At 37.5% G+C, this 121896-nt stretch overlaps 1 protein-coding gene across 7 annotated transcripts; it reads left to right on the top strand.

Annotated features, from left to right (window-relative positions):
* The first annotated feature begins 13935 nt into the window (after positions 1-13935).
* POSTN (periostin) lies at positions 13936-48735 on the top strand. 7 transcript variants are annotated; one of them, XM_006065975.4, is made up of 23 exons: positions 13936-14124; positions 15407-15505; positions 18646-18710; positions 20700-20857; positions 22975-23139; positions 24001-24147; positions 24700-24841; positions 25986-26198; positions 27285-27419; positions 28530-28678; positions 30847-30983; positions 31556-31686; positions 32200-32330; positions 32437-32539; positions 32647-32714; positions 33709-33754; positions 36637-36717; positions 39944-40033; positions 40729-40818; positions 41648-41725; positions 42110-42193; positions 46694-46735; positions 47932-48735. In XM_006065975.4, the coding sequence occupies exons 1-23, from the start codon at positions 14006-14008 to the stop codon at positions 47967-47969; spliced, it is 2511 nt and encodes an 836-aa protein (XP_006066037.1). In that variant the 5' UTR covers positions 13936-14005; the 3' UTR covers positions 47970-48735. The 7 variants fall into 7 exon arrangements, with proteins under 7 accessions (XP_006066037.1, XP_006066040.1, XP_006066039.1 ...); XM_006065978.4 differs by lacking the exon at positions 39944-40033; XM_006065977.4 differs by lacking the exon at positions 42110-42193.
* Positions 48736-121896: the final 73161 nt, after the last annotated feature.

Below are 121896 nucleotides of genomic sequence, written 5' to 3'. Positions count from 1 at the left end.
TAGCCCATCAGAATCCTCTGTCCATGGGGATTTCCCAGGCAAGAATACTGGAAAGTGTTAGTCGCTTAGTCATGTCTGACTCTTTGTGACTCCATGGCTCCTGTGTCCATGGGATTTCCCAGGCAAGAATACTGGAGTCAGTTACCTTTTCCTTCTCCAGGGGATCTTCCTGGCTCAGAGATCGAACCCATGTTTCCTGCATTGACAGGCAGATTCTTTACCACTGAGCTACCAGGGAAGCCCTCTTAAATGTGTATAAATATATATATATATTTTTTTTTTTCTTTTCTTCTTCTTTTTAATGTGGATACTTTGCATTTTGAAAACGCGTCAGTTGAGCATCTCGCTGTCATCATGCTGGGACCACACAACCCTAATAGGGAACTTATTCATCTAGTACTTTGTCTTTTGTGCATTTGACCTGTGCTTTCTCCTCCATAACTGGGCTCTTCCTGTGTGTCCCCTGAGTTGATTATCTGAGTAGGTTGAGTAGGTGCTTCTATGTATTTTCCTCCCCCCAGAAGTGTCTTATTCCTCTGACTCTAAATCCTCCCCACCTGCTGTACAATATAAAAATCGTACCAATACACACAATCCCACTTCAAACAAAAATAACTCTGGGAATTTTCATTGATATTTTTGTTGCTACAGCAGAATAGTTCCTTGAGCTCATTCACCATGCCTGTCAAGGCTGAAACACACACACACACACACACACACACACACACACACACACACATTGTCTCTTACTGTCTCTTGAAGGTTTCACTAAACATAAAAACAGAATTGGCATTTTTGAGTATTATTCACTTCCATCAACCTCGAAAAGGCACAGAATTTACTCTATTTGGACATTTACTTTAAAACTCTCTCTTACTTTAAAAATAACTTCTAAAACATCTCTGAAGGGGGAAAGGACAGATATTATTAGCTAATTAGTCAGCTAAGGACACTGAAGCACAGAGATGCTAAGCAATTTTCCAATGATCTCATTGCTGAAAATGAGATAACAAAGGGTTCCACCCTGGCCATCTGACTCCCAAGTAGCAGCCTCTTTAAAGTATATATACAGCAGTGTCTCTCTCTTTGTCTCATCTTTAAGTTTTTAATTTCTTTACTCTGTCTTTTTACTTTCATTAATATTTAAATCTCCTTTTAAATTTTAACAGTAATGTATAAGTTTCCATGAAAGAAGAAAGATCCAATGCAAAAGTTATGGAAAGGAATAAAAGATGAAAAATAAAAAATCTTTACTAAAGGGTCAACATGGTGACAGTCATAAGTTTCTTTACAGTTTTCCTTAATTTTGAGGATCTGAAATCAGCAGAAATAAACTAGTTTTTACCTTTAAAAGATGATCAATCAAAGTTTTACTCCTGTTTCTCAGAGCTGTATCTTAACAGATGAATTTGTTTGTTTGTTTGTTTGTTTTAAAAAAGACTTTCATATACGTAAAGTTTCAGGCTGTATCAGACAGTGGATGACTTTAGCAGGATGAAGAATTTGGAAGAGAAGGAAAGAGTGTCTCTGCTCATCTCTGAGAACATATCCAGCAAGAATTTTCCTACTCAGCCTTTCAGATTCTCTTCTCTGCCTTAGATTTGATGGTTTGGATCACTTCCAGTCCATAGTCAAACCCCAGACATGTTCCATCTCACCTTCCCCCATTTTAACCGTTTGTGTGGTAATATAACCTTATCTGAATCAAAAGTAATCCTAAAAATCATCTAATTGCTTTATTTTGAACTCATCTAAAAAAAATGACCAGTGCGTTCTCTTGGCAAAACTCTATTAGCCTTTGCCCTGCTTCATTCCGTATTCCAAGGACAAATTTGCCTGTTACTCCAGGTGTTTCTTGACTTCATACTTTTGCATTCCAGTCCCCTATAATGAAAAGGATATCTTTTTTGGGTGTTAGTTGTAAAAGGTCTTGTAGGTCTTTATAGGACCGTTTAGCTTCTTTAGCATTACTGGTCAGGGCATAGACTTGGATTACTGTGATATTAAATGGTTTCCTTTGGAAATGAACAGAGATCATTGTGTCGTTTTTGAGCCTGCATCCAAGTACTGCATTTTGGACTCTTTTGGTGACCATCGTGGCTACTCCATTTCTTCTAAGGGATTCCTGCCCACAGTAGTAGATATAATGGTCATCTGAGTTAAATTCACCCATTCCAGTCCATTTTAGTTCGCTGATTCCTAGAATGTCAATGTTCACTCTTGCCATCTCCTGTTTGACCACTTCCAATTTGCCTTGATTCATGGACCTGACATTCCAGGTTCCTATGCAATATTGCTCTTTACAGCATCGGACCTTGCTTCTATCACCAGTCACATCCACAACTGGGTATTGTTTTTGCTTTGGCTCCATCCCTTCATTCTTTCTGGAATTATTTCTCCACTGATCTCCAGTAGCATCTTGGGCACCTACCGACCTGGGGAGATCCTCTTTCAGTATCCTATCATTTTGCCTTTTCATACTGTTCATGGGGTTCTCAAGGCAAGAATACTGAAGTGGTTTGCCATTCCCTTCTCCAGTGGACCAAATTCTATCAGACCTCTCACCCCCATGACCAGCCCATCTTGGGTGGCCCCACATGGCATGGCTTAGTTTCATTGAGTTAGACAAGGCTGTGGCCCGTGTGATTAGATTAACTAGCTTTCTGTGATTATGGTTTGTGTGTCTGCCCTCTGATGCCTCTCACAACACCTACCATCTTACTTGGATTTCTCTTACCTTGGACGTGGGGTATCACTTCACGGATGCTCCAGCAAAGTGCAGTCGATGCTCCTTACCTTGGACGAGGGGTATCTCCTCACAGCCGCCCCTCCTGACCTCTTTCAACAGCCAACAGCCGCCTCTCCTGACCTCTTCCAACAACACAAGAGGAAACTCTACACATGGACATCACCAGATGGTCAACACCGAAATCAGATTGATTATATTCTTTGCAGCCAAAGATGGAGACGCTCTATACAGTCAGCAAAAACAAGACTGGGAGCTGACTGTGGCTCAGAGCATGAACTCCTTATTGCCAAATTCAGACTTACATTGAAGAAAGTAAGGAAAACCACTTAAATTGAAGAAAGTAAGGGAACTCAGATATTCAGATGACACCACCCTTACGGCAGAAAGTGAAGAGGAACTAAAAAGCCTCTTGATGAAAGTGAAAGAGGAGAGTGAAAAAGTTGGCTTAAAGCTCAACATTCAGAAAACGAAGATCATGGCATCTGGTCCCATCACTTCTTGGGAAATAGATGGGGAAACAGTGGAAACAGTGTCAGACTTTATTTTTTTGGGCTCCAAAATCACTGCAGATGGTGATTGCAGCCATGAAATTAAAAGACGCTTACTCCTTGGAAGGAAAGTTATGACCAACATAGACAGCATATTGAAAAGCAGAGACATTACTTTGCCAACAAAGGTCCGTCCAGTCAAGGCTATGGTTTTTCCTGTGGTCATGTATGGATGTGAGAGTTGGACTGTGAAGAAAGATGAGCACTGAAGAATTGATGCTTTTGAACTGTGGTGTTGGAAAAGACTCTTGAGAGTCCCTTGGACTGCAAGGAGATCCAACCAGTCCATTCTGAAGGAGATCAGCCCTGGGATTTCTTTGGAAGGAATGATGCTAAAGCTGAAACTCCAATACTTTGGCCACCTCACGTGAAGACTTGACTCATTGGAAAAGACTCTGATCCTGGGAGGGATTGGGGGCAGGAGGAGAAGGGGACGACAGAGGATGAGATGGCTGGATGGCATCACCGACTCGATGAATATGAATCTGAGTGAACTCCGGGAGTTGGTGATGGACAGGGAGGCCTGGCGTGCTGCGATTCATGGGGTCGCAAAGAGTCGGACACGCCTGAGTGACTGAAATGAAAAAAAATATTGAGTTCTAAATGTTTCATCTCTTCAAGTGATTTGTATATGCTAGGTTAATTAGAAACGGAAAGCATTTCTTTGATTAACTTGAACAACAACAAAATCCAAGTAGGATACTTGTGTCAGAACATCTGAACCAGGGGCTGCCAGTCCTGGCTGTTTATTATTATTTCTTGGGAAAGTATTTATTTATTTATTTATTTTCTAGGGTGGTGGTCTGGCTATCTGCACTTTTTAAAAGCTCTTCAGGTCATTCTAATGTACTGTTAGGGTCAACTAATCTAGACATTTCATATAACAGTACTTTAGAGCCCAAGTTAGCTGGGGAATGGTCACAATATTTTTTTCCTATATAATTATAAAACCCTCACATTTTTAAAGGGTCAGCACTGATATATACTTAAGCTAAAAGTCAGTTTTTAGGACTTCAGTTATTATAGCCAAAATATTTTCATCTGCTACCTCTTGGATTTGTTATTTTGTCAATAAAAGCTCAAAGGAATTAGTCAAGGCTGAACAAACTCTGAAGGAAATTTATCTCCTTTACAGTTGGAAAAAGTGGTTCCAACCACTAGAGGTCAGACAGTTAAATCTGCAATATGATACAGAAACACTAAAGTTACCCAGTTTAGAATTCCACATCCTGATTTCAAAAATACTTTCTAAATTTTCTTCCATCATTAAAACCCATGTCCTTTCAAAAGTTCAAAGCCATTTCCTGCCTGGGTGAATAGGTGTTTTACACGCTATTTAGTCCAAGCTTCAAAATTCTAAAGAGAACTGTAATCCAGGAGTATGGAAAGTTAAAGCATGATCAGCATGATGATTTTCAAAAAATAAAATAGGAAATGAAGCTATTAGGTATATAGTTCTTCTACATATATTATCTGATTTCACCACTGTTTTGAGGACTCTGCAGGCATTTCTAGGTCTACCAGAAGTCCCAGAACCTAATGCTATTCTCCCATTGCCACAAGTATTTTTATCTTCTTGTCACTGAGGGGTGTTGTCTGTGAGCCCTCTTCTGATGTTTGGGCTGACTTGTGACACTTTCAGTCATTATTACTGTGACTGAACATCATCACGTGTGCTCAGAGTCAGCTCATTAAAAAACATGCATGTTAGTTGGATCATGGAGCTATCATGTACAAAGTCTAACTACTCTGAGGCTGCCACAAACTGGAGAGGCCATGGGGAGATGCTCCAGCTGACAGTGCCAGCTGAGCTCAGCCTTCCAGCCCACCTTGCCAACGTGCTTGACCTCCAAGTGAAGACACCATCTTGGCAACAGGGCCTCCTTCAGTACAAGGTGTTTCGGGTGGCGGCTGGCGGCCACTGACCAGCCTTTCTGGCCTCCCCAGCTGAAGCTGCCGACAGCACAGCAGGATGGATCTTCATTGTGCACTGTGAGAATTCCCAGCCCCAGAGAAATCCACTGCTATTTTATGCCTCTAAGCTCAGGATGGTGTGTTAGGCAGAGCTAGATAACTGGAACTCCCAGAGAAATTAACTGAGCTCCCTCCCTTCAATTGGGTTTTGCCAAAACAGAAATGTCCAGAATGTGGGTCAATTTGGGCAAATGATTTGTTCTTTCATTATACCCATTAATCTTAGGGTATAAACTTTGTAAGATTAAGGGGAGAAAAGGTGTTAAAAAAAAAAGCTGGCGAAAAAGTCACTGCTGCATGGTAAAAATATGTGCTGATAGGTGCTTAAATACAATTGAAAACATAATCTGTCTTAAAATTGAAATTCCCCAAATACTGTACGGATGTGAGAGTTGGACTATAAAGAAAGCTGAGAGCCAAAGAATTGATGCTTTTGAACTGTGGTGTTGGAGAAGACTCTTGCAAGTCCCTTGGACTGCAAGGAGATCCAACCAGTCCATCCTAAAGGAAATTAGTCCTGAATATTCATTGGAAGGACTGATGTTGAAGCTGAAACTCCAATACTTTGGCCACCTGATGCAAAGAACTGACTCATCTGAAAAGACCCTGATGCTGGGAAAGATCGAAGGCGGGAGGAGAAGAGGACAACAGAGGATGAGATGATTGGATGGCATCACCAACTCAATGGACATGAGTTTAAGTAAACTCCATGTGTTGGTGATGGACAGGGAGGCTTGGCATACTGCAGTCCACAGGGTCGCAAGGAGTCAAACACGACTGAGCAACAGAACTGAACTGACTGAAATACTCTCAGATTGAAGAAATATTAATTTACAGCCTCTATTTTTTTTTTTTTTACTGCTTGACTATTAAAGTTTCTTACTGTACCAGCACTATCAACTCCCACCCAAAGTAAGGTTTCTCTTCCACATTTTACTTTGTGTGTGAATTTCAAACACTGCTGATATACATCAATATATTCATTATAATAAATAGCTACTATTGTTATTTTTAAGATCCTCTGGAGAAGGAATGGCAACCTACTCCTGTATTCTTGCCTGGAGAATCCCATGGACAGAGGAGCCTGGAGGGCTACAGTCCATGGGGCCACAAAAAGTAGGACACAACTGTGCAACTGAGAGTGCGCACGTGCACACACACACACACACACACACGCGCGCGTATTTAAGACTTTGCCTGAAAAAGTCCATAGACTAGGAGCCTGGTGGGCTATAGTCCATGGGGTCTGGACATTACTGAGCACTCACACGTAAACTGAAAATGACTTGCTACAGGTAAAAAATGTGCAACTATGACTGTGTCTATGAAAATGAAAAGCAGACTTAATCAAAAATTCTTTTCTCGTTTAAGGTAAAAGCTGCCATCAACTACTATAAGCCTTATTTTTTTTTATCTGAATAAGAGCCCTAGAATTAGTCTCTATATCCACTTGAATGACTTTTCTCTCCAGAACTCTTTCTAATAAGATCATTTTTTTGCTGTTCGTTATATCCTGGGAGACTATTATGTCCAAACCCTTGTGTAGGTTGTACACGTAGATATAATCTTAGGTCCTATGACTTGTCTACTTCCATTTTTCCCACAAGTACAGGTATCTCTGGGAACAAGAATAAAAAAGGCATTTGTTTAAACAAGGAGAATAAGAGGTCTTTTCCATTTCTGTTCCCCCACAGTGCTAACACAGTACCCCAAGATTAGTTTGCACATAAGAAAATTGTAGCAAGTAAAAACCTTCTGCAATGCATGCATTTAGAGAAGTGACATTTTTGAGGAAATTTGAACAAAGAAATTGGGAAATCTCATGATATAGGGGGAGAGAAAGAAGAATCTCCAATAGTAAAAATGCTCAATCTCTGCAACTGGAAAGTTATCATATAAGATTGATATCTGGAGAAGTGGAGAAAATCCGTTTATTTTAAAGCAGCCTCAATCTTTGAGGCTAGCAGACAGATTATAGTTGAAAAATGAGAAGTAGGGACTTCCCTCATGGTCCAATGGTTAAGAATTCTGCTTGCCACGCAGGGGGCTCCGGTCCAATCCCTGTTGCATAACTAAGATTTTATATACCTCAGAGCAACTGAGCCCATGCACCATGACTGGAAAGTCGGGGTGCTACCACTAGAGAGTCCAAGTGCCACAGTGAAAGATCCTGCATGGCCCAGCGAAGATCCCACTTGCTGCAACTAAGACATGACACAGCCAAACAAATAAATAACTACTTTTAAAAAGAAAGAAAGAGAGAAAGGGATGTGAGAAGTAACTCAACTTTGGTTGTTTTCCTGGAAGAAGTACAAGAAACTTCTCAGGTATGGAGAAAGGGAGAGAATATAGGCAGTGTATTACAAACACTGGACACAGAAGTTGAGGATTTGAGGATAATGTCAACATGGACAGATAAATGGAGGAGATATGAGCAGACAGAGGGCTAATATGAGGTCTGAGTATATTTCTGTTTCAGAGGGACAAAAGGAGGTGATAAACAGATTATCATGAATGATGGTGTTAGTGTAGCTCAGACTATTCTTTTAGGAGAACACATATGCCAGACAGGACATTGAAATTCTAGCACTTTAAGTGATGGATGTCTACAGAGTTCTTTCAAAAGCAGCAGTTATCCACCCCTTCATCTTACAATCTGGTCTGAAAGGATATTAGAAGTTATCTGTAAGTGGGAGACAAATGGTGACTAGAGTCTTAACTGTCTCTGAAATGAGGACTTAGTTCAAATCTCAGTGAGAGAAAAGATCAAAGGCACCTGTCAACAGCATCAAGCAGGCAAGAAACATGAGAAGGAACCAATAGTTGAAAATAAAGTGCGGAATTGATCATTTCCAATCAGTTACCTGACATAGAAAAGTCCATCACAATTTCTTATCCTTGTCACTAGTCTATGTCGATGTAACACAACAACAAAAACTCAGATTAAAAAACAGTGAAGTGATTCATTCTTCAGACATATACATACAAACACAAGACCAGATTTTTCACTTTTTATCTGGATTTGACATCATTTATTGCAGTCAATCTAAATCAGCTTGAAAATATTTTATGTAAGAGATCATTGCTAATCTTTAGTTGCCTGGCATTCTGAAATGCACATAAAATGTTTAAGATTTTTTATGTCACGTTCATATTAATTATTATTTTAATCAAAATGTATATCTGTGCTTCTGGAAACATATACCTCACTTTCTCCACTAGATGTCTCCAGAGAAATACAAGTAAATACTGGTAATAAGAAGTGTTGCTAATACACTCCCATTTTAAAATTTTCAAAAGTTTGGAGCTTAAATAAGGACAAATAGTGAAACACTGGTTACTTAGTATAGGAGTGAAATCTGTCACTGACAGATTTTTAAAGAAAAGAAGGTCTAAGTGCATTTTTTAAAAAAGATAGCACACTGTCCATATTTACCACAGAAAGCCAACTGATTTCTAAATGAATTAACATTAAAAGAGATGTCATTTAATGCTTTCGTTGGGATCCGGTTAAGTCATATCTTTCTTGGAATATGATTTCATTATCTTAAATATGTTTGGCCAGAGCATGCCTAAAGATCTATGGGCAAAGATCTATAGAGGAAGAAATCCACTGGAAGAAATCCACTGGGTGGATGGCTGGGGAGGTGACACTTTTTATAGGATTTACAAGGTGTTAGCCACAAATATCTGAGCCTATAATACTGCCCTTCCAAAGTTATGACCAACCTAGACAGCATATTCAAAAGCAGAGACATTACTTTGCCAATAAAGGTCCATCTAATCAAGGCTATGGTTTTTCCAGTAGTCATGTATGGATGTGAGAGTTGGACTGTGAAGAAAACTGAGTGCCTAAGAATTGATGCTTTTGAACTGTGGTGTTGGAGAAGACTCTTGAGAGTCCCTTGGACTGCAAGGAGATCCAACCAGTCCATTCTGAAGGAGATCAGCCCTGGGATTTCTTTGGAAGGAATGATGCTAAAGCTGAAACTCCAGTACTTTGGCCACCTCGTGCGAAGAGTTGACTCATTGGAAAAGACTCTGATCCTGGGAGGGATTGGGGGCAGGAGGAGAAGGGGACGACAGAGGATGAGATGGCTGGATGGCATCACTGACTGGATGGACGTGAGTCTGAGTGAACTCCGGGAGTTGGTGATGGACAGGGAGGCCTGGCGTGCTGCGATTCATGGGGTCGAAAAGAGTCGGACACGACTGAGCAACTGAACTGAACTGAACTGACCTCTTTTAAGTTGGCCATTAATGTTTAATTTTATTTTGGCCCTGTGAATGTTTAATGAGGAAAAAACTGCAAAATTTAATTTTAGGCTTAATTTGAATTCCTTCTACTGTTGGCTGAGTTCAGCATAATCTAATCACTTTAAGAAAATGTTTTCTCTCATTTGAGGGAAGTAACATCTCTGGGGTCTTTGCCAGAACTTCATTTTACAAGGCTTCCAGGCACAGAACTTCCAGGTACCAAGGAAGGCCGCACCCTTCACTGGTGAAGGTGCTTGGACACTGAGAATTGGGTCCCCAAGAAAGTGTAGCTTCCTTTTAAGCTAAGGTGATTCAAAGCATTAAGGTATTTTACAAGTAAGTTCTATTACTGGTGTTTTACAAATGAGCCAAAGGAAAGAAAAGTAGTACTCAAGAAACATCAAGATTACACACACACACACACACACACACACACACACACACACAAAAACAGGATTTTAAATTATTGGATAATTCAATTCAATTTTTGGATCACTCCAGATCATGCAATACCAAGGACATTCTGTTTTTTAAAAACCTGGTCTTGGCTTGAGTATCTAGGTTAGTTGAATCCATAGGCCATGTCCAATCCTAGAGCATGCAGAACAAGTTTAATGTTGGTTACATATTGGTCGGAGAAGGCAATGGCACCCCACTCCAGTACTCTTGCCTGGAAAATCCCATGGATGGAGGAGCCTGATGGGCTGCAGTCCATGGGGTCGCTAAGAGTTGGACATGACTGAGCGACTTCACTTTCACTTTTCACTTTCATGCATTGCAGAAGGAGATGGCAACCCACTCTGGTGTTCTTGCCTGGAGAATTCCAGGGACGGAGGAGCCTGGTAGGCTGCCATCTATGGAGTTGCACAGAGTCGGACACGACTGGAGCGACTTAGCAGCAGCAGCAGCAGCACATGCTGGTGATAGGGCTTCCCTAGTGTCTCACATAGTAAAGAATCGGCCTGCAGAGACCCGGGTTCCATCCCTGGGTTGGGAAAATTCCCTGGAGAAGGGAATAGCAATCTACTCCAGTACTCTTGCCAGGAGAATTTCATAGACAGAGAAGTCTGGCGGGCCACAGTCCATGGGGTGGCCAAGAGTAGAACACAACTGAGCGACGAACACAACTGAGTGACTAACACTTTTCACATGCGGGTGATAATAAGCACAATACTTTAATCACATCACAGTCTCCAGAGGTTACAAGGCCTCTACAATGACCCACCTGATAATTTGCAAACTGCCAGTAAATTAGCATCCTGATAGTTAGAAACAAACGTATCTTTCAGACACATTATTTTTCTTTGGTTGTAAATCATTTCTTTTTCAGTAATGACTTACATTTCCAGGTCAAACTCTGCAACCCTGAAAGTCAGACAATTGCCAAGGTTTTAATCTTCCTCCAGACTGCTAATAAAATTATGTAGCCAACACAGGGGCAGGATCTTTTCATGAAACCAAAGAATAAGGGTCCTGTGTGGAGAGAAAGCAAGAGATTAACCCTTAGTGACTTCTCTGAAAGGAGAGAATTGTGTTGCTCTCAAGATTTTAAAATCTTTTCCCTACAGCTTGGACAGTGTTTTCTTCCCATTCTCTGAAACTATTTCCTTCCCTCACCCTACACCAAGTTGTTGATGGACCACAGTTCCATTATTAGCTTCCTTAAAGCCAGGATGCTGGCTAAAGTAGTTGCTTGGACTTCCTCCCACTATATAATGTCTTATAATATCACACTTCTGGGCTAAGCTCAACATTTTAAATTGCAGTGCTTTTTTTCTTTTTACCCTAAATGCTCCTTCTCTTGGAATGTTCTCCAACCTCTAAATTTACATGTAATTTAGATGTACAATCTGGTCCTCATTTTCAAGATCCTCTTTGATGGCATTACTCATCCTGAATGTAAATATTTGTTGAGGGCTAGCATGTGTTGACGTCCATGGGACTTTTACAAGTTCCAAATATAATGCTCAGGATGGCTACATTTAAGACTCAATTATTCAAAACTCTGAAAAGAAAGATTTAAGAACCGTCTTTTTAAAATATGAACATATATCATGCTTCTTACAAAAAGTAAATCTCTAACTCCTTTCAGAAGAGGACAGTTGCCTTTTGAAATACTAATGCCTTTCCATTTTCTCGACTTTTTTCATGCAATTTTGTCCATTTGTGCCACTGAAGGAATCAGGATGAATGGAAGCCATTGATTGTCACGGATAAAATTGTGGTCACAGGAACAAATACTTCAAAATTGTTCTTGAAAATAATCAATATATTTTCCATTTATAGGCACTGTTAAGAAAGTAGGTAACAACAGAATATTATTAATTTTGCTTTCACGCCTATCTTCATAAGTCTATGTGTTATCATTCTGGACCAGATTTAAAGAACTCTTTTACTCTTGATACATATTAACCAAGTTTATATCTTCCACTCAATACCTCAGTCCTTCTTCTCCAGTCCAACCCCACTGGATATGAGTAGATTTCAGCTTCATCACAAAAGTGTTTATTAACAGTTACAGCTATCTAAAACAAAAAGGGTTGCATTAATCACAGAAAGCATCTCAGTAAAGAGTGATGACTATTAATATTTACAGTGATGATGTTGGAGAGGTTTCTGTATCTTGAGTTTGATCTGTTTCTCTATAATTCCAAAATTCCACCATTATATCTTAAGATGCTCAATCTACATCATAATGCCTCACCAGTCTAGAATTGAAGACTTTTATATAACTATGTTATTAATAATCTAATAACTATTATATTGATATTAGAACTTGTTTTCATAAAAGCTTTTCTATCCTATTTAATAAACAATTACTGATCACCTACTATTTGTACAACATAAGGATAATAGAAACCTACTGTATAAAGCAAACCAGTGACATTAAAATTAAAATAATTCCATTCAGAGGAACATAAGTGATAGATTAATTCTTCCCACGAGGGACCAGGGAAAGCATATAATTTTACTTCTTACCATCTTCTCTCCAGTTCTCCTTCTGAATTGCTCTTACATTTTCTATACCTTAATATCAAGGTTTTCAAATTGAAAAGAAGCCTCTAAACATATTTTAGAATTTATTATTTTATTGTATGCTTTCTCAATAAGCTAGCAGCACAGTGCAGAATTATTTCAGCGCCCCAAGACAAAACCCTGTAGCAAGCTTAACATAACTCTCCTGGTCCTTGGAATCCTCTCTGGCCCATTCCAGTCCCCCTTAAAAGTCCATCCAATTGGGTAACACAGATTCAGTTTCAGATTTCTTTACATTGCCAGTGGGGAATCAACTCTGATGGACCAATATAGCGGGAATACTTTGCAACAAGAACGTATTTGAATCACACTTTTACTTTAGGATAATGTGTGACTTATTTATCCAGGGAGACTGCAGTTACTGCAGGTAATTGTTGACTTCTGATGCTCAAATTTCTTTCATCCAAAGGGTTCTGAACATTTGCCATATCATATATGGGGTGGTGAGAGTGGATATTCTCTTGGCTAGGAAACGCACTGTGTCACATTGAGACTTTAGTTACTCTTTATAAAACAGGAGAAGCAGAATTCCGGCAATGCCCCTGTTTCTTAACACATATTGCATTATTCCCTTTCAGTTATATTGGTAATAGTGGTTTCCAAAAGGGCATGCTTTTGCCCTGTGGTTACCAAGAGATGTGCTGTCCAGAGATGGTCAACATCATGCCCTGCATGTAAGGAAAGAAACACCAAAGCACGCATGCTTTTCCTTTGCTGCTTCATTTCAAAAGTTAGGGAAACTTGCCAGAACTGGATGTGTGTTAACTCCATCTATGCCTTGACATCTGAAAGGAGAAGTGAAATGGGAGATATCCCCCCAGTTTAGTGAAAATATGATCCCTCCTACATGTTTCATCATCCAGTTAAAATTCTAATCTCATACTCTGTGAAAGTTTGTATCTAGACAACATTTGTTTTTAATCAGCAGTCATTACTGCCTTGTGATTATCAAACTTACATCGACCTTTGCTTACTGGTAAAAAATAATAACCTTCCAGTTCGGCTCTGAACTGAATATGACAAGATGTGATAAGATCCAATCCTGCTCTCATTGAGCATGGGGACAGGGACTCTGAAAGGTGTGGATTACAGAATGATCCTTAACGTCTAAACGAAATCATTTCCCATGAAAACCCTCTAAATTACAAATGAATAAGACGGAAATATGAAACGAGTCAGGAAGTAAAATAAAGAAAAGATAAATCATACAAAAATAAACATCTTTTGGAGAGCGAGAATAAAAAAGAGGCTCAGTAAATACAACTGACAAAAGCGGATTTTAGCTGGCAACTTGAAGCTGCTGATGCCTTTTGGAGAGAGTTCAGATTCCCAGGTTGATGCAGAGCTCCCTCCCAGAACTCTGACATGTATATAAGCTCTGAGCTCTCCAAAGCCCACTGCCAGTTCTCTTCGTGAACCAACTGCGACGGAGAGACTAAAGATGATTCCCTTCTTACCAGTATGTTCTCTATTCCTGCTGCTGGTTGTTAACCCTGCAAATGCCAATGGTCACTATGACAAGATCTTGGCTCACAGCCGTATCAGGGGCCGGGATCAGGGGTAAGTCAGTGGTTTGATTTTATAAACCTTTCCCCACCCCCACCCCCTTAGCTTGTTGTATGTATATTTCTACATAAAGTTTCTTATTTATACCTCAGGGGTTTTTTCCTACTTATTTGTAATAAGAAAAAGAACAAATGAGTAATCTGTGGTTTATGTACATGTCTTAAACTTTAAGAATTACTGTCCAAATAATTTGTGTATAATTGCTTTTTATGAAACATTGCAAGATTTTAGTCTAATTAACAACATTTAACAGGGCATTTCTTTACAATTCAGTTTATTTGTGTTTTATTTCCTTCTAAATTTTCGGAATGAGGTTTTCAAAATTAAAGAATCTGTAGCTAGAGGCTCTCATTACATAAACAGCTTTGAAATATCTCACATTATGTTAGGGAAAATTTCATTTATGTATGAAAATTACACAATAGATAATGTAACAAGTTTTCTGAAGTTTTTTGAAGCATTTAAGAATGCTTTTAAATTTTGCATTCTGTAAAATTTGCAATAACTTGATTTCATAGAAAAAACTACAACTGAGTATCTTAAAGTTATCAGACAATTTAGTAACTTAACCAAGCATTTAGTATTAATTTTTGAAATGGATGTTGGCACTGCTGCCTATGTCTCAGAGGAATTTTTCATCATGCTTCCAAGTTCCCTTGCCTTACAGAGCAAATAAGACTCGCATCCCTTTAAGGGAGAAAAACACTTAAAATTCTGGCAGAGAGTGTTTTAATCTAATTACTTCCAGGCAAAGAAATAAATTTTCCTTTGGGCAGCCATATTATTTAAGTTAATCTTAGCATTCATTTACTTCTGTGATTGCTTACCTAGAAAATTACAGAGTACAGTATCTTGGGACTTAGTAAAACTTGTCTATTTTGCTGTCTGATCTGTCATTGTTCCAGGGCCCTGAAGCCACTCCCATGCCCTACGTGAGTACATGTTTGGTTTAAAAGGGTCAGGGCATTACCTACTATTAAAAGTAATAAGAAACATATTGTTAAAATCTATTAGATTAACTTCTGAAATACTGGCATTGTATTCCCAGAAGTGTACAATTTCCTCTCTGTCTCTCACAGTTAGTTTTTCTAATGACTCAGTAGGATTGGATCAAGAATGATATCTGCCCATGACTAGAGTCACATCTTTGAAAATCTAAGCCACATAGTAACTTTTTCATTTCCTTTCTTTGTTTTTAACCACCTGACCTACAGATACGAAAAACTATTTGTTAATGTTATGACATTAATGCTCTTGCCTTACTTCTATCTTCCAGTCCAAACGTCTGTGCCCTTCAACAGATTTTGGGCACCAAAAAGAAATACTTAAGTACCTGCAGGAACTGGTATCAAGGTGCCATCTGTGGAAAAAAAACGTAAGTCTCATCTTTTCTTTAATGTGCCGGTTCCAAAGACAATACTGCAATGCCCATGGCTTTCTTTGGACAGAAACACACACTGTTCTTTTGAAAATACTCTCCAAAATTGGGAGCTTAAAAAAAATGGATCACTGTGAATAAAGAAATTTCCCCTGCATTTCTCCCTGTACTCATAAAACTAACTTTTCCCCTGACTCTATGGCACTGGCCATGTGACCTGCTATAGAATCACTGTAATAGTTTGGCTATGTCATTTCTACTGCTGATTAGGCCTCTTTTATCTTGGGGCTTCCTGGTCGTTCAGTTGGCAAATAATCTGCTTGTGATACAGGAGACCTGGGTTCAATCCCTGGGTCAGGAAGATCCCCTGGAAAAGGAAATGGCCACTGGCCATGTGACTTGGTGTAGAATCACAGAAAGTTTGAATGGAATCACTGAGAGTTTGACTATGTCATTTCTCCTCCTGGTTTGGCTTTTTTTTTTTTTTATCTTGGGCAAGTCAATTAACCTCATTGTCTCAGTTTTCTCATTTTATTAAAAAGTGGGCCAGAGGAACAGATTGATCTGAAAAATCAGGATTTTAAGGTAAGATTGTTTGCCTCCAGTCATTTAGAAATTATCTAAAATACTCCACTTTACCCCAGAGTTTTCATCAAAGATTAAAGTTGGAAAAATTCAAGTTTCATCTTTTCATTTAATCCAGTCACTCCATCCCAAACTGTCAGATTCTCAGAGTCTCCAAAGGTGATAATTGAAGCCCACCACTATACTATTTCAATAACCAAAAAAGATGATTACTCCCCAATTTAGTTATCGGTTTCACTTATTAACTTAAAATTGGAAAACATTTTTTATTACTTGATATCTTATTGGTTTAATCAATTAATACATATTGGCAAATTCTTCATTTTAAGATGGAGGAGCTGAGTTCTAGATAGAACAAGTTACTAGATCAAAAAGGTCAGAGATGTCATCCTTGGTCAAGAAAACAGTGGAAATGGCTCCTGCCTGCTTCCTATTAATTTGGACCCCACTTTCAGTGAAGGATACCCTGAGAACCACAATATGGGAGACACATCATCATTAAACTTTAGATACCCTAAATAGGTGAAAGGATTAGGGTATTGTTAAAAATATATTCCTAACTTAATAATATTGGTTAAAATACTAAATCACATGACCTTTTGGAGTTTTCATTGCTTTACCTATGAAATGTGAATTTAATTCATATTCTGAAGGTAAAGAAAGTGAAAGAAAGTGAAGTCACTCAGTCGTGGTCCGACTCTTTGCGACCCTATGGACTGTAGCCTACCAGGGTCCTCCATCCATGGGATTTTCCAGGCAAGAATACTGGAGTGGGTTGCCATTTCCTTCTCCAGGAGATCTTCCTGACCCAGGGATTGAACCCAAGTCTCCCGCATTGTAGGCAGACGCTTTACCGTCTGAGCCACCAGGGGAAGCTCTGAAGGTAAAATGAATGAACAAATGTGAAATTACTAAATAACTTTAATTCATAATATTAGTCATCCTTAAGTTTAAATTATTTTAAGCAAATTGGATATACACTGGTTGGAAAAGGAGGTATGAACAGATACTATTTTAAATGCATAAGGCTATCTTTATTTCTACTAAGAATCATGTATTCAAAACATACAGCCTTAGCTGGACTCTCCATAGTAACCAAGTTTAGGACCCCACGGGACACTGCTGCCTGTTCCCACACATTGGCTTAATATAATTGTAACTAATGTTACTTCTTGACCGGGACATTATTCCTATTAGTTTGCAGACATCTGCTAGACTTAGGAGTCATTGACACAATTACAATGCAAGTCAGTGGTTACAAGGATCCTGGCCATGATTTAGGTCAGGGCCCAGTTGGGAATGCCAAAGCTCTGGATTCTTCTCCCTTTGTTCTTTATATTCCTGATTACCATGAGGCTTATTTGGAATGTGCATTAACTACATAAGAAGGGATCTGCTTTCTGAAACATTTAAGGGAAATCTTTATTACACCCTTCCTGGAAGTTAAGGAAGTCTGGTATAATCTTACTTTAATCATCTAAATATATTAGAGATGCCAAGGCTTGTACAAAGCATATGCCAAGAATCCTTCTTGCTTTCCATTCAAAAAAATTTCCTGCTTTGAAGTCTGGCTTTTTACCAGAAATATAACGTGTCTTCTTTGATTAATTACATTAGCTTATTTCTGTTAACTTCATTTTCACAAACACATTGACATCTGTGCTCTGGAATAAATGTAAATGCTAGTAGCTAGTTTTAAATAACCAAAGAAATCAATAATATTGACAGGAAGAATGCCTGATTTGCCATGTGCTTGCAGCTGCTAAAAATTCCAAAGTCATCTTTAGGAACTTATGTATCAGTTGACAGAAATGTATTAAATGATTTGCTCAAGGTCACACATCTACTAGGTAGTGGAACTGGGAACCAAACTTCATTCTTCTGGCTCCACGATCCTGGAAGTTTTCCACCATGCCATGAGGCTAATGAGAAATGAAACTCATATAACTACCTTAATGTCATAAAAGGTCAAAGATACGGTTTTTCCAGTAATCATGTGCAGATGTGAGAGTTGGACCATCCAGAAGGCTGAGTGCAGAAGAACTGATGCTTTTGAATTGTGGTGCTGGAGAAAACTCTTTAAAGTTCCTTGGACAGCAAGGAGACCAAACCAGTCCATCCTAAAGGAAATCAACCCTGAATATTCATTGGAAGGATTGATGCTGAAGCTCCAATACTTTGGCCACCTGATGTGAAGAGCCAAATCATTAGAAAAAACCCTGATACTGGGAAAGATTGAAGGCAGGAAGAGAAGGGGGCAACAGAGGATGAGATGGTTGGATGGCATCACCTACTCAATGGACTTGAGTTTGAGCAAACTTAGGGAGATAGTGAAGGACAGGGAAGCCTGGCCTGCTGCTTCATGGGGTTGCACAGAGTCAGACACAACTTAGCAACTAAACAACAATGTCATAAACATAACAAACAAACAACAAACTTGATATCTAAATTATCAGTAAGTCATGGCAAAAAATGATATGTTTTGCTAACTTTGTCAAAATGTATCCTATGCAGTGCCTCCATTTTAATATTAATTTTCTTCCAATGTATAGGACTGTGTTATATGAATGCTGCCCTGGTTATATGAGGATGGAAGGAATGAAAGGCTGCCCAGCAGGTAATGTTTCAATTATAGGATTAAATGAAAAATTTGTCTTGTGTGAGGAAAAAGAGTTGAATTAGCTTTTAGAGAAGCCACTATGTGTGTGTGTTTAGCACCATGATAAATCCAAGATATAGTCTCCATATCTTAATCACTAGTTCATCATGGCAATAAAGCATGAAAACATACATCTTGTACACTGAGTGCTGGACAAAAGACGCTTATTCCAAATTTAAATTAGTTCAACATTCCCTCAAGACAAAGATCCTCACTACAAAATCCCTTTCTTTGAACTTGTCTAGAAACATGGGTTGACTACTTGGCAAGGCATCATCTTTTCTGATTCAACAGCTCTGATTTTATAAGATTCTTCATACTGAAAGTTGGTTTCCTGTAACTCGCCAACTTGAGAAAAAATAGTTCATCTATTTCCTCTTTGAGATGACAGCCATTCAAATATTTAACACAAGTCATCACACCCTTCCTCCAGCTACTCTCCCTTCCCCAATAGAATCTTCCTTTCTGTGGGCTCATCACCCACAGTTTGAATGGGATCTAGACTTTGGAGCCCTTACTGTCATGGATAGCAACCCATGGAAAACCTCTAATCCAGTCTTTTTTTTTTTTTTTTTTTTTGTGATCCAAAACTGGTATCTACAACCCATGTGTGTCCAGGCAGTGGAGAGAATATTAAGACAAATACGTCAGTGTAGGGAGCTCCTGAACTTTTGTTGATGTCATTATGCTATTAGCTCATGTTGAATTTTTAATTAATTAATACAGATTAGTGGTCTGTTTTATATGAATACTATCAAATCAAGTCTTCCACAGGAATTTGTTTTTTCAACTTAGGCACAGGATTTACATGGAACCTTGTGGCATTTAACCTGTTAATTGGACTCATTTCCCCCATTCTGCTGGGGTGTCTTTAAATCCTAATTTGTAATTTAATTTACTAATTGCATACCTGTTCTTTCTATTGTCACAAAGATAAGAATCATCTCTCCTGTGATATGATCCAAATCATATTAAACTTCAAATAAGGTCATGAAGAATAAGTTGGCTATACCCAACCTAAAGGCTAACATTCACATATTAATTTTCATTCTGAAGTTCAGGAGATATATTCTGGAAGTGTTAGATATTTTAATCTATTTTCTTCCTGAAATTATGATGAAAAGAAATAGGTCTACATATTTCTTTCAGGGACCCAAATCTATGTAATTATGGTCCTTATACCTACCAGTATTATACTACTTAGGAGCTTTAAGCCAGCATGAAAAAAATTATTACCTTGGCCACTCTCAGAGAGAAGTGAGGAAATTTTTTTCAATGAAATGATCAAAGATAGTGATAATTGTGATTGAACCCTTATAGACATAGCAGATTTGACAACTAAATAGATAAAACATTAAACTAGGATAATAATTTAAAATTCTTTGACCTTCAACATAAAGGATAAGTACTTTGGGGCTTCCCAGATGGTACCAGTGGTAAAGAATCTGCCTACAATGTGGGAGACCCGGGTTCAATCCCTGGGTTGGGAAGATCCCCTGGAGTATGAAATGGCAACCCACGCCAATATTCTTGCTTAAAAAATTCCATGGACAGAGGAGCCTGGAAGACCATAAAGCTGGGAAAGATTGAAGGCAAAACAAGATGGGGATGACAGAGGATGCGATAGTTAGGTAGCATCACTAAACCAATGGACATGAGTTTGAGAAAACTCTGGGAGATAGTGAAGGACAAGGAAGCCTGGCATGCTGCAATCCATTGAGTCACAAAGAGTCAGACAGGACTGAGTGACCAAACAACAACAACAATAGTACTTTATCATTTGACATTTAAAAGGCAACTTTCATATAAAACTGATGATTCATAGACTTGTGTTGCTAAAATCATCAGTTAAATACCTTGAGGGACTTCTTGTAAAGGTTAAATCATTGTAAAATAACATTTTTGACATTTTCTCCTAAGTACTTATTCATCTTTTGATTATTTCAGTGATGCCTATTGACCATGTTTATGGAACCCTGGGCATTGTGGGAGCTACCACCACACAGAGCTATTCTGATGTCTCAAAACTGAGGGAGGAGATTGAAGGAAAGGGATCATTCACTTACTTCGCACCAAGTAACGAAGCTTGGGACAACCTGGATTCTGTAATTCATTATTTTTAATGAATATAACTTTTGCTGTTATTGTTATATTATTTCAATATATTAACTTAGAAATTAATAGAAATGGTATATTAATTTCTATATTAATAGAAATTGTATATTATTTCTATATTAATAGAAATGGTATATTAATTTCTATATTAATAGAAATTGTATACAATTTATTAACTTAGAAATTAATAGAAATTGTATATCTTTCTGTTGTGCATATATGATGATACATAAAAAGATGAGGGTATTAAGGATGCTCCTTAATTGAGGGTAAGGAAAACGTGGCTCAGTGGTAAAGAATACACTTGCCAGTGAAGATGATGCGGGTTCAATCCCTGCATTGGGAAGATCCCCTGGAGAAGGAAGTGGCAACCCATTCCAGTATTCTTGCCTGGAAAATTCCCACAGACAGATGACCCCGGTGGTCTACAGTCCATAGGGTCACAAAGAGTTGGACATGAATGAACATGCAAAAAACAAACAAACAAAAAGGAACAAATCATTTTAGTACCTCCATGAATGGAATAACAGCCCAGCAGGCTCATTTCCCTAACTGGCAACCCCAATCTCAGAGTTCAAACTTTAAAATTTTGAGTCATCCTTACTTCTCCCCTCTTCAGTTCTTAGAAACTGCTATTAGTCATCCACAGCTCATTTTTCATCCTCGTAATACACTCCTGTTACACATTGCCCCCAGATTAACCTTCTTAAAGCCCAGGCTAATCATTGTATTCTAATGCCGCGAAAGTGGCTTAGTGGCTCCCTATTGCCAGTTTAATTTACTCTTTGCTTGAGAATTAAGGTCTTCTATGTCATTGTCCCATACGCTTTTCTAAAATTTCTCCCTATTATCTGAGAAACATAAAGCCACACTGGACAACTTCTGCTTTCTGTGCCAGCAGTTGGACTTAGAAAGATCACTACAACATTCCTACCCTATCTACCTACCCTGCAAGACCTGTCTCCAAACTTTGAATTGCTGGCCATTTTCGTTTTACTTAGAAAGCATTTTTTCCTCCGTCTGTCCTTTATCTAATCATGCTTATATTTACCAGCTGCTATAGGACCTGTGGGCTTCCCAGGTGGAGCTAGTGGTAAAGAACCTGCTTGCCAGTCCAGAAGATGCAAGAGACACAGGTTTAATCTCTTGGTCAGGAAGATCCCCTGGAAGAGGGCATGGCAACCTACTCCAGTATTCTTGCCTGGAGAATCCCATGGACAGAGCAGCCTAGTGGGCTACATTTCATAGGGTCTCAAAGAGTCAGACACAACTGAAGTGACTTAACATGCACGCACACAGGATAAGTACCTCAAAGATCAAGATTTCACATTGTATTTCTCATAACACCAAGTACAGTATGATATGATATTGAATAAATCAAAGGTACAGAATTGTTGAATTCTTGAATGTTATAGAATAAACATAAAACACATTAAAATTACAATACTGTATGTATACAAATATAATGCCATTTTTAATTTTTTTCCACCCTAAAATTTTAAATATCTGATAATTTCATATCCCCTAAGCCTTGACAGCAAGAGCATCTCTTCATCAATATATTCATTAAAATTTTTGTTTTGACTCTGCTGCTGTTACTGCTGCTAAGTCGCTTCAGTCGTGTCTGACTCTGTGCGACCCCAGAGACGGCAGCCTACCAGGCTCTCCCGTCCCTGGGATTCTCTAGGCAAGAACACTGGAGTGGGTTGCCATTTCCTTCTCCAATGCATGAAAGTGAAAAGGGAAAGTGAAGTCGTTCAGTCGTGTCTGACTCTTCACGACCCCATGGACTGCAGCCTACCAGGCTCCTCCATCCATGGGATTCTCCAGGCAAGAGTACTGGAGTGGGGTGCCATTGCCTTCTCCAGTTTTGACTCTAAAAATGTCCAAATACTCTATAAGATCTGGAAGGCTTTACTGAGTACCTGTACTTATAAAATTTCTTAATCAACTGAAATAATATAATTTTAAGTTATTTATTTCAATTTGTTTTGACCATCTGGGTAATTCAATGAGAAAATAAGAATAGAGTAGAAACAGTGTGATTATAGGCATTTTAATAATTAACTATAATAAAATAAACTTCTGCCGTTTCAATTTTTCCTAGGATATCCGGAGAGGTCTGGAGAGCAATGTGAATGTTGAATTACTGAATGCTTTACATAGCCACATGGTTAATAAGAGAATGTTGACCAAGGACTTGAAAAATGGCATGATTATCCCTTCGATGTATAACAACTTGGGGCTCTTCATTAACCATTATCCTAATGGGGTAAGTTTATTTAATAAGAAGTACATTTATCAATAACACTGCCCCTAATTTTTTCTATGACCTTTATATAAGGTTTACAGAAATAATAAAATGTCAGTGAATAAACTTTTCCTTATATGTCAAGCATGTGAATTTCCAATTCAGTGACTGATTTCTGCCAAAGAGTGTTAGCAAGGAAGAAATTAAATTGACAGTTTGTTGACAGTAGACTTAGATGTTCTACAAAGGGAAATTTTATTAGTTGATGTGTTTAATTAATAATAAGAGAAAAATAAAGAATAAGAATTTATCAAAGAATAATCAGAGAATGAGAATTCTTTTATTCATCCCCTTGCTACTATACTGATTTAGACTTTTGTGGGTTTTGATAAGCATGTTTTAATAAAGTCATTGTGGGAAACTTCCAACAAGGTCATGGGGCTCTTCCAACAGATTTCCAGGAACAGAAAGGGTCAGTGATGAAGCAATATTCAGGAAATCACTGAAATAGAACTGATTACATTTATGTAATAATTGTTTCTGTCTCAGAACTTGGCCTACATTAGAAATAGTGTATGACTATCTCTAGAAAAGAAAGTGAGCAATAAAAACAATAATTCAAAAAATGTTTTGCCTTATGTTTCTAGACATGTTAAGTACAACTGGGTTCTCAACTGGTTCCATTTTCTCTTGGTTTTGGGGTTTTTTGTTTTTTTAGACACAGTAATTTGTAAGTCTCCATCCTCAGCATTTGTATGCAGAATGTCAGTTCTTTCCTGTTACATTTACCAATAAACTTGAGACATGGGAAATGGGCTTGCAGTCTCAATGGTCAACGGACAGCTGTGATTTCTGCAATTTGATTTTCCCAAACAATTGCAGGTTGTCACTGTGAACTGTGCTCGAATCATCCATGGGAACCAGATTGCAACAAATGGCGTTGTGCATGTTATTGACCGTGTCCTTACACAAATTGGTACCTCAATTCAGGACTTCATTGAAGCAGAAGATGAGCTCTCATCTTTTAGGGTATGTCCAAGAAGTAACAGCAGATTGTTTTGGACCACTGAAATTCTCCTCTTCCCCATCAGATTCTAAAAAAATAATAAAAAGCTATTAATTAATAAAAGACTGTCAAATCTGGCAGACACATAAGCAGTATATTTCTTGAAATGAAAAGGTTTTCATTTTACACAGAAGAACTCATCTTCTCATATGAAAGAATAATATTTATGTGGACATAATAAAGAATGATTAGTTATGTGACTGAAGTGTATTGAGCACATTTAGCATGTGCCCATCAGTTATTATACTAACTTCTGGATATTGCTTCAGTCACATAGGCATTAGCAGAATTTCCCCTCTAACATACAGTTTGTAGAAAGTTCAAAATAACCTGGCTGTTTGTGCAAAAAAAAAAAAAAAAAAAAAATTTTTTTTAAAGATCTAACAAGAGAAAGATATAACTTCTACAGCTTTCTATAGGGTCAACTCTCTGGTGTCAGCCTAGACTGAGTGTCTTGTAGCTTTTTTCCTGAATTTGCAACATGCAAGCCTCTGAAAAGCACATTTGCGTTTCAGGCAGCTGCCATCACATCTGATATACTGGAGACGCTTGGGAGAGATGGTCACTTCACACTCTTTGCTCCCACCAATGAAGCTTTTGAGAAACTTCCACGAGGAGTTCTAGAAAGGATCATGGGAGACAAAGTGGCTTCAGAAGGTACTTAAGTGTCTTTGTCTATGAGAAGCCTCCCAGGATTCCAAGAAAAGGAAATGAAAAAGAGATTAAGTCCTGCCAACGTTATTATTTTTGATAAGCAAAGGCAAAGAAAAACTTTTATTTTGAGGCAGACGATAAAAATCTTCGAAAGAGTAGACAAAGTAATTAAATAATTAATTTAATAATCCAAGTAATTAAATACTCAAGTTACCCTAACGATCACATGTTTCTGCACTGCTTTCAAGTAAATAAGTAGCAGGCATTAAAAAGAATTAGAAAGTGTTGAAATATTAGATCATCCAAGTTTAATATTGTATATATATTATTCAATGGTTTTAATTCTAAATTTACACTGAAGTTAGGGGAGAAAATTCCATGGTTATCTTTGGTCACTGCTTATTCATACACAGAATTTGGCTTCTTTCCAGACTCCCTTTTTATTGATAGTTTCAACTTGATTTTAAATTGTGACTAGCAGATTTCTCTTACGCAGCCTACCATAAACACACTTAACCAATTTATGATGAGATATTTTGGTGAAAATATAGACATAATACAGTTTAGGCACAGAGCATTTCTGAAGTCTTTCAAGAAACCATCTTTGCTTTGGTTACTTTCTAGATGTTGTCTTTAGGGCTGCCACAAACCTCCAATTTGAAAACAGCACACCGTCTGCAAAGTGCACAAAAGTGAAGCTCAGTAAAATAAAGTGTGCCTGTTCAGCTGTTCTGTCACAAGTAGTTAAAGCAAGATACTACTCAGGTGTTTGCAACAGGTATCACGAACAAATAACTTTGAAGGCTTTCTGAAAGGAGAAATTATTCTTGAGTTTCCATCAGAAATTATTCTCTTATGATAAATGGAACTTGATCTAACACATTGTCTAGAACTATACAAATAATTTCATGCAGTTGATCTTCTTTTCTGCTTATTTCTTACCAAACTGAGTTAATTTTACTGTAGAGTTGATGGAAAAAACCACTCTGAGAACAAACAAAAGTTTAAAACCTTAGGTCAATACTTGGGTCTTATATATGCATTCTATTTCTGAGGAATACTTGGTTCCACAGTGAAAGACATCTGTTAAGGGCCAAATGCTATTTTTCTTGATCTGAAAGCATGTTCCTTCTCCTTCATCCTCTAGCTCTCATGAAGTACCACATTCTAAACACCCTCCAGTGTTCCGAGGCTATCATGGGAGGAGCGGTCTTTGAGACCCTGGAAGGAAACACCATTGAGATAGGCTGTGATGGTGACAGCATAACAGTAAATGGAATCCAAATGGTGAACAAAAAAGATATTGTGACAAATAACGGTGTCATCCATTTGATTGATCAGGTCCTGGTTCCTGATTCTGGTGAGCAACAGTTTCCCATTCTTCTACCTACTGTTGTTTATCAATTATGATGTCTAAAGTATAGGCTTATGGGAAATAAATGTGCAGTGTGAGGAATGCCATGTGAAGCACAAACAAAGCTAACAGTGATGTGGTCCAAAAAAACTTTATTTATAAAAACAAGTAGTGGGCTGGACTTGGCTCTAAGGTGATAACTTGCTGACCCCTGGTCAAATGGGCATCCCTGTAGCTGGGTCATAGCTACGTAAGAGTTTACCATTCTATTTTGTCTACTTTTGTATATGTTTGATGTTTTCCTCAATAAAATATATATAAAAAAAAAAAACTAACAGTGAGCTGAGTCCTAAATAGGTAGCTTGTGTAGTCATGGTCATTCCAGTGCAATAGACTCTGGCTTTCCAGAGTTTCTAATATCTAATATCGTCAAAGATTCTTACAGTGCCAGAGTTTTTCTTGAAAATGGAAGGGAAGATATAACCAAATGGTTACTTTTGGATAAATGAAAGAGCTATGGCCCTCACAAGAGCAGAGAGACAAGGGATGAGCAATAGAGAATTGAAGAAAACTGCAAAGCATGAAATCAGAAAGATATTTTCCTTCTGAAATTCATTGGTTATTAACCCCTCCACCCTGCTGCCCCAAAAAAGGGAAGCTGGAACTTTCTTACTAGGGAAAGGCAGGACTTCTTATCACATTGCTGCTGCTGCTGCTGCTAAGTCGCTTCAGTCGTGTCCAACTCTGTGCGACCCCAGAGACGGCAGCCCACCAGGCTCCCCAGTCCCTGGGATTCTCCAGGCAAGAATACTGGAGTGGGTTGCCATTTCCTTCTCCAATGCATGAAAGTGACAAGTGAAAGTGAATCGTGTCTGACTCTTAGTGACTCCATGGACTGCAGCCTACCAGGCTCCTCCATCCATGGGATTTTCCAGGCAAGAGTGCTGGAGTTGGGTGCCATTGCCTTCTCCAGTATCACATTGCTAGTACAGCAAACAGCTTATGGAAACAGCCAAGAACTGATTTACTAATTTCATGATGATGGTAATAACAACGATGACATTGTTTGAATGGTCATGGTTTATCTTATAGCCAAACAAGTTATTGAGCTGGCTGGAAATCAGCAAACCACTTTCACAGACCTTGTGGCCCAGTTAGGCTTGGCATCTGCTCTGAGGCCAGATGGAGAATACACTTTGCTGGCACCTGTGAATAACGCATTTTCTGGTATGTATCGGCCACTCCCATTCCAGCTCTTCCCATCCCTACACACCTTTTTTTTTTCCTTCATCGTGACTGCTAAGAAATAATAGATTTTTATGAGGTGTTGATTTTCACTGGCTACATATACAATGAATTAATACTGTTTTTATTAAAATGTCCTTTATTTCAAAGCATTTCATTATAATAGATAATGCCCTACAGGAAATGAAATTTTGTGATAGGGTTCTTCAGTTTTTCTGTGAACCTGATCATACTTCCAGCACACGTAATGGATATATTAACAGATCTTAAAAAAAATAAATTTGATTTGTTTAACACCAACATTATACATAGGTGCATTTTGCAACTCAGAATTTGAAAGTAAGGTATCAAATTATGAGAAAATAAAAACAGGAGAATATGATATACTTCTATATTATGAAGTGAACTATTATTACAAGTATTTGACCTTGTAGCTGCTATTAAAAGACTGTAGTTAGATTAATACAACCTTACTTTTTTTTTCCAGAAAAAATGACTTCACAAAGACATATGTGAATTGTTAGGCAAAATTTAACAGTGAAAAAATAATCATTATTTTTGATGTTTTTCCAAATACTAGATTGTAACATAGAAAGTTATTAATAAGAAAATTCAAATTCTAAAAAATGCTGTTTTTCCTTTTTGTAATAATAAGGTCTGTAACTTGTTGACATCAAGCCAACTTTAAGAGGTTACATGATTTGCCGAATCTCTCCCCAGAAATTAAAGTAAATTTACAAATGATTCATCAGTTGTTTTCATGTGACTAATGGACATCAAATTCTCAGAAAATCTTGGCCAGCTTTCGAGTTTAAAGTTTAACCTTTATCAATAACCACATGAAACCATGTAGCCCCTCGCTGAGATGTAACCTATTGTCTGGACTGCTTGGAATCATGTAATCATTTGATGAAATAAGCAAATGGTGCATATAGTTTCTAGCCTTCAGTATTTAGTCAACTCATATATAAGTGTAGGATCCTTAAGATCTATAATATTAGGGATTTCCCATTTTCATGATTTTCTCTTACAGGGGAAACTGTAATGCTTTCTAAATAAAATAACATTCTTTTGTAATGAATTTACTTATAGATGATACACTGAGCATGGATCAGCGCCTTCTTAAATTAATTCTCCAGAATCATATATTGAAAGTAAAAGTTGGCCTTAATGAGCTTTACAATGGACAAAAACTTGAGACCATTGGAGGCAAACAGCTCAGAGTCTTCGTGTACCGCACAGTAAGTGCATCAGAACGAGATAAAATACCCACACTGGCCTACATGTCAAAAGATACGCCCTTGTCAAAGACTGTTCTTATAACAATGTTTCTCAGAAGTTTACTAATATGATTTTAATAGTTCATAGGAAGATCAGAGAAGTGAGTAGCATGTTTGAAAAGACTATGAGGAAAGTATACAAAAGTGCTATGTATTAATAATTCTGATAATTTGCACTTGTTTCATCATAAATAACTTTTTCTAAAGCATTGTTTCAATCCCATAAATAACTAAAACCCCTTTAAAACAAGCTTTTTGTTTCATAGAGTACTGTACTGTACTGTTTACATGGTAATTTTCATACTGAGTCAAATATTTAGGAGGATCTTTGTACTGTCACCATTCAGCAACTAAATCTCTTTTGAATGAGTTTCATGGTAAACTTTTATAGGCACATAAAGATTTCTATAAAATGGTTCTAATGTGCCTTATCTGAGGAAAAGTTTCTAGAAAATATTGCTTGTCAAAATTACAGTTTGACAAGTGGTGCTATGCAGTTTCTTTCCAGGCAACCTTGCAGTTACAGCTAGAAAGAATTCATAAGAAGTCAAAGATGACCTAGAACCAAACATGACTCACAGCGTTTTCATACCATAGTTCCACAAGGTCAAGACACACTTTTTAAATGATATGGAAGGGACTTCCCTGGTGGTTCAGTAGTTAAGACTCTGTGCTTCCAACACAGGGGGCGTGGGTTCAATCTCTGATGAAGAAATTGAGATTCCACATGTTGTGTGGAACAGGCCAAAAAAAAAACAAAAACAAAACAAAATATGCCGCATTCTAAATGATACATATATAAATATTAGTTTTGTTCAAAGTTCTATAACTTAACCAGTAATTTAGCTTATAATTGATAGGGTCTTACCATCAATATAGTAAATATTTGCATAGAAAATACAGCAATATATGGTAATATAGGGGCTCCCCAGGTGGTGCCACTGGTAAAGAATTTGCCTGCCAATGCAGGAGACACAAGAACTGAGTTTTTGATCCCTGGGTTGGGACGATCCTCTGGAGTAGGAAATGGCAACCCACTCCAGTATTCTTGCCTGGAAAATTCCATGGACAGACAAGCTTGGTGGACTACAGTTCATGGGGTATCAAAGAGCTGGTCACGACTAAGCATGCACACACATGCCACACCATAGTAATACATAGTAAAGATCACAGGAGGCAGTGAAGCCACTAAACTTCGTGGTTAAAGAAATTTACTAGAAAGGGTCTGAAAGAATGAGTAGAACTTGGAGAGGAATGACAGAAAACACGGAAGTAGAATTATATGGAATTGCTTTGGCATCACGACTCAATAGACATGAGTTTGAGCGCTATCCTGGAGATAGTGAAGGACAGGGAAGCCTGGCGTGCTGCAGTCCATGGGCTCGCAAAGAGTCAGACACGACTTAGCACCTGAACAACAACAATTGATAACACCACCTGCCCTACACAAATAGTAACTTGCCTAGTAGTAGAAAGCCTGGTTGAATAAGATGGGTGAGGTCAGACGGTGTGCTGTTCTTGGTCACTTAGCTGTGTCCGACTTTTTGCGACCCCATGGTCTGCAGACCACCAGGCTCCTCTGTCCATGGGGATTCTCCATGCAAGAATACTGGAGTGGGTTGCCATGCCATCCTCCAGAGAATCTACTGAACTCAGGGACCGAACCCAGGTCTCCCACACTGCAGGCGAATTCTTTACCATCTGAGCCACCAAGGAAGCCCATGAATACTAGAGTGGGTAGCCAATCCCTTCTTCACCCAGGAATAGAACCAGGGTCTCCTGCATAGCAGGCGGATTCTTAACCAGCTGAGCTACCAGGGAAGCCCAGGTCAGATGATCATTTTTTTTTAGTCGCTCAGTCATGTCCAACTCTTTGTGACCCCATGGATATCAGGCTCCTCCGTCCATGGGGTTTTCTAGGCAAGAGTACTGGAGTGGGTTGCCATTTCCTTCTCCAAGGTCAGATGGTATAAGACGTTAAAAACAGAGGAGAGAAACTGTTTCCTCTGGCATCTTAAGTCTATAGACCTTTTAGAAGAAACCATCCAGAAATTTCATTAGGGAGCTTCTTCCACATAGGGAATTTCAAATAAGGAAATGCACAGGTGTATCTTTCTTTTCTTTGCTAGGCTGTCTGCATTGAAAATTCATGCATGGTGAGAGGAAGCAAGCAAGGAAGAAATGGTGCCATTCACATATTCCAAGAGATCATCAAACCAGCAGAGAAATCCCTCCATGAAAAACTGAAACAAGATAAGCGCTTCAGGTAAGCTTCATCTCCACAAGAGAATAAGACCTTTTGGCATAATTTTATTTCACAGTAAGTATTCCAAAATCTATTCAGTATTCAGTATTGCTGAGAATGGAATTTAGAATAAGAAGCTTATACAAATGTTTCAAAATTAAAATATGTTCTTAACACTAGTTTTCTTCCATAATATGATTTGGTGAGTAAAAAACAAACAAAAACCAATCTAATAGACTGAACTACTCCTTGCAAATTTTTTATAATTATGTTTTAAAAAAAATGATAGTATGTATTAGCAAAGACTATTTTGCAGAATATTAAATGAACAAATGCTTCTATTTTGTTACCAAATGTGACTTCACCAAGTGTTACAGGGGAAAAAAGTGTTACAGGTTTGGAAATTTAAAAATCATACATGTATTTAAATAATTTCCCTATGATAAACCTTTAACAGTAAACTGCATTTGAAACATATGAAAGTGTATAAGCCATTTTCTCATTCTTCCACATAAAGGGATTCTACTGTATTTCAGGCATGTCGGAAGGCTTACCTAGACTAAATCTAATAAACATATGTCCTTCCTGCCTAGCATTTTCCTCAGTCTACTAGAAGCTGCAGACTTGAAAGAGCTCCTAACACAGCCTGGAGATTGGACCTTATTTGTACCAACCAATGATGCCTTTAAGGGAATGACTAATGAAGAAAAGGAAATTCTGATTCGTGAGTAGAAGTGAACACCAGATATATTTGCCCCTTGATTTCATGATCTCATTTCTTCCTCAAGCGTTGCTACCTAGATGTCAGCCCCCCAAAGTTCCCTCTTTCATATTCATGGCTAGCCTTCCTCTCCTTATTCCACTTAGAATATGTAGCAGTTCCCTCATCAGTGTTCTCAAATAACTGCCTACTCTCATGTTGTGGGGCTAGATAATCACTTATGTCATCTCTGTTAAAGGCCACACAGTGAGGTGACAGAGAAGGAAATAGTCACAGTTTCAAAAAAATAATTTGATTTTTTTCCTCCAGTAAGTTGGATAATACTTTGATTGAACTGATTGAAGAGACTATGTTTTGATATAACATTGATGCTGCCTTGAGAGAACAATGACATTATAAGAAATTACAGTATGGAAAAAATAAACACAAAGAAATATTTTCCCCTTAGTCGTCATAATATCAAAATGTCAAAATATATGACATATTATTAAATAAATATATATATTTTTCTCCTAGGGGACAAAAATGCTCTTCAAAACATCATCCTTTATCACCTGACACCAGGAGTTTTCATTGGAAAAGGTTTTGAACCTGGCGTTACTAACATTTTAAAGACCACACAAGGAAGTAAAATCTATCTGAAAGGAGTAAGTTCTCTAGAATATATCTATGAGAGTGTTAATCCAGTATTCAGTTATCCTAATGTTCATATTTCATTAAATTTCCCACTGACATTATCCCCTGTTTTAACAGGTAAATGATACACTTTTGGTAAATGAACTGAAATCAAAAGAATCTGACATCATGACAACAAATGGTGTCATTCATGTCGTAGATAAACTTCTGTATCCAGCAGGTTGGTAATTATTGAACTGATTAATGAAAAATAAATCTTTTTCAATAGAAACCTATATTTTTATTTCATTGATTCTTACAATATTCATTTTATATTCCTCTTCACAGACACACCTGTTGGAAATGATCAGCTGCTAGAAATACTTAATAAACTGATCAAATACATCCAAATTAAGGTACAGATGTTATTGCATAGTGCTCTCCTTGTAGCTCAGTTGGTAAAGAATCTGCCTGCAATGCAGGAAACCTGGGTTCAATTCCTGGGTTGGGAAGATCCCCTGGAGAAGGAAATAGCAATCCACTCCAGTATTCTTGCCTAGAGAATTCCATGGACAGAGGAGCCTGGCTATTGCATATGTTTCTAATGTGTTTAACAGACATTGCAGGTTTAACATAAAAAACTAGAAATATATACATTAATAAGTAAATATACCCTGAGTACATTGCTCTTTGTTGATTATATACCATTTGCATCATTTCTTCAATAGTTTACAATCCAGCAGGGAAGATAGGACATACAGATAAAAGCAATAATTTTTCTATCATCAAATATTTTTGCTACAGAATATAAAGGGAAAGATATTTACTTATAAGAAATATTCACTAATCACAATTGTTAGGGTCTCCCTAGCTGCTCAGATGGTAAAGAATCTGCCTGCAATGCAGGAGACCTGGGTTGGGAAGATCCCCTGGAGGAGGGCATGGCAACTCACTCCAGTGTTCTTGCCTAGAGAATCCCCATATACTGAAGAGCCTGGTGGGCTAGAGTCCATGAGGTCACAAAGAGCTGGACATGACTGAGCAGCTAAGCACACAGCACAATAATTAAAGGCAAAGGAATATTTGGGAATAAACACTGGGTTGAATATTAGTAGGGTTAAAGTACCTGACAACATATGCAATATTATTTAATAAACATTTAATTTGGGATTTGCTATTTTATAATTTTTAAAACTCTGAATAACAAATCCAACCATTTTTGCCATCTTGCCCAATAGCAGGAAACTTGAAGGTGACATATGAAGACTTCATTTTTACTAAATGTAATGGTAGTTTCACTTCTTTAGTGAGAATTAAAAATCACAGTGCCAAGATTTTGTTAATACAATGACAACATTTCATGTTAGTGCAATGACTACATTTCATGATGCTAAATATATTTATTTTCAGTTTGTTCGTGGCAGTACCTTCAAAGAAATCCCCATAACTGTCTACAGTAAGTACATGATGAATATTTGTCACATATACGTGGCAAGATTTAAAAAAAAGAAAACAATAATTTTCTTTTTGTTTACTGAGATGATTGATAATCTGGTATTTAGAATTCCAAACAATGGCAAATCTCATCCCACTTGAAACAGGGCTTGCAGTCTGTAGGAGACCTTTCAGCTTTGACTATCCTCTTCAACTCCAATGAACCACTTCTTCACTCACAGCTTGATACAATTGCTAGCATGGCAAAGATGCAAGGGAGAAAGTCATGCATTCCAGAGCTCTGAAAATTCAAATGTGTGGAAATAGAAATAATATTGTTGAAACATTTCTAGCTCATTCCACTCTAAAGACCTCAGCTATCTAAGGGCGGACTGTCAGAGAATTCTAACGTTTATGGACTGGTGGTTCAAAAAACTCTCCCCATTCAAAATTGGATTAAGGAACAAAAACATTGTCAGGTGATAAACCTAGAATTTCTAGATTCCAAGGTTTCTTTTATTCCTGACTCTACCAGATTATCAAAATTAAACCTCTATTTCTTAACTATGGTAAAGATATTTCATTTGCATAAATGTTAACTCATAGTATTTCTTATTCAGTGTAGTTTTTTCTTTCTTTGTCTTTTCCTCTTTTCTACTGCAGCTTTCAAAGCAGAAATTCTTTTTCATTTTGTTTTGACTCTACAGTTCAACACTCAAAACATATCAATAGCTAAAGCGTTGCTCCCATTTGTACATTTATCTTGGCTAGAATTGTTCTATTTTATACTGTGAGCATCCTGTTATTTAATTAAGAAAATTTTCCTTTAAGATTTACACCAGATATGGAAAAGGCATAAAGATGATGTAAGGAGCAAAACAAAATGTCTGCTGTTCTTACTGATTTCAAGTATGTGATAATGACATGGACAATCTTAGCATCAGGCCAGATCAGCACTGTTTCAAACATTTAGTTGGAAATAGTTATACTTCCACATGGTTTAAATTCCAGTCTGGAAGTATACAGTCTTGTTAAAGATATATTTTATAAAAAATCAAAAAACGTTATGAGCTCTATTCATCAGAAATGCTATGTCATCTTCCTCCATAAAAATTATGTCTGCACTACATTTCCCTACTTTATCCATGAGAGGTTCACCATTTTCTCTATATATCAATGCACTATTTTGCTTACAATGACCTAATATATTATAATTCCTTTATTTTCCTCTGCTTACATTGGATACCTACTCACAGAGAATAATCTACATTTTATGAAATTATGCAAGTCTAATGAATCTTGTCTACCTACTCACAGCTCTTGAAAGAGCTCTGAGATTTACATTCTGATGTGGAATGTTTCTTTAACTCCTCTCTGATGTGTAAGCTGTTACTTGGAAGCATAGTTCAGATAGAGGTTGAGACGAATTAAACCAAAGATTCCATTTTCATGTTCCTTTATTGACCTGTCTCTAAAATTTCTTTGTCTTATTATGCACTATTCTTGTCCCCCAAATACCTTACATATTAAATTGTATGGGGGAAAAATGCTCTCTAGTATATGTTGCCAAATATATGACATTTGAGGTGGAGAGGAATAAAATCAGTATTTAATCTTCATTCTTTGACCTGTCAAAACTATTTAAGTATTCAGAAAAGCAAAACTGAAACAGATCTAGGAACCAAATAAATATTCTAAACTTCAAGTTCCTTAACATGAAGTGAAAATTTAAGCTAAAGCTAAGTAACCCATTCTGCTAGTAGCAGCAGAGAGCTCTATGGATTTGACCTTCATGGAAAGGTTTCTCTGTGGCTAGACCACCTGTGGAATGGATAACTAGACACACCAATTTGATATATTGCAGAGTTTCCTAATTTGAGATCTCAACATGTTAAATCTGAAATAACTGAAACAGTCACAATTAAGCCCTGGTATCCATATTAATTCAAAGAGTTGACACAGATACACATTTCAAACACCTGAAGTGAAAATGTGACAGAAATCCAAATGTACTAACATCTTGCCTCTAGTGTGTCAACACAATCTATTACATCTGCACAGACAGCTTTAGTTCCTTATCTAATGACTCCATCTTTTAAGGCTCTAATTAGAAAGGATAAAAAGTCAGTAGCTCTGGTATCTGACTCCAGAGGCACACTTCCAGTTATCTATGCAACCAAAAGCTGACCAAATGGTTGGCTGCTATTTTAAATATATTTTGCACATAATTATTTCAGTTGGGTGGATGACATAGATTCAAAATACATAGCTTTCAGTTTAAAAATGATGATGATGATGATGAAAATTATAGTCATTTTAGCCTGTAACAAATATTTAAATACATGATCATTCATATTTGTTGCATAGAGCTCATGGCTGCCTGACTGAAAAATCCATTCTTAAGTATTCTGAACTAATTTTTTTTTGTATTTTCCTTTCTATGTCACTGTCTTCAAATGCATGAAAAATATTTCAAGTCTTTTTCTTTCAATGTCTTCTTCTGAGAAAGAACCCAACAATGCAATTTAAGATATTATGAATTGTATGAAATTAATCATGTTTATTTGTCTTTGTTGCTACGCAGCCAGTATTTTCAAGAAGTACAAAAGAAGGTAAAGAGCTTTAGTGCTGCAGCTCAAACTTGTAGATTTCTAGGTAGGATTCCTCACACAGAAAGTATATATTTCACTGCAACAAATCAAAGTCACTGGACTTCAGAGTTCATCTGGACATGAGAAGATACTAGATAATTACTATGAATTATTTCCTGTATGTGACTGCCTGAACATATTACCACATCTGATACCTCAGTACCCAACAAAGACCAAAGGGGGAAAAAAAGACAATTTCATTCAGGTTGTTTTTATGTAAGCATCATTTATGTTCCACTTTCTATACTTTCAGCAACTAAAATTATAACCAAAGTTGTGGAACCAAAAATTAAGGTGATTGAAGGCAGTCTTCAGCCTATTATCAAAACAGAAGGTAAAATTCAATGTATACATGGTTCCTTAAAAATCCATGTAATAGACTGATTTCTATGAATGTATCTACATTCTTTTTGAAACTAACATGCTAAATATTTCCATATCAATGGCATGCTTATTTAACAGCAGAATGCGGAATGCAAGTTTATTTAGAAGAGTAGATGTGCATTCCTAATAACTTCAGTACATTTGCTTGTATTTGATTTCATTTGAACTTAATTTGCCATTGCATTAGCACTAGTACCCAGATACTCACTAAACAAACCAATTCTGAGCTTTCTTCCCTGCACCTGGACTCTTTCAGAGAGTGTACTCTTTATACCTGTGTTTCCAGTCTCCCCCATATCAATCTCTTTTATACTGTTACAAGGTGTTCCAAAAAAGTGCACACATTTTTTAATTCAACAAACTCAGAGAGCACAGAAGCTGTATATTGAAGAAAACTTTTAAAATGTACATCCACACATGATATACTTTTTAATTAAACCACTAGGAACAGAGGAAATAAGTAGTTGGTACAATGAATCAAACCTTAGAATCCGTAATTCCAGCCTTGAATGTGTGTGTATATTTTACATATTCTTATATATATAGTATTATATATTCTTATATGTATACATATATAATACATTAAATAGGCATATATACTTATTTCCTGATGTTTCATACTAGAATATTAAATCAGGTCACTTTTCTCTCTACCCCTACTCTCTGTTAGCCAACTCAAATATTTCCAACGCCCCCTTCATTTCATGTGTTTTAATAACTTCCAAAGGATAAGATCTTTAGAATTTTTATGTCCAAGTCTAGCCATCTTAATGTGGTGACTAGTCACAGAAAAAAGACCAGGTTATCTTTTCATTATCCTGAAAGAAGAATAGAACCAGTCTTCAAAAAAACAACAGATTATGTCATCAGTCAAATATTAAGAAAACTATTCCTGTAATTATCTTTGATTTGGGAATTTCTTCTCATTTTATAAATTGAGATGGCAACTTCCTGAATACTTTTGACTCCTCTAAAAGTGAGTCATTACTTAAAACTTAGACATTGGAAGTATGTATGTTAAAGTGTATTTCCTAGTAGTTATCTATATATTTATACATTCTTAAAACTTAAAGTTGAGGTATTTGAAATCTGTGCTTTAGAGAAACAAATACCGTGCCTATTGTCATTGGAGCATTTGATGGCTCTTGTATAGTGATGAAGAGAACTTGGGGACCTCCCTGGATGTTCCGTGATTAGAACCCAGTGTTTTCATTGTGGTGGCCCAGGCTTCATCCCTGTTTGGAGAATTAAGATCCTGCAAGCCGTGTAGCATGGCCAAAAAAATAAAGTTAAAATAAATAAAATTAGGTTGTTTAAAGAGAGAATTTGGTGCTTTAAGAAGTCAAATCACAGACATTTTTGTTTAGAAAATGTTTCTTGATCATTTTAATGAAAAAATAAAATGGTCCTTAATTTTAAAATTCTTGTACTATTTTTTAAAACTTAGATTCCCTAAAATAGCGTATAATCACTTGCACACATCTTCTTCAGTAGAAATCATTCAGACGCACTATTTTTATTTTCCAAGATTTGTCTCTTTTCTTTCAAGCTTCTTCTTTCAACCCATCTACCTTCCCAATCTTTGTGAACAGGATTCTACTGTATTACTGTTTTTTCAATTAGGAACACAATGGAGCATCAACTCTACTTGGGTTCCTCCTACGAAGGGAACTAAGATGAAAAATGGGATCATGTCACCTGTGCATTAACAACTCTTCAGTTAAAAAATTTGGAAATTTGACTTTGTATAACATAATGAGGGAGACAAATATTAATACTTGCCTTGGCAGCCATCTATAATTGTGTCATCCTAGGATTGCTACTGGCCTTTCCTTCTCACTGTTTAAACTTTTGCTGATTCATTGGTAACTCTTGAATTCTTACTACATATATTAGACTCCAATTTAGGATGATTCTTAGAAAAGGTACTTAACCAAATTTTAGAATTAGGAATAAATCAACTGAAATTCAATTCAATAAATACTTACTGTACCCTTCCTGTGCTGGGTATTTTCCTAGGTGCCTGTCAGAGTAAATATGAAAAAAAAACTTTTGGTAGTAAATTCCTGCCTTCATAGAACTTAAGGGTGGAGGATGTTTCTCAAATGCTAGTTGAGGCTCTTCTAAAGAAATGTCTACTTGGATATTTTATTGACTTACTTCCTGCTCTTAAACTCCTTAGCTGTTCTTTCCCTTTGAAGTTTCCACACCTTAAAAACTTGGCCTTATGTTTTGATACTCAATGTCCCTTGACCCCATAGATCAAATATTATGGTGTGAAATACTTATTGTTTGAACCAGCTGTACTCTTGTTTCATTATTTTAGGTCTTCCTAGACTTTTTAATTCTGGGTAATGGTGTACACTGACAATTTCTGGACAAACAAATAAACCTTCTCAAAGATAAGGATATATAGTTCCATTCAACTGTTAAAGGGTGTTACTGTATGAGTTAAATGTACTGAACTTCTCATCTAATTACTATGTAGTAATGTAGTAATCAGCTTTCTAACATTCAAAATGATTTTCTCTTGGAGCAAAATCATTTTGCAAGTCAAATGTAACACAACTTTTGCATTTGAAGGACTGTTTAACTATTAATTAGTAAATATTTGCAGCATTCACATAGAGAAGGTAAGTACTCCCATTTTCCCATAAAACCTGAAAATCGTACCTTAAAGGTAGGCATAAAGTTGTGCTTTTCTGATGTTTAGTTATGCCCATTAGATAAAAAATATACAGAGTAGTTAAAAATTAAATTTAAAATATAATAAGAAAAGCAAGTAATAGACATCAGTATGGTAAAGTAAGATCTACACTAGCTATCATTAGAGCAACTGAAAGTTGTACAGACTGTGTGATTCACAAAGTATAGTCATATATAACATTTTGTGTAATCAGAATTTATAACTATGAATAAATGGATCAATTAAACATTAATTTAAGTGCTAAAGCTGATGAAATTCATTTTAGTAGCACACTAATTGACCCAGGAGTCATTTGTTCTCCTAAATAGTACTCAATCTGAAGACAATGGGAACTGTTTAAAACCGATTTCATAAAACCTGAAAGCACTTTGACATTTGAGCAACACCAGTGTTGAAATAAATTTCCTGTTCTGGTAAATTTAAAGGACTGCATTAACATGATAATTTGTCTCCTAAAACAATGCCTCAGGACGCACAATACCAAAGGTCAAAATTGAAGGTGAACCTGAATTCAGACTGATTAAGGAAGGTGAAACGGTAACTGAAGTGATCCATGGAGGTGCGTTCTGTTTCCCTAGCCTACTTAGGATCACTGTGAACATTTTGATATTGTACTGGTTTAAATATATTGAATATCTGATGTTTTCTCTTGACTTTTATACACATTGGTGGAAAGCTTTTATTAGTTATGGATTCTTATTAGCCAATCAATTAAAATACAGTTTACCTTTTAATGGATCTAGTTGGAATCGATTTTACCATTAAATCACCAGGTCCCACAAAACCATCCTTACTCTGCATATGCAAGGATGATTATGAATATAATGAAAACAATCACATCAATACCAGATAACATGTTGGTCTTAGAAGAAAGAATGAAAATTCTATAAGATTAATAAGCCACAGCTAGGACTTATTATGAGGTTCCCATTCTAATGATGTTGTAATTCCTTGGATTCTCCCTAAATGCTCATTGCACAGTCAGGAGACAAGTATGACATGGAGTGTTAGCTTGACAGTTGGCTCTCTCCTTTACCCAAGATTCAGGACATGACTACTAGCCTTTAGACCTCTATTATCTGAATTTATTTGAGATATGTTCTCCAAATGATTATGATTGATTTCTAAATGTTATTATTGTGAGAATTACATTTAATCAACTCTACATTTAATACATTTAATTAAATGTCTAGCTTATGGCCATTTAGACACCATACGAGGACAAATCAAAGGCATTTTTCTTCCCCAATTTAGAGCCAATTATTAAAAAATACACCAAGATCATTGATGGAGTGCCTGTGGAGATAACCGAAAAAGAAACAAGGGAAGAACGAATCATTACAGGTAGTCTTTAATTCAATACTATAGAACACTGTGTGTGTGTGTGTGTGTGTGTGTGTGTATGTGTGCATTCAACGCAACTCTATGGACTGTAGCCTGCCAGGCTCCTCTGTCCATGGGATGCTCCAGGCAACTATGCCTGGATTACAAAGAGCAAATCACATTTAATCCTAAAATATCTCTATAAGATTCATTAAAGAGGCTTAAGTCATTTTCGTGGTGGTTACTGAAGTTATTCATTTCTTTTTTGGTAGAAATAATACTAACTCTAAATATATAATCTATGTTTTCTCCTGAATTGGAAATTTGGGAGCAAATCTATAAGCATGTGTTTTTATTATGAATACACATATATGTATTATATAATACATTATCTTCACTTTGCTATTTATTAATGAGTTACTAAATCCTAAAAGAAAAACCATTCCCTCCTTTGAATTTTCCATTAATCTTAAGGTCTACACACCAAAATATATGCAAGTTAGTATAAAACAATTTATAAATAATTTCAGTAAACCTCTGTATCAGTCTGCCACCAATGAATTAGCATTAAATTCTGAGTTCAGCTATTTTATAAGTATTTGTCTAAACAAGCAGTCAGCAACTATGGCCCATGCCATCTTTTAATACTTATGTAAATAAAGTTTTATTGGAACATTATGTGACCATTCATTTATACAATGTCTATGGCTATTTTCACACTACAAGGGCAAAGTTGAATAGTTGCAACACCAACCATATGACCCATAAAGTCTAAATTACTATCTAACCATCACAGAGGAAGTGTGCCTACTCTTGTTTCAGGTCTTTTTGTAAACTGTCTTTCCTTTAGGTCCTGAAATAAAATACACTAGGATTTCAACTACAGGTGGAGAAACAGAAGAAACTCTGAAGAAATTGTTGCAAGAAGGTCAGTATGTCTAGAAAAATAAGAATGTGACTTTCTTAAGCTATCTATTTATATCAAATTCTAAAATAATCTTTGAGGACTTTTACATTTTCTACTCTATCTCACTCCTTTGTTCGAGTTCCATACCAACACAAGAAAAAAAAATCCAAAGATAGGAAATGAAACTCAGATGATAGTCATGTTGATGGTTTTGTTCTATATTTGTTATATTGTTCAACAACTTTGTAAGAAAATTGGCTTATCAAAAAACAGCACTAAAAACCAAGAAAGAACCAAGTGTTGGTCTGGAATTTATTGTTTGGCAGATGCCATTATGTATCGCATCAAATCTCCAGCCTTTTTATTACATAAACCAATTTCTGCTATAAACATGTATCCTCTCAGAGGTCACCAAGGTCACCAAATTCATTGAAGGTGGTGATGGTCATTTATTTGAAGATGAAGAAATTAAAAGACTGCTTCAGGGAGGTTAGTAAAAGGGAAACAACTAACCCACTTAACAGGTTCTGATAACTGAGTTCTTCAGCTTTTTAAAGACTGAGCATTCAGGTTTGTTTGTTTCTTAATTAGGTTAAAAAACAGCATCATGTCTGTCTTAACAGATTGATTGGGTCAATGGTGGTTAAAGTAAGAGGTATAAAGAAAGAATTACTAGTTTAAACAGTCTTTAAAAAGTTCAGTGGGGAGCAATGAATATTTTTTTGCTCTGATACAGACAACTGTAAGGATATTCTTAGTATGTGAAAGGGGGATGCTTTTAAAATTGGTAATTATTAAAAGAAGCCCAAATTGAAATAATTTTTATATTTTAAAAAATGTATTCACTGCCCCCACAACCATAATAAAAGGCATGTTTATAAATTTTTTTAAGTGCATAGAACTAGCAAAAAAAAAAATTGCATTTAGCAATTTTATTTTCCAAAACTACATTCTCAGGAATGGGTTATCTGTTTCTTCTAACAGTTCAAGTGATAATCTATATCTGGAGCTGTAAATTATTTTGCATATGAAATTAATTTTAATCTTTAAAATATGGAATGTTCTCTGTCTATGGCATTAAAAGGATCTACTTTTAAAAGGAAAGAAGAAAAAGAATTCAAAATCTACACAAACTCTCAATGGTAATTACTCAAAGAAGTTTGACTAAACTAATTTCTAATTCATTTTATTAACAAAAAAAGTACTTAAGAAATTGTTTTAGAGAAACAAGAATTTAAATTATCTAGAAAAATCAAATATGTTCTTTGAAATGTACTGTGAATTAAGAAACACAGCTTAAGTTTAGTGTTTATCCAAAGTATGTTTCTCATTAGCTTTTATGCTTAAAATTTTAAAAATTATAGTACTATGTCCAAGAAGTTGTAATTTCTTTTGGGACTGTATATATTTTTAGCAATTCCTGTTTTATTCTTCTTTATTTTTACATAGGCAGAATCTCTTACATAATATTGATGCTGTTCAGCAATAGTAAAAATTAATAATTTTTTTGAGCCAGTGATTGAATTTCCCCTCAATAGAAAAATGTGTGTCTGAAAAATACAAGACTTCCTTTTAGACTGCTGGGAGTATATGACACTCCCAAAGCCACAGTAGAACCAGTTTCCTATAAGCTATAATACAAAATTTACTCATCTACATCAAAATGCTTACACTCTACTAGAAAAAAGGTGGGGATTTGAGTGAATAAATGCAGACTTTGTGAAAATTAAGTTGAATTCTTTTTTTTTCAGTCCTTGCCATAGTAAGCAGCTTTGTAGAATGGCAGTGCTTTTTAGAGAATGAACCAACTAGTAGCTGCACTTGTATATATTGCTTTAATTTATTTAGACTTAAACTTCAGGTAAGTATGTTTTCCTCCCCTTCAATACGCCCCTGTTATCAAGTCCCTTATAAACAACGAACTGAGTTTTGAAGAATAACTTCGGCCAAAAGAAGATAATACCGGTTACAAGAATAAGATAATCTACTTTTAATCAATAGAAATATAATCCTTCTTTAATTCTGGTTCCTGTTCATCCCAGAGGTTGATTCCTTTATCTTCCAGTGTTTGGTTTCTCTACATACTTATAAAGCATTCATTTTGTCAATATCACAACATAAATTTAATAGTTTTTTAAAAAGATGTTATATTTTATATTGGAGCATAGCCAGTTAACAAAGTTGTGATAGTTACAGATGCATACACAGCAGAGCTGTGCCGTAAATATAGATGATTGAGCCACACATATACATGTATCCATTCTCCCCCAAACTCCCCTCCCATCCAGGCTGCCACATAACATCGAGCAGAGTTCCATGTGCTATACACTAGATCCTTGCCACAGCATACATTTTTATCAAAACATTTCCAAGGATTCTTTTCTCGTAAGGAAGGCAATATAAGTGGTATAGTTACTAATACCTGGACATTAACTGGACATTCTAGTTTTCTTTTTCCAGCCCTGTAAAACCACTGGGTCAACACTGAGTAACAAGTATCCTCTTGTCTAGATCCCAAGAAACACCAATGAAGCTGATGTGAATAAAGATTATGTCATGCAAGATAGGCTTTTTTTTTATTTCTTTCAGAATATTGATAATTGATCTATAGCTAAACTATGGTCTTCATCTCAAAGCTTGTAGTTTTCTATCTGAACTGCTCATTTTGTGGTACATACAGTACACTTTGGTGAATTGAATGCATTCCTCAATCATTTAGGTCATGTTTATAAACTTGGCTAAATGGTCAATTGGATACTAATATTATGATTTGTTATTGAAACACTTCAGACCCCTTAACTAAAAATTCTTCTCAAAAATGTGTACAATTGTTCACTCTTCTCTTAAATAGAACTACATTTACTGAAACTACTGAAGTAATTAAGGGAAAATTGCAGAGAAGTGGGCTATGGAGAAAGGAACAACAGCAAAAAAACTGTTTGAGAAGGTTTTGATAAATCTGCCAGTATAACATTTGAAGATTTATGGCCTCTGTACGAAACAGAGGATCAGGTCCTAGGTCTGGCTTCCAATCTGGGCTCCCACTTGAACTTAAGTAAACTGATGTGTTTCTGCCTTGTTTTCTTAATCTGGGAAGTGGGGATGGTAATGTTTCCTACATAAAAATGAACCAATATATGAACAGCACTTGGAATAATGTTCACTGCAGAATAATACTGTTCTCAGTGATGTTAGCTACTATCAGGATTATGGTCAATTCACACTAATATGGTCAACAAAGTAATATTTTATGCTCTACTTTAAATTTACAAAGTCATAGCTATGTAAAAATACAACAATCTTGCAGATAATTGGGTGGAAACACTTTGTGTGTTTAAAGAAACATGGTGGGGAGGGGCATTTTCGTGGGATCATTCCAATGACTGGTTTACCTTAACACTTGCTTCTCTAAACACAACATACAAGTGTCATTCAGTTTGAAATGGCAGAGAGCCACTGAGAGAAAATCTGATTTTCTGCATTTTAATTAAGCTTTTCTTTAAGAGATATTTGTTTGCCACAGTGTATATTTTTTATTTTAATTTTGTCATTGCCAAATAGTAATAAATTAACGTTAGTTAATTAGATGTGCATTAATCAGATGCTGCCAAATTTATAAAAGAAAATTGAGTGTAAGTGCTTGTTTTCAAAAGTAATGTTGAAATCTTGTTTTAAGTTGCATGATAAGTGCTCTTTGGAATTAGTAAATCCATTTTATACAATGATTTCCATCTTTTCTTGACAATATGTTATAAGCCATTTTTTTGTGACCAAACAAACCTGAAGTTAAGGGAAATATATCAGTTGGAGCATACTCATAATTCAGACTTTTCTATCTCAACTAAACTCTCCTCCTCTATCCAATCTGAGGAGGTTTTCCATAGTTCTGCATTTTACTATAGTATTAATGCATATGATAAATGGTTATGTAACTTATATCCAGGCAGAATAAAAAGACATGCTGGAAATGTGCTATGTAGACAGAAACATAATTCTTCAAAAAATGCTTAATATTTTTTTTTTAATTCTTGACATTATATAGTCAAAAATATTGTTGGTAATAGTTTCATGTCTTACTTTTATGAGATTTCAGAGAATTGAAAAAAATATATTTGTATATCATAGAAAAATTTTGACTTCATTGTTGAGTACAGATAATATATAAAAATCAAGAAGTCAAACTTTGGAGAAAAAGTAAAGAAGGTAAGCAGAGAAGTGAAGTTGCTATAGGGACCATATTTATTCTTTGATCTCAAATGTCCAACAACAGAATGAAAATGTGAATTTCAGTTGACCAAGTAGTCTTGTCAATAAGTTAACAGAAAAAATGAAGAACTGGGAAATATTTTGCAAAATATTGCATTGTATGAACACTGAGTTGTTATGAACACTTGAAATTCTAAAATATGAACTCTTATTATTTTTAACTTTTTAATTTTTAAATTGTCTTGTCGGATTGGAATTCAATTCAGGAATTGAATTGGTACAAACTTCTTGAATTGCTTATTGGCATATTTCACATATTAAAAGTTAATCAAAATTAAGTTACATGAGAATTTTATAGAGGCAGAAGTCTGATATATCATAAATAGGAATGACTAGGAAAAAAATGAGTGCATAACTCTGGGAATATACTTCTGCTAAACTTCATGGGATGTTAGATATTCTTTCATCATAAAGTGATGCCTTTTATAAAAAGGATGAAAAGTAAGTCATGTAAGTCACTTACTCCATGCAAAAATGGAACACCATCTGGGGCTCCACATACCATAATAAAACAATATGTTTTGCAAAAATAGTAAACATTCATTATGATATAAGGAAAACAAATGTCTGTTGTCAATGCCAAAGTCTCACTATTCCAGGAGAAAATCTAAATGTTTAAGTGATGTTTACTTAAAACTTTACACTTTTCTGCTAAACTGTGTTTTCCTGTCTCATGTTAGCCATAACTTCAAAGTATTTTTAACTACAACTGTTTAATTTCAGACACACCTGTGAGAAAGATACAAGCCAACAAAAGAGTTCAAGGTAAATATATTGATTATGGTAATTTGCATAAGTGGCACACCTGTTAATTAAGACAAAACAAAGGAGAGTATTTGAATATACTTTATTTTAAGCAAAGTATTTCGATGATATGAATTAGAAAATAAATCTTTCATATCACTCACTATTAATAAAATGTAAGAAAAGCAAACATTAAAGGAAAGAAAATTATACTCATGTAAACTGTTAAATATATTGAATCACTGGGGTAGACTAAAGTAGAGTTAATTTGAAAAGAAATCTTTGAACACCAAAGCTGAGTAAAAATAAGTTGCAGGTACACCTGAACTCTGTGAAACTATTATTTAAGATGAGGCTGCAGTTTGAGACAAAAATAAATTCAAAGCTATATATACTGTACACTTATAGGAAATGATTAATATATCTATGTACAAAATGTTGATATAATGTGTAGGTTATATACATGTATATAACACCTATGCATTATAACTTTATTTATAGCTTCATTTATGTGCATTTTCTCATCTTCACTTAGGATACCTTATATTCTGGTACAATCAAATATCAAAGATTTCCTTTGTGGAACTTAGAATTACATACTACTAGTCAAAAGAAATTGCAAGGCTTATAAATGCATTTATAGGCATATCTGATTTTAATCTAGTCCAATATAGACATTTGAAACTAAAGACTCAATTGTACAAATAATTTTTAAGTGAAAACTTTATCATGGATTTCTTTTAAACATGCAAAATCATCCAAATTTTCTAAGGAAATAAAGCATAACTTTATTATGTTCATATACCTTTGATCAAAAGATGACTTGGTTTCATCATAAACAGAATATTATTAAGAAAACATAATTTAACATTTATTATAATAAGAAATAATAGTCTTTTATAGATATAATTATGCATAAAATGGGGCTTTGCTGATGGCTCAGTGATAAAGAATCTGCCTGCAACAGAGGAGATGCAAGTTCGATCCTTGGGGCAAGAAGATCCCTGGAGGAGGGCATGGCAACCCACTCCAGTGTTCGTCTGGAGAATCCCATGGACAGAGGAGCCTGGTGGGCTACAGTCCATGGGGTTGCAAAGAGGTGGACATGACTGAAGCCACTGAGCATGCACCCATACACATGAGTAAAATATCATATTGTCAAACACTATAATTTCATCCTATTTACAATCTATGTTCTCTGCCTTCTTCCTAATCAGCATCTAGAAGACGATCAAGGGAAGATCGTCCTCAGTGAAAATCCAGACACCAGACCGCAAAGTTTATACAACCCTAAACCAACAACCTGGTCTTAAAGGAAAAATATGAAAGCCACTTTGATGTGAAGAATGAGCCAAGACAAAAGAGCAATTGTTGAACAATTCTGAATGCAGTCATTTTTTTTTTTTTTTTTTCTGAATGAGAAACATGAGGGAGATTGTGGGTTTAGCCTCCTGTGGGATAGAATCTGAGGGAAACATAACATCTTACAGATTTTTACATCTTGACATGAAGAGTCCTAGCCGGCTTTGGAATCCACGAGAGAAAATCCTTGTCACTGGATTCATTACAATTCAAATCTCTGAGTTGTGACCTGTTATCCCATTGAGAAGATTGAACCTTGAATTTACATATGGAGAGATAAAATGCATGCAAGGAGTTACCTCTCCATGGGAAATGGGTAAATAAAAATGGGTGCTCAGTAGTAAAAAATGACAAAACCAAAACTTTTACATCAAAAAGCTTTGCACATTTCTAATAAAATGTGGGTTTACTGGCAAATTATGTTATTTCTACAACTAATTTTGTACTCTTGAAATGTTTGTCTTATGCTTCTTGCAATACATAGTTTTTATCTCAAACATTTCAATAAATCCATTTTTCAGGTATAAAGACAATTATTTCAAATGGGTAATTCAAAAAAAAACTCAAGGTTTAAGTTAATTAGAGGTTTGGACTTGGGAACAGGACTTTATACCTCTTTTTTATATATAACAAATATTCATTAAAGGAGATTGAATGAATTTAGTGTTTTTTGAATTTTTAAAACTATTATGATACATAAATAATCATTATACAATGAAGCAATAATTAAACATCAACTGAGTATATAATATAACCCCTGAACTGTGCTAAGCTGTGAGGATTCAAAAGAGGAATGAGACAACTACTGTTTTCAAAGGGCAAAAAGACAAACCAGTAGCCCACAATGTACCATGGACTGTTAGAGAAGAATAAACGGCACTATAGGAGCACCAACACTTCAGTTAATTATTCCTAGGCTTAGGCTAACTTAGAAGGAGCCAAAGACATGCCTTTAATGAAGACTTGAAGTAACATAAGTGTCCATTTCATGACAAAAGAGAAGAAGAAAACTATTTGTTTGCTGAGAATGATAAAGAGATTTGTTTGATCTACTCAGATCTCAACAAATGTCATCCTTATCTTGGACCAGAGATAAGAGCTGGTAGGGATCAGAATCCATACTGCTGAGAAACCAACTTGTCATAGCTTGATAAATTATACCATGTGTTGAATTTAGCAATCAAAAGACTGTAAAACTGAGGAAAACCAAAACAAAGATATCTCTTGGGTCAGAGGCTCAGTACTAGAGTACTACTAAAGGAACCTGGAGAGAGCTGAGGTAGCTGAAAAGCTTTAGTTCTTTGAGTAGCAATTGAAGTAAGGAAGTGAGGTGTTAAGTTCCGGAATTGCTAGATAGCATGGGTTTTCCAGAATGCTTTCTAGTTTACATAGTGGTGAGATTTATGCCCAGCACTTAAGAGCCCTTGCCAAGAAATAAAATGTCCTACCAACTCAGTACTCAGATAGATATCTTTGGACTTTGATTTCAGCTGGACAGACCATTGCCATGACTTAACCAAAATGATTCAAAGGAGGTGGTTATGTAAAGTGGCACTGGTGGAATATACTAAACTAATATCAAGATAAATGGCTGTTCTAACCAGACAGCATACTAACCTTCTGAAAGATCACAGGTTGATTGCATAGAACAGAAAGTACATGGATTCATTCACTTCACTCCCTTCAGGGTTTGCTTTTGATAATGAGCTGAGTATTGCAGAGTTTGACCTTGAACATGGTCATCATAGACAATAGAGATGAACTTGAGGTATTTTTAAAGACTGTCACCTTTAAGTTTTAAGGCCCTGCTTTTTAAATTTTTTTTGTACCATAGAAGAAAAAAAATAGTATTTGCTAAACATTCATACAAAAATCTAGCATATCTCTGGTAAAGGATAGCCAACTGACACATGTAAATATATTTAAAGATAAAATTTAAAGATAAATTATTGATAAAATAGAAATAACAACACAAGTAAAATGATATAAGGTTAAACTGTATGAAGATAAATCATCTAAAACCACAAAATAGGAATTTAAAATAGATAAATAATAAATAAATATCCTACCAGGGCACTTTCTACAAATGGAAGCTGCAGCATAGTATATGCTTTTATACACAATATTTATTCCTTTAAAAATTCTGAAGAGTTTTATTATCTCCAGTTCTATATGAAAACCATGAGGCTCAAAGAATTTGCATCACTTTTCTTATTTCTTTTTTTAATATAAATTTATTTTAATTGGAGGTTAATTACTTTACAATATTGTATTGGTTTTGCAATATATCAACATGAATCCTCCACGGGTGTACACGTGTTCCCCATCCTGAACCCTCCTCCCACCTCCCTCCCCGTACCATCCCTCTGGGTCGTCTCAGTGCACCAGCCCCGAGCATCCTGTATCACGCATCGAACCTGGACTGGCGATTCGTTTCATATATGATAATATACATGTTTCAATGCCATTGTCCCAAACCATCCCACCCTCTCCCTCTCCCACAGAGTCCAAAAGACTGTTCTATACATCTGTGTCTCTTTTGCTGTCTCGCATACAGGGTTATCATTACCATCTGGCCATCACTCAGCTTACCACATGTTCATTACCCAACAAGCACAACTTGAATAAAACAAACACACTTGTGTTTTGAAATTGTGCTTACTCTGCACTGCTTGATTTCAGCTCTTTTTCTAACCATCCTCTGCATAAGTAGCATTGAATTTAAGGTTGAATTTTGAAATAACCCTTTCTAGTTAAGTCTGGTGTACAAGGTTTTCCACACTAACTTTGAGAAATAAAGCTCTATAGAGATTTCTGTTGAGATTATGGTATCCAAGCAGCCACTGATCTACTTTCCATCACTACAGATAACAGCATTTTCTAGACCTCTATATAAATAGAATCATATAGTATGCATGGCTTCTTTTTCTGGCTTTCCTTTCTCTTACATTAATATGTAGGAGCGAAATGGTAGGATCCTAGGAAAGGTATATGGTTAAAGTTTTAGGAAACTGGGAAAACATACTCCAAAGGCATTCTATTGTTTTACATTCCCACCAGAAATATCTGAGAGTTTCTATTTCTCTAGCCAACACCTGCCATGGTCCGTCTTTTAATTGTCTCTATGCTAAGAGATCCAACCAGTCCATTCTGAATGAGATCAGCCCTGGGATTTCTTTGGAAGGAATGATGCTAAAGCTGAAACTCCAGTACTTTGGCCACCTCATTCAAAGAGTTGACTCATTGGAAAAGACTCTGATGCTGGGAGGGATTGGGGGCAGGAGAAGAAGGGGACGACAGAGGATGAGATGGCTGGATGGCATCACTGACTCGATGGACGTGAGTCTGAGTGAACTCCGAGAGTTGGTGATAGACAGGGAGGCCTGGCATGCTGCGATTCACGGGGTCGCAAAGAGTCGGACACGACTGAGCGAGTGAACTGAACTGAACTGATGCTAAGAGTGATATAGTGATCTCATCGTGGTTCTAGTGTCCATTTCCCTAATGTATGTTTTTCATCTGCTTATTTAACATTTATATATCTTCTTCGATGAAGTATCTGTTCAAATCTTTTGCCAGTTTTATTATTTTTTCTTTTTAAAAATTTATTTATTTATAGCCGTGCTGGGTCTTGATTGCTGAACAGGCTTTTCTCTAGTTGTGCCAAGCGGGGATTACTCTTCAGTTGTGTTTCGCAGGCTTCTCATTGTGGGGAGCTTCTCTTATTGCAGAGCATGGGCTCTAAAGTGTGCTGGCTTCAGAAGTTGTGGCACAGAGCTCAGTAGTTGTGGTTTCCGGGCTCTAGAGCACTGGTTCAGTAGTTACGGCGCACAGGCTAAATTGCTCTGCAGCATGTGAAATCTTCCTGGATCAGGGATCAAACCCCTGTCTCCTGCATTGGCAGGCGGATTCTTTACCACTGAACCACCAGGGAAGCTCGCCAATTTTAATTGGTTTGCTTTATTTACAAAAATAAAAAAAATTACTCGAGTTCTGAGAGTTTCTATCACAGATACAAGTCCTTTATCAGCTATATAAGATGTAAATATTTTCTCCCCATATGGGACTTGTCTTTTCACTCTCTTAGCATTGTTTCTGAAGATACCAACACCTACTTTATCTTTTATCTCTTTTTTTTGCTTTCACGGATTCTATCTAATATCTTTCACGGTGTTGTATCTAAGAAATCTCTTATTAACCAAAGGTCATAAAAATTTTCTGGTATGTTTTCTTTCAGAAGTTTTATTATATTAAGCTTTTACATTGAGATGTGTTATCCATTTTGAATTACTTTTTGCTTGTGGTACAAGGTTTGAATCAAGGTTATTTTTTCCTATAAAAAGCCAATTATTCCAGCACCATTTTCTGAAAAAAACTATCCATTGTCTACTGATCAGCTTTTATGCCTTTGTCAAAAATCCATATATTTGTGGATATATTTCTGTTTATTTTCTCTATTCTTTTTATTCTGTTCCATTAATCTTTGTCTATTTTAATTGAAATGTCACACTGACTGTATTAAAATAGGTTTAAAATACTATTTCCTATGTTTGTATTGTGTTTTTATTTTCTATTTCACTATTTTCCACTCTTATCTTTATTGTTGTCTTTCTTCCGCTTTATCTGATTTTACTTTGATCTTGATTTTCTAGTTTTCTAAGGTAGAAGCTGACATCATTGACATAAAAACTTTCATTTTTCTAATACCGTAGCTGAGTGGTATAAATTCCCCCACTAAGTATTGCTTAGTGATATCTCACAAAATTTCACTTTTTAATTTTTATTCTACTTAAAGTACTTTCTAATTTTCTTTCTAAGTATGTTTTAAAGGTCAAGTGTTTTTTTTTTAAGAAATTGAAGTAATACGAAAAATATTTATTTTCAAGTGTAGTGATGATTTCTTATGTTCTTTTTTCCTTTGTGTAGATCCATATTTCCATCTGGTATCATTTTCCCCTTGGTAACATTTCTTTTAGTGCAGATCTACTGGTGATAAATTGAATTTTTCTGTCTAAAAAAAAAATCACTATTTTGTCTCTGTTTTTGAAAACTATTTTTGCTACATATGCAATTTGAGATTGACTGTTTTTTATTTATAATGCTTTCAGTTCAGTCGCTCAGTTGTGTCCAACTTAAAGATGCTATTTCACTGTTTTCTTGCTTCTTTTTATTTGCTCTGTATGTAACATGCCCTTTTTACCCTCTTTGCCAGTGTTTCTGAAAATTTTGATTATGATGTGCATTGGGGTGGTTTTTTCTTGTTTTTGTTCCTAGGATGTATTGAGTTACTTAGATACATGATTTTAGAATTTTTATCAAACCTGATTTTTTTTACCCAGTATCAATGTTTTTATTCTGTCCCCTCCTTTCTGGCATTCTAATTACGTATATTAGACTACTTTTAAGTTGTTGTACAGCTCACTGTTCCTCATTTTTTAATTAATTTTTTCTCTGTGTGCTTTTATTTTGGAGAGTTTCTACTCTCATACCTTCATGTTGATTAACCCTTTCTTCCACAATGTGCAATTTGACCCTAAATCTATCCCCTGAATTTTTCATTTCAGAAACTATAGTTTTCACCTCTAGAAGTTCAACTTGGCCTTTTTTTTAATATCTCACATGTCTCTCCATAACTTTTTGAACATATGGAATATAATTATAGTAACTGTTTCAAAGTCTTCTGCTACTGGAACAATGTGCCAGTTCTGAGTCAGTTCAATGGGCTGAATTTTGTCCTCAGTTTTCTCCATAAACACCTGCTTTGTTGCATGCCTAGTAAACTTTGATTGTTTCTCAGACACTGTACTATTTTCTTGTTGGGTGCTAGATATTTTGCCTTCCTACAAATATTCTTGAATATTGTTCTAGGATATAGTTATGTCTTGGAAACAGTTTAATCTATTTGGGTCTTGCTCCTAAGATTTGCTAGGCAGTGCCCGATCTGGGTCAGTTCAGTTCAGTTCAGTCGCTCAGTCGTGTCTGACTCTTTGCGACCCCATGAATCGCAGCACACCAGGCCTCCTTGTCCATCACCAACTCCCGGAGTTCACTCAGACTCACCTCCATCGAGTCAGTGATGCCATCCAGCCATCTCATCCTCTGTCGTCCCCTTCTCCTCCTGCCCCCAATCCTTCCCAGCATCAGAGTCTTTTCCAATGAGTCAGCTCTTCGCATGAGGTGGCCAAAGTACTGGAGTTTCAGCTTTAGCATCATTCCTTCCAAAGAACACCCAGGGCTGATCTCTTTCAGAATGGACTGGTTGGATCTCCTTGCAGTCCAAGGGACTCTCAAGAGTCTTCTCCAACACCACAGTTCAAAAGCATCAATTCTTCGGCGCTCAGCCTTCTTCACAGTCCAACTCTCATAGACTGAGGCTAATTATTCGCTGCCATGTAGCCACGGTCCTGTTGAGTACTGTCTCGGTGCTCAGTGAATTCTGAGGTTTTCAATCTCACTGGTGGGAACGGATGTTTTTCTAGGCTCTTGTGAATGTGAGATACTGTTTCTGCTAATCTTTTCAAATGTTTTTCCCCCCTCTGGTCTCTATTAGTTTTCTAATATAGCATTATTAATAATTATTATTTAAAATTAATAATTAATTATTTCAAAATTTTTCTAATATTTCTAACCACATGCTGATGATTACTCTGCTGAATACTCGTGGAAGCTCTCTGCATTTCTTTCAAATTCTCTCTCTGTGCGGCTGTGTCCTCTGTCCTGTGAACTCTAGCCTTCTTAGTCTCCCTGTACAGTCAGCTCCCTCTCATCACTTCCATGACTCAGCCAGTCTCCCCTGTGGGCTCTCCCTTCCTGCAATGCAACCTGCAGAACAGAACTCTGCAACAAACACAGAGCTCACCTTGCCGGTTTCCTGACTCTGAGGCATCACTGACATTTGTTGCCTGATGCCCAGGCCCCATTCCTGAATACCATTCTTTGGAAATTTTCCTCTGTTTTTTTTTTTTTTTTTCAAATTATTTTAGTCAAGAGAGTAAATCTGATCCCTACTATCCAATTTTTTCCCCTACAAGTATAAGATCTGCTTTAATTTAATTTAGTTATATTAATTCTATTTCATAATCATAAACTATAACTTTAAATAGGAGCAGCCAACTGGAAGATGCTAATCATAAGAAGAGCCAGATGGAAATGTGTTGATAGGATGCACACAGACCTATCCTGAGTAATAGGAAAAGAATTCGAGATGAAATCTCATATAGCTACTATCATTGCTATGCACATGCACTCATATATCAGACACTGATAAGGAACTGTCTATGGAGAAGGAAATGGCAACCCACTCCAGTATTCTTGCCTGGAGAATCTCATGCACAGAACAGCCTGGTGGGCTACAGTCCATGGGGTCATAAAGAGTCGGACATGACTTCATGACTAACACACACACACACACAAACACAAAGAACTAAGAGAAAATGGTAGCTGAATTTTATTTATTGAGATTTCTTTTTTATGTTCACCTTAACATATATTTCTTTTCATTCATCACTGACTCAATGCACATGAGTTTGAGCAAACTGAGGGAGATGGTGAAGGACAGGGAAGCCTGGTGTGCTGCAGTTCATAGGGTGACAAAGAGTCAGACATGACTTAGCGACTGAACAACAATAAACACTGAGAACAGTATTTCTTAAAGTTTTAAGCACTTATTTAGGTTAATTGAAAATATCCTCATTGTCTTCACTTCTGAGAGTCTCCAAAAGGTCTTACAAAACATCTGTTAAATATTCATTGATGAGACTTCTACGCAATATGATGAGAAAAGACTAGTAATTTTCTAGTCAACCTAGGTTCCAAAAACAACACTTGAAAAACTTAGACCATATGTGAATAAGGCTGTTAGATGACTTCCATTTACAGCGATAAAGTCATTAACTAATGGATTTCTTAAACTTAAATGAGGTTTCAGAAAAAGTTTTGGAAACACAGAAAAAAATCTGAAACATACAAGATAATTCTGGAACTTCAGGATAGATCAAAAATTTCCATAATAACAACAATCTTCAAGGGGTTGGTAAGAATAATTAGCTTGAAAATATAAAATATATTCCATGCAAATTTAAAGACCAGACAGAAACAAGGTCAATAAACAATGTGTAAATTAAGGGTCCAGCTTAGTTGAAGGAATTTTAATAAGTCCTTCCTCAATTAACTATTCCTGAAAATTAGTCCCAACATAATTTAGTTAAACTTTAGAAACTGTTTATTAGGTTAAGTCTCTATTATAAAATCAATTTGGATTTTTTTCTATTTAATATGGCAGAAAAATACACCATCTGGTTTTAAAAAACTGAAATCATGATTTATCCTGTTCTAGGAGAGTTCAGTTAAATTTTTTCTTCAGTCCATTATGTATCACCAACATCTGAGTTTCAAATATTTGTGCCACAGTTTCTGTTTGCTTATCTTTTACTATAATATAATGATCGTCTCTCACACCCTTAGATTGCTGGAGTCCAAGTACACATCCATCAAAGTCAGCAGAGAACCTGCTGCAACCAAAAATAACTACTACATTGTTATCTCTGCAGACCCATAGCTGCCTCTGGTATTCATCATCTTCTTAGCCACCGTGTAAGTACATCTTCAGGAAAATGAACATAAAAAGCAAATAAAATCCCTGGGTCTTGTTTCTCTATGACAGTTGTGTCTAAGCAGTTTTATTGCCAAACATAAGAACTGTATTGGAAAAATTAATACAAGGGGTAGGAAAAGAAAAGCACTTAACATCTCTTTTACCCTATGCATTTTTTTTTCTCCCATAGCATTTATCAGACTCAAACATACTACAGAATTTATTGATAATATTTAATGTTTATTATGTATTCCCCTTCCCTCACTACAGCATAAACTCCGTGAAGGTAGGGATCTTATCTGTTTTGTCCACAGTTAAGTCCCTAATGCCTGCTGCTGCTGCTGCTGCTGCTGCTAAGTCACTTCAGTCGTGTCCGACTCTGTGTGACCCCATGGACGGCAGCCTACCAGGGTCCCCCATACCTGGGATTCTCCAGGCAAGAACACTGGAGTGGGTTGCCATTTCCTTCTCCAATGCATGAAAGTGGAAAGTGAAAATGAAAGTGAAGTCGCTCAGTCATGTCTGACTCTCAGCGACCCCATGGACTGCAGCCTACCAGGCTCCTCCATCCATGGGATTTTCCAGGCAAGAGTACTGGAGTTGGGTGTCATTGCCTTCTCCGCCCTAATGTCTACACCCGGGCTTTTCCCATTCTAAGCTTCAATAGTGAATTTGTGAATAAATCTACTTACAATAAGTGCAAAAAATTTTAGAACAGATTACTCAAAATATCAACAAAAGTAGTTTTACAGGTATTTTATAAACCCTTCATCATTTTCTATACTGTATATACTTTCTAACATTGATTTCTATAATCAGAAATTTTTTTTAAATGGATATGTGTGTACATTATTGAAAAGACATTGCTAATGGAATTTGTATGTAAATGAAGGAACATGTAAATCCTTATACATAATACACAACAAATACTATACATAATAAACACAGATCACATATCCTTACAAATGCCAGAGACTCAACTTTTTTTCAGACTTCTATGGACCTCCTCACTGCCTCATTTATTTATCACTGATTACAGTCCATGATGATTTTAGTTATTCTTGCTTTTCCTCTCATTTTTTCCCCTCATGTTAGACCTGAAATGTCTTCTCTTCACATATCCCTCTAATAATTTCTTCCTTTGAACACACGCTTGTTTTTGCTTCACTCAACCTCCTCTGCCTACACTACACATACCATACAACACATTTTCATGCTGTTATTTCTCATTCCAGAGTCTGCATGACCTACACCATTCACACTTCCTGATCAAGAAAGAGATCTATGTTTTAGTCACATGTGTATGATCATTGCCTTACATAAGGGCTGGTATAGACAATATAATTACCCAAAAAAAGCAAAAATTAGGGGTCATGATGAAGTGTACTCTCCTTAATTACCTGTATTTTCACCTAGGAGCCTGTGCAGACCTTACAGAAGATAGACATGCCCTTGCACAAGAGACGAATGTCAAAGGGGGAATAGTCAATAGCGATCTCTAATTCCTGGACTTAGTTTCCCAGAATGCCTGACATCATCTGCTCTGAATGAGTCCTTTGTTTCATTCTTCTGGCCTCTCTGGTCATATACTCACTGCCTCTTTCACTGTTGTGTCATCATCTCATGCCTTTCTTCTAATGTTTCCACTTTTCTCCCTCATGACTTGGTTATATTTAATATATTTTTTTTCTCAGTGAACTCACAAGGGCTCTCTTATGACTTTCTATTTCATACTTATAAGCAACCACCTCCCAGACAATCTGACATTTCTAGTGGAACCCAGAAGTTATACAATAATAAGAATGACTTTTTTTTTTAAACTTTACAATATCGTATTGGTTTTGCCAAATATTGAAATGGATCTGCCACAGGTATACATCTGTTCCCCATCCTGAACCCTCCTCCCTCCTCCCTCCCCATACCATCCCTCTGGGTCCTCCCAGTACACCAGCCCCAAGCATCCAGTATCGTGCATCGAACCTGGACTGGCGACTCGTTTCATATATGATATTATACGTATTTCAATGCCATTGTCCCAAATCATCCCACCCTCTCCCTCTCCCACAGAGTCCAAAAGACTGTTCTATACATCAGTGTCTCTTTTGCTGTCTCGTATACAGGGTTATTGTTACCATCTTTCTAAATTCCATATATATGCGTTAGTATACTGTATTGGTGTTTTTCTTTCTGGCTTACTTCACTCTGTATAATAGGCTCCAGTTTCATCCACCTCATTAGAACTGATTCAAATGTATTCTTTTTAACGGCTGAGTAATACTCCATTGTATATATGTACCATAGCTTTCTTATCCATTCATCTGCTGATGGACATCTAGGTTGCTTCCATGTCCTGGCTATTATAAACAGTGCTGCGATGAACACTGGGGTACACGTGTCTCTTTCAATTCTGGTTTCCTCCGTGTGTATGCCCAGCAGTGGGATTGCTGGATCATAAGGCAGTTCTATTTCCAGTTTTTTAAGGAATCTCCACACTGTTCTCCATAGTGGCTGTACTAGTTTGCATTCCCACCAACAGTGTAAGAGGGTTCCCTTTTCTCCATGCCCTCTCCAGCATTTATTGCTTGTAGACTTTTGGATCGCAGCCATTCTGACTGACATGAAATGGTACCTCACAGTGGTTTTGATTTGCATTTCTCTGATAATGAGTGATGTTGAGCATCTTTTCATGTGTTTGTTAGCCATCTGTATGTCTTCTTTGGAGAAATGTCTATTTAGTTCTTTGGCCCATTTTTTGATTGAGTTGTTTATTTTTCTGGAATTGAGCTATAGGAGTTGCTTGTATATTTTTGAGATTAGTTGTTTATCAGTTGCTTCATTTGCTATTATTTTCTCCCATTCTGAAGGCTGTCTTTTCACCTTGCTTATAGTTTCCTTTGTTGTGCAGAAGCTTTTAAGTTTAATTTGGTCCCATTTGTTTATTTTTTATTTTATTTCCAATATTCTGGGAGGTGGGTCATAGAGGATCCTGCTGTGGTGTATGTCAGAGAGTGTTTTGCCTATGTTCTCCTCTAGAAGTTTTATAGTTTCTGGTCTTACTTTTAGATCTTTAATCCATTTTGAGTTTATTTTTGTGTATGGTGTTAGAAAGTGCTCTAGTTTCATTCTTTATTGGAAAAGAAGTAAAACTCTCACTGTTTGCAGATGACATGATCCTCTACATAGAAAACCCTAAAGACTGCACCAGAAAATTACTAGAACTAATCAATGATTATAGTAAAGTTTCAGGATATAAAATCAACACACAGAAATCCCTTGCATTGCTATACACTAATAATGAGAAAACAGAAAGAGAAATTAAGGAAACAATTCCATTCACCATTGCAACAGAAAGAATAAAATACTTAGAAATATATCTACCTAAAGAAACTAAAGACCTATATATAGAAAACTATAAAACACTGGTGAAAGAAATCAAAGAGGACACTAACAGATGGAGAAATATACAATGTTCATGGATTGGAAGAATCAATATAGTGAAAATGAGTATACTACCCAAAGCAATTTATAGATTCAATGCAATCCCCATCAAGCTACCAATGGTATTCTTCACAGAGCTAGAACAAATAATTTCACAATTTGTATGGAAATACAAAAAGCCTCGAATAGCCAAAGCTATCTTGAGAAAGAAGAATGGAACTGGAGGAATCAACCTGACTTCAGGCTCTACTACAAAGCCACAGTCATCAAGACAGTATGGTACTGGCACAAAGACAGAAATAGAGATCAATGGAACAAAATAAAAAGCCCAGAGATAAATCCACGCACATATGGACACCTTATCTTTGACAAAGGAGGCAAGAATATACAATGGATTAAAGACAATCTCTTTAACAAGTGGTGTTGGGAAAACTGGTCAACCACTTGTAAAAGAAAGAATGACTTTTAAAATAAATAACACCTATTTGGCATCACTGTATGATAGAACCTGTTCAGCATTTTGTACAAATACTCCTGACAATTCTAGGAGGGAGATATAATTGTTTTCTCTATTTTAGAGAAGAGGACATTGGATCACAGAGAGTTTAAATAATTTGCTAAGATTAGCAAGAAGCAGAAATAGAATTTGAGTCCACATAGTACCCCACTCCAGTACTCTTGCCTGGAAAATCCCATGGATGGAGGAGCCTGGTGGGCTGCAGTCCATGGGTTCGCTAAGAGTCAAACACGACTGAGTGACTTCACTTTGACTTTTCACTTTCATACATTGGAGAAGGAAATGGCAACCCACTCCAGTGTTCTTGCCTGGAGAATCCCAGGGATGGGGGAGCCTGGTGGGCTGCCGTCTATGGGGTTGCACAGAGTCGGGCATGACTGAAGCAACTTAGCAGCAGTATGGCTTATAGTCTGAGCTCTAAATGATTTGATAGACTGAATCTCTTTTCTTAGTTTTCCCTGAATCTGGTCTTGAACACCATTACTATCCTTTGAATCTTTATGATTTATTTTCTGGATTATAGCAATAGGTTTTGAACTGGGCATCCTACTGCTAGTATTTTTTGTCTTATTTCATATTTAAAAATTTTAAATGTTTTTTATTCCAAAAACTCAACTCTGACAGCATCACTCCATTGCTTAGCAACTTTGAGCACTTTCATTAACTCTGGAAGTCTAAACTTTTATGCAGGCATATACAATGCCCTTCAAATTAATCTAACCTCACACTAACCTTGACAAACACTAGATATACCAACTTGACTGTACTACTAAATATTTACCATGTTTCTCTCCTCCTCATGTTGAAGGCTTAGCTTGAGTCCTATATTATCCATGGCACCCTTCTTGATTTGCCCAGCAAACCTTCTCTTCCTGTTCTGATTTCCTATATGACTTTGATGGAATCTCTCTTTTGTCACATGTTATAGCCAACCTTGTATCTCTCCTGCATTCCTTCATTCAGCAAACATAAAGCTATATATTTATGCCAACTTTCCTACAAAACTTCAGATTTTAGAGAAAGTGCTACTTTTTTTCCTTAAGTGTGTTTCTCATAGGTTATATTTAATGAATGATGATTGAAATAAATATATTTATTTGCTCAAAATTTTACTGAATACTTGTCAACAATTTCTACTAAATCAAAGTTATAGTGCTTCCAGTTGTGAATTAGTCCAGTTTTTCTCCATCTTTAATAGCCATTTTTAGACAATTAAGGCTGTAAACAAGACATCTGGAGGGAAGAAGTGGTCTCAGAATCTTCCCAAGCTGCTGTTCATCTGCACACATCTGTTGGTCATTATTAGTCATAGGAAAATGTCTGCGTTTACAAGTTTTATTTAGGTTCTCCTTCATAGTCTCTCTATATTAGTCAAACCATCATGGGGTCCTGTGTACACTAGTTCTGCCCTTGTACAAGACCTTGGCTTCCTGCTCAATCTTCTTCCTCATTATTCTGTTGATAAAGTGAAAAAGTTCATGATCAATGTCAGATTGAACCCAGTTTTGGGAACTCCAGATGGCCTATTTTTTTTTCCTTCAGAAAAAAGAACAGTTAACACAAAAATATTACTTTGAAATTACCATTTGGGGGTTTTAAGGTATTATTTGATTTTTAATAGTGTATTGTTAGTGAACAATTACATTTGGCAAAAATGATGGCCCTGTTATGAAATATATGCCACTAACACAGACCCAGTCACAAATATGAGTTCCTGACAATTCTGAAATTTGTAAAATTTTAGTCTACAAATACTGCAGTTGTTATTTATTCATAAGAGTAAATACTTTATTTATTCATGAGAGTAAATACTTGTCTGGTTTGTGGATAGAGTACATACAAATGCATGAACACAGAATTCAAAATGAAATTAAGTTTAATGCAATATGCCATTTCTTTCAATATTATAGATCACTACAAATTGGAGTTAGGAAAAAAATTAAATGTTATGCTCTCACATTTTCTAATTGAATATTATACATTACTTTTTAAACTAAATTTTTTAGTTTTTAATTTTCATGTGTATATTATTCAAGATTTACTAGCTTGTAAACAACAGAAAGACCATTTATAATAAAATTATTAGTTTATATACTAGTGAATATAAATAAATAGCCCGCAAGTTTCAAAAAAAAAAAAGAGTTTCAGACCAAAACCTTGGGAACTGGAATAAGAAACTCAATGTGAATAAGCTCCAGCTCATACTGGATTTTTGTTTTTGTTTCCATGGCATGGAACATGGTTACTGATAATATTAATCTAGAAGCCGCAGAAGAAAGAATGGTTTTATATTTCAGTGCCTAGGAGGGAGACCAACTGATCTTCCATGAGTTATGTGTTCACTCTTTGGACGAGTCCCTGTGGGCAGGACAATGTGGTAAGAAGAATGCACATAACTTCTCCCAACAAAAAGCCCCCACAATGACAACAGTGTGCAACATGTTGGGACTTCTGGACTAAAGTCAGCAGAGAAAGAGCAGGGCAACACAGGAGAGTAATCAGGACAGTCCACGCTTCAGAGAGGGTGAGGTTAGGAGGAGCAACATGGGAGCTTGACCGTGTGGTACCCTTTTAACTTAAATGGTTAGGTAAAATTGGAAAGGATTAATGATAGTTCAGAGTTCTCTCAAAGAAAGAGATGAAATGTGCTGGATGTTCCATAGTTCCTCCCCCTATTTGTCCCTATCCTATACAGCAACCGCTTCTTTACCTGACATCCTTTGTATCTGCCTTCATTGTTTTTTCTAAACAGGCTTCCTTGATTCAGGGAAGGAAACGTGAGCCACGGAACTTTTTCTTTATTCTCATTCATGTAAGAATTTATGCCTCATATCTTTTAAAGCAAAATTTAATCTTTTAGAACATAAATCACCCCTCTGAATATAAGAACCACATGAAAATATACATTAATTATGAAAAATCATCAAGGCCTTATTGAGTCCTTTTCATACTTAGGGGTTTTTTATTTATACCCAGGTGATCTAAAAAAAATTACTATCAACTTCTTTTATCCTTCCAGCTATAAGATATTTTAATAGATTATATTATATAGTTTCAAGAGGAAATGATCTCTTCTAGTTTAGAAAATACTTGTTGGAATTTATTTTCAACACTCACCACCAAAAACATGAAATTTACCTTATTGACCAGAGGCGAATTTCTGAAGAACTACCAAATCTGTATTATGTCACAAGTTGAGACTCACACCAGCAAGTATCTGCTTGATAGGATAGTATTGCTTCTAATGAGTTTTAGACTTTTTCCCTAAAAATTAGCACTGAAACCTATGGCTTATGGTCACCATATACCTAACACAATAGCTAATTTTCTGATAACTAGGTTAATTATATTACAGAAATCACAAATTATTTTATAACTATATTAACATTCTGTGCAAGATGGTTTTACTGGGTTGTTTTCTCTCATTTTTGTCGTGACAGTTCACCTGGGTGCCCTCATATTCTGTGGTAAAAGCATAAATAGGACCAGCTTTCCTAGGGATCATTTTGAATTAGAACCATGCCAGTACTTTGGCCCAGTAATTCAACTTGCAATAATTTATTTGATGAAAATAATCAGAGAACAATACTAAACACTTGTTAAAATGTTTGGTACAGGTTCATTTATAATATTATAAATATATATTATAGTAATATAGAGGAAATAACTTTCACTTCAGACTTCAAGAGAATGGTTGCTGCTGCTACTGCTGCTAAGTCGCTTCAGTTGTGTCCAACTCTGTGTGACCCCATAGACGGCAGCCCACCAGGCTCTGCCTTCCCTGGGATTCTCTAGGCAAGAACACTGGAGTGGGTTGCCATTTCCTTCTTCAATGCATGAAAGTAAAAAGTGAAAGTGAAGTCGCTCAGTCGTGTCTGACTCTGTGTGACTCCATGGACTGCAGCCTACCAGGCTCCTCCATCCATGGGATTCTCCAGACAAGAGTACTGGAGTGGGGTGCCATTGCCTAGTTATGGCTATTAGAATAATAACCAGGCAGAAGAAGTTTTGGTACAATTTTTTTTAAGAAACTGGAAGAATGATCAGAAGAATGATAGAATAATCTGTTATACGACAGGTTACTACAAATAATATACAGCAGGGATCCATTTGAGTAAAATATGTATGCATAGGCAAAAATAAAACTTTTGGAAATATCTTAAAAATAATTATCTTTAGTTATAAAATTATACTTTTATGTTACAAAATTTTTACTATAAGACTTCATCCTAAAATAGTTATAAAATTAATGTTTAGCTATTTAATTTCCTTTTCTAATATATTTACATGTACTCCATCCAAGTATGAAAGAATGATTGGTGATGCTTTTGAAGGCAGAAGTAAAGACAGATAGGGAATATTTCTTCCAACTAACAAGAACAGCAGGTACTATTTCTATTTATGAAGACAAGTACGGTGTGTGTGTGTGTGTTAGTCACTCAGTCATGTCTGACTCTGTAATCCCATGGACTGTGGCCCACCAAGCTCCTCTGTCCATGGGATTTCCAGGACAAAAATACTGCTGTGGGTAGCCATTCCCTTCTCCAGCGGATCTTCCAGACCCAGGGATTTAACCTGGGTTTCCTGCATTGCAGGAAGATTCTTTTAATGTCTGAGCCACAAGAGAAGTCCTTATAAAAGCAGAACATAGGTGCAGAGATTCATTAAGGCTTTCTGTGGATGGAGAGAGGCAAGACCATCTGGCATACAATCTACAATACTGTAAAAGAAAAAATGAACCAGTTAGAAAGCTACTGAAGCAATTTGGATTAGAAATCCTGGTGGCTTGAACAAAGGTAGTGGTAATGAAGATTAAGAGAAGATGATGGTTGTAAAATACATTTTGAAGGTAGCAATGACAGGTCTTAGTGATGCATTTGGTATATGGCAGAAAGAGAGAAAGAAATCAAGGATGAGCCCCAGGTTTCTGGCTTGAGCAACTGGCTGAGTGATGATGTGCTTTAATAAAATAGGAAAGTCTGGGAGAAAAAAGATCAGGAGATGGATTTTGGATTTGATTAACTCTTGGGACCCCTAAGACATACAAATAGATATAACAAATAGATTCTTAGACAGAGGAATTTAGCATTCAGATCAGATACTCTTAACTAGAGGAGATATAAATTATACTTGTGTTGTCACATGCTGTTTTTTGAAATTAACAAATGGATTAGATTAGGAGACGTGTTAGAGAAAAGAAAGAAGGGATATGCACTCTGAAGAATTTCAGTAGTTGGAGGTGGTTGGAAGAGGGGGAGCTAGGAAACAAGATTAAGACAGAGTGGTGACAGAGATGGGAGAAAAAACAAGATGGTAGTTTCAATGGAAGCGGGCTGCTTCAAAAACAGAGTGGATAAATGCATTGATCAATGGTAGGATGGTAATGGTAGGATGGTAGCTGGAATTAGAAAAGGCAGAGGAATGAGAGATTAAATTGCCAACATCCGTCGGATCATCCAAAAAGCAAGACAGTTCCAGAAAAACATCTACTTCTGATTTATTGACTATGTCAAAGCCTTTGACTGTGTGGATCACAATAAACTGTGGAAAATTCTGAAAGAGATGGGAATACGCTACCACCTGATCTGCCTCCTGAGAAATCTGTATGTAGGTCAGGAAGCAGCAGTTAGAACTGGACATGGAACAACAGACTGGTTCCAAATCAGGAAAGGAGTATGTCAAGGCTGTATATTGTCACCCTGCTTGTTTAACTTACATGCAGAGTACATCATGAGAAACACTGGACTGGATGAAGCACAAACTGGAATCAAGATTGCTGGGAGAAATATCAATAACCTCAGATATGCAGATGACACCACCCTATGGCAGAAAGTGAAGAGGAACTAAAGAGCCTCTTGATGAAAGTGAAAGAGGAGAATGAAAAAGTTGGCTTAAAGCTCAACATTCAGAAAACAAAGATCATGGCATCTGGTCCCATCACTTCATGGGAAATAGATGGGGAAACAGTGGAAACAGTGTCAGACTTTATTTTTCTGGGCTCCAAAATCACTGCAGATGGTGACTGCAGCCATGAAATTAAAAGATGCTTACTCCTTGGAAGGAAAGTTATGTCCAACCTAGATAACATATTCAAAAGCAGAGACATTACTTTGCCAACAAAGGTCCATCTAGTCAAGTCTATGGTTTTTCCTGTGGTCATGTATGGATGTGAGAGTTGGACTGTGAAGAAGGCCGAGCACTGAAGAATTGATGCTTTTGAACTGTGGTGTTGGAGAAGACTCTTGAGAGTCCCTTGGACTGCAAGGAGATCCAACCAGTCCATTCTGAAGATCAGCCCTGGGATTTCTTTGGAAGGAATGATGCTAAAGCTGAAACTCCAGTACTTTGGCCACCTCATGCTTAGAGTTGACTCATTGGAAAAGACTCTGATGCTGGGAGGGATTGGGGGCAAGAGGAGAAGGGGACGAGAGAGGATGAGATGGCTGGATGGCATCACTGACTCGATGGACATGAGTCTGAGTGAACTCCAGGAGTTGGTGATGGATAGGGAGGCCTGGAGTGCTGCAATTTATGGGGTCGCAAAGAGTCGGACACGACTGAGCGACTGAACTGAACTGAATATCTAGTCATCTTTCAACTCTCAACTCAAAAGTCACTTCTTGTGGTAAGCTTCCTTATTTCATTTGTTTTTGATTCTGATTCCATAAAACAAATTTTACCAATTATAACACTCAACCACTTGCCAAAACCGGCAGAAAACATAAGGTCCTTGAAGGAAAGAGGAAGGGTTCATGAACTTTATTATCCTGAACATAACATAATGCCTGGCAATTGTTCTTAAAATTGAATATAGCAAAATAGCTGGAAGGAAGCTGGAAAGAGTACTGGGGATAGAAAAGGGATTTACAATTTACAGATATTCCCCAGCTGAATGTTAAGTCCACTATGTCAATCTATTTGAGAACTACCCATCTCGTTGACTATCCATTCCTGGGAAGCAAAAGGAAAAAATTACTTCATTGTTTTGCTTATGGGTTTGAAATCATACCTAATTAAAAGAACATTTTGTTTTTCTTAACATAACATATCCTAAGAATTACAGATGTCAAATTTTGGCACATTTGCAACCCACTTACCAAACAAAAATTTCAAATTCACTACTGGAACCAGATAGAAGATTGGAGAAAGATAAAAAGTAACGCTAATAATAACCATATTTTCCTCAAAATAGGCTGCACATTTTTGAAGAATACTAGTATTCCTTATGGTTTGGCTAAATCAAGTGAAAGAATCACTGCAGGTTTTGATGCAGGATACTTTTTTTTTAATTTAAATTTATTTTTTTAATTGGAGGCTAATTACTTTACAATATTGTATTGGTTTATACTTTTTGGTCTTACTATTAAAACAAAAAAAAATGTTTCAAGGTAGTTCACTCCTTAAATAATATGGCAAAATAACAAATTATCCTTTGACACAGTCTTACATGTACATTTTTGAAACTGATTAACCCTTCAAAATACGTGTTCCATTCACCTCTATTTTCTCACTCAGGCTATCTCTTCATAACTTGTATTCTTTGCAAGTGAACAATAGGCAACTGAACAATCTTCTTGCTATAGACACACTCAGAATTTGTTTCTTAGCCTCAGATTGCAAGAAAGGGGTAAAGAAAAAGAAAGTGTATGTTCTATTTCTTATTGTGTTATCTTCTGATTAGTTTCTAGGTCCCAAACTTGTGTTTTGGGAGTTATTTACTATCATGATGTATGTTTCCTGGGCCGTTAGTTTCTGAAAGAACATGCATCTTGATATGAGGAAACTTAGAATAAAACCATAGTAAAACACTTGGAAATTTTAGTTCCTCTTGGGCAATAAGATGCTACAGTTTTTTAACAGATATATATATACACATGAATAACTTCTGTACACTTGGAACTAAATGATATTAGAAATCAAGTAAACTTTAATTTTTAAAATCATGTAAAAATTTTTAAATATAAAATGAAGCCAATCAATAATTACATCTCCTGGTTCTCACTTCTAAAATGCCTGGATGAGTCCATTTCTTATCCTGTCTGCATCCTTGAGGCCTTTCTGTTTATTTGAAATAAAACTAAGAGTTCCATGAGAAGCCAGATTAAAAAAAAAAAAAGGAGGCCTCAATGAAGTAGAAATATAAGGCTCACAAGAGTGAGTGAGAGAGCAGCAAGAGTTAACAGTGGCAAAATTTGAAGTGTGTCCAAGCTACAAAATATAAACTAATTCTTCAGAAATACTCAGTTAAGTTGAAGCTAATTGACTATATCCTTTTAAAATCTAGAAAGGGGAAAAAATAACATCATGAAATTGAGTGCATTTGTTAAAAATATAATCCCTACTATATGGAACCAACTGGTGACAATTAGAATTATGTTAAAATTCAGATAAACACCTGTTTCAATTGTGTTTCATTTTAATGGTCTCTTAAATTTTAAATTTTTGTTTAGGTTAGGTAATTTATCTTTTATTGAATCTTCTCTGTGTTCTAAATAATCCAGGAATAGTAAATAAAATTTCTTATAAAAATAAGTCTGATTGTGTAAAACAGGGGCTCTTACATAGCAGAATACCAACCATCAAAGACTAATGCCAAAGTTTTCACCATAATCCAGAATAAAGCCTATTTGACGTGGAAATACCAACTGCTTCTCTATGAAACATAACACATGTGAAACAACTATAAACTGATTAAGTGATTGATACATTGACCTTTGTATGCAGGCTCTGACATTAATTGAAACAAAAATCTTATTGTGGTTCCAAAGCATGTTCATTAATTGAGTCCACTGACTTTTCATAGACTTGAAAAGTGACATAGGTGATTGGTTATAGGCACTAATTAATATGCATTTGGAAAAGCACTAGGGAAGAAATCAATAAACATGTTTTATGAAAATTGTGTGGCCTCTGATAAAATGGGGAAAAGTCAACTTCTTGGAGAGGAGGGTTTAAATATTTGAATCAAGTGTTTATAGACAGGTTTTGTTCTCAGGGTTCTAAGTTCTATAGCACAGAATACTCTGTGTTCTTTTTTCAAAATATGTTTTTGTAGAGGTAATGAACATATATGACATAAAATACAAAGTACAAAGGTCTGTATTTTTAGAAAGTAAACTTTTCCATCCCTTGCCATTCTTTCCAAACTCCCTGTGCTATCTTAAAAAAATAAGCTATGCATATACGAACATACCTAGGTCTATCTATCTATATGTCTCTCTACCTATCATCTACCTATTCATCTTATACATCAAAAGTAACATGTTAATCCTATTTCCTGTGCCAATTTTTTTTGAAATAGTAATATATTGTGAACATCTTCCACATTGGTACATGTAGCACTACTTCATTCTTTAAAGCCTCCTAAATTCTGTAGAATTTTTCTTCTTTGACGCAAACCTGGCCCCAAAGTTGATTGATTGGTTAATACTAAATTTTTATTAGAGAAGGAAGTAAAAGAATAGATTTGCTTGTCTCTTGGTGGTCAATATCTTCAATCGTCCCATAACTGATTTCCTTTCATGTTTATCATATATCATAATTTAATACATTTTCAAAATTGGCATAACTTATTTTAGCTGTACTTTGTTAATTCAAAATTTGGGAATCATGATTTCAAATAACGTATGGCTGTCTTCCAGTTCTGAAAATACTCTGCTCTTAGAGGAATTGGGGAAATCTGGAGAAGTAATTACTGGGTAAAACTGTCATCCATCCAGAAGACTAGTCCCGAGTTGATAGACTGTTACAAATTTCATACCCATTAACTCTGAAAATCTTTACAGATATCATTTACATGTGTGCACAGTCTCATGGGGACTTGGTCTCTGACTTGATCGGTGTGGGAAGCTGACAAGCACAGATTCTTTAGGAAAAGAGCATTCAAACTAAACTGGATTCTTTGCAGCCTAGTCACCCACTTAGACAAAAATGACCAAATCTTCAGTCACTATGTTGGAACAGGAGAAAGCCATCATCTAAGGAGCCTGGAGTCGTATTCTGTTAGATTCTAGGAACTATATGATCAACCTGAGAGTGTGCAAATGAATATCAGTTAACTAAGAAAGTATGGAAGAAAATTATAAGCAATGTCAGTCAATGGTCTTTGCTCATGAGGTCAGAGAAATATAAAATAATAATCACTAGCATTTGCTCTGTGCATTTTAGGTTCACAAAGAACATTCACAAATACTGATTCAATTTAGTCATTGGAACTTGGTGTACACTGCACAGGTTTGAGTATAACCACAAAGAGAATTTAGAGATTTGTATATTAACATAATAACATATGCTTCACATAGGCCTCTGCCTTAAATTATTACAAACTAGTGAATGGATGAGGGTGGAAGGGGGTGGGATAATGTCTTTTGATTTGGATGCTGGGTACACTGGTGTCCTCAATTCATGAAAAGCCTCCAAACTATACACTTAACAATTTGATTACATTTGTATATCCCAATTTACTTCAATTAAAACCTCTTAAATGGTAGGAAAACTACAGAGAAATAATGCTGTAAATATTAAAAGAAAAAATTTAAAACATTAACCATAAATTTAACCAACTGCTCAGGGTTCACACATTTTTGGTCTACATATTTTCAGTTTTTTGCTACTCATATGTTATATGTGTATTTCCATAAAATATATAATCATAATGTGGCATTTATTAAAAATATTTTTTACATCATGACATATTATGAATTAACATCTTTCCCTGAGAGTACTAATATTTCTAAAGTAGCATTTTAATTAATTTCCACTTGGTGAGAGCCTTATTTATTTTCAGTTTTTGTCATCTTCCTCTTCATGGGATATTAAAATACAACACAAATGAATCCCTACCTTTACCTGTTTTGCTAGTGCTCTTGTGTCCTACTCTGAAAGTTTTTTTTCAGTTTCCATTTTTATTCTGAGTTATTTAATCAATAGTCATTAAAGTTAAAAAAGTCAGTTTCAATAAAAAAAAGTCAAACTGTGAACCCAACATAAAAAGAGAATTGTCATATTTCATCACTTCTAAGATGCACATATTCTTCACATTTTAACTTCCCTGAAATTCTGAAATGAAAATGCATTTTGTAACTACTGGTGCCTTATAGACACTATCGCTCAGGCAGCCCTTACGATAAAATTGTTGCTGCTTCATGTCTCACGTGTGTGACTTTCATCGCTCCTCATTTGAAACACTTTGTACTACAGACATTTCATATAATTTCCATTTAAATGTTTTCAAAGTATTACATTTATCATTATTTTGTCTTGTTTGAGTCAAGGAAGCAGAGGGGGAAAAAATTGACATTGAGACAAATACCACTGTGGGAGAACTAGTGATAATTCAATATTTTTGTAAAACAAAACAATGTTGAGGATTCTGAATGAGGAAAATACCCTCAGTTAGAACCTTCACTAAATTTTGGTGGAAAACAAAACCAAGAGAAAGTGTCAAATTTCTGAGAGAAGTATATTGACTGCAAAGTTAACAAATGCTAAGCTGTAGGGTCTTTCTTATGACTGCCTATGTGCTCTGTCTCTCAGTCGTGTCTGACTCTTCATGATTCTATGTATTATGGTCCCCCAGGCTCCTGTCCATGGGAATTCCCAGGCAAGAATACTGGAATGGGCTGCCATGTCCTTCTTCAGAAGATCTTCCCAACTCAGGGATCAAACCAAAGTCTCTTGCACTGCCGGGCAGTTTCTTTACCACTGAACCACAAGAGAAGCCCTTCCTTTGTCTTTTGTTCAGTCGCTCAGTCATGTCTGACTCTGTAACCCCATTGACTGCAGCATGCCAGGCTTCCCAGTCCTTCACCATCTTGTAGAGCTTGCTCAAACTCATGTCCATCAAGTTGATGATGCCATCCAACCATCTCACATCCTCTGTTGTCCCCTTCTCCTCCCGTCTGCAATCTTTCCCAGCATCAGGGTCTTTTCCAATGAGTCAGTTCTTTCCATCAGGTGCCCAAAGTATTGGAGCTTCAACTTCAACATCAGTCCTTCCAATGAATATTTCAATGAATATTCCTCTGTCTACTACATCTACATGTCTAATACGCTGCTAACCAGAGTGTACAAAAACACAATCCTTAGCCCTGTGAGCTAAATTGCAAAGCTGTAGAATTCACTCTTTAGCCTAGAATCCATCTAGTTATCTAGACAATAACTAGACATTGAAAGATTTTACACAAGGAAGGTGAATAGTGTTCCACTATTTAATGTGATCCACTTAAAGATCACATTCTCTTGGAACGTTTGTCTGGCTCCTAAATCATTCTTGGTTCCCTTGGTAATGCTGTTAAGTCGCTTCAGTCATGTCCAACTCTTAGCGACCCCATGGACTGCAGCCCACCAGGCTCCTCTGTCCATGGGATTTTCCAGGCAAGAGTACTGGAATGGGGTGCCATTGCCTTCTCCTCCCTTGGTAATACTCCCATAGTAAATGCTTTACTATAATTACAGATGAACATGGGCATATTTTGAGACATTACTCTTTGTTAATTGTAATTATACATACATGTACACAGAATAAACAAAAACCAAATTCTTTTTTTTTTTAGTTTTCTGAATGTTGAGCTTTTTTTTTTAAATTTTATTTTATTTTTAAACTTTACATAACTGTATTATACATACATGTACACAGAATAAACAAAAACCAAATTCTTCCAGACCTAGAGAAAGAAAAGGGGTCAAGGATGGTTTTAATCCCCAAAATCTGTGAATATGTAACCTGACATGGCAAAAGGCTTTTGACAAGTGTGACTAAGTTAGGGGTTTTGAGATAGGGAGATTACCCTAGATATTATGACAGATTCAATATAATCACAGAGATTCTTGTAAGAGAAAGCCAAGAGGATAATTGTGAGAGGCAGTCCATGACATCAGAAACTGGTGTCACAGGAATGTGGAGCCACAGGCCAAGGAATGCAGGCGGTGTCTATAAGGTAGAAAAGGGAAGGAAAAGATTCGCCTAGATTCTCTGGAGGAATTCTGATCTCTAGAACTATAAGAGGATAAATTTATATTGCTTTAAGCCACTAAGTTTGTGATACTTCGTAATAATACCAGTAAGTATCCAATATACAGACCTTGATAAAATAAAAGGGTAAGTTACAAGGGGAGATAGTAGATTTAAACTATATGGGGTGGGGGTGGGAAGTCCATTTAAGTGGATGAAATTAAAAAAAAAAAACTAGGACAAATATTTGGAAAAACAAGATCATGAGGTCTTTTTTAATCACAGGAGAGACCGAGGTATGTTCAAAGGTGGGATGGAAAAGTGGAGAGGGAATTATCAAAGGTTATGAAGAGAAACTGTGTGAAGGGATGAATTTCCATGGCAACAGGAAAGAACACTATAATGAATAAGCACAGTCACCATTGACTCAATGGACATGAGTTTGAGGAAACTTCAGGAGATAGTGAAGGACAGGGAGCCCTGGCGTGCTGCGGTTCATGGGTTGCAAAGAGTCAGACATGACCTAGTGGCTACACAACCATGTGCTTGCTCTACGACAGTCCTGTCAAAGTTCTTTCTACTTTATAGAAGCAACTTAAGAAGTCCTAGAGTGCCTCATTTATTGATTAGGTGATTATGGTTGAGGGTGGATAAATAATTTGTTCAGACTATATATGTTATAAATTGCAGAGCAGGACCTGAATCCAAGTCTGCCTGATAACAAAGGCCAGCCCCTTAACCCTCAGAAGAGAAAGGAAAGGTTACCAGGGCTATCAAGCCCTGACTCCTAGCCCTTTGGGATGGGAGGGGACAAAATAAAAATGAAAGAAGAAATTAATGTGCTTTGTATATAAAAGCAGAAAGATAAAAATGTACTTCATAAGATAAGTTTAATGTTTTTTCACGAGCCAACTTTTAAAGCATGAGGTCAATATCAAAATATTTTTCACTGAATCACAATATTCAATCAACGTGTGACTGTTTTTATGCACAGTTTTAACGACTACATGGTTGAGAGTTTTCAGTTCATAAAAACTTTTTATGTTTTTCCCGTATATGAGAAAAAAATAAGTTAGGAATAAAATTAACATACCAGGATATTCAGGTTGAATTTAAATCAAAATAAATTATATTTCTGTTGAGTTTCAAAAGTAAGAGCTATTTTCCCACATCGCTGAGTGATAGATTTTACTCAGTGAGAAAGTACAAACTACTTTGCAGAACACAGTGTAAATTGACTTATCTGAATGGTATTTTGTGTTTCTAATTTGGGAAGGTGCTTGGTTTAACCATTTGCATCCAAAAAAGGAAGAGAGACTACGATAAGAATTGGGTAAGTGCACAGAATCAGTTGTCGGTATGCAGATATTTTCACCTAGTATTTTATTACTGTTGGGGCTTCCCAGGTGGCTCAGTGGTAAAGAATTCGCCAGCCAGGCAGGAGATGCAGGAGACGTGGATTGGATCCCTGGATTGGGAAGATCCCCTGGAGGAGGGCATGGCAAACCACCCCAATATTCTTGCCTGGAGAACTCCATGGACAGAGGAGCCTGGAGGGGCTACAGTTCCTCCCTGGGGGAGTCACAAAGAGTCAGATATCACTGAGCCCCAGCACACACAAAATCTGTACTTTCTTAAAAATCCAGGGCTCATCCTAAATTTTACACAATTAGATCTGATTTATTGAATAGTTGACTGGATTTGGGCTAATTTTGAGGACAATTTGAAAATGCAAATTGATGATAAAAACAATATAGGTGGAAAAAGTATTTCAAGTGAATGGGCCAGTTTGGACAGTTCATAGACGCAATAATAAAGATAAATTAAGGGTTTCAAGGAAACTATTGTATAGTAGGGAAAAAAATTGGACTGAAATAGAATAGACTGTCATTTTGAAGAAATAAAACTGTGATGTAGAAAATAAATATAAAATGATATACAAGACTTATACAAAAAGGGGAAAAAGCCAAAAATCAATAATATAAATGTAGGATGGAAAATGGAAGTGCAGACTAAGAATGACAGTGTTCCTGTAGGAAAACAGAGCAACTGAACCAGACACAATAATTAACATACAGTGAAGAAAACATTCCCAAGTTTAAAAAACCATACCTAAGCACAAAGATTAAGGTATTTTATTATATTCTGGGGGAAGGGCAATGAAAAAGATTCCATCAAATGACACACATCTTGGAAAACAGTCTATCGGCAAGATTGAAAGTACATCTCCAAGCATCTCTACAGAAACTGAACTTGCAAAAAAAATATGAGGATCTATTAAAGAATATGGGCTTCCCTGATGACTCAGATGGTAAATAATCTGCCTTCAATGCAGGAGACCCAGGTTTGATCCCTGGGTAGGGATGATCCCTTGCAGAAGGGAATGGCTACCCATTCCAATACTCCTGCCTGGAGAATTCCATGGACAGCGGAGCCTGGTGGGCTATAGTCCATAGGGTCACAAAGAGTCAAACACGACTGAGAGACTAACACTCTCACTTTCACTTTAATGCCTTGTCTCAGCTGCAGCCTGGTTTATCTGGAGTGCTCTCATTTATTTTGCTTACAATCTGGCTCTCTCCTACTCTGGTCTTATTCTAGCCAAAGGCTTTCTACTGGCATAAGCGGCAGGATTGAGTCTGTGCTGGTGAAGATGCAGGTTAGAACTCTTCACTTCAATCCCTCTGTCTTTCTACAGCACCTGTATTTCTCCACCAGAGGACTTATAATAGTGAAGTACAGTATCTATCTAAAATGTTTGAATAAATGAATGGTAAGGAGTTGCTAGCCAGACATTATTTTAAATTTCATTTATAGTTGACTGAGACTTTAGTAGTTTGAGTGTTATTTATGATAGAATTTATGCATCTGTTGCTCTTCGTATATTAATATTAAGCAATGTCCTAATTTGTGGGGCCACTTATGGCCACTTTGTTACTAAAACTTATTTACACAGAGAGCCTTTCCTTTTTATTAAAAAATATTATATTCCTCATATCACTGACCCCTCTATATGTCTCTTACATGCAGCATTAAAGTTATATATTAATAGTAGGGGTTTCCCAGGCAGGTGGCGCTAGTGGTAAAGAACCTACCTGCCAATGCAGGTAGACATAAGAGATGTGGGTTTGATCCCTGCATGGGGAAGATCCGCTGGAGAAGGGAATGGCAACCTACTCCAGTATTCTTGCCTGGAGAATCCCATGGGCAGAGGAGCCTGGCGGGCTATAGTAGATAGGGTCACACAGAGTCAGACTCAACTGAGTGACTAAGCATGTACACAAAGTTTTGGTAACTTAATCCTGAACATGTTAACCTAAAGGATGGGTGCACAATCAATAGACCATGATCAGCTTACAGAAGAAAGTAGACAGAGTTAGGAGCAGGCTAGTGCTGGCAGATATCAGCTCGTGAGAACCCACTGTTTAATTTTCAGGAAGTTTAAGTGTTGGTTGTTAAAAATAGGCAGTAACAAAAATAAATTGTATAAACCCACAATTAAATAAGTTGCATTAAAAACAATGACAGTAAATAACCCAAACTTATCATTTTCTAATTCTCATTACACTGTACAATTATCTGTACCTTTGAGTTTATTTATATCTTTCCAACTCTTCACTGCCATCCACCCTCATCTTGGTTCATATATTCAGCACTCATATATTGGTTTCCATCATATTAATTTGATCAATTATTTTAGTCAGTGTGGCTATTCACAACAAGATCTCAATTCATGGCTGAGTCTTTACTCAGTATCACTTCTATTGAACAGAACACAAAATAAAGGCTGTTATGCTTTCTTCTACATAGGTATCAGTGGGGACTAAAAATCTCAGTATCTCTGAAGACATCCTGAGTTCCTTTTCAATAACAAGGAACAAAATACCCTGCTGAGCATAAAGACCCTGATACTTGAAGCTTATGCTTCTTCACTATAGAGACTGCTCAAGCCCACCACTATTTTCTTGGTGTCTGACCCTGCTATGGTGTGAGATTTCCCAGTTAGCCTGAAAATCCCACGAGGAAGAACTACAATAAAGAACTGAGAAAAATGAGAAGCAAAGGACCACCCCTGGGAAGGATGTAGCCTGAGTATAACAAGGCGATTGGAAACACGGACAGCAAATTAGAGCCTTGAAAGAAAAAAAAGGGAGCTGGGAAAGGAACATACATTTTTCAATATACACATACCTCCAGAATGAGTCATTGGCTTTTCCACAAAAAAGAAGAGTGTCGTGTGCATCATTTCTACTTAAGCCACTGCTTTCTAATTCCCAAGCCTAAGCCAATTATAGTAGGCTGTCCCTTTTATGTCTCTTACTTTTATGACATTAAAACACATCTTGGCTCATGGCCTTCTTTTTATCTAAAATTTTGAATATCTAACTTATCTCCTATGGTTAGATTTTTTTTCTTTTCTTTTCTTCAAGTTTCCCAAGTTTCTTCTCATTGTTTTCTAAGGCATCACACAGACCTTTGATTAATTTAGTCAGCAATCTGAATCATCTTTGCTCATCACCAAATAGACAAAAAAATAGAATCTCACTACTTGTTGTAAGCTGATTAAGAAACACTGAAATTAAAATCAACTGGGTTTAGACAAAAAGAATCAAATACCATAGATGCATTTATAATTTGTTTATAACTTGAACATAATTTGAAAACAAAATATTCTCACAGTAAGAGTCTATGGATTGGTGGGCCATGGGCATCTTTGTATAATCTGGAGGGGTGGAGAAGTTTTCTGTATGCACAGGCTGAAGCCACTATATGAAATTCTGATATAAAAATAAGAAAAAAAGAAACTGCCTCTTGTCATTGTCTCCCAGGAATATTTTTGTGAACTAAAGTCAGAGCTATTGGATTTTTTCCGTGTCTGTTGCGTTGGATTTTTCCCTCACTCCAACCTTTGCTTGCAACAGCCTGTACCTGAGATATTCTCTTTGCTATATGGAATGCCATATGCAGTATGCTTCAGATCTTGATAAACGGACAATACTGCCAAGGTTGCTTGTTGTCCACCTGCAATTAAATTTTAATTTACTGAGAACCAGCTACATGTTCAGCAGTGGCGGTAGGCATTCCAGGATAATATTAATAAGATACAGCCTTTATTCTCAAGATGATTATATCAGGGAAGAGAAAATCATGTGCCAAACAGAAACTTGAAGTGAAATTGAAATATTTGGCAGAGAAAGAAAGTCTTTTGGGGTCTTAAAATCAACACAGAACTGTGAATATAAATTTTCTGTCATGATACATGTCTAGGGAGAGACTTAAGGGAGCAAAAGTAAAAAAAAAAAAAAAAAAAAAGACATTAGTGATTTGGTCACATAAGGCTCTGAGTTCTCTGTTCTCTGTGTTAAAATGATGTATTAAAGCAAAGAATTGGAAGTGATTCTTCCCAAGCACTTCTCGCTGCCAAGTACAAACTGTGTAGAAAGTCCAAAACTGAAAGGGGCAGCATCAGACAGAAAGGAACACGAGAAATAAGAAACAACACAGAATGTCCATGCTTACCACTCTATCCTAAGAAGAGTTGATAGTGGTTAAATATGCCTAGAAAACCAAAACACTTACCTACACCTCTTTAGATTTGGCAATTCCACCTTAAGAAAAAAAGTAAGTGGGCTGGAAGTCTAACCCTTTCATTTTTCTTCTCACAGTTTATGGCTTGTTTACAGTTATCTTTAAAGGATATTTTACTCCAAACACTTTTCAAAATAGGTTACATTTATTATTAAAATAGGGCTTCCCCAGTGGCTCAGCAGTAAAGAATCCCATCCACCTGAAATGCAGGAGACCGGGGTTCAATCCCTGGGTCAGGAAGATCCCCTGGAGAAGGAAATGGTAGACAACTCCAGTGTTCTTGCCTGGAAAATTCCACAGACAGAGAAGCCTGGTGGGCTACAGTCCATGGGGTCACAAAAGAGTCAGACATGACTGAGCTGCTAAGCATCAATGAACTAAATTAAAAAATCTCTCTAAGAATTAATTGTGCATTGGGGTTTTTTCAGATTTCATTCTGTTATTTATAGTATAACGTTAGAGAATGTTGATTCATCAAATTTTAGGGAATCTGAAGAAATTTAAGAAATTTTTTAAAGAAGCGTTTAACATGTTTACATCATTAGAAATATTTTTACTAAAATGAGGGGCAAAAACTTGACATTATCACTTATCTATTCCTAAAGAAACCAAGAGAAAACATAAGGTTTGCTACATATAAAATAATACTTGTTTTTTACTTGGAGCTTAAGTAATGGGCTGAAATTCTGTTATGTTATTTTTTATATTTGTTAACTCAAAAGTCAAGTGTTACTGAGAATTTTCCCTGGACAAGGAAATGGCAACCCACTCCGGTATTCTTGCCTGGAGAATCCCATAGACAGAGAAGCTTGGCAGGCTACAGTCCGTGGGATCACAAGAGTCGGACATAACTTAGTGACTAACCCACCATCACCACTGGGAATTATGTCTGTGTCAACATACTCCTAAATTTACTAAAAAGACAATTTGAACTTTGAGAGAGATAATAATATTCACAGTGAGTAGAACCTTCTCTCCATGTTCAGTGTCTGATTATAATATCCCAAAAGAGTAAGAGAAAAAGTGAATGAATCACCATTAACATCAATTTTGTTCTTGAAAGAGAAATAGTATTCTTTATGGATTGAATTACTTAGGTAAGTCTGTTTTATGCAATTTTCACATTTTTTTTTAGTTATCAAGAAGAAAGCCTGAAGCAGTGAATATTAAAAGTTCTACTTTGATTCAGGATGTAGGCCCTAAATTAGCTATGAAGTTCTTTGTTAGTCATGTCCCTCTCTCAGATGTAGGCCATGTTTTGAAACTTAGCTATCAAAATTTTCTGGAAAATGTATGATTCAGAGAGGAATTTTCTTAGATCATAGTGTCCTTACATACTTTAAAAGAAAACAATATCAGTTTAATAATCCTATTTTGTTTCAGGCTAGAGGAAGTTAATGGAAGAGACATTAGAGAAAATAAACATTAAATATAGCTTGTTTTTCCTAAGTGGTAACAAGATAAAAGGGAATGCTTTGATAAATAATGAGACAGTAACACAGTATTCAAATACTGTTCAGATGCTTGAAAGTGTGTGACAGGCTACAATCTAAACTATAGACAAAATCCTAATTTTTAAAACTTAAGAAGAATTCTATTTCTTAGATGTAATAGCCATGTTAACATACTAGAAAAGAGAGGCACAGTTGGGTGTAACACTATGGAAAGCTAAAATTGATAATTCAGATACAAATTAGATATGCAATAATTAGTTATAAATCTAACAAAGTGTGTATAGGATTCGTATGCTGAAAACTATTGAGGAAACAAATACAGATGAAAGACATAAAAAGATATAAATAGACATACTGTGTTGATTTCAGCATAGTAAAACGTCAATTCACTTAAAGTTGATGTATAGTCTGATGCAGCTTTTATCAAAATCCCCACAAGAGTTTTGAATATATAAGCAAGATTGTTCTAAAATTTATATGGAAAAGCAAAGAAACTGGGATACATAAATAATTTTCAGAAAGTAGAATAAAATGAGAGGTATCAGTCTACTTAATTTCAAAACATGACATGATTATAGTAATCTAGAATGTGTGGTATTGGGTGAAGTTATTGACACACAGGTCAAGGAAGCAAAATAAATAGGCTAGAAATAGATCACAAAAATACATCAGACTGATTTTTGACAAATGTTCAAAGCAATTTAATATAGGAAAGATAACTCTTCAATAAATGGCACTGAAGCAGTTGGACATCCATAGGCAAAAAAGTAAATCTCAACCTAATTCTCATAATATATACAAAATTAACTCCAAATTGATGATGGAATTAAACATGAAATATAAAACTATAACACTTCTAGGAAATAAAAAGCTTAAGAGAAAAACTTTTGGATATTCAGTTCAGTTCTGTTCAGTCGCTCAGTTGTGTCTGACTCTTTGCGACCCCATAGATTGCAGTATGCCAGGCCTCCCTGTCCATCACCAACTACCAGAGTTCACTCAAACTCATATCCATTGAGTCCGTGATGCCATCCAACCATCTCATCCTCTGTCATCCCCTTCTCCTCCTGCCTTCAATCTTTCCCTGTCTTTTCCAATGAGTCAGTTCTTCACATCAGGTGGCCAAAGTATTAGAGTTTCACCTTCAGCATCAGTCCTTCCAATGAATATTCAGGACTGATTTCCTTTAGGATGGACTGGTTGGATCTCCTTGCAGTCCAAGGGACTCTCAAGAGTCTTCTCCAATACCACAGTTCAAAAATATCAATTCTTCCACACTTAGGTTTCTTTATAGACCAACTCTCACATCCATACATGACTACTGGAAAAAAAAAATAGCTTTGACTAGACGGACATTTGTTGGCAAAGTAATGTCTCTGCTTTTTAATATGCTCTCTAGGTTGGTCATAACATTTCTTCAAAGGAGTAAACATCTTTTAATTTCATGGCTGCAGTCACCATCTGCAGTGATTTTGGAGCCCAAAAATATAAAGTCTGTCACTGTTTCCACTGTTTCCCCATTTATTTTCCATGAAATGCAGGCACAGGAGGGCCTAGAGGAGCTACTCCACGTTCAAGGTCAGGAGGGACGGTGGTAAGGAGATACCCCTCGTCCAAGGTAAGGAGCAGCAGCTGCGCTTTGCTGGAACAGCCGTGAAGAGATACGCCACATTCAAGGTAAGATGGTGGGTGTTGCAAGAGGGCACAGGGGGCAGACACAATGAAACCATAATCACAGAAAACTAGTCAATCTAATCACACTAGGACCACAGCCTTGTCTAACTCAATGAAACTAAGTCATGTCCTGTGGGGCCACCCAAGAAGAGTAGGTCATGGTGGACAGGTCTGACAGAATGTGGTCCACTGGAGAAGCGAATGGCAAAACACTTCAGTATTCTTGCCTTGAGAACCCCATGAACAGTATAAAAAGGCAAAAAGATAGGACACTGAAAGAGGAACTCCCCAGGTCGGTAGGTGCCCAATATGCTACTGGAGATCAGTGGAGAAATAACTCCAGAAAGAATGAAGGGATGAAGCCAAAGCAAAAACAATACCCAGTTGTGGAGGTGACTGGTGATAGAAGCAAGGTCCGATGCTGTAAAGAGCAATATTGCATAGGAACCTGGAATGTCAGGTCCATGAAACAAGGCAAATTGGAAGTGGTCAAACAGGAGATGGCAAGAGTGAACGTTGACATTCTAGGAATCAGCAAACTAAAATGGACTGGAATGGGTGAATTTAACTCAGATGACCATTATATCTACTACTATGGGCAGGAATCCCTTAGAAGAAAAGGAGTAGCCATCATGGTCAACAAGAGTCCGAAATGCAGTATTTGGATGCAATCTCAAAAATGACAGAATGATCTCTGTTTTTTTCTAAGGCAAACCATTCAATATAACAGTAATCCAAGTCTATGCCCCAACCAGTAACTCTGAAGAAGCTGGAAGTTGAACGGTTCTATGAAGACCTACAAGACCTTCTAGAACCAACACCCCAAAAATATGTCCTTTTCATTATAGGGGACTGGAATGCAAAAGTAGGAAGTCAAGAGACACCTGGAGTAACAGGTAAATTTGGCCTTGGAATACGGAATGAAGCAGGGCAAAGGCTAATAGAGTTTTGCCAAGAGAATGCACTGGTCATAGCAAACACCATCTTCCAACAACATAAGAGAAGACTCTACACATGGTCATCACCAGATGGTCAACATCAAAATCAGATTGATTATATTCTTTGCAGCCAAAAATGGAGAAGCTCTATACAGTCAGCAAAAACAAGACGGAGAGCTGATTGTGGCTCAGATCATGAGCTCCTTATTGCCAAATTCAGACATAAATTAAAGAAAGTAGGGAAAACTAGACCATTCAGGTATGACCTAAATCAAATCCCTTATGATTATACAGTGGAAGTGAGAAATAGATTTAAGTGACTAGATCTGATAGATAGAGTGCCTGATGAACTATGGACGGAGGTTCGTGTCATAGTACAGGAGACAAGGATCAAGACCATCCCCATGGAAAAGAAATGCAAAAAAGCAAAATGGCTATCTGGGGAGGCCTTACAAACAGCTGTGAAAAGAAGAGAAGCAAAAAGCAAAGGAGAAAAGGAAAGATATAAGCATCTGAATGCAGAGTTCCAAAGAATAGCAAGAAGAGATAAGAAAGCCTTCCTCAGCAATCAATGCAAAGAAATAGAGGAAAACAACAGATTGGGAAAGATCTCTTCAAGAAAATTAGAGATACCAAGGAAACGTTTCATGCAAAGATGGGCTCAATAAAGGACAGAAATGGTATGGACCTAACAGAAGCAGAAGATACTAAGAAGTGGCAAGAATACACAGAAGAGCTGTACAAAAAAGATCTTCACAACCAAGATCATCACAATGGTATGATCACTCAGCTAGAGCCAGACATCCTGGTATGTGAAGTCTAGTGGGCCTTAGAAAGCATCACTATGAACAAAGCTAGTGGAGGTGATGGAATTCTAGTTGAGCTATTTCAAATCCTGAGAGATGATGCTGTGAAAGTGCTGCACTCAATATGCCAGCAAATCTGGAAAACTCAGCAGTGGCCACAGGACTGGAAAATGTCAGTTTTCATTCCAACCCCAAAGAAAGGCAATGCCAAAGAATGCTCAAACTACCGCACAATTGCACTCATCTCACACGCTAGTAAAGTAATGCTCAAAATTCTCCAAGCCAGGCTTCAGCAATACTTGAACTGTGAACTTCCTGATGTTCAAGCTGGTTTTAGAAAAGGCAGAGGAACCAGAGATCAAATTGCCAACATCTGCTGGAGCATCAGAAAAGCAAGAGAGTTCCAGAAAAAACATCTATTTCTGCTTTATTGACTATGCCAAAGCCTTTGACTGTGTGGACCACAATAAACTGTGGGAAATTCTGAAAGAGATGGGAATACCAGACCACCTGACCTGCCTCTTGAGAAACCTATATGCAGGTCAGGAAGCAACAGTTAGAACTGGACATGGAACAACAGACTGGTTCCAAATAGGAAAAGGAGTACATCAAAGCTGTATATTGTCACCCTGCTTATTTAACTTATATGCAGAGTACATCATGAGAAACGTTGGGCTGGAAGAAGCACCAGCTGGAATCAAGATTTCTGGGAGAAATATCAATAACCTCAGATATGCAGATGACACCACCCTTATGGCAGAAAGTGAAGAGGAACTCAAAAGCCTCTTGATGAAAGTGAAAGAGGAGAATGAAAAAGTTGGCTTAAAGCTCAACATTCAGAAAACAAAGATCATGGCATCTGGTCCCATCACTTCATGGGAAATAGATGGGGAAACAGTGGAAACAGTGTCAGACTTTATTTTTGGGGGCTCCAAAATCACTGCAGATGGTGACTGCAGCCATGAAATTAAAAGATGCTTACTCCTTGGAAGGAAAGTTATGACCAACCTAGATAGCATATTCAAAAGCAGAGACATTACTTTGCCAACAAAGGTCCATCTAGTCAAGGCTATGGTTTTTCCAGTGGTCATGTATGGATGTGAGAGTTGGACTGGGAAGAAAGCTGAGCACCGAAGAATTGATGTTTTTGAACTGTGGTGTTGGAGAAGACTCTTGAGAGTCACTTGGACTGCAAGGAGTTCCAACCAGTCCATTTTGAAGGAGATCAACCCTGGGATTTCTTTGGAAGGAATGATGCTAAAGCTGAAACTCCAGTACTTTGGCCACCTCATGCGAAGAGTTGACTCATTGGAAAAGACTCTGATGCTGGGAGGGATTGGGGGCAGGAGAGAAGGGGACGACAGAGGATGAGATGGCTAAATGGCATCACCGACTCGATGGATGTGAGTTTGAGTGAACTCCGGGAGATGGTGATTGACAGGGAGGCCTGGCGTGCTGCAATTCATGGGGTTGCAAAGAGTCAGACACGACTGAGCAACTGAACTGAATTGATGGGACCAGATGCCATGATCTTAGTTTTCTGAATGCTGAGTTTTAGGCCAACTTTTCCCTCTCCTCTTTCACTTTCATCAAGAAGCTTTTTAGTTCCTCTTCACTTTCTGCCATAAGGGTGGTGTCATCTGCATATCTGAAGTTATTGATATTTCTCCCGGCAATCTTGATTCCAGCTTGTGGTTCTTCCAGCCCAGCGTTTCTCATGATGTACTCTGCATATAAGTTAAATAAGGAGGGTGAGAATCAACAGCCTTGACGTACTCCTTTTCTGATTTGGATCCCATCTGTTGTTCCATGTCCAGTTCTAACTGTTGCTTCCTGATCTGAATACAGATTTCTCAAGAGGCAGGTCAGATGGTCTGGTATTCCCATCTCTTTCAGAATTTCCCACAGTTTATTGTGGTCCACACAGTCAAAGGCTTTGGCATAGTCAATAAAGCAGAAATAGATGTTTTTCTGGAACTCTCTTGCTTTTTCGTTGGTCCAGCGTATGTTGGCAACTTGATTTCTGATTCCTCTGCCTTTTTTAAATCCAGCTTGAACATTTGGAAGTTCACAGTTCACATATTGCTGAAGCCTGGCTTGGAGAATTTTGAGCATTACTTTACTAGCATGTGAGATGAGTGCAATTGTGTGGCAGTTTGAGCATTCTTTGGCATTGCCTTTCTTTGGGATTGGAATTAAATCTGACTGTTTCTAGTTTTGTGGCCACTGCTGAGTTTTCCAAATTTTGGATCTTAGGACTGGGCAAAAAGGTTTTTAAACTTGACAACAAAAGCATGATCCATAAAAAGAAAACATGATAAACTGGTCTTCATCAAAACTTAAAACTTCTACTCTGAGAAAGATCCCATTAAGAGGATGAAAAGGAAAGCTACAGAGAGAAAAATTTTGCAAACCACATATCTGACAAAGAACAAGTATCTGAGACATAAACAGAAATCTCAGAATACAGTAGTGAAAAGTGAAAGTGTTAGCCACTCAGTTGTGTCCAACTTTTTGCAACCTTATGGACTGTAGCCCGCCAGACTCCTGTGCCCATGGGATTCTCTACGCAAGAATACTGTAGTGGGTTGCCATGCCCTTCTTCAAGGAATCTTCCTGACCCAGAGATCAAACCCAGGTCTCCTACATTGCCAGTAGAGAAAAAAGCAAATTGCAAAATAGGCAAAAGACACAAAGAGACACTTCAACCAGAAGGATGTCCAGTTGGCAAATAGACACATGAAGAACATGATGATGACTAGCATTCTAGATTTCAGGTTGGAGTCTACTGGTGTATATCCGAACTGGCATAACCCTGAGAAGTTCATATAGGAGATGGGACTTTGTCCCTTATTCTACATAGTTCCTACCAGACATTCTTCACTTATCTACTCTCCACACTTTGGTAGTCACCCCTACCCTCTTTCTTTCCAGGTCTTCTTATAGCAGTCGCTCCTGTTCTTGCGATCCCTGGAGTACTACCACCCTCATTGGTTTCTCTAACCCATCCAATGTCTTTATAAATAATCTCTTTGTAAACTCTCCAGAAAGACTTGGTCTGAGTGGCCATCTCTTTCTTACCAGGTGAAGACAAACAAACATATAAGTGGCCAATAAAGCAAACATAGTTTTAGATCTGCAGTCAAATGAGTTATTAAATACTTTATTCTGAACTGGAATTACCCATCTGTCCCTGGCACAGCTGGATAAATTCAGGGTTCCCCTACAAGGACAGGATTCTTGCTACATGGCATAGAGCAGATCTGTGCACATGTCCTGCACTTTCTTCTCCATCAAAAAAGAAACTCAGAGAGAACAGCACAGAGTATGCTTGCTGCTGCTGCTGCTAAGTCACTTCAGTCGTGTCTGATTCTGTGTGACCCCATAGACGGCAGCCCACCAGGCTCTGCCATCCCTGGGATTCTCCAGGCAAGAACACTGGAGTGGGTTGCCATTTCCTTCTCCAGTGCATGAGAGTGAGAAGTGAAAAGTGAAAGTGAAGTCGCTCAGTCGTGCCCGACTCTTAGCGACCCCGTGGACTGCAGCCTACCAGGCTCCTCTGTCCATGGGATTTTCCAGGCTAAAGTACTGGAGTGGGGTGCCATTGCCTTATACTTCTCATTCCAAAATGAGATAATTCATTCAAGGGAGACAAAAAGAATAGGCAAAGAGATCAAGAGTGTCAACTGCAAGGACATTTCATCACTTTGAAGAATTAGACCAGAGAGGTGGAGTCCCTCTTCTAATTTGCAGCATATACCAAGAAATCCTATAAGCAATAAGGAAAAGATAACACAAAACAGAAACTCTTCAAAGGACATGAAAAGGCAGTTCACAGAAGAGGAAACTCAAACTGTCAAGTAGATCATTCCTCCCCTAGTGGACATCCGATATACTATTTGTTTTTATGAGATCGTGTTCATTATTAATTAAAATTAGTTTTCTGTTTGGTGTCAGACTAAATTTTTTGACATTGACCAGAGCAGTCAGAGGTAACATGTAAGTCAGTTTCAAACTTTAAAAGCTATTCTATAAAGGCTTAAACTTTTGCCTTCTTAGTTTAGGATTGTTCTTCTCCTACCTTGGACTTTAAGGCTGCCTTTAATGATGAAAATAATAATGTCACTTCTAAATAGGGCTTGCAATAGGCCAAGCAATATTCTAACTGTTTCACATGGGACAACTATTAACCTTTACAACAATCATGCAAAGAACATCATATTATTATTCCTTTTGATTAATGAGCAAACTGTCTGCCTAAGTTCAGTTGGGATTTGAACTAGGACAGTAGGGTCTCAGGGTCTGTGATGTTAACCATATCATATTGCCTCTAATTTTCAACTTGTTCCTGGCTTGAGCAAAAATTCAACTGATTTTAATCATGTTTCTCCCCATGATCTGAGTAGCATAAACACTAACCCCTCCAAGGACAAGGAAAAACACAAATTTGCTGATGGTAAGTGTAAACTGTGGTCTAATCCAGTATGAATACCTTGAAGAAAAATGGTAGGCAGTAGATTAATATACTTAAATGTAAAACAACAGATACAATCACAGGGAGCCAACATTTCCCTCCATCTCTGAGTTTCCCAGTGTTTGGGAAAGGTTTAGAAAGACTTAAGGGTAATAGGAGGGGAATTCCAGGCTGGAAATAGAGCTGGGACTTGGCAGCCTATTTAAGGAGGCAGAAGTTGTGGACTGCACAGGATTTCCTAGGGAGATAAGTGTTGCAGACCAAAGAAGGAGTACTCCGGATACTGCTGAACCTGTGAAAGCATTTCAGCAAAAAACCAGGACCGCAGGAATGCAGCTTCTTCCCCAGACAAAAAGATGCTTATACTTTAAGCACAGTCAAAGGTCCTAAATGGTAGTACTTAACTCATAAACCACTTTTCCCACCCTTTAAAATGTTTACAAACTGGATTAAACCTGGCAAAAGAGGATTCAGGGAAAGAGTGAAAAAATACAAAATGCATATTACAACTACTTTTTAAAGATACCTGGGAAAATTTTTTTTTTTTTAGCCAATATGGAGAAAGCCTCCATGAAAATATGTTCCATAAGGACTTTATTTGTCTTGTTTATTATTCTTTCTAACCTCAAGGCCTAGAACACTGCCTGGCATAAGGAGATGCTTAATAAATATCTGTTGAATAATTAATTAATTGACAAAAAAGTGAACAAATGTTGGTAAACTAAGAACCACAAAATATTATTTTCTTTCTTGTATATAAGCTGCATCCATTTTTGGATGAAATTATCAGCATTATATGAATGAAGATGGTGTTTTGACCCTAATGATCAGACTGATCTCAACTGATTAAAATGTTTACAGAGATATCAGACTTCCATTTTTTTGCCAAGAGTTCCATTTTTTTTCTTTCTCCATATACTTTATTTTTGTCTCATCACCCTTAGGCCTGCTGCTGCTGCTAAGTCGCTTCAGTGCGACTGACTCTGTGCGACCCCATGGACTGCAGCCCACCAGGCTCCTCCGTCCATGGGATTTTCCAGGCAAGAGTGCTGGAGTGGGGTGCCTTCTCCGACCCTTAGGCCTATTTTAGTTTAAATGTGAGAACTGCACCAATAGGATAATTTCTCTCCCTCCCAATCCACTCTTTCTCTCCCTCCCTCTCTCTCTCTCCCTCTCTCTCTCCTCCCCTGGCTCCCTTCCTCCCTCCCTATCTACTAATTAACTAGGACTGTTTTTGTAATCACTTCAGAGGAAAAATAATAATCAATCCATTCACAAATGCATGTGCTTGTTGAAATCTCTGCTTTCTCCTGCCAGGGCAAACATTCCACTCCACCAAATGCTTCCTTTAGTTCATCCTGATCAGAGACAAGCAAAGCATTCAAGAGCATACCAAGGAGCCAGCCATCTGCCTGTGAAGGAGAAACTCAAAGCATTCAGAGCAGTCATTGAAAACACCTTAAAATAGCACATCAATACATCTGAGACTACTGTCCTCTCTAAACCCTAGAGCTGCTGATTAAAAGCTTATACTGTAAAGCAAAGCCATATGTTAGACCTTGTCTGTAGTTTTAGAATACTGTTTTGAATGTCTTGCTATCATCTCAGAGGTTTCCTACGGCCCTGCCGGTCATGTTGTGGCCAGCCAAAGGTAGGCATATGGGGGAAGGGCTCATTCATTTCTGTTAACATTGCTTCTAATGGGACAGTAAAGATCTAATGTGGTCGCTCTAACCAGGCCAGTCCCTGGTTCAGAGCAGCTGTCCGAGAAGAGTGACGCTCTTACTCTCCCTCTGTTCCCTTCCCCATTAACACAACTCAGTCTCATCCCCCCAAATCTCCTGCTTGAATATCTTCAATTAATTATATATGATTGGAGTTGAAAATCAATGTTATGGTTCCTTTTTATTTTCTTCCTGCATTTTGGGGGCAGATGTCACTAATATGTGTAAATTTATATAGAGTGGTTAAATATCTGGGTATTAAGACAAATATTTACTTAATTGTGCTGTTCAAATAAAGGAGGGAGGAGATTAATTTGTCATCATTTCCTTCCTATTAATATGCATTAATCTTACATTTACACTAACACTCCAGTACCAACTAGCATAGCATCTTCTTTAGCCACATTTATGCATTTTCCTTCAAATTCTCTACGGCTCTCCTTGGGTCTCTGTTTTGAATGTTTTGAACCCTGACAGCTATCTCTACCTTTCATGAAAAATGTATGGAACCTGGGATATAACTCTGTTCTCTGGTATATTATTAACAACCCTCTTCTACAATCTATGTACTAAAACCTATATTTCACTAATGTTTTGAAAGATTTTTAGACACTCTAATATCTGTACAATTAACTGTGAAAATGTTCAGTCTTTTGAATCTTTTATTAAGTGATCAGTAGTTTATAAATCCCCAAAGCCAGAAACATGATTGAATAAGTTAACTACGGGTCTACTTCTCTAAACATGGACTTTAGGTCAAAGGTTATGTAGGACTTCAAGGAGGGAAGAGGAGACTGTGAAAACTGGAAAGAAGCAGCTTCTTCAGTAAGATATTATGAGAAATTTCTCTAAAACTGAGCTGATATATCCCCAATGTTTTGATCTCAATGTCTGTATACAAGATGTGTAAACCACCATATTCCAAGTCATATTCCCCAAATAAAATGATGACTATGTAACATCTGGAGGCAGACTGGGAAGAGCCTGATATGAAACTCAAATTCCACAGGGAATATGCTGAAGAACATAAGAAGTTGTCTGCTTCAGAGTTTCTTCCTGTTTTTTACTGTTTATGACCTTGGAGGTTGTCTGCACATTAGCGCATGACACACACAGGCCTTAAGTAAAATTCTTCTCAAGAAAACCGGTTTCAATTAAACAAGAAATCCTGCCAATTTATTGTTTGCTTCCTTCCTATAACAAAAGAGCCTTAAACTGAATCTTGTTGTTGTTTAGTTGCTGAGGCATGTCCGACTCTTTGGTGACTCTATGGGCTCTAGCCCATCAGGTTCCTCTGTCCATGGGATTTCCCAGGCAAAAATACTGGAATGGACTGCCATTGCCTAATCCAGGGATCCTCCTAATCCAGGGATCAAACTCACGTCTCTTGCATTGGTAAGTGGACTGTCTACCACTGAGTCACCTGGAATGCCCAAAATGAACCTAGACTAGTATTTATTCTTGGAAAACAGTTTCAGATAAAAGTTTACCATATAACTGAATTATTTTACTGTACAGTAGAAATTAACACAGCACTGCAAATCAATTACACTTCAATAAAATAATTGTTTTTAAAAGTTTATCAAAGCAAAATCTAGACAGAAGGTTTTGATGTCCTATCCCTATAGGTGACTCCACACAGCCAAATTTCTTAAAATGCTTAGACTTTAGATCCACAATATTGTTAATGAGCTTAAAGAAATATTTGGATCCAGATCCAGCTTTTTAAATTAACTTTTACAACTATCCTTAACTACAGACTTTGGGGGAAAAAATTACATATATGTTGTAATGTAAAGGAAGAAACCATAATAAAATAGAAAAAAAGAAAGCAACATCTTTTCAGGAAAAGCCTCGTGTTTATTTAGAATACAGACTTCAAAGCCAAATTAAAAAACTAATTGTGATGGAAAGGATCCCTGCCTTATAAAAGGCTGTGAGGACCTTGCTCTATACAAGAAAGGGTGAAGGATTTGAGGTTCTAAGGGGAAAAGCTTGGATAACAAAATAAAGGAGCACATGAGAAGGGACACAAAATCGCAGAAGAGGAGATAATGAAGAATACCTGTGGTAGTGTGATGGAAGTGAGTTTGGAGAAAATAAAAATATTTGATGAGGAAGCAAGTAAATGGTCTGAGATGTCTCTCTCATACAGAATCTTCATTTAAATCTATATTGCTCAATTAAAGTTTTGTTTCAGTGAATTTGAAATAAGAAGGCTTGAAAATACCCATATCTAGCTTTATAAGGAGGAAAAATCCACCCATTTCAATGCAGAAACCCAGGGTGGAGAGTGAAGCTTTAATCTGGGATACAATGAAATGAAAACTTATCTGATTAATCATCATAATATCTGACCTTGATAAATTATATTGATCTTTGTTATAATCTCTCTATTCAATATTTAAACTTTCCATAAGCTTCACAGTCAAAAAATGAAATCCTGTAATGCTAGATGTGTTACTAAGAGTAATAATATTGCTTCTTAGTGGGATAAACCATCCACTGTAAGTCCTGTTAGGTTCTTTTCATAATTATTTCATGCAGTCCTCAAAACAACCCTGGAAGTTGATTATTCTCACTTTACAGATGAGGTCACTGAGAATCAGAGACGCTGGATGACTTGCCAAGCATCGCAAAGTAAGAGGCAGCACCAGGATTCTAAACCAATTCTCCCTCCAAAACTCACAATCCTCTCCAATGCACCAGCTCTGTGAGGTTTAGTTCATCGTGTTTTGAAACAATCTAGCTCTAGATTAGGTCTAACAAACTTAGAAAACATTGCTCCATTCACAACAAAGCATGGATGCATTTGTATCTCCAAGATGCAGCTTCAGTGAAGTTGCTCAGTCATGTTCAACTCTTTGCGACCCCATGGACTGTAGCCTTCCAGGCTCCTCCATCCATGGAATTTTCTAGGCAAGAGTACTGGAGTGGGTTGCCATTTGAAGAAACTTGGAACACTGAAAGAGGGAACTGGTCAGTTCTATGAGTGCACTCGGAATTAATGAAAACATACTTGAAGCCAAAGCTAAACAACCAAATAAAAGCAACAGCAAACAAAAATCCCTTCCCCTTTTATTGCAAGTTAATGATTGAGATATACAAACTGATGGACTGTTTCTGAGTGTTTGCTGGTATCTCATTCAATCTCATTTCAGTGACCCATGTTCGTTCGTTTTTCACAAACCTTATTTTTGTTAATAACAGTCCTTTTGAATATTTTTTGCCAAAAGCATTTGTCAAGATCAAACTAAAAATCATTTCTATTAAGTTGGAGAAGCTCCTTTCTTAATTAAATGTAAAATATAATGAACTCTTTGTTAAGGAGGACTGCCTTAAGTTAAAGATGTTGCTGAGGATAAGGGGCTTGGGGTGCATGTCTGCCTCCCTGTTATCAAGGCACCCTTTTGTTATGCACACACAACTCAGAATGTCTTTCCTTTTCCTTTTTTACCATTTCCTTCTTTTAAAATTCAAAACGATGATGACTAAAACATGGAGGTTAATAATACAATCCAAGCCAAGCATATTTTTTGTGGGAAAACATTGAGATAACTAAGGCAACATGTGTATGTTTCAATTATGTGCATTCTTTCTCAGTTTTTCATTTTATCCTCAAAAAGAGGGAGACAGAAGGCATACAGACGCTTGTAGAATCTCTGGGGTGCTGAGCTCATCTTTGTGTCCTGGGGAAATGTTAGCTTTGGAAGTGGTTCCCTGTTCAGCAGTAATCGCTTATTTATAATGTGTCAATGAGTTTCCTCTTACACTTAATATGGGAAATAATACAAAATAAGCACTGTGAAAAATATTTGGCAAATAGAGCAAAGAAGCCATTCTGTTATTGTTATTTCTAGTTTCCCAGACAGGAACTGAATGGAATCACATTCTTGTGCTAATAGTCATTAGTGGAGTTTCAAGGTGTTTAAAGATTTAGGAAAGTAATATTCACAAATCTGTTAGCTTTTATATTCATCGAAGAAAACTATTAATTACTGGCTTGGGTTTATAAATAGAATTCTGCCATAGAAGTTTATAACTTTTTAAACTTTTAAGACACACAATAAAAATTTTAAAAACACAATCTTTAAACATAGCTGTGAAAATATAAAGTCAAAAGAGACAGAAAATACATAAAATGAGTAGAAAAAGATGGAATCTATCTAAATGGAAGTAGACTTGAAATAAATGTAAAATCATTTTTAAAGAAAGAATGGTTACAAGAGACATACTTTATTATCAACTAATATGTCAGACTTGAGAGTTTTAACTGGTGATACTTTCATTAAAAATCAATATGCACCATGATATTAAAAAAAAAAGACCACTGATATCTTCAGGAGCAGTGAAAGAATACAGTGTATGAAAAAAATAAAATTATCATCCTACTCTGTATTACTCCTAATAGAATGTTTAACTCTCCCTCATGGTCAGACATCTATGGGTAAACAACAATACCCTGAAAGACTAGCAACTAAGATGGTGCAGGAACCTGTATCTCATGAAAAAGTGATACAGTTGGAGGAACTGAACATAAAGCCTGGAAAAGAGGAGACTTGGGCAAATGCCAGGAAAAGAGGGAGGAACTTTCTCTAAGTGTTAGAAATGCTCTTATATGAAAGAAGAGCCACGCTTGTCCTGTGTCCAAAAAACCATCTGGGCTCCATATAGAGGAAAACATGCTGAAAGTCAAAACTGTATCATTAGGGATAGGGTGCCATATTAGTCACGGTTCTTTTGCTTTCAAGTAGAAAAATGAAAAAATAAAGACAGGGGTACTTATTGGCCCACACACTTGACAAACCCAAGGGTGGAGTAAGCTTTGGGAACCGAACATTCAAGACTCTAACAGTGTCATAGTGCTCTCCTTTCTCAGCATTCATCTCCCTGTGTTTGGCTTCTTTCTCAGGCAGCCTCTTGATACATGAGACCCAAGACAGCCACCAGAATACAGGGTGTGCCAAAGCTGGACATCACAGGGAAAAGAAAACAGCTCTATCTCTCATCTTCTAATTTGTGAGTTATTATCGAGAACCGTGACTGAGTCTGCATGGGTGCGAAGGTGTCACTTCTGGGACTCCTTACCATAGACAGGGGGATGGATGCTATGAGAGATTCAGCCCAGGGAAGTCATGTGCCTGTGGCTAAAAGTGCAGTGACCATGACTGACACCAGCAGAATCAATCTGAGTGGAGGAGAGGACAGTAGGGAGCTGTGCCAGCAACAAATCAAATCAAAACAACTACAAATAAAAATGGATGTGTAAAAAGAAGTAAAGATGTACATCACAGCTGCTTGGAAAGGTAATGAGTTTCTCATCACTGAATGTGTTCAAGCGGAACTTGCAGAACAGCTTGTCAATACAAAAAGGTCACAGAGGTCAACTGTGGGACCCTGAGCAAGTCACCCCCTATTTCCTTGTTTAGTCATAGATTTAGCATTGAGCACACACAGTGTGGCAGGCCATGAAGACCCAGTGGTACACAAGACAGGTGGGTGCCTGCTCTGGAGGAACTTACAATCTACAGTCTCTAACCTGTAAAAGAGATTACCTCCATCACATAGCGTGAGTGTGATTAAAACAAAAGATGTATGTGGAAACTGACATTTATAAAGCAATATATGAATACAAGATAGGGCTTCCCTGGTGGCTCAGTTGGTAAAGAATATGCCTGCAATGCAGGAAACCCAGGTTCAATCCCTGGGTGGAGAAGATCCCCTGGAGAAGGAAATGGCAACCCACACCAATACTCTTGCCTGGAAAATCCTATGGACAGAGGAGCCTGGGGGGCTACAGTCTATGGGGTCTCAAAGAGTAAGACATGACTGAGTGTCTGAACATATTGCAGAATAATTAATATTTGTGTTGGGAAAGGTGGAAAGGATTTAAAACCAAACTTCATCTCTAGAGGAATTTCATCTACACATGCTATAAGCATCCTGCTCAACTCCATGACACAGGGCTTGTGATCTAATCCCAAATGAATTATTTTCTCCAGTAAAGATCAAGGGTAAAAATACTCAGCCTATGATTTAGGGCTAAAGATTTAAGAAACAGATTATCTCATGAGCCATAAACATGGATACGGCTTCTAGGACGGGGGTCTGGCTGAGGTCCATAGTAAGCTTGACCTGAGGGCTCTGTGAGCCAGCACAAAGCAGGGCAACTTCTCAGAGTAGCTAGACGGTCTCAGCACCCAGCCTTCTTGAACACCATTGGCACTGGCTTGCTATGCTAAAGCTTAAGGGACATGAAACAACCTTAGAAGGTGGGTGGCCCCATCATGAGAGACTTACATTAAAGAGCTTGGGAATAGCAACATCTTATCCAGCAATGTGTCTCCAGTGCCCAGGCACAGTGCCAAACACACCTTTTGTGTGGATAGTGTAATTAGTGACTGCTGCAGTCACTTCAGTCGTGTCCGACTCTGTGCGACCCCATAGACGGAAGCCCACCAGGCTCCCCTGTCCCTGGGATTCTCCAGGCAAGAACACTGGAGTGGGTTGCCATTTCCTTCTCCAATACATGAAAGTGAAAAGTGAAAGTGAAGTCGCTCAGTCGTGTCTGACTCTGTGCAATCCCATGGACAGCAGCCCACCAGGCTCCTCTGTCCACGGAATTCTCCTGGCAAGAATACTGGAGTGGGTTGCCATTTCAATTCCAACTATACAGCTTTGGGGGAACTCTTTATGTGAGTCAGGGCTTCCCTCATAGCTCGGTTGGTAAAGAATCCGCCTGCAATACAGGAGACCCTGGTTCAATTCCTGGGTTAGGAAGATCCCCTGGAGAAGAGATAGGTTACCCACTCCAGTATTCTTGAGCTTCTCTTGTGGCTCAGCTGGTAAAGAATCTGCCTGCAAAGAGGGAGACCTGGGTTCAGTCCCTGGGTTGGGAAGACCCCTTGGAGAAGGGAAAGACTATCCACTCCAGTATTCTGGCCTAGAGAATTCCATGGACTACAGTCCATGGGGTCACAGAGTCAGACATGACTGAGCAACTTGCACTTTCATTTTATATGAGTCACAGTAATTTCACCTTTCTAAGCCTCAACTTCCTAATCTGAACTACTAAACAAATTTACGGGATAAATAATAGAATGTGCTCAGTCATGTCCATCTCTTTGCGACCCCATGGACTATAGCCCACCAGGCTCCTCTGTCTGTGGGATTCTCCAGGCAAGAATACTGGAGTGGATTGCCATGCCTTCCTCCAAGGGATATTCCTGATCCAAGGATCAAACTTATGTCTCTTGCATCTCCTGTACTGGCAAGTGGTTTCTTTACACTAGTGCCCCCTGGGAAGCCCCAAGTCCCTTTTACTAATTTTTAAAGGCTTTCCTTGGAGAAGGAAATGGCAACCCACTCCAGTGTTCTTGCCTGGAGAATCCCAGGGACGGGGGAGCCTCGTGGGCTTCCGTCTATGGAGTTGCACAGAGTCGGACACGACTGAAGTGACTTAGTAGCAGCAGCAGCAAAGCCTTTCCTAGGTGGCGCTAGTGGTAAAAAAAAAAAAAAAAAAAAAGAGAGAGAAAGAAAACCTGTCTGCCAATGCAGGAGACATAAGAAATGCCGGTATGGGGATGGTCCTATGATGGCGGAGGAATTGGACAGGGAGACCACTTTCTCCCCCACAAGTTCATCAAAAGAACATTTAAACGCTGAGTAAAATCCACAAAACAACTTCTGAATGCCGGCAGAGGACATCAGGCACCCAGAAAAGCAGCCCATTGTCTTCAAAAGGAGGTAGGAAAAATATAAAAGACAAAAAAAGAGACAAAAGAGGTAGGGACAGAGCTCCGTCGCAGGAAGGAGTCTTAAAAATAGAGAAGTTTCCAAACACCAGGAAACACTCTCACTGCTGAGTCTGTGCCGAGCCTTGGAAACACAGAGGGCAACATAATAGCGAGGAAAAATAAGTAAATAATTAAAACCCACAGATTACGAGCCCCGCAGTAACTCCCCCAGCGGAGAAGCAGCGCAGAAGCCTGCGCCCACCACTAGCAAGCGGGGACTGGGCAGGGAGGCGCGGGCTGCATTGCTTAGAGTTAGGATCGGGCCTGAATGCCCCCGAGGGTAATCAGAGAGAACTAATTTGGGATAGCAAACCAGACTGTGGGATAGCTACCACGCGAAAAGCCCTAAGACACCACCAGGCCCGCGCACAGAACAAAGGGCGGAACAGAACTAGCCAGCTGCAGACCATCCCCCTCTGGTGACAGGCAGCCAGAGCCAGAAGGAGGCAATCGCAGCCCCAGAGAGACATTATCTGCCAAACTGCAAGCAGGCTTCTTTGCTTACTAAGACTTCTTGGGGTTCTGGAAAGTCATCCACCTGAGAAGGTGCGCCGGTTGTACACCCAGAAAACTGAGCGGCAGTGACGGGAGAGGCAATAAGTTGCAGTGACCGAGCTCGCCAAACACCTCATCACTGAGCTGCTCGGAGCTGGGAAGGGCACAAAACGCAGGTCCAATGGAGTCTGCGCCTCTGAGGACTACCCGAGTGCCTGAACCTGAGTGGCTTAGGCCTGGGAGGTGCATGCAGCCCAGGACCTGCCTCGGACGGTTCCCAGTGGAGCAACCTAGAGCCTGAGCTGTGTGGGCAGGGAAGGTGCACAGGCCATGAGTGGCAGCAGGCCCAGTGTGGCTGAGACACTACGAGCACACACCAGTGTTATTTGTTTGCAGCGTCCCTCCCTCCCCACAGCGCGACTGAACAAGTGAGCATAAAAAAGTGTCAACCACCGCCCCCTTGTGTCAGGGTGGAAATCAGACACTGAAGAGACCAGCAAACAGAAGCTAAAACTGAGGGAACCGCCTTGGAAGTGACAGGTGCAATAGATTAAAACCCTGTAATTAGTACTGACTACATAGGAAGGGGCCTATAGATCTTGAAGAATATAAGCCGGACAAAGAAACTATCCGAAAATGAACTGACCCCACACTGCCCACAACAACACCAGAGAAAATCCTAGATATATTTTTACTATTTTTACGATCATTCTTTTCTTTTTTTTTTTCTTCTTTTTTTCCCCTCTTTTTCTTTTCTTCTTTTTTTTCCCTCTTTTTCTTTTATTTTTTAACTTTTTTTTAAATTTTAAGTCCTCTATTACTCCTTTAATTTTCATTTTTATAACCTACTATTACTTTTCCAAAAAAAAAAAGACTTTTTAAAGCAAACTTCATATATGTATATATGTATATATTTAAATAACTTTTGTGATTTTTTTCTTCTTCTTCTTTTCTTTAATATTGTATTTTTGAAAATCCAACCTCTACTCTAGAATTTTAATCTTTGCTTTTTGGTATTTGTTATCAATTTTGTACCTTTAAGAATGCAATCTTCAGTACCTATTTTTACTTGAGAGCGAGATTACTGGCTTGACTGTTCTCTCCCCCTTTGGACTCTCCTTTCTCTCTACTAGGTCACCTCTGTCTCCTCCCTCCCCCTTCTCTTCTCTACCCAACTCTCTGAATCTCTGTATATTCCAGACGGTGGAGGACACTTAGGGAACTGATTACTGGCTGGATCTGTCTCTCTCCTTTTCATTCCCCCCTTTTATCCTTCTGGCCACCTCTGTCACCTTCCTCCCTCTTCTCTTCTCTGTATAACTCCATGAACATCTCTGAGCAGTCCAGACTGTGGAGCACACATAAAAAAGTGATTACTGGCTAGCTTGCTCTCTCCTCTTTTGATTCCACCTCATCTCATTCAGGTCACCTCTAACACCCTCCTCCCTCTTCTCTTCTCCATGTAACTCTGTGAACCTCTCTGGGTGTCCCTCACTGTGGAGAAACTTTTAATCTTTAACCTAGATGTTTTATCAACAGTGCTGTATAGAAGAAGTCTTGAGACTACTGTAAAAATAAGACTGAAAACCAGAAGCAGGAGGCTTAAGTCCAAATCCTGAGAACATCATAGAACACCTGACTCCAGGGACCATTATGTGATAGGAGCTCATCAAACGCCTCCATACCTACACTGAAACCAAGCACCACCCAAGGGCCAATATGTTGCAGAGCAAGACATACCATGCAAATTCTCCAGCAACACAGGAACACAGCCCTGAGCTTCAATATACAGGCTGCCCAAAGTTACTCCAAAACCATTGACATCTCATAACTCGTTACTAGACACTTCATTGTATTCCAGAGACAAGAAATCCAGCTCTACTCACCAGAACACCGACACAAGCTTCCCTAACCAAGAAACCTTGACAAGCCACCAATACAACCCCACCCACAGCAAGGAAACTCCATAAAAAAGAGAACTTCACAAACTGCCAGAATACAGAAAGGACCCCCCAAACTCAGCAATATAAACAAGATGAAGAGACAGAGGAATACCCAGCAGATAAAGGAACAGGATAAATGCCCACCAAACCAAACAAAAGAGGAAGAGATAGGGAATCTACCTGATACAGAATTCCAAATAATAATAGTGAAAATGATCCAAAATCTTGAAATAAAAATGGAATCACAGATAAATTGTCTGGAGACAAGGATTGAGAAAATGCAAGAAAGGTTTAACAAGGACCTAGAAGAAATAAAAAAGAGTCAATATATAATGAATAATGCAATAAATGAGATCAAAAACACTCTGGAGGCAACAAACAATAGAATAACAGAGGCAGAAGATAGGATTAGTGAAATAGAAGATAGAATGGTAGAAATAAATGAATCAGAGAGGAAAAAAGAAAAATGAATTAAAAGAAATGAGGACAATCTCAGAGACCTCCAGGACAATATTAAACGCCACAACATTCGAATCATAGAAGTCCCAGAAGAAGAAGACAAAAAAAAAAAAAAAAAAAGACCATGAGAAAATATTGAGGAGATAATAGTTGAAAACTTCCCTAAAATGGGGAAAGAAATAATCACCCAAGTCCAAGAAACCCAGAGAGTCCCAAACAGGATAAACCCAAGGCGAAACACCCCAAGACACATATTAATCAAATTAACAAAGATCAAACACAAAGAACAAATATTAAAAGCAGTAAGGGAAAAACAACAAATAACACACAAGGGGATTCCCATAAGGATAACAGCTGATCTTTCAATAGAAACTCTTCAGGCCAGGAGGGAATGGCAAGACATACTTAAAGTGATGAAAGAAAATAACCTACAGCCCAGATTACTGTACCCAGCAAGGATCTCATTCAAATATGAAGGAGAAATCAAAAGCTTTACAGACAAGCAAAAGCTGAGAGAATTCAGCACCACCAAACCAGCTCGCCAACAAATACTAAAGGATATTCTCTAGACAGGAGACACAAAAACGGTGTATAAACTCAAACCCAAAACAATAAAGTAAATGGCAACAGGATCATACTTATCAATAATTACCTTAAACGTAAATGGGTTGAATGCCCCAACCAAAACACAAAGACTGGCTGAATGGATACAAAAACAAGACTGCTATGTATGTTGTCTACAAGAGATGCACCTCAAAACAGGGGACACATACAGACTGAAAGTGAAGGGCTGGAAAAGGATATTCCGTGCAAATAGAGATCAAAAGAAAGCAGGAGTAGCAATACTCATATCAGATAAAATAGACTTTAAAACAAAGGCTGTAAAAAGAGACAAAGAAGGACACTACATAATGATCAAAGGATCAATCCAAGAAGAAGATATAACAATTATAAATCTATATGCACCCAACATAGGACCACCGCAATACGTAAGACAAATGCTAACAAGTATGAAAGGGGAAATTAACAATAACACAATAATAGTGGGAGACTTTAATACCCACTCACACCTATGGATAGATCAGCTGAACAGAAAATTAACAAGGAAACACAAACTTTAAATGATACAATAGACCAGTTAGACCTAATTGATATCTATAGGACATTTCATCCCAAAACAATGAATTTCATCTTTTTCTCAAGCACACATGGAATCTTCTCCAAGATAGATCACATTCTGGGCCATAAATCTAGCCTTGGTAAATTCAAAGAAATTGAAATCATTCCAAACATCTTTTCTGACCACAATGCAGTAAGATTAGATCTCAATTACAGAAGGAAAAATATTAAAAATTCCAACATATGGAGGCTGAACAACGCGCTGCTGAATAACCAACAAATCACAGAAGAAATCAAAAAAGAAATCAAAATATGCATAAAAACGAATGAAAATGAAAACACAACAACCGAAAACCTATGGGACACTGTAAAAGCAGTGCTAAGGTGAAAGTTCATAGCAATACAGGCATACCTCAAGAAACAAGAAAAAAGTCAAATAAATAACCTAACTCTACACCTAAAGCAACTAGAAAAGGAAGAAATGAAGAACCCCAGGGTTAGTAGAAGGAAAAAAATCTTAAAAATTAGAGCAGAAATAAATGCAAAAGAAACAAAGGAGACCATAGCAAAAATCAACAAAGCCAAAACTGTTTCTTTGAAAGGATAAATAAAATTGACAAACCATTAGCCAGACTCATCAAGAAACAAAGGGAGAAAAATCAAATCTAATTTTATTAAATTAGAAATGAAAATGGAGAGATCACAACAGACAACACAGAAATACAAAGGATCATAAGAGACTACTATCAGAAATTATATGCCAATAAAATGGACAACTTGGTAGAAATGGACAAATTCTTAGAAAAGTACAGCTTTCCAAAACTGAACCAGGAAGAAAAAGAAAATCTTAACAGACCCATCACAAGCACAGAAATTGAAACTGTAATCAGAAATCTTCCAACAAATAAAAGCCCAGGTCCAGACGGCTTCACAGCTGAACTCTACCAAAAATTTAGAGAGAGCTGACACCTATCCTACTCAAACTCTTCCAGAAAATTGCAGAGGAAGGTAAACTTCCAAACTCATTCTATGAGGCCACCATCACCCTAATACCAAAACCTGACAAAGATCCCACGAAAAAAGAAAACTACAGGCCAATATCACTGATGAACATAGACGCAAAAATCCTTAACAAAATTCTAGCAATCAGAATCCAACAACACATTAAAAAGATCATACACCATGACCAAGTGGGCTTTATCCCAGGGATGCAAGGATTCTTCATTATCCGCAAATCAATCAATGTAATACACCACAGTAACAAATTGAAAAATAAAAACCATATGATTATCTTAATAGATGCAGAGAAAGCCTTTGATAAAATTCAACATCTATTTATGATAAAAACTCTCCAGAAAGCAGAGATAGAAGGAACATACCTCAACATAATAAAAGCTATATATAACAAACCCACAGCAAACATTATCCTCAATGGTGAAAAATTGAAAGCATTTCCCCTAAAGTCAGGAACAAGACAAGGGTGCCCACTCTCACCACTACTATTCAACATAGTTTTGGAAGTTTTGGCCACAGCAATCAGAGCAGAAAAAGAAATAAAAGGAATCCAAATTGGAAAAGAAGAAGTAAAACTCTCACTGTTTACATATGACATGATCCTCTACATAGAAAACCCTAAAGACTCCACCAGAAAATTACTAGAGCTAATCAATGAATATAGTAAAGTTGCAGGATATAAAATCAACACACAGAAATTCCATGCATTGCTATACACTAATAATGAGAAAACAGAAAGAGAAATTAAGGAAACAATTCCATTCACCATTGCAACGGAAAGAATAAAATACTAAGGAATATATCTACCTAAAGAAACTAAAGACCTATATATAGAAAACTATAAAACACTGATGAAAGAAATCAAAGAGGACACTAATAGATGGAGAAATATACCATGTTCATGGATCAGAAGAATCAATATAGTGAAAATGAGTATACTACCCAAAGCAATCTATATATTCAATGCAATCCCTATCAAGCTACCAATGGTATTTTTTACAGAGCTAGAACAAATAATTTCACAGTTTTTATGGAAATACAAAAAACCTCAAATAGCCAAAGCAATCTTGAGAAAGAATGGAACTGGAGAAATCAACTTGCCTAACTTCAGGCTCTACTACAAAGCCACAGTCATCAAGAAAGTATGGTACTGGCACAAAGACAGAAATATAGATCAATGGAAAAAAATAGAAAGCCCAGAGATAAACCCACGCACCTATGGACACCTTATCTTTGACAAAGGAGGCAAGAATATACAATGGATTAAAGACAATCTCTTTAACAAGTGGTGCTGGGAAAACTGGTCAACCACTTGTAAAAGAATGAAACTAGAACACTTTCTAACACCATACACAAAAATAAACTCAAAATGGATTAAAGATCTAAACATAAGGCCAGAAACTATAAAACTCTTACAGGAGAACATAGGCAAAACACTCTCCGACATACACCACAGCAGGATCCTCTATGACCCACCTCCCAGAATATTGGAAATAAAAACAAAAATAAACAAATGGGATCTAATTAAAATTAAAAGCTTCTGCACAACAAAGAAATTATAAGCAAGGTGAATAGACAGCCTTCAGAATGGGAGAAAATAATAGCAAATGAAGCAACTAACAACTAATCTCAAAAATATACAAGCAACTCCTATAGCTCAATTCCAGAAAAATAAACAACCCAATCAAAAAATGGGCCAAAGAACTAAATAGACATTTCTCCAAAGAAGACATACAGATGGCTAACAAACACATGAAAAGATGCTCAAAACAGAGAAAGTACCAGAGAAATGCAAATCAAAACCACTATGAGGTACCATTTCACGCCAGTCAGAATAGCTGCGATCCAAAAGTCTACAAGCAATAAATGCTGGAGAGGATGTGGAGAAAAGGGAACCCTCTTACACTGTTGGTGGGAATGCAAACTAGTACAGCCACTATGGAGAACAGTGTGGAAATTCATTAAAAAACTGGAAATAGAACTGCCTTATGATCCAGCAATCCCACTGCTGGGCATACACACCGAGGAAACCAGAATTGAAAGAGACACATGTACCCCAGTGTTCATCGCAGCACTGTTTATAATAGCCAGGACATGGAAGCAACCTAGATGTCCATCAGCAGATGAATGGATAAGAAAGCTGTGGTACATATACACAATGGAGTATTACTCAGCCATTAAAAAGAATACATTTGAATCAGTTCTAATGAGGTGGATGAAACCGGAGCCTATTATACAGAGTGAAGTAAGCCAGAAAGAAAAACACCAATACAGTATACTAATGCATACATATGAAATTTAGAAAGATGGTAATGACAACCCTGTATACGAGACAGCAAAAGAGACACAGATGTATAGAACAGTCTTTTGGACTCTGTGGGAGAGGGAGGGGGGATGATTTGGGAGAATGGCATTAAAACATGCATAATATCATATAAGAAATGAATCGCCAGTCCAGGTTCGATGCAGGATACAGGAAGCTTGGGGCTGGTGCACTGGGATGACCCAGAGGGATGGTACGGGGAGGGAGGTGGAGGGGGGGTTCAGGATGGGGAACATGTGTACACCTGTGGCGGATGCATGTTGATGTATGGCAAAACCAATACAATATTGTAAAGTAAAAAATAATAATAATAATAATAATTTAAAAAAAGAAAATAAATAGGGAAATGCTTAAATAAAATGTGATAATCTATTGAATATATTAAAAAAAAAAAAAAAGAAATGTGGGTATGATCCCTGAGCAACTAAGCGCGCATGCTTGCAAAGGTAGCCTAATACTATAATTTTATCGCCTTAAATGAGGGCCAACTTCCCCATTGAAATCTGTCTATTCAATGAAGACACTTTAAGATATTAGAATTTACTGTTAACCCATGGAACCCAAACACTTTTGATTCATTTTGAACGAAAAAGAAAATGATCAGATTGTCTTCTGGGCGTCAGAAGTGAGATGGGTTAAGGTTATTGGAAAATTTGAAAAAATTAAAGGTTTTAGCACCCCACTCCAGTACTCTTGCTTGGAAAATCCCATGGACAGAAGAGCCTGTTAGGCTGCAATCCATGGGGTCGCTAAGAGTCAGACACGACTGAGCGACTTCACTTTCACTTTTCACTTTCATGCATTGGAGAAGGAAATGGCAACCCACTCCAGTGTTCTTGCCTGGAGAATCCCAGGGACAGGGGAGCCTGGTGGGCTGCCATCTCTGGGGTTGCACAGAGTCAGACATGACTGAAGCAACTTAGCAGCAGCAGCAGCAGCCACTGTCTTAGATTTTTCCCTGGTTATACCACCCATGTTCTTCCCAGATACATACATGATGGAGGGTGACAGCCCCTGATGTATGATAGGAAGTAGTAGGATTAAGAGAAGCCTATAAATCAGTCAGTACTTGCCACAGCCTAGTTTCCAAACCATCTGAGCAGGAAGGTCTGTTTGGACCAGAATTAGATTTGGCCCACACAGGACCCTTAAATCAGCCATTGAAAACCAAATGTGGAATTTCCTTTCAGGTCCAAAATATTGATGTCATATTTTCACCACAAGAATAAACCCAAAATAATCTAAAGCAATTTTCTTCCATCTGAGGGAGGAAAATAGGGTGTAGAAATTCTGCCCAGCTGACTCAAAGTGAAAAGTTCAGAAGCAATTGCCAAATATCCACCTCAAAGGGGATATTTAAATTGATTGAGGAACCCCATTCCTTGATAACCAACGTTTTGGGATTGAAACACCAACAAAATAGCAAAGCCTTTGTTTTTCCATTTTTAAAAGGTAAATGAGACTTTTAAGTCAAAGAAATTTTTTCAGATCTTAAATGTTCAGTGGGTACTATTGACCAACAGAGTAGGAGGTGAGTTTTACTGTTGGTGTTTTTTAATTCCCAAGTTTCCATGATTGCATACTTTAGTCATTTGGCAATGAGAACATTAGAAGTCTTGTCAAAGGTCTGCGTCTTTCTTTCCTGTTTGTATTAATTTCAACTTTTGTTTCTGGTGAGAACAAAGGGGTGTGTGGGGGGAGGTGTCTCCCTATGTATGTCTACCTTTCACTTTGTCCTAAAAACAATACAAAAAAAAAAGTATCTTTTGGTTTTCTGACAGTCTCTGCAGCTCAAACACTTCCATTAAGAGACCCTGCCTCTTTTGAGATATTCTATTACCTCCTGGCTACGTTTTCCAGCATGTTCCCCAACAAAGCACAAAGGGAACAGGTAGGGCTGCCTTCAGATGCAGGTGATCAGCTGTGAAAGAACTCCTCTCTGGTGATCAGAGCAAGGACAGCAGACACTTTGACTTTAGATACGCCATTGATAAGCAGCTCCCTCCAAAGGACATGAAGTAGGCAATCTTTCTTAGCCATCAATTCTGCTAAGAAGATCACATAACTTGTCTATATCCCCTTAGGTGGATATAGAGGGATATCACCTGTATCACCTAAGGGCATATAGACAAGTAGACAAGACTTATAGATAAGTTAGGTGACTGCACTTTATTTCTCATTTAAAATACTTGAACTACCAATATGTTTGGAATGAAGTTATTTTTTAATATAAGTTCATTTTAATTGGAGGCTAATTACTTTATAATATTGTATTGGTTTTGCCTGGAATGAAGTTCTGTGTGATTCTATATGCGTGCGTCCTCAGTGGCTTCGCTCCTGTCCGACTCTTTGAGATCCCATGGACTGTGCTCCACCAGGCTCCTCTATTCTTGGGATTCTCCAGGGAAGAATACTGGAGTGGGTTGCCATGCCCTCCTCCAGGGGATCTTCCCCACCCAGGGATTGAACCTGGGTCTCCTGAGTCTCCTGCACTGCAGGTGGGTGTTTGTTTGTTTGTTTTTTTCTTTTAAACCTTTAGCTCCACCTGGGAAGCCCATGACTCAGTCTAGCTTTCCACAAAGACAGGTTGTCTGATGAGGTGGGTCCCTCACCATATGCAGGCTGGAGGGATCTCTCTCTGGCCACACTGTCTCTGATAGGACTTAGTCCTAAATACTTTTGCTACCAGTCTCTGTGTGTGTGTGTGTGCGCGCGCTCAGTTGTGTCTGACTCTTTGTGACATCATGGATTTGTAGCCTGCCAGACTCCCCTGTCCATGGAATTCTCCAGGCAAGAATACTGGAGTATGTTGCCATTTTCTATTCCTAGGGATCCTCCCAACCCAGGGATCAAACCTGTGTCTCTTGCATCTCCTGAATTAGCGGGCAGATTCTTTATCACTGAGCCACCTTCTGCAATCAGGGGACCTTGGTGAACACTGACTGCTTGTACCCCACAAGTGGAGAATCAATACTTGCAGATTCACAGGATTTCTCTCAGAACTCAAGAATCAAGGCTCCAAGGCAGGGAAAAGGCAAAAGCAAACAATTTGACCAAAGAAACAGCATTCCAATGTCAAACACATCTAGGGGTGGGGCGTTGTAGTTTAGATTTGTGTAACAGAAATGAACTAGTGTTTACTGAATACTGGCTGGTCTTTGTCTAGCATGTCAGAAGATCCATCCTTACCGAAAAAGCACTTGTGCGCAGAGGTGACCAGAGGATTTTCTCAAGAGTGGGGAGAAGAGAACAGGGTATTTTCTGGGCAGTGCTATAGGCACAGGGGAGCTTTCCATTCTTCTAAGTTTTGGTTTGCATACAACAGTGATTTCAGAGGAAACAGTGAGGAGAAGAAATGGGAGAGAGCCAGTCGTTAAGCCTACTAATTCTTTGTTTCTTTTTACTGCTTCTCAACAGAGTGTTGGGAGTGGTTGATTTAGAAAGTTTGCATTTAGAATACAAAAGCTCTCTTCCTAAAGCATGCTGCTGCTGCTAAGTCACTTCAGTCATGTCCGACTCTGTTGGACCCCATAGACGGCAGCCCACCAGGCTTCCCTGTCCCTGGGATTCTCCAGGCAAGAACACTGGAGTGGGTTGCCATTTCCTTCTCCAATGCATGAAAGTGAAAAGTGAAAGTGAAGTCTCTCAGTCGTGTCCGACTCTTCGCGACCCTGTGGACTGCAGCCCACCAGGCTCCTCCGTCCATGGGATTTTCCAGGCAAGAGTGCTGGAGTGGGGTGCCATTGCCTTCTCCGAAAGCATGCTAGATAATATCAAACATTTCTGAGAAGTATTCTTTTTTAACCCTTGCAAAAAACTAACCCACAAGAATGAGGATGTGCTTTCCCAAAGCTTGTTCTTGCTAACCTATTGCTCTCATTCATTCTCAAATGCTAACCACATACAACTCAAGATTTCAGTAGATTTTACCTATAAATTATCACACTATCTTGGTCCATTTTTAAGGAGAAACAGACTTAGTTAAATTACTCTTTCAAAGTTGATTCTTACGGTTTAAATGTTTGTGAAAGTTCTCAGTTGAAAGTTTTTCTCTTTCTCTTTTTTTCTCTTTTTGGTTTTTTGCTTTATTTTTTTTTTTTTTAAGTGACTTTACCGTTAGTTGGTTTCATTGCTTCCCTGAGGGAAATGATGTTCTTATATTTTAAAGATGCTGGTCAAAGACTTGGAAATGCTCTCTCCTATTTTCTTTCCAGCTGACTGCTTCCAGAATAGATTGCAATCCACAGTGAACCCACAAATGCCTTTTTTTCAGATTAGACTACTGCTTTAATAAAAATTTTTTAAAAGCCACTACCAAAAAAATTTTACTAAAAAGATATATGATTATTGAAATGCTGATATAAGTACTCATGCCTTATAAAATTTGAAAAATAAAAATGCTATTACACACATACTCATTGAAATGGAGAGAAATAGAATTGGAATACATAGCTCCTGTCATTTATGGGAAAAGAAGAAAATCCCAATTAGTAACTATGTGAAAATCTCACCCGAAAGCTTTTATTTGACAGCTGATTTAAAATATATATATAACTGGAGACAGAAGCAGAGCTCTCCCTGGTTCTTTGGACCTTGAAACTGAAAATTTTTAAGGAGAAAACTCTCCGTTTTTTTTCCCCCAAATGTGACAATAGACTCAACTGTTTCCTACAATTCAAACAAGAAACTACTGCCTAGAGACTCAGCCAAGCCAATGCTTTTATATATGTTCAGTGAGGTTCGTGTGCCAAGATTACTAAACAATTAGCAATTTTTCCCTGGTGTGCCATCTGCACATATGTATGCAATGTATACATATGGATGTACGCAGAATGAAAGCCATCTTTGTGTGAGTAGAAAGTTCCTTTCTAGTGACTCCAAGTTTAATAAAATGTCATCTGCAGCAAAATATCTGGAATGAGCCATATAAAAATCAAAAGGGTATATTTTCTCAGGTGCTTCGGCTGAGGAGAAAAAGCGCTCTTTCTAAATGTCCAGTGATGTATAGCATAGAGTCAAGAAGAGCTTAAATAATCCCAAACCTCTGATAATATCATTGTGAAATGTCATGCTATCATGAAAATGCTGCTGAATGTAATTGCCAAAAGCTGACTACGCTCAGGATGAACTGTTGTTCAGAATACGCATATTCTTTTCTAAAGCTGAGATATAAAAACATAAAACTACTATAAAATGTATGGAATGGAATACCACTTTCTCAGTGGGCTCCATCAGCTTGAAGTTCCTGGAGAAACAGTATTTTGCCAGCTTTGGACTCCCTGTTAAACGTATTTGCTCATTTTTATTATTGTTGTAGTTTTCAGGGGGTTTTTTCCTATCTGATAGTGGGTACTTCTTCTTAGTATTTTTATATCATCCTTTTTGTTTTCTAATCATTCTCCAGACAGTCTGATCATTACCAGCTACACTGAGATTCCAATTAGTTCATGATTGCATCATGAAAAGCCTGCTTTCTTGACCTATTTGAGGGCATTATTTATAATTTAAAATACTTCCTCAGTTCCCTAATTAGAGCCTCAGATTCCCTGACCTGACCCTTTGCCCTTGCAGCACTGCTGTGTCTAATAGTCTGCAAAAGGGAGCATTCGTATGAGACGTACTGAGCTTTCTCGACGGTGTCTTTCCATTGTGCAGACATTTTCTTTACTAAAATGACTGGCTCACCACAACTAAACACACTCATATGGCCTGCCCCAAGGGCTGCCTTTAATAAATAGGCCAAATGAAACACTGAGAATGTCTGTACAGAAAGAACACTAATGTGCACTTTTTAGAAAATGACTGGAGTGTGGTTTTCTTGAAAATAATAGTGCTACAGAAAGACAGATACAGAGAGAAATCAGGCCTATTTTCATGGCTGGCCAGGTCTCCATAGAGACACTCACTGACCTCATTAATCCATTCTTCCTTTCACAGTAGAAGAAATTTGATTTGGATCACATGACCACTCAAAGACGAGCTTTTGTCCCTTTTGCAGATAGGATGGGGCACGTGACCTAATTCTTACTGATAGGATGTCTGCCGCTTGAAGAGGGGAGACATGTCACCCCATTCCTCCCCACTCCACTCCGGGACCTGGAAGAGGCGTGGAAAACTGCGAGGATGACAAAACACTGCAGAGATGGTACAGCCGCAGAGTATCTCCCGAGTCTCTGGAAACCCAGCGAATTGCTCTCCTCCAGCTTTTACAGGCTGGAGAAGCGAGTGGCAAACCCACTCTAGTACTCTTGCCTGGAGAATTCCATGGACAGAGGAGGCTGGTGGGCTACAGTCCATGGGGCTGCAGAGAGTCAGATACAACTGAGCAACTAATACTAATTTTACAGGAGAGAGAAATGAAACACAATTTTGTGTCAGATGCTGTTATTTTGGGCCCATGGTATAAGTAGCTGAAGCTATGTGCTCATTCTTTCTGTGAACGGCCATGTTTTACATGCTAGACTTCAGATGTCTTGGGAACCGCTGGGCACATAGCTCTGATAACTTTATGTTCTTATTGCTCTAAGGAAGAACTTATACTTTTCACTAAACCAGCTAACTTTAATTTTGAAATCTTTAAAATCTTGGCTCCAGTGCTACCCTCTGGAAGCTCTTCATGGAGGACACAAGAAACAAGGAGCTGGAAATGGGCGAGGGGCAGAGGATGGGTGCTGGACCAGAGTCAGTTCACAGACATAATCAACAGAACCAAGGTTGGACCAAGGTTAATAAGCTTTACTAGGGAGAAAAGTCAAGGCCTCTTGACTAACCCTGGTACAGGGATAATTCTCCTGAGATCATCACATTTCTCATGTGATTTTGCCTATCACATGTATTTTAAAAAAACTATTAGAAACTAAATATCAAGTGTACACACCTGGGCAATTTTTTTTTTTTGCACTTCCCTTTTCTTAACTTTCCAGCTACTCATTTCCCTTCATCAGCTCTTTGTTTGCTACCCAACAAGTGAATATCTCTTCCACTGAAAAACTAGTTCCAGGACTCATGAGCCATGATTGCTGGGTCTGTGCTTTCTCTCACTTCATCTTTTGGGGAATGAGGCAGAGAGTGGTTGTCATTTTATTTGGAATTTCTCAAATCCATTACTGTCTCTACCACTGGCTCACTAAGGCGTCAGTGTTTCACTGTCAATAATGTTATATTTATTTGTCACACCCCTGGGTAACTTTTAAGTTGATTCTTCATTAGGCATCAGAGTGAGAGAGTGTTACATAGAATAACAGCTTCGTACTATTTAAACTGTCATCTAGTCCAACCTCACAACGAGAACAAAAGACTCATAGCTAGTTACTAGCTGTGCATTTCAGCAGATTACATAACGTCACTTTCTCACTTACAGGTCCAAATAAATATCTACGTTATTCTGTTAATTGTTTCAATAAGAGTAGTAATGACAGTCAATGATGTTAGTGCTCGATATGGTTATTGTTGCTAACAGAGTTAAGTCTTCTCTTGATTTCTTACAATAGAGCCTCTCTCACATCCTTCACAGAGGTTAAAATAGTTCGGTTACTCTCAGAGTTAAAGCAAAAACTCATTCTCCGTAACTTTATCCCTCTGCCCTAGACCTTCCCGCAGGGCTTGGAGAATGAATCTACTCTGTCCACATGATACTGATTCTTCCCAGCAAAACGTTTCATCCCTCAAGCGGAAGATTTCCAGTGACTCTAATATTCTCAGATGAGATGGAGATTCCAGTATTTTTCACAAAGCTGGCCTTTCTCCTCCAAATGATACTCAGTGTCCTGTGTTCCTTCTAGAGTACACAGACCCACAGCACACAGCTCAAGTACAGTGACCTGATTTGCACTTTTGATGGGGGGCAGTGAGCACCTGGGCTTCCCTAGTGGGTCAGTGGTAAAGAATCCACCTGCTAATGCAGGAGACATGGGTTCAATCCCTGAGCCAGGAAGATCCGCTGGAAAAGGAAATGGCAACTCATTCCGGTATTCTGGAAAATCCCAAGGACAGAGGGGCCTGGCAGGCTACAGTCCATGGGGTTGCAAAGAGTTGGACATGACTTAGCAACTAAACAATTGAGCAAATTCCAGTATGCTCTCAAAAAAAAAAAAAAAATCTCAAGCAGAGATAAATCTTATTCATGAGAGGGATATTTTTGTCCAAGCTTCTATCCTGAAATTTTACTCCTTGCTTCTCATTCATCTGAACTTAATCACTTTGCTGGGATTCAGAGAAGAGGATTATCAAACAAATTAAGGATCCGTGTATGGTTGTAGGTTCAGTAGTTTACATGAAGGGTGAACTTGAGCAATGCCTTGTTTTCCTCATTTGTAAAAGTCCTGCACTGTTTATTCCACTTGATTAATCGCAATGAAAATATGAATGGTGAACCACTGTATAAATGCTAAACATTATTGATAATAGTAAGAAAACTGTTCTTTTCTCATTATTTCTCATCTTTTCTGAGTCACTCTGCTTACAAAATGGAAATTAAAATATAGAACTATCTGAGGATCCATTGATGTAATATGTGTGCAATAGTGTAACACAATTCCTGGCACACACTGGTTACTCAATGTGAATTTTGTAATATACAGTTGATGAATTCTGGCTCCCAAAATGATGCAGTCATTGTACCCACTGCATAAATGCAGGTCATTCTGCAATATCTCCTTGTGGTGTTTTTAAGGAGGTAAAACACTAAATCTGAAAATAGGTCACCTAGAAACTATCACTCACATGATGGAAGAGTTAGATGCACCAAATTATTTTCCTTGAAATGAATGACTAAGGCAGTCTCCTCCTTCCTCTGGCCATTAACAGCCACTGTTCCTTTAAGCATCACTCAGACACCAATCCATAAGGGAAACTGATTGAAATAAGATATATTGTCCTTTAGGTAGAAATATTGAGACACAACTTAATCAATAGCACCTTGATTCTACAAAAAAGATAATCCATCTCTCCTGTTCAAAGAACTTGTTCTTCTAAGGATAATAACTGAAGCTAGCCCATGGCTTAACCTGATTGAATAGCTCACTGTATCTCCTGACTCCTTTTTAAGTATAGAGGGTGGAGACAGCCATATAAATTCACTCTGTCCGATCCAGTATCCAATGTCTATTTGACAATTGTGACAGTTTTTTTTTTTTTATGGTGTCAATTATATTTTTAGGCCTCAACTATATTCCCTTATACAATCCATATGCAGTTATTTTAAATTTTTAAAAAGACTTTTTCTGGTACAGTAAAAAAAAAAAGCTTTTTAATTAAACTTACAGGATTTTTCCATCATGAACTGCCTCAAATTCTGAGCTTAACAGAAAAAAAAATGCTGTGAGAAAAAGTTTAGAAGTCAAATTGACCTGCACCATTTCAGTTTCCAACTCTTCCTTCATCACACTGGAAAGCAACATTTACTCTTATTCCTTTACTACACATAATGTGACCACTTGTGTCTGATTCTTTGTGACCTCATGGACTATAGCCCATCAGACTCCTCCATCCATAGGATTTTCTAGGCAAGAGTGCTAGAGTGGGTCGCCCTTTCCTTCTCCAGGGGATGTTCCTGACCCAGGGATCGAACCTGGGTCTCCCACATGGCAGGCAGATGCTTTACTGTCTGAGCCACCAGAGAATCCCCTGACCATAAGCTACATCTGTTCTTAAAGATGTTCAAGTGTCACCTAAGTCTCCATTCTCTACTCCCCTTCTTGTCTCTCAACTGTAACAATCTCATAACTGCATTGGAGGAAAAAGCAAGACTATCAGCTCGAAACATCTTCAACTGTCCATTTCAAACTAGTTTTCCTCATTTGTTTATTCATTCATTCAAGAACCTCAGTTATTTTATCAGATATGTTGTTGAGTATCCGGTCAGTTTAGGATATAAAAAAATTTCACAATCTAAACATAAAGTAAAGGAACTTTAAATAAATTTTCAAGAAATTACGGTCTTCCACAAGGTCCTCAGATATACACCAGAGAGTAAAGAGTGTCGGAAAGAGAGATACAGCTAAAGCCACTAAAGAGAGAGGAGCAAAGACTTGAAAGCTCACAGCCAGTCTCGGATGGACCCTGTGTGATCTGGGCCTCCACTCTAGTGATGATTTGCAGGGGGTGGAGGGGGTGGTGGAGAGGGAACATGTAGAGGGGGAGATTTCCCAGGAGAAAGGTAGAATTTGAACAAGGAAATGGAGGTAGAAAATCATACAAAATGTGCAGAGATATTATAATTAATATAATTTAAACTGACTTGACTAATTCAGAGGAAATCTAAAGGAGAAGAGTGAGAGGAAAAACTAAAAAGACAGATTTGAGTCTTTATCAGACTGGTTTGTACACATTTTTAAAATTTGGAAATGGTGAGCCATTGATGGTTTTTTCAGAAGGCCAGAGATATTCAGGAACACCAACCTGACAGCTGTATCTATGATGAACTGGAAGGGGAAATCTGAAGTGAGAGATAGCTTGGATATTCAACGGCCTAAAATGGCACCCCACTCCAGTGTTCTCGCCTAGAGAATCCCATGGACAGAGGAGCCTGGTGCGTTGCCATCTGTGGGGTCGCACAGAGTCGGACACAACTGAAGCGACTTAGCAGCAGCAGCAAACAGTAAACAAAAGGACCCTGAAAGAGGCAATAGGAATAGAGTAGCAGAAAGAGATGGAGATAAGAGAAATGTAGAAGAGGTAGGACCTTGCAACTAACCAGATATGGCAAATGAGAGAGCATGAGGAGAGAGAAAGTGTACTCCCATTCTAAACTAAGGTTATACATTTTTAAAAATTAATTAATTTATTTTAATTGGAGGCTAATTACTTTGCAATATTGTAGTGATTCTTGCCTTTCAGTTCAGTTCAGTCGCTCAGTCATGTCTGACTCTTTGTGACACCATGAATCACAGCATGCCAGGCCTCCCTGTCCATCACCAACTCCTGGAGTTCACCCAAACCCATGTCTATTGAGTCGGTGATGCCATCCAACCATCTCATCCTCTGTCATCCCCTTCTCCTCCTGCCCTCAATCTTTCCCAGCATCAGGGTCTTTTCCAATGAGTCAGCTCTTCGCATCAGGTGGCCAAAGTATTGGAGTTTCAGCTTCAACATCAGTCCTTCCAATGAATACCCAGGACTGATCTCTTTTAGGATGGATTCTTGCCTTACATTGACATGAATCAGCCATGGGTGTACATGTGTCCCCCATCCTAAAGTTATCTTTTTAAATTTATTTCGTGGATAACATTGATGTTCATTTATATTCTATTCTAATTTATATATAGAAAAGGAAGTTGTTGAAATTCTCCAAAGGATTGGTAAAGAGAAAGGTGATTTTAAAAATGATACAGAAATTAACTGAGCCAAGGTGATGTGACAGTCATGATAAAAATAAAATGCAGATAAATTTCTTAGAGTACAATAGTTTTCTTAGGGTATAATATATGCTAGTTTTCTTAGGGCATAATATATGTTTATTATTATAAACTCTGAAAAGAGGAGTTTTGTTTACTGTATGAGTAATAATGAAAAAGAAGAAACATATAAGAGACAATGAGCTTCAAATAAATATTCAATGTGTATGTGACTGAGTCAAACCAATGATGCAGAATTGATTCTAGGCTTATTTTTAAGGTTTTATACTCAGAAGCCAAATGCTAAAAATAAGTAAAACATAGATATAAATTAAATAAAACATAATAAAAATTAAAACATCATATTATTTATTTAAAAATACTAAATTAAGCATTGTATTCTTTACAAACACTACACTTTGATGATTTCAATTCTTTTGATTTTTGTTCTCATTGACATCTACACACCACTATATATAGATAACTAGTAAGAACCCACTGTATAGTACAGGGGACTCTACTCAATACTCTGTAATGGCCTGTAAGAGAAAAGAATCTGGAAAAAGAGTGGATATATGTACATGTATAACTGATTCACTTTGCTATACACCTGAAAGGATCACAACACTGTAAATCAACTACATTCAAATCAAAATATTAAATATGAATAAAAGGGATTTAGCAGACCAAAACTAGTACTGCTGTATAGCACAGAGAGCTATTTTCAATATCCTGTGATAAATCATAATTGAAAAGAACATGAACGAGGATAAAACTGAGTCACTTTGCTGTAGAGCAGAAATTAACACGATGTTATAAACCAACTATACTTGAATAAAACAAATCTTGAAAAATAATGTAGGAATTTGGGGCACATTGAACTGTGAACAATGAAAAGTCCATATTCAGCTGCATTTGTGTGTAAAAGAAAAGTGACTGCTACTCACTCAGTCATGTCCAGCTGTTTGTGACCCCAGGGACTGTACCCTGCCAAGCTCCTCTGTCCATGGAATTCTCCTGGCGAGAATACTGGGGTGAGTAGCCATTTCCTTCTCCAGGAGATCTTCCCAACCCAGAAATGGAACCAGATCTCCTATATTGCAGGCAGATTCTTTACCATTCCTCAATCATTCTTAAAAATAAGGAACGGTTCAGTTCAGTTGCTCAGTCGTGTCCAACTCTTTGTGACTCCATGAATCTCAGCATGCTAGGCCTCACTGTCCATAACCAACTCCCGGAGTTCACCCAAACTCTTGTCCATCGACTTGGTGATGCCATCCAGCCATCTCATCCTCTGTCATCCTCTTCTCCTCCTGCCCCCAATCCTTCCCAGCATCAGGGTCTTTTCCAATGAGTCAACTCTTCACATGAGGTGGCCAAAGTATTGAAGTTTTAGCCTCAGCATCAGTCCTTCCAATGAACACCCAGGACTGGTCTCCTTTAGGATGGACTGGTTGGATCTCCTTGCAATCCAAGGGACTCTCAAGAGTCTTCTCCAACACCACAGTTCAAAAGCATCAATTCTTCAGCACTCAGCTTTCTTCACAGTGCCACTCTAACATCCATACATGACCACTGGAAAAACCATAGCCTTGACTAGATGGACCTTTGTTGGCAAAGTAATGTCTCTGCTTTTGAATATGCTATTTAGGTTGGTCATAACTTTCCTTCCAAGGAGTAAGCGTCTTTTAATTTCATGGCTGCAGTCACCATCTGCAGTGATTTTGGAGCCCAGAAAAATAAAGTCTGACACTGTTTCCACTGTTTCCCCATCTATTTGCCATGAAGTGAATGGACCGAATGCCATGATCTTCATTTTCTGAATGTTGAGCTTTAAGCCAACTTTCTCACTCTCCTCTTTCACTTTCATCAAGAGGCTTTTTAGATCCTCTTCACTTTCTGCCATAAGGGTGGTGTCATCTGCATGTCTGAAGTTATTGAGATTTCTCCCAGCAATCTTGATTCCAGTTTGTGCTCTTTCCAGCCCAGCATTTCTCATGATGTACTCTGCATGTAAGTTAAATAAGCAGGGTGACAATATACAGCCTTGACATACTCCTTTTCCTATTTGGAACCAGTCTGTTGTTCCATGTCCAGTTCTAACTGCTGCTTCCTGACCTGCATATAGGTTTCTCAAGAGGCAGCTCAGGTGGTCTGGTATTCCCATCTCTTGAAGAATTTTCCACAGTTTATTGTGATCCACACAGTCAAAGGCTTTGGCATAGTCAATAAAGCAGAAATAGATGTTTTTCTGGAACTCTCTTGCCTTTTCAATGATCCAGCAGATGTTGGCAATTTGATCTTTGGTTTCTCTGCCTTTTCTAAAACAAGCTGGAACTTCTGGAAGTTCACAGTTCATGTATTTCTGAAGCCTGGCTTGGAGAATTTTGAGCATTACTTTACTAGTGTGAGATGAGTGCAATTGTGCAGTAGTTTGAGCATTCTTTGGCATTGCCTTTCTTTGGGATTGGAATGAAAACTGACCTTTTCCAGTCCTGTGGCCACTGCTGAGTTTTCCAGATTTGCTGGCATATTGAGTGCGGCACTTTCACAGAATCATCTTTTAGGATTTGAAATAGCTCAACTGGAATTCCATCATATCCATTAGGTTTGTTCAAATGTGGTCCACTGGAGAAGGGAATGGCAAACCACTTCATTATTCTTGCCTTGAGAACCCCATGAACAGTATGAAAAGGCAAAATGATAGGATACTGAAACAGGAACTTCCCAGGTTGGTAGGTGCCCAATATGCTACTGGAGATCAGTGGAGAAATAACTCCAGAAAGAATGAAGGGATAGAGCCAAAGCAAAAACCATACCCAGTTGTGGATGTGACTGGTGATAGAAGCAAGGTCCGATGCTATAAACAGCAGTATTGCACAGGAACCTGGAATGTTAGGTCCATGAATCAAGGCAAATTGGAGGTGATCAAACAGGAGATGGCAAGAGTGAACGTCGACATTCTAGGAATCAGCAAACTAAAATGGACTGGAAAGGGTGAATTTAACTCAGATGACCATTATATCTACTACTGTGGGCAAGAATCCCTTAGAAGAAATGGAGTAGCCATCATGGTCAACAAAAGAGTCTGAAATGCAGTACTTGGATGCAATCTCAAAAATGACAGAATGCCCTCTGTTCATTTCCAAGGCAAACCATTCAATATCACAGTGATCCAAGCCTATGCCCCAACCAGTAACACTGAAGAAGCTGAAGTTGACCGGTTCTATGAAGACCTACAAGACCTTTTAGAACTAACACCCCCAAAAGATGTCTTTTTCATTATAGGGGACTGGAATGCAAAAGTATGAAGTCAAGAAACACCTGGAGTAACAGGCAAATTTGGCCTTGAAGTATGGAATGAAGCAGGGCAAAGGCTAATAGCGTTTTGCCAAGAGAACGCACTGGTCATAGCAAACACCCTCTTCCAAGGAATAGTAGGCCCCCACATATGCACTGAAGGTCTAATAAAGTGAACTTCATTGGTGGGTATCTTCCAGACAGAAGGCAGTAAGATAAAACTTGCTGACTGCAGTGATCTTTAATGGCAGGGCTGACATGTAAAGATTGTTCCGTATTTGGAGAGATTCAGAAATGGAAGATTCTGAGAAGACAAATTGGGAATGAAACAGAAGTAGAGTGAAACAAAATAATATGCAAAAAAAATAAAACAGGGCTCAATATTCTGAATTCATACACCTTATAAAATGAATATAAAAATGTTTCTAATGTAGATCTAAATATAAATTAAATTATTATAGCTATATACTTAGAGAATTATAAAAATTCAACACCAGAAGTGATCTTATAAGCACTCTCTCATGACGCTTGATGGACAAAAAGTTGTTGCTGAGGAATGGGAAAATGTCAATCTTTTATCCCTCTCTGGTTTTCTTGTTAATAATATCAGCATCATTAAAATCCACCTTATTTCTAAATTGCAGCAGTCTGTACTTTAATAGAAAGAGCAAAGATGACCTAAATATGAACTAATCCTCTGGGATGTGGAGATCAAGCCCATTTCATGATTATATTGATTGTGGGTGTCTCTAATGATTCAACTGGGGTTCCCTGGTGGCTCAGTGGTTAAAAAAAAAAAAAAAGACATCTGAAATGCAGGAGCCCCAGGAAACTCGGGTTTGATCCCTGGGCTGAGAAGATCCCCTGGAGAAGAACATGGCAACCCACTCCAGTATTCTTGCCTGGAAAATCTCAAGGACAGAGGAGCCTGGCAGGCTACGGTCCATAGGGTTGCAAAGAGTCAGACAGGGCTGAAGGGACTTAGCATGCACGCACACACACTTGCACTAATGATTCAACAATAAGCTTCTCTCTTGGCTTCTGTGCATTCTCCATGGCTCTGAGTCTCTCTTTTCCACCCTCCGCCTGTGCATTGCTCATGTAACATGTTATCTGGGCCCAGAGATCTGGCAGGTTTTGAGCAAGGGCCTTTGCTGCAGCTTATGAGTATGTACGTTGCTAATTTACTAGATCAAAGAATGGAAAAACCTACAGGCCATACCGTATGTTCCGCATCAAAAGCAAGTACATAAGAATGAAGTATGATGAGTCAGAAACAGAACTGACTGCACTCATCTCATTAAAGCACTGTGAACTGACAAAAGAGATTAAGCGGAGAATTCTTCCCAAGGAAAAAAAGGATACTGGGGAGTACAAATACCTAAGATAGAAGGAAATACAAATATTCATTTAGAACTAGGATTTGTTGTTGTTTAGTTGCTAAGTCCTGTTAGACTCTTTTGAGATCCCACAGACTGTAGCCCCCAGGCTCTTCTGTCCATGGGACTTTCCAAGCAAGAATACTGGAGTGGGTTGCCATTCTCCTCTCCAGGGGATCTTCCTGACCCAGGGATTAAACCCACGTCTCCTGCATTGGCAGGTAGATTCTTTACCACTGAGCCACCAGGGAGGCCCAGAACTAGGAGAGGCACTTAAAAAAAAAAAAAAAAAAAGGTGTGTTCTAGATATATTTATCAAAAACTAGGTGAAAATGACTTGTAGTTACTTATCATTAGTTAAAATTTCAAATAGCAGCACTCTTAATTACTAAACTCTGTGATAATGAAGTAGTTTTAGAAATGATGTGCTTTTCTATTATTTACAATTCAGGGCATCATTAAGAACAGCATATTTGGACAATGACAACTGGATCTGGTCA

Source organism: Bubalus bubalis, chromosome 13, assembly GCF_019923935.1.
Source record: "Bubalus bubalis isolate 160015118507 breed Murrah chromosome 13, NDDB_SH_1, whole genome shotgun sequence".
NCBI lineage: Eukaryota > Metazoa > Chordata > Mammalia > Artiodactyla > Bovidae > Bubalus > Bubalus bubalis.
The sequence above is the reverse complement of the archived record's forward strand: the minus strand, read 5'-3'. Positions and strand labels throughout refer to the sequence as shown.

Excerpts from the sequence above, each read along its gene's own strand:
- POSTN (XM_006065975.4), top strand. The coding sequence starts at position 14,006 with ATGATTCCCTTCTTACCAGTATGTTCTCTATTCCTGCTGCTGGTTGTT. Across the intron at positions 26,199-27,284 it reads GGTCCTGGTTCCTGATTCTG|CCAAACAAGTTATTGAGCTG; the intron begins GTGAGCAACAGT and ends TTTATCTTATAG. Across the intron at positions 41,726-42,109 it reads GAAGAAATTGTTGCAAGAAG|AGGTCACCAAGGTCACCAAA; the intron begins GTCAGTATGTCT and ends GTATCCTCTCAG.